Raw genomic sequence first — 119,979 nt, forward strand, 5'->3', positions numbered from 1 at the left:
CAGTCACAACAATAATAACGACGACGACGACAACTACTGAAATGCCCTTGAGCAAGGCACTGAACCTCCAGCGGAACCGCTCGGTGGCCGACGAGTCTCAGGTGTGTGCGTGTGTGTGCAACTGTGTGTGTGTGTGTGTGTCACTATGTGTGCGCTCCATCCTCCTGCCTCGAAGCTGCGAGTTCACACCAGACTTCAGGTAAAAAAAAAACAAAAAAAAACAGTGAAATCTTTTTAAAAGTTGGTGTCGATTTGAGACAGAAAATCCTTCCGTCCTTCCAGCGACGTGTTCAAAGCATCGCCGTGTGTCTTGCGTGGGTTTTAAAATCGCTTTGAATCTTTATGTGTCTAAAGTGAACAAAAAAACCATGTGAACCGTTCCTAACAGCAGTGAGGAAAGCACACCCCGGTGACATCTCAAACACAATCAAACTACACATCTCTATCTATGATCAGTATCATCATCGAGTGTCTGTTAGTGTCATGAAGGCTTTGAAATGTTCGGTTTAGTTTCTTTTCTTTTTTTTCTTTTTTTTTGTTGTCGGTTTTTTTTTTTTTTTTTTGGGGTGGGGGGGTGGGGGGGGTGGGGGGTGGGGGTGCTCAAAAGTAATGAAAACAGACTCTTTGAAGGGAGATTTCATTAAACCGTCTCCCTGCTTCGACAGCCACTGCCGAGGTGTCCCTGAGGAAGGCACCTGCTGTTGAGTCCCGGCCATGGAAGTGACGTGTGTGTGTGTGCGTGTGTGTGTGTGTGTGTGTGTGTGTGTGTGTGTGTGTGTGTGTGTGTGTGTGTGAGCGTGAGTGTGAGCGTGAGTGTGTGCGTGGATGTGAAGCAGACGAGCTGTCGTGAAGCTTCCCTGGATAAATAAAAGGTACAAATGTTCCCGCTAAGTTTGGATTGTGCCCGAGACCGCTGAAGATGAAGATGAAGATGAAGGTCCCGGGTCGCGGCGAGAAATGTCACATGTTGGTTTAAAACGGAAATAAAACAGTTAAGAACAGATGTCGTGGGGGAAAACCCTCTCTCGGCGCCAGAATGAAAAAAAAAAAGAAAAAAAAAAGGCAGAGCAAAAAAACAAAACAACTTGTGTCCCGGCATCATGAGTTCTTAGGAGGAGGTGTGGGTGGGGGGGCAGGAGGGGCCCCTGCATCACCCTTCGTCGTCGTCGTCTCCCTCCCTCCCCCCCGGCTGCGAGGGGAGCGCTCTCATGTTGTTGGCCGGAGAGCGATGTGGGTGAGGGTCATCGGGGCAACGTCCTGCTAAATGTAGAACTGGTGCAGCGCCAGCTTGTCCATGAACGGCCGTACCAAGTTGTCTGTCGCGAAGTAGAAGACCAGGCCGAAAAAGATGGAGATGGGCAGAGCGGGGAGCGCCTTCTTGAAGATGGCGAGGAGGAGGAGGGTCAGGCACAGGCCCTGCGGTGGGAAGAGACAGACAGGATGAAGCGCGAAGGGAATAGCACGTTGAGTGATTGTGTACGGTCTGAAGGGAGGGAAAATAAAACCCAGCTTGTTATGCAATCAAGCGGTTTACATAAAGTGGGGTTGGATATTGTGCTGCGAGGCAGAGATGAGGTTGTGGTGACGCCAGGAATAGGCAGCCGGTCACTCACGATGAGGATGGCGACGAAGCAGGCGAGCGTGGTGTTCCAGTCGCCGCTGGCTGCGGCCGAGGCCTTTCCCACCAGCATGCTGTAGAAGATGAAGTCTCCGAGGCCCAGCTTGACGCCCCCTGAGAGCGCAGGAGAACACCGCATTCAGGGTGGAGTCAATTCAAGCCCCACGCCCTCCAACCCCCGGACCAAACCTTCCCTCGACTGTAATTACTGTACAAACGGGAGCTCCGACCCCGTGTTTACTGGAGCTTTAAGGTCAGAGAGAGCGCGCCCCCCCCCCCCCCCCGAATAGTACAGACACCGAACCCAGCAATTGCCGTTGAATAATCGCTTCCTAATCTGCGCTGACTAAAAACAGTCGCATGCACACACGCAATAATTTCACAGAAAGGACAGTGATTACACACCGAGAGGAGGCAGGAAAGGCAATCTGAGCATTTACGAGTGTGAATTACAGAGCTCGGCTTCGTATTAGAGCCGGGAGGGGAATCTCAACCAATCAGGATGCAGCGTTAGCCCTATTTTTGATGCTATAACAGAGTGTTGTTGTTTTTTTCCTTCAGTACAAACTGCAGGTGATAAAAGAGGATTTAAAAAAGGCAGCGTGGGAAAGAAAGACATCAGCTTCCACATAAAAAGTCATTAAAAACAAATGAAAGATTAAAGCATCGAATCTTCTGACCGGACGGAGCATTTTAGCGTCTTTTGGCTTTCTCACTTTTCTGTATCAGTGTCGCTGTGCTCATCAGCAGGCAGCTGTTTTCAGAGAAAAATATCTTCCTGCTCAGCATCAGACGGCCAACGGGATGAACACAGTGTGAAGCGTTTAGCGGCTAGAGAGCCAGAAACAGAGTTTAAATGAAAGATTCTGTGCAAATACGTCAGCGTTGGTGATGACATGTCCGTGTTTGTTATGCCGCTTCCAAGTGACCATAAAAATCTATTAAATTAAATTATTTATTTTCAGTACTTATAAATGTCGTTGATGATCTAAATCTGCTCCAAATCATACAAAAGTTTCAGACTACAAAACCTACAAAATATGAAACTAAAACCGTCAAGCAGACAGACGCATGTGCTGTGTTCAATATTTCCCACAATGCATGTGGTGTAGAAAAGCAATTCAGTTTTTTTATTGCCATTGTTCTGATGATCACTGTCAGACGTGATGTGTTTTAAAGAGCTGCCTGCACAGACCGTGGTCCCACTGAAGGGACGGCCTGATGACATCATCACAGAGACAACTGCATCGATCATGGAGATCAGATCAATATTTATCAGTTGTAACTGTAAAGATCGGGTTTATCATAGAAGCAGAATCTCAGCTGGGCTTCAACAATCAAATGAACAACTAAAACTAGAATTACCGTCCAGCAGTTGTTTGCCTCCACTAACCACTCACGTTGTAGTTTAAATGTATATCCGTCCAAACCCATAAAAGATACTGAACTCACAGTGACCTTGACCTTTGACCCCAAAAATCAAATCACTTCATGCTCGAGTACAAGTGAATGTTTTTGGCAATTTTGAACACATCCCCTCAAAGCGTTTCTGAGATATTGTGTCTACAAGAATAAGACGGACAGATTAGACGAGGGACGTGAGGTCGCAGTGGACTTGAACTTTGACCTTTGACCACCAAACTCTAATCAGTTCATCTTTGAGGCAGACGATTGTGCCACATTTTAAAAAATTCAATCCAGGCGTCATTGAGATATCATGGCCACGTGAATGTGTCGAATTGAGGTCACGTGACCTTGACCTTTAAAACCCCCCCCCCCCCCCCCCCCCCCCAAAAAAAAAAAAAAAAAAACAAACAAACAAACAAAAAAAATCTACTCGGCCGTTCTTCAGTATCAAGTGAATGTTTCTGCCAAGTTCAAACCAAAAGCCCCTTTAAAGCACATTAAGACTCATTATGACTGGAGGATTGAATGTTTTAACAAGCGCAATGTTTTAGCAAACGTTTGAACTCACTCTCCTCATCATCTTCGTCCACCGGAGGTCGGGCCGAGGGCATCTGCTGGATCTCCCGTCTGGTCTCCTCGGTGGACTGCATCGGCCCCAGCTGGTGCTCCTGGTGACTGATCCAGTTGGGGGTGAAGCCTCCTTCTTCATTACTCATGGTGGCCGGAGACGCGGGTGGTGCTGCTGCTGCTGTTGCTGCTGTTGACAGGAGACACCAGACAGACTCAGCAGCTGTCACACGGTTTGATGAGTCATCAATCTTTCAGACTCCTCCCACTCACCTGCTGGAGCCTCTTGAAGAGGCGCCGCCGCTTCCGTCGAGTTCCTCTTCGGCCTGTCAGTGTCGGCCATGTTGACGAGCCACACCATCGTCGCTGGGGAAGAAGAGAGGCGGTCAAAATACGAGAAGAAGAAGAACTCTACTTCACATTGAAGTGATAATATGAGTTGAAGAGGCAGTTAAAACAGAGAAACTGCACGACGTTGAAGCGGCAGCTTAATGGGAACACCGAAATCATCCGTTAATACACCTGCACTAAGACAAAGGCTGCTGAACAGTTCAGTGTTATTACAAGTGACTGTGCTGAAAGTAACTGAAGAGTCACTCAACACAAATTCAATTTCCAGTTGAAGTGAAAACACTGAAAGCAGTTGAACGTTTAGTTCTTCACATTTAAAGCAGCTGAAGTGTTATTTAAAGTGTAAAAACACAGCCGTTAAAGTATCACGTAAAAAAAAAGGACTAGAAGTGGGATTTCAGGTGAGTAATTGAAGCGTCACTTTAAACTGCATTTCCGCGGATGGTACCGGCTCTACTCTACTCGTTTCCGGATTTTGTTGCCGTCAAGGTGCATGAAACTGCCATGACACAACAAAATTGCCTTTAACTTCTACAATAGAAGAAAAAAAAAATTAAAACCAGTTGAGTTTTCAGTGGGCGGGGCTTGCAGGAATACATGTCGACAAGACCGGCTTCCTTAAACACTGGCTAGGTGCCAGACGTCAGTGTGTTTGAAGAAACATTGATCTACCTGCAACGAGCTGCTGCAGTGAAGGAGGGACACAAACCTCTAAACAGACCGTGGAAGATTGTGTCACTTTTTATTATCGCCTCAGCTCGCTTCCAACCCAGACGGAGGGCGATACTAAAACAGTAGCAGGTACCGTCCAAAACCCCCCAAAAAAGAGCTGAGTCGAGTCGGTCCCATCAGAGGAAAAGTGGCGTTAAAGGTGTAAAAGAAGATGAAGTGTCAGCTGAAGAGAATGAGGTGAAACGAGCCGAGCAGAAGACAACGTGGGAGTTTAAGCGAAACCAGTGATATTTGAACGGCAGCACAGTTTCACTAGAAGAAGATGAAGTGTCATTTGACGTTAGAGGGCTTTAAGAGTCACTGAAAGGAGCAGAAGTTGCAGAGAATGTGTTTGTCACTATAATTTAATGTCGAACCAGCGTAGCTGGTTTACTGTCCCTCCTCTGCTTTTATTACAATAAAACGTAATAATGAAAGAGCTGGCGTCGGTCTTACAGGAGTAGATGAGCGCTGGGAAGATGGGCTCGTTCCTCTCCTGAGCCGTCTCCACCAGGATCCTCAGAGGTCCTTTGGGACAGAGCACCGCCAGCAGATCTGTGAGGGGAGAGAGACGGCAGACAGACGGGCGAAGTTAGCCACGCAACAAAGAGCCCTTTGAGAGGCCACCGAGGCCGACATGACATCTGTGATAACGACAGGCAGGGAAACACGCGGCCTCCGGCCAACGCTCTGAAGGGGTTTACTTCCTCGTCAACAGTTAAATATCTCTTCCCGGAAACTGACACACAAACCTGAGTTTCAATATGCTAGAAAAATACCCGGCTCGGTGTGTTTGCAGCCTCTTTAACAGAAGAGACGAAACAGTTCAGGAGTTTTTGAACGCAGCATCTGAACTTCAGCCAACTTTATATTCAATCTTTTACGCTAACGAAGCTGCTTTGTGTGTAGTTCTCGTTAACCAAAATATTTTATCTTATAAAAATGTTTTCTGTCTGTTTTTGTCTAAAATAAACCTTTTTTTTTTTTTTTCTTCTTCTTTTTTTTTTTTTTTTGACACGTTCTTTTATCCCCTGAAATAAACCAGACGCCTGAACGTCGGAGCTCGGAAACATCTCCAAAGGTTCGACGTCGGAGGATTTACCGTAGACGGATATGACGGCTAATATGAGCCAGGCCGTCCACTCCGGCAGGTACTTGATGAAAACCAGGGCCATGAGGGCGCTGATCATGATGAGGTAGGCCTGCTGGAGCCGCAGCGGTCCCTTCCAGTGGATGCACATCATTCCCACCACGCCGAAATTCCAGATGATTATGGCCAGGGTGAAGTAGTCCATGGCCACGTTGTAGGTCTTAAAAACCTCCCTGTTGGAGAGATGATCGGCAAGAATCAGATGACCTGATGGTGATGAGAAGCGGTTAAAGGTTGGAAGGGGGGGGCGTGGCTTACTTGAGGTAGATGTAGGAGAAGAAGAAGAGCAGGAGGAGGGAGGAGAGGAAGAGCCAGCCTTGGATCACCTGAGAGGACGAAGATTCAAGATCAGTTCATGTGCAGCGACGTTTCACCAAACAGCTGTTTGTTTTCATTTTTTCCATTTGTTCTGAGTCAGATCCACCGCTCACTACGTGGTCGCTTCTGGGTTCCCGAAAAAAAAACAAGATGGCAGCTGAAATGCCGAAATCGAGGCTTCAAAATGGCAGTTCAAGAACCAAGCAGTGACGATAATTGGTTGCTGTTCGTGACAATTCGCTTCCTTTTTTTTTTTTTTTTTAAATGTTTGTTTTAATGTTTCTTTTGTTTTCTGAGTTTTGGTCTTTGTCAGTTTTTGTTTGTTTGTTATTATTGTGTGGAGCCCAGGAAGACTCGCGACCACTTTACGGAGGATCAGAATAAAGAACAAAGAACAACATACGGCTGCGGTTTTTACAGCTCAACTGCCAACTCGTCTTCAGCATCGAAAGGTTGGTCTGACCTATCAGAGCCGGCGCCGTCACTTTCATCTTGACTGTTTTTGCAACTGCGTCGTCTTTGTTAGTCAGACTTCCACTCATTCTTGCTAAAATCAACGACTGAGGAGTCAGAATCCGACTGCTTCAAGCTAAACTTACGCAATGGCCAACGTGACGTGGTGAAACAAAACTAAACTGTAAAAAAAAAAAACAACAACAACAATGCAACAGTTTTTCTGTAATAAAATGAAATGAAATGACAAGTTTTTGGACTTTAAGCAGGGCTATTACGCACCACAGCTTGGAATCACTGATACAGGAAGTAGTGAATGAGTGACAGAGGGGGCGACATTTGACTGTTATTATGCAACAACAGTGATGAGTAACATGTTTACTGCAGAATCTCGTTTCTGGTCCTAAAAACATATTTTAACAACCAGCTTTGTTTGATTATTGTGTTTATTCCAGAGATATTTCTGTGTTGCTGCATCTGTCTGACCTGTACAGGTATAAATGCTGAACACCTGATTGGACCAGAGCAGCGAGCGGTATTCTTAGGAGACCTTTTCAAATCTGTGTACGTGCCGCAGCATGCTGAGAGACGTCGGTACCTTGTAGCAGCGGTACTTGTACAGCAGCACCAGGACCAGAGTCATGACGATGATGACGGTGATCATGATGGTAGCGTTCAGGATGGAGTTCAGGGCTCTCTGCCCTACTGTGTCCGTGTCCTCGGGGAACGGTGTGTAGATCCTGCAGGGACACAAAAGGGACACAACAACGTTTAGTTCTTCTTCCGGCGGGGTCTTTAAATTTACAGTGTTAAACTGCTCCGAAGTACAGCTACAGATTGTGTTTACTGCTCTGAACCAGATTTGGACTCTTCCATAATGATCTAATGCAGTTTTATTTGTGTCTTTGTTATTCGGACTCTGCAGAAATAAAATACAGTATGTTACGTTAACTCCACCTAGTGGCCAAGCTCCTGTGTTGTACTTCATTCAAACAGCCCGATGAGTTTGGTAACACTCACAGTCTCTGCCCATCGTTCTGCGTGTAGAAGCTGACGGACTTTATGGTCGCCACGACGACCACCATGCAGAGCGTCACGGGAACGAAGAGCATGATGACGTGCTTGGCGCCGTATTTCAGCGTCAGCTCCTCGTCCTCGTCCTCCTCGGCGTCCACCACGAGCGGAGGGCGAGCGGCGGGGGGCTGACCGTTCTGCTCCGGGCCGCTGCTGCTGCTGCCTCCTCCTCCTCCTCCATCACCTCCTGAGCCTCCCCTGGACCGTGCTCGGATCACCCCGGCCTCCTGTGGCTGCTGGGGGGGTTGTGGGGCTGCAGGGCTCTCCTGTTGGTCCTGTCGGGGGAACACTCACATTATTTTCTGTATCCAGGATTTGTAGAAACATACTACTAAAAAAAACCACGTTCCTGTAAGTAGGTAACATGACATATGTAATGAAGAGACGTTTATTTATTTATACAAGTTTATTCTACAGGGTGAGTGCATATGGTTAAACTTTGCTATAAACACCTGGACAGGTTTTACAAAGTTACCCGAAAAAAGAATATTACATTTAAGAAGTTATTTGGATCCTTTATAAGCATGTATCAATTTTAAAGTTAATAAAACGATATTAAGACTTGTTGCAACCTCAGAAACTCTTTCTGTAATCACTTCGTTACTCTAGATGACGTTGTCTTGGCCTCCAGCAAAACTGTGAGGAACTTTGGAGTCCTATTTGATGAGGATTTGTCCTTTAGCCATCATCAATCTCCAGAACTGCCTTCTTTCATCTACGTAATATTAATAAAATCAGGAAAATCCTTCCTCAGCGTGACGCAGAAAACTCATTCATGCGTTTGTTACTTCTAGGCTAGATTATTGTAATTCCTTGTTGTTAGGATGTCCGAATTACTTATTAAAAACCTTGCAGTTGATCCAAAATGCTGCAGCAAGAGTACTGACGGGATTTAGCAAGAGAGATCATATTTCTCCAGTTTTAGCTTGTCTTCACTGGCTTCCTGTGAAATCAAGAATAGAATTTAAAATTCTCTTGATGACTTACAAAGCTCTACATGACCAGGTTCCATCATATCTTAGAGATCTTATGGAACCATATAATCCTAGCAGAGCACTTCGCTCTCAGTACGCTGGTCTACTTGTGGTTCCTAGAGTTTACAGAAGTAGAATGGGAGGCAGAGCCTTCAGTTTTCAGGCTCCTCTCGTGGAACCAGCTCCCAGTTTGTGTTCGAGGGGCAGAAACCCTCTCTAGCTTTAAGATTAGACTCAAAACGTTCCTTTTTGATAAAGCCTATAGTTAGGGCTGGCTCAGGTAGACCTGAACCAACCCTTAGTTATGCTATTATAGGCCGAGGCTGCTGGGGGACCTCGTTACACGCTGAGCTTCTTTTCTTTCCTCCTACTCTTTAACTGACTCATACCTCACCATCCTTTTCGCTCCCATAGCTTTTTCTTACTGTCTGTTGTCTCCATTCAGTTCCCTCGCTCGCGTAGTTTCTCTTCTTTCTTTTGCAGATGTCCCGTCATGGAGCTGCACGTCTCGGCCCTGCGCTTGTCGTCTCCACCAACAGTTCTTCTCTTCTATCTCTATGCTGTCCTTTTCTCTCTATGCTCTCCTCTCACCCCAACCGGTCGAGGCAGATGGCCGCCCACCCCTGAGCCTGGTTCTGTCGGAGGTTTCTTCCTGTTAAGAGGGAGTTTTTTCTTCCCTCTGTTGGAGGTTTTTCTACTTTAAGGAGGAGTTTTTTCCCTCCTAGCTTATGTGGGAATTGTTGAATTGTTGGGTTTCTCTGTATAATATTGTAAAATCTTGCTGTAAGGACGTTAATGTGTTAAGTGCCATGAAATAACCTATGTTGTGATTTGGCGCTATATAAATAAAGTTGAATTGAATTGCAATGAGAGATGTTAATAAGAATATGGACTAAACAAGAACGGATTGTGATGTGTAGTTAGACGGTACTAAAACATACGAAGCACAAACAGACATACGAACCTTGCACTGTATATAAAATACATATTAGCGTGTGACATAATAAAAACACATAAGGGCAGACTGGGAAGATCGCGGCACTGATGAAAATGCACAGATCAAATGAGATCAAAACAGACAGAAAGCAGCTAGAACCACTGATCCATGTATTCATGATCTAATACAAGTTATAATTGTAAAAAAAACTTGGGCGTCTCTTTTGAACAAAGCAATCGTGATAGTTCTGGTTTGACTTCAGCAGTTTCACCAGCTTGTTATTTCTGCAATCAAGTCTCTGTAGAAGTTCTGGATCAGCGCTCGACATTCAGTCTGCAACTCGAGCATTTCATTTGTTTCACGGCCAAAAATGCCTCCTGGTTCGCCAAAGATTACAGCAAACCATTATCAGGCCGTCCGTGTTTGTGTTTCAAAGCTGAACTGGCTCGCTCGGCTCCTCCATCAGCACTCAGCCCCCGAGGATCTGTCCCGGCCCGTGTGAACTGAAATTGTCAGGCTGTTCGGCAAGTCGAGGCACGCGGCGGCCGGGACGTGAAGCAACCTCACCAGGTACACAGAAACCAAAACGGGAGGAGATTTAGCTCACTGTGCGGCGGTCCCGGAAGAGATGGAGACCACTGACTTCCAGTTAAATCAACCAGTTACACACCAGACTGTCTGTCAGAGGCCCTTTCTAAACAGTCTGACCTAAATCTGCTTTTCAAGACAGAAATTCAATGTTTTTTATGCCCCTAAGACTGTGAGACGTTGTTGCTCGGCACAGGTACAACTGTTGTGGGGTAAACAAAGCCTTGGACGAGGCTGAGGGCCGTGAAGAGGACGCGAGGACTTTACTCTTTTGCCTGGCCGAGCAGGAAACCCCTTTATATACATTAACAGTAAAATGCAGAGCAGCCATGTTCCTAATGTTAACACCTGTGATTTAAAGTCTAATAAATGTGCTTATCAACGCAGTAAAGTGCATCATTCCTTATCAGACTATAATCGTCCTATCCGGATAATTCATTGCCATATTTATGAGTTTGAAACTCCTCCTGCGGAGACAGAGGACTCGTTCATCACTTCCTCGAAGCTGAAACATTCGGTTGTACGTAGCCAGAACAGTTTGGTCATGATTTCCCAACACATGAACACAGAGTTAGAGCAGCTCCACACATTCTTTCATACTGACCATATTGTGTTCGATATCCTCTGCATTGTTCGCCATGGTTGGCTCGGCTGACACTTGTCCTCACATGCACACCGAACTCTTTCACCCTGACGGAGAACAGGGGACACAATTACACAAACGTTCTTTAAAATCATTCACTGAATATTTATATCGTGTTTTTAAAAGCACGTTATCCTACTGTAAAATAAGAACATTAAAGCTGCTGAAAACATTTTGTGAATGTATCTTGATGCTTTACGGGTGTTCATTTATTATCTGCTCTAGCTTTTCAACATTTTGGGGACATTTTTACACCGATATGGTGACTATAAATGATTAAATTGCATATTTTTAATTGAAAAATGTCACATTTGCGTGTGCCTGAGAGAAAGGGGGGAAATATTTTTTTATTTTTAAACCTTGGGAGATACCCACCAGATTTTTCTTAATAACACTGAGGTATAACATCATCTTTAGCTGAAGTTTAAAACATGTTTTTACAGCACAAGGATACGTTTCCCAGCTCTTATACTGGAGAGTACTTCACGACCACTTTAGGAATGATTACTTTGACTTTCTGTGTATACATGTCCTTGTCAGTATTATTAGGAAAGAATAGAACTAAAACATATACTGATATAAAGTATTTTTCGGGATGTAACGTTCACGTCACTGATTCAACACCGGGAAATCATAATTCCTTCATATTTGTTGAACAGCTAAAAGTTAATTATTCTTGCTGACGTTATATGGTAATTAGATAGAAACCGGTGAGTGGTAACGTTAATTCTCTAACTGCATTCAGTGCTCACGGATGGATTTCATCATTACAGAACAGCTAAAAAAATGGCTGGTTAATGTTAGCCAATAATGTCATAACGGCAGCGGCCGCGCTGCTTGGATAATGTTAGGAAACTGGCGCAGCTCAAATTACCTACAGTATCCTAAAGAGCGGTCTGAAAATTTTCACACTTACTTATCACGAACAGCAGATAATTCCCTTAAATTTGTGTTCTGGAGCAGGTTTAAAACCCGGGTACTTTCTCCTCTTTGTTGTTCCTGTCTTCTCACACAACTTCCGGCTCCTGGTGTAAACCACTTCCTGCGCACCCGGAATCAGGGTGCGTTCAAGATCCCCACCGCTGTTTGAGAGTCATTTGTTCTGCTACATGTGCGTTATAACGTTCCTTCTGTTTCGTGGACGTTTGGATTAAAATATAGAATTTAAAAAAGACACCACGTGTGCGCATGAGATCCCGTCGACTGAATGTTAGCTTTCAATCCAACCGCAAACAAAAATTAGCTGCGTGTTGCTAGTTGTTCTTCCGGTGACAGAGGTCAACTCATTTGGAAGACGCGTTTCAAGAAAATCGACCGAAACCGACTAAAAAGCGACTGAAAACATGGTGAGTAGGTTTCGTTGCGACGTTTTCATGCCGGATTTATTTTAAACATTTTCTCAAAGATCCTTTATTCACAGCAGTTTTATCAAGTTTATATCAGCAGAGCGGCTGGAAGCTCTGTGCTAACGTTAGCATGTATGCGTTTGGCAGCTGCAACAGACCACACGGACTGATAACACATTTTCACTGCTCGCGAACCACAAACTCGAAGGAAAAGCTGTTTTTATCATTATTAATTATATAACTCTACTTTGTTATTGGTGAAAGTCACTGCTGGCAAAAAAATGACTTGTTGCTGAGAGAAAGATCCAGCTCTTGACTCGGGTTTCTTCGTTTATAAAATGTATTTTTTTAATCGTGTTTTTTTTGTTTTGTTTTGTTTCAATAGTATTATTTTCCTAGTTTACAGCTACATGTTAACGGAGCAACAATGTACATCCAAACAAAAATAAACGTGACGTCCGTTTATAAACGGACTGTAAATAAGACCTAACGTACAATAATTCGTCATTAGACACACTACATATCGATATTTACGGCGCTAGAAATAATGTTTATGGATTAACAAATACATGTTTATACCACTTTCGGATGGTTAATCATGCACTGGGAGAATTTAATTAACTAACTAAAGGTTAAATTTTTTTTAAAAAAAAAAGCGTCTTAGAACTGGTTAGTTTGTTCAAACCATCCAAAACAAAAACAAGTCTGTGTGTTATAGTTTATACTCTTAAGTGTTCCCCGCATGATGAATTGATTATCACAGGTGGAATAGATGTAGTTGTCTAAACCAGATGATTGTTACAAGACAATTAGAGATGCTTGATTACCAGAAAATTAATTGCCTACTATTTAAATAATCACGTTGAGCCAATTTTTGAAATGGAAAAATGCAAAAATTCTCTGATTCCAGCTTCTTAAATGTGAACATGTTGTGGTTTCTTTAGTCCTCTGTGATTTTTGGACATTTTAAAGATTAAACAACCGATTGGTTTATTGAGAAAGTAGTCCACAGATGAATCGATGACGTGTCTGTTTCTTCAGTCTCACACCATCCTGCTGGTGCAGCCCACCAAGAGGCCGGAGGGACGGACGTACGCTGATTATGAATCAGTCAACGAGTGTATGGAGGGTAAGCTGGCACTACTTTTAAATAAATATCGCACTCCTGCAGTGACGTGTCATTATGTGGTTGAGTTGCATCTGTTTGTTTGGACTCGCAGCTGACATGAACGCAGCATGTTACCTGACTTCAGAAAATGTTGTCACACAGTCTATTTTGTCATGCAAGTCTGCAGCATAAAAGTCTAAATAGAGCCACCTACCAACCGTGTTAAGTAATTATAAAATAGGCATGTAGAACGGCATCAATCTCTGATTTCCTCTAACAGTTATTTCTCACAATTGCCGTCAGTGTGGTGGTGAATTTAAAGGTGAGTGAGGGATCAAAACGCTGCCATGTAAAAATGAAAATGTTCCTTTTGCTCTTGTTTTTTTTTTTATTGTATGTCTTCGGTAATAATGCAGAACATGTTTTACAGTGAGGGGTGTAATAAATAGTGAGCTTTCTGTCTCCCGTGCAGGTGTGTGTAAGATGTACGAGGAGCACCTAAAGAGAATGAACCCCAACAGCCCGTCGATAACGTACGACATCAGCCAGCTGTTCGACTTCATCGACGACCTGGCCGACCTCAGCTGTTTGGTGTAAGTGTGACGAAAACAATACAAAACAAAAATCATGAGATGTATTTTGATGCTGAAATAGGTTCTTTACAGAGTTGCCACTGTGTTTGTACTTGGTCATAACTACTGCCATCACCGTCCCTGGGGTTGAAGCATAAAGCAGGAAATATCACACGGAAAGGCAATTTACAGTTAAAGTCTGTAGCTCAAGAAATCCCACATTGTTTATATTGGAAATGAATTCATCTACACACTGATTTAACGTGAATTTAACAACAGGTGTTTTGGTTTTGAGGTGCAGTACTGATCGTCTCTTTGTATAAAATACATTTTACAGTTATTATGCAGACATTGACCAACCGTTCATCGCCAAAAACCTTTCACATACGGATATAGAAGCCAATCTTTTTGCAATAAATCTGTCTCCGGTCTTCCTCGGTTGTCAAAGTAACATTTATAGTACTCGTAAATGGGCCCTGCAAGGACATCTTTAGCCGCTTTGTGACACAATTTAAAGGTTTTAGAAGTTAATTTCATTTCTAAAGACAATTTATTTCAACTCGGTTGAAGCTTCATCTGGCAGAAATGAGCAAATCTGAACCTCCGTTTTTCTATTTCTGCACTAAATAAACATGTTGTTACGTACCATGTTGTTTTTCTAGAGGTCCCCGTTTGAATTTTCAGTAAATGCAGATCTCGTCTGGCTCTTCAGTGGAACCAGCCGAACACGACCTGAAAGAGAAGATAAAACTCAATTTAGGACTTCTTTTTTGGCTCGCGTCTCTTTGCATACAAGCAACTAGCTGAACTGGACAGCTGTGTGCAGCTGTTGCAAAAATAAATCCTGACCGTGAATTGTTGTTGTGCCTCAGGTATCGCACCGACACGCAGACGTACCAGCCGTACAACAAGGACTGGATCAAAGAGAAGATCTACGTGCTGCTGCGCCGTCAGGCCCAGCAGGCAGCCAAGTGATGAAGAGGAGGAGGAGGAGGAGGGTCCGTGCTGTTTTTCCTACCTGTAACTCGTGTTTAAAACTTTATAGTAACTTGTTTTGAGAAGTTTTTGACATTTTTTTTTTCTTTTCTCATTGGGGGGAGGTGTATTTTCTATTTTAATGTTGGACTTATTAATAAAGATTCCCTTTAAATAACAAAGTTTTGTCTTGTTCTTCTTTGTGTCTTTTCTTTACTTCCCCTCCTTCTGCATCACTTTCCGTCCATCCTGTCTAGTTTTTAATTCGTTTCTCTGCAGTTTTCTGTCTTCTGTTTTTTTTGTTTCTTTTTGTATTTTCTTTCTTTGTCTGTATTTTTCTTTCTGTTCTCTATATTTCTCCCCGTACATGCTGTCAAATGTAGAAAAGCGCTAATGAGGAGGATAATTTGTCTTTTACACCAGCGCACTGTAATCCCCAAACGTAAGATGTGATTAAGCTGCATGAAATGTGTTTGTTTTTCACCAGCTGGACTTTTAAGAAGTTTCCTAATTTAACTTTCTTTTATTTGGTCATTTGGTTATTCTACTGACTTTTCTCACATTTGTTAACTCTCATTAAAAGTATGGAAACTTTTTACCTCTTCAACTATTTAAGAGTCTTGCAAAGGAAATAATCAGAGAAAGAAAATCCCTCTTATTTTAAGAAGTCTCAAACAAAAAAGGCTGAAAACAGTCAGTAGTGAGGAAACATGTTGATTAACTAAAGAAAACATTTTTTGAATATGAAATATCCCTTTTCTGCTGTTTTCCCTCGCTTTAGACCTGTTTTCTCACTTTTTGTTTGTTTATTTCTTATTTTTAAATCCTTATTTATGTCTCATTTTCCCTCCCACACAAGTTTGTTGTCATTTTACACCCACATAATCTGTGCAAATTAAAAGTGCCAGTTAAAATACTAAAAACAAGAGCAGTGTATAGTTAAAATGGAATAAAGTCTTATATAAGTGTAATAAAATGTGAGTTAGCAGCAGCTATCAGATTAAGTATATTAACAGTATAGAAAAGTATTTGCTTCAGTTGCACGTGGTAATTTCCCCAAGTATGCGTCGAAATATTGATTTTTCTTTTCACTATTTTGCCTCTGAATGCATTTACAATTTTCTGAATAAAAAAAATTAAAAAAATCTATAATTTGTAACGGGGATGAAGGAGCTCCACAAGGAACCTGCGGGGACATTCGACGCGTGCGGCCGCCTGACGGAGCGCACGAGGCGGCCTCTGTCGTCCTGCAGTGTCGCTGCTGAATCTGGATCTCCGTCTCCTCCTCCGAGAGTGTGTTTTTTTTTGTTTTTTTCTACCTTTGTGTTGTGATCTGCTCTCCACAGTCTTGTTTCTCACACCCACCCCGGTACCCCCCTCTCCCCACACCTCCTCCTCCTCCTCCATCCCACCCTACCCCCCTCCACCACCCCCACCACCACCACCACCCCCTCTCCTCCTTTTAGCATCTGAAAAGACCACTGAGTGAGAATCGATGGCGCAGAGGCCCGCTTGACAGGACAATAAACCACAAAGAAGGGGTGAGTTTTTTTTTTCTTCCCTCTCTCGGTTGTGTTTTCTTGTGAATTGCTGAATTACTCTAATGGCTCGCCGATGAGGGGATCGCTCGGGGCTGGCTGCGTGGAAATGATATTTAACACGGAGCATCTTTTGTTACCGCGATATGATTTACAGCAGCAGGCGTCAGCTGCCGTGGTCCCACTCAAGGCTGTCGGGAAAAAAAAGAAAAAAAAAATACCAGAAAGGAAAAATAATATATATATATATAACCAGCAGCAGCGGCTCGTTGCATCGTTTTGGGACATTAATTTCACATGAACACACATTCACCTTACGTAACCTGTAAATGCATCACAGGCTCGTGGTCCTGTTGTCGCCGGAGAATAGCGTGCACTTGCCGCTGCAGGTTGGGATGAGGCTCGTTGGGGCGCTGCGGTACCTGGAGGGTGTTAATGCGGCGGTCTGCTTGTAAACAAGAATATGTCAGCGCAGCCACACGGGGAGCTTCGTCCTTTTGGCTTGTTGTTTTTTTTTTATATAAAGGGACCTCCCCGGGAAATTGAGCGCGAGGCAAGTGAGTAATGTTATAATTGGCTCGCGCTGCGCCCGAGAGCTCCTCCACGGTGCTTCTTGTTTTTCAGCCATGAGGAGAGCGGGACGAGCCGCGTCCGAGGCGCAGGGGGAGTCCGTCTATTTACAGCTCGTGTCTGTAACGAGAGACACAAACAATAGCTTCCATCTTCCTCATCAGCCTCGAGCTTAATCGATAGTCAAAAAACACGGAGCTGTTATCGGTAAAGAATCGGTCCGGTCTGCCCCAGATGTGAGCTCCAGGAATCAGCCCCAGTCCTGCCCGCAGCTCGGCACAAACTGATGAATCATATATTGATCTGAACGCCTCACCGCTGAGGGGAGAGTGTGTTTGAGCTGCTGGTAACCTCAAGTGACCTGACAGCATGTGGTGGTTGTGTTTTTGCCCCCCTCCTCCTCCTCCTCCTCCTCTCCATCCGCCACCCCTCCACCCTCCATATCATCTCAGCCTCTCCACCCCGCGAGACGCAGCGATGCCCCGGCAGAGGGAGGTCTCCGCTCCGTCCCGCCGCCTCGGCCTGGCCGCCACCCGCCTCCAGACACTGAAGCCCGGCCACCACTTCCCATGAGGCCACCAGCAGAACTCAGCTCGACCGCTCTGTATGGGGCCTCTCATATATGAAGTAGGTGCATGCACATGATGATGGACAAGGACTCATATTTCACGAGGACATTTTCAGGGTTTTTTTCTCACATTTTTGCATTTTCTTCTGAAACTCTGGACACTTTTACCTGTTTAGGCCTCTAAACGTCCTTCAAGGGAAGAAGACATAAAGACATAAAAATCCCTCTTTGGTTGAACTCATGCCCACACTGGACCTTTAAACTTATTTTAAAGGGTCTCATCACAAAAAGGATGGCAACTGTAGTGATGTAAGCATCAGTAATTATTAAAGTAAAAAGTAGTAAATTAATTTGTCGAACATCTGAGTCTTTAATTGCTGTTTCATACCAGTAACATTCAAAAACACATTCACGCACTGATGGTGATTTTCTGTCTCCAGTTTCTTCCTTTGAAGGACCTTTAGAGGTATGAAGAGTCCACAGTTTTAAAAGAAAATGGCAAAAATGGGAGAAAACGCAAGGTAAATTCAAAACAAAATTGGAAATTTGAATTATTGGACCGTTTCTTTGTTGACATAATGAAGCAAGCGTGCAAGGTGCTTGCCTGGGGTTCAAGGACACCAGGGTTGAACCGCCAAAGCTTATGAATAGTGGGCATTACAATGCTCCACCATCTGAGTCACAGATGGCAGTCATCAAAGCTCAAGGTTTTATATCATTATATATCAAATATTTTTGAATTTAGAATCATTAATCTGTCAAAAAATAGCTAAATTTAAGGGGATATATGAAAAATTATTCATGTTTAAATTCCAGTTTTCTCCCACGATGTCACACAAAAGCTGTAAATCTGACGCCTTATTTCACTCAAGAAAGTATGTAGGGTTTGTTCATACTGCACTTTTCAGAGGTTTTTAAAAACAAACAACAATGTAAAAGTAGGTTTTGTTGACCACCTGAGCCACATTTAAAAACAAGTATCTAATTCTACGTATCAATAAGACGTTATTTGTTTTGAAGGAATGATTTTGTTCATTAAAGTCATCTACATGAGAATTACGCAAGAAGCAGCAACGAAACAGGAAATTCAATTCCAAAAAGCAGCCTGACTTTCATGAAAAATGTAACATGATCAGGGCGAATAGACTGCGACTAAAACATCATCCAGTGCACAAATTAACGCCATTTCCTTGTCTTCCTTCCAGTTGACATGGAGGATGAAGATGGGACTTGTCTACTTGATGTTTTGTGGTGAGTTTCTGATCCTGAAGATGTTCGAAAGTCAGCGGAGACGTTTTGTGTCGCGTGTTTCTGCGGCAAATATTCACCGGGATCCGTTTCTTTGTGTTTGCAGTGACCCCCAAGCCCTGAACGACTTCCTTCATGGGACCAATGAGGTAACAGAGGCGTCTTAAATAAAGAGGGACTCTAATAAAAAAATGTTAAAAAAAAAAATCAATAGAGCAAACGATAAGTGTGAGATGGAAATGTTTCTTTGCGCACGGCCTTCAGAGATGAGTGTGGTAGTTTGTGCGTTTCTCACCCGCCTCGGTCTGAAAGCGTCTGATTTTCTCCCACCAGCTGCAGACTGAAGACCTGCTCATTAGCTCCTCCTCTGGGGAGCCCTCCCTCTTCACAGATGCCCCGGTGAGTGTCTGGATCCACAGCCAGCAGCTTCACAACACCCAGCCCCCCCCCCCCCCTCTCCCCCCACACACACACACACACACACACACACACAGGAGGAACATGTTTTTCTCTCCTCCTGTGCTTGCAAACGGCTTCCTGTTAGCTCCCGCTAATCACACACTTCTCCCCATATTTCCGCTCGGCCTCTTTTCTCAGTCGTCTGAACCTCTCTTTCTGTCTCCCGCTGTGTCCTTCCTCCAGAGCCCTGTCTCTCTGCTGGGAGATGGCAGGGATTCCCCAGGCACGCCTCCGCCCGGGTGTGTGGATCTGTCCTTCCTGGAGGAGGCCCTCCTGTCGTCTCCAGAGGGCGGAGAAGACACGGTGGCGGCGGTGGCGCTGGGCGGACCACCTGTGGAGGCTGACTGCGAGGCGAAGAAGGGAGAAGTGGAGGAAGAGGAGGAGGCGGAGGTGGCATGTGACATCCTGCAGCAGAGCCTGCAGGAGGCGGAGATCACCGAGCAGACCATGGCTCTGGAAGCAGGTCTGGCACAATCAGGGGACGGTCTGTCCCTGTACTCGCCCGCCCCGCTCCTCTCCCCGGCCAGCTTACCTTTCATACACAAGTCCGTGACCTTACCCGTCACCGCGGCGATGCCCAGAGACACGCAGGCAGCAGTGGAGCCCCCTCAGCCCTCCCTCCTGGCTGTCGGACCGGGGTGCCCCTCTCTAAAACCGGCTGCCCCTCCTCAGCTGATGGGGCTGCTGCCTGGAAACGTGTTCCCCGCTCCCTCTCCGGAGGCCTCCTTCTCTCTGAGTCCCGCGCAGGCCTCCAGTATGATCATCCACAAGGCGGTGCCGAGCGTCACCAGCCGCCCTCTGATCACCCCGACACTGAGGGCAGCGGCGACCGCAGCGGCAGCGCCGGGCATCGTCCTGCAGCGCGCCCCCCCTCCCCATCCAGCCCAAGCTGCCCATCAGCATTCAGCCCCGACTGGTTCAGATCAGCCCCAAGCCTTCGGGCCAGAAACCCACTCCTGGCCTCACGTTCGTCCCGGGGACCGCCTCGCCAAACATCCTGCTGTCCCAAGCTGCGGGCCAGAAGACGGTTGCTCCAACGTCGCAGGCCGCCCAGCAGCTCCCCAAACCGGTCAGCCTCCAGCTGGTCAACCAGGGCGGCTCCTTCCTGCTCCAGCCTCAGGGACTCTTCCAAGGCCAAAACCAGTTCCTTCTTCCGGGCCAGTGCCCCGTCACAATCTCCCAGCCCGCCAGCGGCGCTCGACCGCTGCTGACCCCCAGTCACCCGGGCCAGTCGGTCCACAGCGTGACTCCCTCCACCGGCCAGCTTGTAGACGGCTCTCAGATCCTAACCGTTCCCCAAAGACAGCTGAACTTCAGCCCCGTGTTCACCACCCCTACAGGGCAGCTCGCGCTCCGCCAGGCCACCGTGCTTTCAGGACCTCTGCAGCTCCAGCCGGCGCCCGCTACTGTCTTCCAGATGCCGGCACAGCTGGCGGGAACCTACACTCCAGGAGGGCAGGGGCAGCGCGCCACGCTGGTCCACAGCTCCGCTCTCGGAAACCACATTACCTTGATCAACAGTTCGGGGGTGCTTCCCCCCGACCTCACTTCCATCTCGATCGTGAACGGGCCCTCCGTGGTTCAGGGGCTGCCCTTCGCCACGCAGGCGCCGGCTCCTCAGACCGGAGTAGCAGAAGGACAGCTGAGCCTCCAGCAGGCGTCCGTGGTGCTGCTGCCCGAGAGGGCGATGCAAGAGGAGCGGACCGGTTCAGAGGAGACCTTCCATCAGCTACCACAGGTGAGCTCTCACTGCAGTCACAACCTCTGGAGGTACAGCTGGGACACGTGCATAAAAATCATCCTTGCATACCAAATTTAGAGTTTGTTGGAACAACGTAAAAATGTAGATGCACCATCATGTTGATGCACAAATTCTTTAAATGGCCTACAGCTCATTGGTTTGCCCACAACAACGAAGTGTCACCAGAGATATTAAAAGCATTCTTTCAACAACAAAAAAAATACCTCAACAAATCTGTGTCATCTCATGGCATCCATGATGGTCTCACCCAACGTTTGATTACAGGTTAGCGTGTTATTTTCAGACTTAAAAACCAGATTCTGACAAACTCTAAAAGACATCCCACCTTCTCTTGCAACGTACTGAATCGATTTCACTTCGTTTTGAAGGCCTTACATGGACTCGCTCCCGACATACATCACAGATTTACTCGAACCCCATGACCCTTGCTGCTGATCCTTCAGCTCGCCTCGCCACAAAGGGAAATGTTTTCTGGTACCTCGGTACCTTCTAAATCATCCATCTTCGTCAAACAACCGGCTCTGAACAGAGGAGGTGGGCTACGACACAACGCAATGCAGACCTGGGATCCCTCCCCTGGAAGCTCAATACCCGTTTACACCAGGACCATAGTGACACACATTTATACTGGGAACATTGTGACTCACATAACGACGCACGACATGGCTGAGTGGGTCTAACATGTGACCTCGACGACTCTCGAGGTGCTTGCGACCCTCACAAGAGGTCAAAGCCTTGGACTCGACCCCCAGTTAGAACTGAAGGAGGTGAAACGTCTTCCGGAGTTTCAAGCAAGTCCGGTTGCCTTTGGATAACCCTAATGTTTAAACCCAACACTTCTGGCAGCACACTGTAGTTTTATGTGACTCTTCTGTTTCCCTCTGCAGCCCTACGGACACGTCCTCCAGCACGTCTCCGTGCAGCCGACCTCCGCCAGGCTGCCGTCCTCCTCTCCTCCCGTGGTCACCGTCCTGCAGCCGCCTCCCGAACCGCCTCTGGCCCCGGACCCAGCCGTGGAGATGCCCAAACTTCTGATGCCCCCAGCAGACATGACCCAAGTAGTTGAGGAGGTGACCCAGTCGATGGGTCAGAACCAGGCCTTTATGCAACATCTGCAACAGGTCAGAGAGCCTCAGCCGACTCCTGCAGGGTTTTACACAATAAAACTGACAGTAGAGAAGATAAATTGAGGTTTTAGTTTGGATTTGAAAGCAGCTGAAGTCAGATGTTGGTGGCTCCATGATCAGATTCATCTTTTATTCTACTTTCTCCCACAGCAAGCACTTAACTCTCCCATTCCGTCTGACTTGTTGGTCGGAGCGCTGCCGGTGGTGCCGATGGAGTCGCTCGCCTCCCCAGTCTCCACAGACAGGGACACCCAACCCCCGACCCATGTCGTCTCGGGTCAGGACGCCTGCACCCTGATGTCCGACCAGCGTGTCGAGGTTTCCCCGCTTCACTCGGACCCCGAGGACGCCCCGCTGATCTGCTCCCCCCCTCAGATTCAGGACTCTGGGAGACCAGCTTCGGACTCTTTCTCCCCTCCGGCTGGGCCTCAGATCGGACCTGAGAGTTCAGTCCCACAGACCACAGTTCCGCCGCAGCCCCGCATCGAGCCCCTGGTCCAATATCAGGTCCCTCCACACCTCTCACAAGTCTTTGCCCAGAACCAGGTGCAGATCCAGTCACAGCCCACGCCCCAGGTCCAGGCCTCAGTTTCCCAGCCCCAACCCCAGGTCCAGATCCAGCTGTCCGTCTCCCAGCCTCAGCCCTCGATCCACACGTCCGTCCACAGCAGTCCTTCCCCTCTGCGTGCCAGCGTCTCGGTGCCTCAGCAGCAGCCAGATCCCACCGCTGCACCTGCTGCTCTCTCCGTAGGAGGAGACGACTCCGCTGCCCAGCAGCACACACAAAACAGTGAGTTCACCCTGGTTCCTCAGAAATACGACGACGCCGTTATCTTTAATTTCCAATCCTCATCATCGTCTCTGTGTCCCTCATCAGAGCCAACAGCTGCCTTGGCCGTGGAGAGTAAAGCTTTTACTCTCGATGTCCATCCACCCTCTCCTGCAGCCCCGGGGGTCCAGGTTCAGGGCCCCTCAGCTCCCATGGAGTGTTCCCCCGTCCAGACGGGCCAGCAGAGCGCCACCAAGGTGAGAAACAACCAGCGAACGTTCCCATTCCAGAGGTCAACACACTGAGAATGATATTAAAACTCTCTGGGCTGAACTGAACTGAGCTCCAGTCTTCAATTAGAGACGACAGGCTTTGAAATGATTATTTGTTAAATGCAGCAAACGTATAATTAATAACGTGGAAAATGCACCCCCGGCTCCGTCCTTTGAACTCATCCGAAATGTTCCGTGTGTGCCAGCTGGCAGGTCCTCTGGAGCCGCAGAGAGAGGAGAGGCTCACACCAGCACTGCGCCGGCACAGGTAAGGAGCACGGAGGGAATAAGGGAATCATGTACAGCGCAGGCTTAACACGTATGCAACCCAGAACAGATGAGAAACGACTGTCAAGAGGTTGAGTCCAGTTTTAAAGTACTTTTCTGTCTCCAAACACTTCAGGTTCCAGCAGCAGCTCTGTTCAGACCACGCAGCAGTTCAGAGCCCGTTCACCGGACCGGCCTTCTCCACGCTGAAGGACGCCGTGCGACGGCTGCTGCCGTACCACACCTGCGCTGGTCACCCGCCCACTCAGGACGACTTCAATTTAGGTCAGTGAGCTTCGACTGATGACTGTCGCCCCTTCTTCGAGAATGGGTCGAGTGCGAGGTCATGGTGACCTTTGACCACCAAAATTGAGTCGGTCCATCGTTGAGTCCAAGTGAACGTTTGTGCTGTATTTGAAGAGAGTCCATGAAGGCGTTCTTGTGATATTGCGTTCAGAGGCTTGGGACAAACAACTCAAAACACAATGACTCAAGCGATTAGCTATCGCCGGCACAGAGGCATAAAAAGGCGTCAAAAACATTACAGTCGTAACCGCAACCAATAAGACTAGACTAAAACTAAAAAAACGGAATGATTCATGGACATTCTCACCACCGGAGGTCAATACAATCACCACAGTTTCATGGTTGGCACCCAAGTTCAGAGTCCAAACAATCGCCGCTTGTGTTCCCAAGTTAACGCGATATTCACGAGAATGGGTCGGGTGTGAGGTCACAGTGACCTTTGACCCCCAACGTCTAATTAATTCATCATTGAGTTCGAGTAAACGTTTATGGCAAATTGGAAGAGAGTCCATGAAGGCATTCTGGAGACATCGTGTTCAGAAAACATGAAGCCTCCGGTTCAGACTTCATCTCACCAACATTAAAGGCCCGTGTCCAAAGTGAACACAACAAAACCACGAGTCCAGTATAAAGGTGTAATCCCTTTGTTGTCGTATTTAATCCGAGTTTGCCGACGTTCCTCTCCACAGTGGACCAGGAGTTTGACACCGTGTCCGGTTTCCTGCTCAAACGCACCAAGGACATGGTCAACAAATACAGGCAGCTATTGGTCCGAGAAGCCCAGGTGAGCCGCAGCACACGGTACCATCACCTCCTCAATCAAAGCCGTGTCTGGATGCTGATTCGGACTTTGTTCAGACCAGACAACTTCAGTTAATGAGCTACTTGGTCTGGTTTCCGCAGCAGGAGAGCCCGTCGGCGGAGATGGTGATGCTGGAGCGTCTCTTCCTCCAGGCCGAGCGCTACGCTTTAGCGGAGGACAGACGACGAGCCCGCAGAGACCCAGGTCAGTGGAAAACATCCATTACCTCCTTTTATTATCATTATCACACGGAGGAAGGATGCTGCTTCACATCCCGGCGCTGTGAGAAAATCTGGACCGCTGGGGAAAAGTCAATTAGTGACACTTTTTTTTTTTTTTTTTAACAAACTAATTTAGCGGCACCTCAGAGCGCGCCACTTAACCTCCATATTTGCTCCGGCGCAGCTCCCAGGTGTGAATGTGTAATTAAGCTGTGTAAATGTGGAGCGGGGGGGTCGTGCTGAGAAAGACTCAGCATGATGACGAAGAATTACATGTGAGAGGTTAAGAGCAAATTAAAGCAGGGTTGTTATGTTAATTAAAAAGTTGTAAAAGGGGAAGGGAGGCTCTTGAAAACTGTTAAATGTCAGACCAGGGAATAATAACAGAAAAACAGAACAGAATCGCTGATTCCGATTCAGAAAGCTGGTATTTACTCACTTTTCTACGAAACAGCACCTAAAATCAAATTGAAAGACAATTTTATGTGAACATTTTGGGGATTTTGCAGTAAGAAGATTAACGAGGAACCAAAAACTCTTCATCTAAAACATGAGGTTTTATCTTTGCAATTAAAGAGCATCACCGCTGAATTACACATGAAAAACGATTAAAATGCTTATTATCCGTTGCAGAATTATAAATGTTTGTCTTTCCAGAAACATATCCCTTAATTTCAGCGCGGTGTATCTCATCTCTAAAACAAATATCTGCTGGATATAAAATTATAGTTCCAATATTAACTGGTGACTTTTAATCGTGAAATTTCAGCTAAAGATTGCTTTTTTATTTTTTTTATTTTTTTTTAATTTTATGTCACTATTACAGTAAAGATGAAGAAGAAGAAGAACAGCCATTTATTGGCTTTTAAATAACGTAAAACGGAAATAAAATTTTGATTTATGTTTCTGCCTTCGTAGACAAAAATTGCATTGGTCAGATACGACATAAATAAATCCGCAAAGCCTATAAATAAGATATAGAGAAGTTACTGACAGACGGGTACCAATAACTAAAATAAACGATGTACCGTGGTGGCGCTACTTCTACACTCATTTGCCATTACGTCATTAAAAGAATCATTTATGGGGTCTATTAATTATCCAAACAAACAGGAACATTTTATTTTGTGAACGTCACAAATGAATGTCTTCCAGATCTGCATATTTACTGTTTCAAACAATACTACAAAAATTTAACCTCTCGACATGAGACGTCTTTCAGTCAGTCAAACTGTCCACACGGAGGACAGGAAGTCAAACCGACCGCTGCAGATCAATCAGCTCCTCTTTCCCTCCTTCCAGAGTCCTTCATGACAGCCTTGACTACGTCCGGGTCGTCCCCTCACGGTGCCCCCTCCTCTGGCCCCGCCCACCTGCCCTCCTCCGACAGCCCCTCCTCCCCGCCAGCCTGGACCCGACTGTCGGACCGGCCCCCGGGACTGAAGACGTACCGCTCCAGCACCCGCGGGGCTCTCAGACTCACCATCAAGCAGGAGTCCGGCTCCCGTAAGGTCATCCACAACTCGGCGTGCGACCCGGGACTGAAGAGGGACCACACGGGTCAGCTCACCAACGGAGGCGGAGCCGTGAGCGAACGCCACTCTCAGGCACCCGACGGTGCGTCCCGCCGTCCTCAGCGTGACGAGGAGATGTCCAACGGCGCTCCGCCCGGTAACGCTGCGGAGGAAGTCCCACAGACAGCGCCGACTTCCAAAATAAAAGCCCCAAACCCTCCTTCTATGCCAGAGCCGCAGGACGTTCGCTTCGAGTTGCCTCCCAGAGATGTCAGCGCGCCAAAACTGAAATGTTTCCGGTCGGACGCGTCGCCTCGGCCGGATCAGCGGTTCAGCCCGCCGCCTCCCCCCCTCCAAGAGGACAACATGCTCAGCGAACACCTACAGAGTGCCATCGACAGCATACTGGAGCTGCAGCGCCTGCAGGGCCCCTCCGCAGCCCCGAGCAGGGCGCCGTCGGGCCCCTCACTGGACCAGGCCGTCACCAGCATCCTGGAGGGACACCTGTGAGGTAACCCCGCCCCCTCCCCCCCGACAGACGACCGCACGTCTGTCCGAGGCGCGACGAAAACAAACTTCTCATCTGTTCCCCTCACGGGCTTCAGATTCTACTTTACTTTTAAAGGAAAACTGATTGTTTGAAAGAAAAACGGGGAGTAAAAAAACAAAAAAAAAACGAAGAGGCACTATAAAGAGATGCATACCAGACAACAGCACTATCTATAGTCCGATAGATGTTAGATACTTCATTTTGATGTACGTTTGTGGAAAAAAAAAAAAAATCTATCTGAATAGGAGCTATATTGTTTCAGTGGTAGTTAAGTCATTCAGAGGTTTACGACACTGGTGTAACCTTCATCAGCATATAGTATATAAGTAATAGTGAGGATAACGCAAACGTGGAGTAGACTGAGATTATTCAATAGTTTTTTATAAGATTTCTTTGAAAAAAAAAAAAAAAAAAAAGTGAAGTTTCTTTTGCATAGTGCCAAGCTTCCAGGGTATTTATTTTGATAATCTGTGCCAATTGTGTTTTACATGGAGAAAAGGCGGCGAATGTGCGACGAGTGTGTGTGCGAGAGAGCGTGTGTGAAAAACATCCTGCGACGGGACGGTTCGCGAAAAAACTCCCGCAGGCTCCGTCGTCTCGGCTTAACGAATGAAACTCCAAAGAATTTGTGACATCCTGAATACACCAGCAAACGTCCGTGTCCTGTCTCCTCCCACAAAAACTGGTCCTCGTTGAAGCAGAAAGAGCCCGCCAGGGGGCGCTAAAACACATTCGGTAGGTTTTTTTCCGTTTTTTTTTTTTAAGTTTCCGGAGCCTCGCCGTCACTCGTGCCGTGAGATATTTCTAGTTTTCTGTCCGTGAATGGTTTCCCGTACCGTGCGTGTTAACATGCAAGCAATAATAAGTTGGGGGGGGGGGTTGTTGGGAGCAGTGGTGGTGCAGTGAGGAAGAGGAGGACGAAGAGGAGGAGGAGGGAGATCTTTTGTTTTGCTTCTCGTTGTCATTTTGTCATCGAAGCTCGCGTAGTTTTTGACATTTCTAACATGTTTTAAAGGGCTTCAGGGCGACTTAAAAAACAACAACAATTAAATAATTTTTTTTTTTTTAAAAAGTCCAGTTTAGGAAAGAAAAAAAACACGAAGAAGCCGTAACGAAGTCGAGCCTCGCTGCATCGTCAAACAGCCTTTGACCAAAAAAAACAAAACAAAAAAAAAAAAAAACTAGAGGAACCATCCGCTTCACGTTTAGAGTTCTCTTTATTTATTAAATTATTGGTTCGGAGCCCGACGTACGAAGCCGAAGATTTATTTTCACGCAGCCATTGTGGAGCAATATATGATTTTTAATTTATCTTTTCTGCAACATGTTATGTTAACGTGACAATCTTACTGGTCGGTATGAAAATGTGAATTCCACTCGTATGAAAACAACCCGAGGAAACGACTCTTCCTCACGAAACTAAATATTCCTTGTAGACGGACTTTACCTGGAAGGTCTTAAAGCTGCAAAATGTCTTTAAGTTTTGTGATGTAATTTGAAAACGTGCTTCAAAATTGAGCTTTTGGAGGTTTAAGGGTTTGACGAGCCAATTGAAAATGTTTAGAAAATGCCTTATTGTTAATTCAGTGTACCTTTAAGGAAACGTACGACAGAGTGTTAAGGCCACAACAAAGACAAAAAGAAAAGAGGTGGATTAAAGAAAACTAATTGAGCTCTCTAGAACAAAAAGTCAAGAATAAAGTTCAAATACTGTTTCGAGAATAATGTCGGAAAAAAAAAAGAGTCTAAGTGTTGAGAAAAGTCGTAATGTCGAGAAAAAAAATTTGAAATGTCGAGAAAAAAAGTTGCGTAATCCAATTTCAACTTTATCCTCGACTTTTCAACTTTTTGGTAGAAATGAAAAGAAAAAAAAAACTTCTTCCTCTGATTTTAATTCTCCATGTTGCTCTAATAATCCATCGTAGAAATGGGATCTGTAAGAAAGCGAATATTTAATGTGACGTTTCGAATTCTGGAACAGCTGCTGTTCTGAAATGTGAACGTACTTCATTACTTAAAAAAAACAAACAAAAAAAAAAAACAGATTTGGAGCCAAATCAAACAAGCACTCATTTCTTAAATCGCATCGTCATTTCTTTTGTTTTTATATATGTATATATATATATATATATCTATATATCTATATATATATATATAGATATATATATATATGTAAAAATCGTCTTTTGTCGAACAAAAGGAGTTAAAATATGCAGTAATTTAGTGTCGAAACTCTGCAGTGGTACGGGTGGAAACACACACAGGAGGATTCATTATGAAATACAGCTAGCGGTCGGTTAGCTTCAGTTAGCACGAGAGCTACAAACAGAAATATTAAAACACGTGATCGACTGAATCGTCCGGTGTGTCTCCACCCTCAGAGGTTTCGCTGTAATGCAGTAAAGATGTCAGAGTGTCAGAGGATTGCACTCTTTGTCGCCGCTACACTTCTTAAAAAGGGGAATTCCACCAAAATGTACTTTAAAAAAACATATATATATATATTTCTCATCAATAATTCAAGAATGCTCGAGATGAGAGAAAAACGAAAGTCAACTTTGATGGAATCCCCTTAAAAGGAAGCAGCCTCATGTGCCATTGTTATTGTCGCAGTGTCAAACGCTGACATTAGAAAGATGCTTCGTTTTGTTCGGCGTCTTTAGGACAAAAGGGATTCTCTGCATGTTGAGCCATTTTTTTTTTTAAACTTATTTTGTAAATGTGCTTTATTTAATTTTTCCTGACTGAACTGTGAAACCAGGGGAGCTCATGACTCTACACTAATTCAACTTAGATAAAAAAAAACAAAAAAAAACATTTGACTGACAAGATTGTTCTGATGCCAAAATCAAGAGGCCTTAATTCAGCAAAACTAAGATTGTAAAAAGTGTCATTCCTGACAAAAAAAAAAAAAAAAGAAAAAAAAAAATCCACCTAAAGACTCCTTTGAGCTGAAAGTCACGAGTGATTCATATATGAAATGTTAAGAAAACCACTTTTGTACTCATTTTTACAGACTATTTATTAAACTGTGATTTTGTAAGAAATAAAAAAAAGTGAACGTGTTTGTGTTTTCTTTTTTTATAGATATATATACATATATATTTATTTTTTAACAAAACGAGTCGCAGAATATAAATACAAACTTTTATTTATTTTTTTTCCAATTTCACTCACAATAGAGAAAGCACAAAGTTTACAAATTAATTTAACACTCATGATGAAGATCAGCCTCGCAGAGGGAGTTTTTAGTTCGTTACGTTGGCGCCTTCTCTTCTCTGTGCAATTTGATTTGTGTGAAACGACGTCGGGGTGAAAAACGGAATCGAGGTCCTGGTGACGTCTCCGGTTCCGGTTCGGGGTTTTTAAGAGGCACATTAAAACATGAGCCATGAAGATGTCCCCGACCGTCCGGAGACTCGGCAGCAGAACGGAAACATGAGCTGGTGGGAGGGGGGGGAAGGGGGGGGAGGGGTAAATGGATCGACTGGAAGAACGCCAACATCCGTCTCCTCCCGCGAGGGTGGAGCACATTCAGGCATCTCGACTACAAACTCATCTTTTAGAAAAAGAAGGAAAAAAAAAAAAAAATCGGGGCAAAGATCGAGTCGGAGTTCAAGATGTTTCTTTCATCTATTGACCTAAAACAGACAATAGAGTGAAAACTAACGCTGTAGAGTCATTTAAGGTCGCGTTGAAAATGACCTCGTCTCTGCGAAGCAAATCGTTTCTCCTCATGACGGAGGTGATGAGCTGCAGGCCTGCAGGAGTGGGGGAGGGGGGGCGGAGCGGGGGGAGAGGGGGGGGGGTTCATCAGATGCAGGGGGATTAAGAGCAGGCCGCATCTCCTTCTAAAAAAATCATCAGATATCTTCACTTATTTCATAAATAATTAGACATTTTTCAGCATTAAAAAAAAAAAGTGTCGGCGTGGTTGGCGTTTGTCCGAAGGTCAGAGTTCGTTTATGTCCGTCAGAGTGGCCGCTCGACGCTTCAGGTCTCCGCTAACTCCATCAGTGCGTTTCGTCTGCTCACTTAAAAAAACAAACAAACAAACAAACAAACAAACAAACAAGCAGTCCGGGTTGTAAAAACCTGACGATCCGACGCTCAGTTGAGTTTGACGGGCAGGTCGTCTCCGTACTTGCGGAGGAACTTGCTGTGATTGTGCTCGACGGACCAGAAGGGAGGAAGGTGGCGCGGCTGCATGGTGGTGAGGAAGTGCTGCCTCCAGCGGCGTTCCAGGTCCATGAGGCCCCGCAGGCCGCGCTCGGCGTGCGCTCGCACCACCTTCAGCCCGTGAGGCACGTACGCCTCGTTCAAGATCCTTCGAGGAGGAGGAGGAGGAGGAGAGAGCAGCAGTCAAGAGACGGGAACGCACAACAGCTCCGACGCATGCACGCGAAAGGCGGAGCGACGGCCACACCGGCCGACCGACCGGCCGACCGGCCGACCAGCCGGGCCTCGAACGTCATCCGGCGGTGGCGGCGGCTCGGTGTGGGAATATTAGCGAGGGCGTGTACGTCAAACTATAATTCAGACGATCAACAGGTATTAAAAAGGCGGGTTGGAAATTCTTACTTCCTGCAAACACAGAATATCGGAGTTTTAAAATGTAGAGATTTTAAAGTTCAGTATTAATCGACCTGGATTGATTTTAAAGTGTATTTTTTTTAAAGATTTTTAAGAAACATTTCAGATCTCGTCTGTCTGATGGAAAAAATTAAAATGCAAATAAATCCAACGAGCCCATCGAAGCAGGATTATGAGCTTCTGTTGAAATAAAAACATTTAATTCCATCCGTCTCTGTTCGGCTACGTTGCTCAGGCAGATAATAAACTCTCGGAGGCGTTACAGCACATGTTCACGATGTTCGATGGGGTTTTTTTTTGGCACTTGAACTTTTAGTTCCCGTTTGTTTCATGCAACAAAGCCGAGAAGGTTTTTATTCGAGTTCAACACCAGAAAATGACTTCATAGTTTAAAAAAAAAAAGTCAAACTGGATTTTTTTTTTTTTTTTGGTTTTGTTTTTAATTTCCCGTGGTGTTACGATTTAAAACAAAAACAAAAAAGTCTCCACCCACCTGGTCTCCAGGGCGGCCGCCTGCTGCAGCGCCTCGTCGGTCAGCTGCTGCTCCTCGTCCGTGTTCAGGAAGCTCTTGATGAGAACCTGCAGCTCCTCCCGCCGCGGCTCCGGCAGCCCGTCGCCGGCGGTGAGCAGAGCTCGGGCGGCCGAGCGCACGCGCCGGCGGTCCGAGTCCTCCAGCAGCCGCACGCCCTCCTCGCAGCCCTGCGGGGCGGCGAACTCGTCGGCCAGCTGCTGCTTCAGGAAGCTGTCGTGCATGTTGGAGGCGGCGTGGCAGCCGGTGCACAGCAGCAGGATGTCGTGGGAGTTGTGGTCCTTCATCTCTGTGGGGAAATGCCGCCGGTACTCGTGCGGGACGATGTTTTTCCTGCAGGAACCCGGAGGAAATCAATCAAATGGGACGACATGACGGAACCGGTCGCCCCCCCCCCCCTTCTCAATCCGGAGAACCGAACCGAAAACCAGCTCATACCTGATGTAGGAGTCGGCTTTCCCGCAGACCACGCACAGGTTCTCCTTGGCGGTGAGATAGTAGTCCTGCTGCGAGTCCGGACGTCCCGACGGCTCGAACAGCAGCCGCACGACAAAAGGCTCTTCGCTCTGGAGCACTGCGGCACAAACACACCAGAGAAACATCGTCAGACTGAAGAGGTGGGAAATAAAGACGAAATATTCTCTTCTCTTCAGAATAAACGTCTCGACCAACGAACAGAAACAAAAAAAAAAACGTCTAAAGGAATGTTTTCAACAAAAACGTCTATCAGCCGGAAACTGTAAAAACATAAATCATCGTTGAGTTTTCAAATTTCCAACGGTCTTTGAACTCAACGTGCTTCATTTAAAAAAAAAAAAAAAAAAAAAATTCCCTTTTTCCCAAACTCGGCTCCTCAGAAACTAAACTGTAAAAAGTTCCATTTTTAAAGCCTCGGGAACCTCCAGACTTGAAGATATTCAGAGTTCATCGGTGACGGCGGGAACGAACGAGACCAGAGGAGGAACCCTGCGGGGGGGGGGGGGGGGGGGGGGGGGGGGGAAGGTTTCAAGCTTACCTCCGATTCCTTTATCGAGGTACCATTTGGCTTTCTTCTTGTCGCAGGTGCAGAGCGGCTGGCCGTCGGGCGCGTGGAGGAAGCAGTTATCGTAGAGAGGAGACTTCCTGTGACAGACAGACAAAGACGGAGAGGAATATCAACCGACGCCCAGACTTTCATATTCTCCCTCTGAAGCCCTCAAACTCCGGAGACGCTGCTCACCTGACGGTGTAGCCGACGCCCAGCGCCTTCCTCCGGTGGTTCTTCCGCGGGTCCGGGACTTGCTGATCTCCAGACTCCGGGCTTTCGAAGGCCGCCGGCTTCCGCGTCCTCCGCCTCCTCTCGCCGTCTCCGGCCCCGTCCTCTCCGTCTCCTCGGCCCCTGAAGGGGACGTCCATCAGACCCTGGCAGCGGGTGGCCAGCTCCTGGTAGGAGCTCCCGTCGGGGGCGGCGGGGACGACCTGCGACTGGAGGCCCAGGAGGTGGAGGAAGACGGCGATGGACACCTGGGCGTCTCTGGCGGCGTACGTCATCTGGAGGGAGCAGCGAGACAAAAAAGATTCAGACCGGGAACATGAACGCAGTCGGTCGGGCGCCGGGAAATGAAGTTATCGGTTATTTAGTGAAGAAACTCAAACAACGGAAGCGGACCGGCTCCCCACCTGCTCCAGACTCAGCCGCTCGGCTTCCCAGTCGCTGCAGCGCAGCTCCACAGACTTATCAAGAGATACATTCAACAGATCGGCAGCCAGGACCTTCAGACTGAGGCCATTATTCAACGACGTGTGTCTGAAACAGAGAGAGACACGATTTCAAAAAAGCAATAATCATAATAATAATAATTTAAAAAAAAAAGGGATCTGCGTAGAAGGCGTCCGTTTCTTCCCCCGTACCGGTGTCTTAATGCGAGGTAGCGCAGGTCGACCGTGCAGGTCAGCGACAGGCCGTAGTCGCGCGTCAGACGCTTGCCGTCCTCGTAGCAGCCGACGCCGACCTTCAGGACGTGCGGGTCCCGCAGGACTTCCATCAGGCTGAGCGGGAACGGCTGCTGCCCGCCGCGGAACGCCAGCAGCCTCACCAGCACGCACAGACCCGAGTACGAGGCCATCTGCAGCAGGGAGACCGCCGACGCCCGGCCCTTCGCCGACACCTGGGACGGAGAGCAGCGGCGGCCGGGTCAGACGGGACGGAGGGACACGGACGGTTAAAAGGAAAACTCCACCCGCTCTCACACGGCCGGATCGTTCTCTCGTTTGTTTGTGTTTTTTTGTTTTGTTTTTTTTAGCTCCAATTTTCTAAAAGCTACGAGATCTCGGGTGGATTTTTCCGTCATTCTCTCAATGCGTCGACATGCAAAAGGTATTTTCTTACGCCTTCGGTCTTTACCCATTCACAGTCCAGCCCCAGCACGGGGAAGACCGACAGCTCCTCCCGCATCAGCGGCCACAGCTGCTGCCATTCCTCCTCCGAGCTCACCGTCACCGGCGTCACGCCCAGCAGCTGCTCGGAGGAGGGGATCCGGACCGGGGGGCCCGGGGGGCCCGGCGGCCGAGCGGCCCGGCGCTCCGCGGCCTCGACTTCCGTCTGGAGAGGTTGCGCCGGTCGGACGCGTTCGTACTCGGCGTCCGCGCGACGAGGAGCCTCCGCGGGATCGACCGCCGTCTGGACGGACGGCGGCCGCTTCCCTTTCGTTCGATACGCTCTCCAGATGAGCAGCCCGCCCAACGTGGCCCCGAGCACCGCGGTGATGACGGCGGTTAAGGGCCCTCGAAGGGACATGCTGACTCGTAGCGATGACACAAAATTAGAACACAGGAGGCTGAAAAGTTCAAACCTGGAGCCAAAACAAAACACAGAGGAGACGTCAGCAGGAGGCCGATCAGAGAGTCTGATTAATACAACTGTGTGACGTTTCACCTTTCGTGTGTCGAGCTCCCACGTGAACCTGGTTCTGCTGCTGTGATCTGGACCGGCGCCGCACATCTCTGGAACAACAACCAAAAGGCGAACACGGGTGTTGGTGTCACAAATACGATTTTTTTGTTTTGTTTGTGATTATACTTTTACTGCATAATTAATTTCCTTACTTTACTTTTTTTTTTCTTCTCCCCTTTAGAATCGGCGTGTCTGTTGTAACCAGAACATTTCGGAGATTTGCTTTTTGACACAAAGCTTTACAAACAAACACTGAAGTTAGCGTCGTCACTTAAAGGAAAAGTTAAGGGAAACCTGACTTGCATCTCTGACTTCTCCTTTAGTCCTTCTCGGTTATTTTGCACGTCTTCATGCACTTATAATATTTCAGATAAAAACCTGAACTCTGTCTGGAACGCAATTTGAAACGAGTAAAGCTTTTACTCGACTTGTGAAAGTGTAAAAAAAAAAAGAAAAAGGGACATTTCACAGCTTTTTCCACATCAGAACAGGTCCAGATCTAAAACCACTACAAACAGACAGCTCACACTGGGACGAAATTTTCATAAAAAGTCTCAAGATACTGGAAAACACAGTTTCCAATTTGTGAAACCTTCATTCTACTCGTGTGAATGCAAAACAAAAAAAAAGTAGTAACATTTCACCGCTTTTCACCTCATCTAGACCACATTAGACCCGTTCCAGATTTTAAACCGCTATAATTAGATCAGTCTAACCTGCACTAGATTATCCTCCATAGGCTAAATATTCTTTAAAACACCGTTTCTGGTTTGTGAGACCTTTGTTTTCTTTGTAAAAATGCAACAAAAAGGGACATTTCACCGCTTTTCACCCCATCTGGACCACATGAGACCGGTTCCACTATAATTAGAGTCTCACGGTCTAACCTGGACTAGATGATCTTAGAGAGGCTACAGATGATTTAAAACCGCTTCTGGTTCGTTACAGAGGGTGTAACTGGTCTAACTGAAGGTGTAACTGGTCTAACTGAAGGTCTAACTGAAGGTGTAACTGGTCTAACTGAAGGTCTAACTGAAGGTGTAACTGGTCTAACTGAAGGTGTAACTGGTCTAACTGAAGGTCTAACTGAAGGTGTAACTGGTCTAACTGAAGGTGTAACTGGTCTAACTGAAGGTCTAACTGAAGGTGTAACTGGTCTAACTGAAGGTCTAACTGAAGGTGTAACTGGTCTAACTGAAGGTGTAACTGGTCTAACTGAAGGTGTAACTGGTCTAACTGAAGGTCTAACTGAAGGTGTAACTGGTCTAACTGAAGGTGTAACTAGTCTAACTGAAGGTGTAACTGGTCTAACTGAAGGTGTTTTTAGCAGGCAGCAGCTACTCGGGCTACAACTTGATAGTACATTAGCTCAAAGCACGTCTCGCATTACAGACACAGTTGGGAGGTTTGGTTCCAACTTTCTGCCAGTTGAAATGCTGAAGAGAAACACGAGTCTTCATCAGCAGCTGTTGGTGATGAAGAGTTGTTGAGTTTAAACGCAAAACCCGAAGTGAACGTCAGGATGTCACTGAAGCTAGCAGCCAAAACAACTTCTGCTTCGCGTCGGCCGTTATTCAGCCGAGACGTGTTCGTGTCAAAATTAACAACCGGTGTGTTCATTCCCCTTCAAATGTTCCTCCGTTTTAATTGCCGTTTCATTATTTTCTGCCACTATTCCTGTCTGGGTTTTTCTCGTAGAGGCAAAGTAGAGCCACCGTTAGCCCGGCCAGCCTCCACAGCTAGCCGGTTAAGTGAGCGCTTCACCTGCCCGCAGCCGGAGCCGCTGCGGCTCCAGAGCAGAGCGGTGTTCACGTGAAGAGGCACTGGGAGTCTTACCTTTACGTTTTTAGCCAACACAACGCCGCTTTCACACACATGTACACTTGTTTGAAGAGCCGATCCATGTCTTCCGGGCTGTATTTATAAGGACGCCGCCACACCGGATAGCAGCTCTGCGGACAGCGCCGCCTGCTGGCTGGGGGACCAAACGACACGCCCGTTTGAAACATTAACGATTTGGAAGGCGTTTCTGCACTTTTAAAGGCCAAAAGGTGATTATTTTTTAGCTATTTTCTTCTACATATTCATCTTCATAATGCCACCGATGCCAGTTATTGATCCCAGGAAGTTTAAATTCATACTTACAAAGGAGATATTATCAGACACAGCATCCTCTGGACACTTGGCTCCACCACTGTTGTTGGTTTTTTTTTGCTATAAAAGAGGTTGTGGGAGGAATGATGAACATTACCTGGTTTTGATGGGAGTCTCAGGAACTATAATTTTACAGAAAGTAAAACATTGTTTGAGGCAGTATCTCGTGACGGAGTTTTAGTTTCATAAACAAACTGTTGGTGGTTTGAACCTGCGGACCGATTGGGAAAATCTGAGCAAGAAAATAAAGGCCTTTCTGCTCTGGTAGAGTTGCTCGTCGACTTCCAGCTATTTTACTGTGTTATTATCAACCTAGTTTGTTTAATGTCAACAGCTTTAACACATGTTCTTGCAAATATAATTTAACATTCATGAATGTGAGGGCTGCAACTAGTTGTTTTCTCGAAAAGGTGACGTCTCGGTGTGGCCGACAAACCACCCAGAACCCAAAGATACTGGATGAATAATCATTAAACAGAAAAGCAGCAGAGTCCCACATTTAAGAACCTGGAACCAATAAATATTTGTCACTTTTGTTTGCTAAATTTATAATAAAATAGCTCCAATTAAATGCTTTAAGGACTCGTTATCGAACCGTACAATCAAAACCAAACACTGCAAATTTCCTCTACCACCATGAATTTATTCAATCTTTTAGCTTCAGTATTTCTCCAAAGAATAAAGTAATGAAATAATTACAAAATGGAAAAATAGATCAGAGAATAGATAATCTTCACAGGTTTTGATTTAAAAAAAAAAAAAAAAAAAAACATGATAGAGAAATCAGACAGTGAGAGATGAAAAACGTTTTATCTCCCCGCAGCAGGCTGACGGAGGTCGTGGGGGAGGGAGGGGGGGGGAGGGGGTCAGTCGCTCAGCTACTGACTGACCCGTGTGGATCAAAGGTCACCTGTGAGGTCAAACCATCTACTTTAGTGCTTGTGCAATATTTTTTTTTAAATGAACTATTAAAAAAAAAAAAAAAAGAGATGAGACGTCCCACTGCATTATAATAAAAAAAAAGGAGATTGTTACCGAAAATAAAGACGGTGACAACAGACGGAGGGGAAAAAAAACCGTCGAGTGCTGATGTGAACTAAACTATTAAAAAAAAAAAAAAGAAAAGAAGACTGAGCACAAGCACGAGAGGCCACCAGTCGGGCACCGCCATCATTGCTAGGTCCACATTGATTGTTGCTGCAATGACACCCTATTTACAGTGAGATGCTTCACATCCGATCACAGGATGCAACGAACGGCGACGAAGAGATTCTTCTTTCAAAAAATAAAACACAAAAGTAAAGCAGCTGTCCCTTCACAAAATCTCTTTACATCACATTAGAAATTAGCACTGCTGTGAGCTGTGTGTACAGTATAGATTCTATATATATATATATATTTATATATATATATATATATATTTATGTATAATATATACGATCATTTCTTGTATACACGAACATAAACTCGTTTCATCGTAGCTAGCCTGTGCCTTTGGCAAGATTACTTACAACTCTTCTGTTAGATTCCAAAGCTATTTAAAATATACTTAATGCATAAAAATAAAGATTTTGGCATCGTCTCACTATATTCTTACGATTGGGAAGTTATTCATGAGAGCTTCTCGTGTGGAAGCTCGAGTCCTCTCAGTGCTGCAGGTCCTCTGCCAGGTGACGGAGGTCTCGTCCGGCCAACAGGGGGCGCCACACCTGGGCGGGTGGAGGGGCTGACGTGGGGGGGGGCGGAGAGGGGGTGATGATGGCCACCGCGCTCTGCAGCAGAAAGAAAACGATGCAGACGAAGCTGATGAAACGCCCGGGGAGCCGACGCCCTCGTCCTCAGCGACACGTTTTGTTTTATTTTCTTCTTCCCTGGAGTTCCGCACCATCCCTGCAGAGGTGTCCACTCAACCAGACAGGGAGGGAGTCCGTCGTCCGTCACCCGCCTGCCTTATTGTCCGTGACCTTTGAACTACAAAACCCGTCCTCAGAGATGGATCTCAAAGGTCTTGTGCAGCTCGGTGGAGAAGGGGTTTGTGGGGGAGGGCGTGGTGCGCTGGCGCGAGCGGCCCTCCAGCGCCGCCCACTGGGCCTCGAAGGCGTCCTCCTGCGGCGGCGGCTGGATGGAGGGGGAGGATGGAGCGAGCAGAGACGCGGCGGCCCAGCTGTCGGCGCCGTTGAAGGTCACGCTGCCGTTGGCCGGCTGGAGGGCGGCGGGGTGCGCGGCGACGGGCGGCGGGGGTTTGATGAACAACGGGCTGACGTTGCAGACGGCGTTGTGCTGCGGGGTCGTGGAGGCGGGGACGGGGAACGGCTGCGGCTGCGAGGCGGAGCCGAACACATTGGCCACCATCTGCGACGGAGTGATGCCGATCACGGGCACGCTGGGCTGAGGGAACGGAAGCCCGTTGGGCATCGGGTAGGAGGCCGGGGGCGGAGCGTGGAAGGCGGGCTGGCGAGGGGGCAGCATGGGCACCGCGGGGGGCAGAGAGGGCATGAAGGCCACCGGCGCAGCGGCGGGAACAGCGAACGGCTGGATGGGGGGCGGGGCCGCGGCCAGGATGGGGTTGGGCAGCGGGGCGCGGACCGACTTGGAGACTTCCTCTAACCACCGGTCGGCTTCGGAGGGCGTGCGCTTGTGAGAGGGCATCACCGGGGAGGAGGAGGGGGGGGGGGACCACGATCATCGGTGTCGGAGACGACCAGTCACTTCCTGTTGGCAGACAGGATGAAATGAATGAGTCACAACCAAAGAAGAGAGACAGTTCATCGACCGAGAGAGAAGAAGAGAAGAGACCGGCACGTAATAAACGTTCTTCACGCCGAGTCGTTACATCCTCAACATGTCTCAGTGTCACCGGCAACTTATTTACAGGCATCGTATCCACGTCACACTGAATAAGAACCTTTCAAGACAGCGAAGGAGAAATACATTTTCCAAATTTAAATCCTTCTGTTAATTGTTTTATTCCTGCTTCGGGCCATTAGAATCCCTCTTTGTGTTTCCGCCATCATCCCTGAAAAAAACCTCATATTGTACTTATTTCTCTTCACCGGTTTCCTTTCAGTTCAGTGAGCGTTTGACGGTTTCTCACCCACCGAGGACGGAGACACAGGAAGTGAGGATGACGTCACTCAGACGGACGACAAGTAAACTCATTAAATTACTGTACCTGCAATAAAAAGTGCAAATAAAAGCACACATTCAGGCTCGTTCATCAGAGCGGGATCTGCACCTCCAGCTCGTTGGTTATTTATCGGAGCGGTGCCCCGACGGCAGGAGGTGAAACCCAACGAAGAAGAGCGACTGTGTCGTGATGAACTCGTGTTACTATTAATCCACTACTAATCCACACCAACTAAAGGACTCGATTAAATCTCGCCATCCGGTCTCATTAGATGTCGTTATTACACAAACTCCCATTTCACTTGGGAAACCCCCGGAAGACAGATGCGATGAAGACGGAAGATAAAGACCGAGTTTAATCTCTGCGACTCTTCAGTGTCTCCTCGGAGCTGCTCACCTGGCTGTGCGGGGGCCGGGCCCCCTGCTGGGTTCTTAGCCCAGGGGTTAGTGTCTCGAGCGGGCAGAGCGGGAGGCAGAGCTGGGGGGTTAGCGGTAGCGGCGGCGGCGGCAACAGATGATGCAGGGAAGGCCGGAGTCGTGCCGTTCACTACAGCAGAGCAGAGACAGAAGCTAAAGGAAGGGCCGTTCATCTTTAGTGAGACATGCTGAGTGTGGCTGCGCAGTTAAGAAGCACAAACAAGTGTTAGAAACTCAGCTGTGTAAAAGAAAAAAATGTGAGGAGGGCAAACGTTCTCGAAATAAAAAAATCTTAATTAACAGCAGCACAATCGTGAAGTGGATTGACTTCCTGTGTGTGTGTGTGTGTGTGTGTGTGTGCGTGCGCACGCACGCGCACGGGTGGGGGGGGAGGGCCTACGCAGTTCTCTGCTCTCTGACTGTTTTCATATTCAGTTAATGCACCTTTACAAGAAACCTGACAAAAGTAACCTTCTAACTCGGCCTCTCAGAATTACTGCAAATCATTTCACATCATCTGTTTAAAAAAAATGAATCTGTCAATATTTCCAAGTCGTCTTGTTGCACCTTCTTCTTCTTCTGCTCTGGTTTAAAGGCACACGAGTCTATAAAGGGGGCTGTGGCTCAGACGGTAGAGTGGGTTGGACACTAATCGGAAGGTTGGTGGTTCGATCCCCAGCTCCTCCTGTCCATATGCCTAAGTGTCCTTGAGCAAGACACTGAACCCTAAGTTGCTCCCGATGGTGTACCATCAATGTGTGAATGTTCTCCTGATGGCAGCACCTTGCATGGTGATCTGTCTCATTAGTGTGTGAATGGGTGAATGGGAAAACCATGTTAAAGCGCTTTGAGACCGAAAGGTGATAAAGCGCTATACGAGGACAGACCATTTATCGCTTCACTTCTCATCAGCCCCTCCAGAATTTCTCTGGGTTTTTTTTCTATTGTTGTGATTAAAAAAAAACCAAAAAAAACGTTTGATTTTGTAGCTTTTCTCAAAAAGTTTGATTTAATTTATTTTTTGGGTTTTTTTTTTGCAGTGAAATTGCAGGAATTAGCAAACTGAGGAACAAAACTTGCAAATGTTTGTAACGATCTAATAAAGACTAATACGTGATGACTTCCTGTGATAATAATCCTTCTGATTTGTAATCTGCTTTAATTTCCTTTTAAACAGAAATTAATTTGGGGCTCAAAGTGATAACAACTCTCGTGCTACACGCGGCAGAAGTGCGTTTACATGCGCGTGTTTATAACTGCAGGTTGTACCTGGTGCTACAGGAGACTGCGGGGAAGAAGCCGGTTTGGGCATCGGGGCCGAGGAGAACGGATCCTCTGGAGGTCCACTGAAAGCCGAGGTGATCTGAGTGCACAGTGAGCTGATGCTGTCGCCTTCTCCTTCCACCTCCGGGACTGGAAGAGGAGCAGATGTACAAACGTCTGAGCTGGGACTGCGTGTTTGGGACATTTCTGAAATCTCTTTTTCCTCCGCAGGCCGAAAGCTGGAAGGTTCTCAGACAGCTGAGGCTGATGACATCATCCCCGACTCACCTGTGTTCTTGCTGGGGAAGTCGGACTTGCGCTGCATGTTGGAGGGCAGCTCGTTCATGCGCAAAGACATCTGTCTTTTGAAGGGGGACGTCTTCTGACTGAGGGCCGGGAAGCCTCTGAAGGAGCCCTGCCTGGCCAGGGCCTCGGCCGGTGCGTGTCTGCGGGGGATCGCCTGAGGCCCCAGCGTGGCGGCGGACAGCGGCGGGGAGGACGACGGGGACGGCGAGCCGCCCGTCTGGTGCACGGAGGGGTTCGTCCCACTGGTGGCCGAGTTCCCGGCGACCTTGGCATCCGTCTCTGCTGCTGGAGGACGGAACAATGTTCAGGCAATCATCCTCAAGCAAATACAGCCGTGGGGAGCGACGCCGCGAGCACCGACCTTTTTTAGCGTCCTGTAGCTGCCTCATGACCTCCTCCCGCTCTGCCGCCTCCGTTGCCGTGGTAACGCGAAAGGAGCCCTCGCGGGTGAAGGTGGTTCTGTTGGCGTCAAAGGTCGCCGTGACGCCGCACTCCTTCTCCCGCTTCTGTTTCCGCTCCAGACAGGCGGCGAACGCACAGCCGACAGCGTGACTGAGACGCTCGCCCTGAAACAGGAAGTTCAGCAAAGGACAGGTGTCTTTTAACGTGACGTCCAGAACTAAACGCATTACAAACAGGAAGTCAAACCAGCTACGTCGTTTAAGGACACTGTCAGTAAACAGTAAGAAGGAAAACGAAGATTTAAACTGGAAGTGTGAGCGGCCTTTTAACATTTTTACATACAAATGTTCAGTATTCATTTCTAATAATGCAGATATTACTTCTGTGGCATTGAAACGAGTTCTCACCGAGTCTTTGATGGCCATGAAACAGTGGCAGATCCAGCGCCGCGTGGTGCCGTCCCTGCAGATGTACGAGAACGCCCGCTCGAAGTTCCTGTCCGGAGCGCAGAAGGACACCTTCTCTATCGTCTGGTCCAGGATCAGATCCTGCAAACACACGGTTCACCTCGTTAGCATCACATTAAAACGTCGCCGCCACAGTGAAGTGACTCTCAGCCGAGTCGTTTCCAAACGTGGGCCGAGAGTTTTCCTGCTGAACGGCTCTTCAGTGAAGAGCGCTCAGAAAACAACGGCTGCTGCCAGAAGGAGCAAGATTAACATGATTGTTTTATTACTTACAATAAAACATGAAGACAAAATGAAAATGAAAATACAAGTTTGGAAAATCCACACTAGATTTAAAATTTCGGAACATTTTATGTCTGATTATGTCCTTGTTCTACTTCTTGTACAACATTTGTTACTGAAAACAAAGATTTTAACAATAAAACTGATAGTTTCTCACTTGAGTTTATTCTAAGCCTGAATATCAGTAAAATCTGAGTTCATATATTTAATACAGAAAACAAGTACATATACAACAAAACACACCTTTATTAAACTAGTCAGTTGATTACTTTGAAAATTAAAATGAGTGCACTCGCCCCTCTGGCCTTTTAGGCAATGATAACTAACGATAATCAATATTCAAATGATTGAAATAAACCACAAACCGCTACAAGATCAAGAAACAAAGAAAAAACTACAAAGATTTGTTATTTTTGTTCCATTTTATAACCTGTTGAACTCAGAGCCTCCAGTCCTGTTCTGACGCAGTACCGCTGCTCTCCAGCAGGTGGCAACGTAACCATTAATGTGATGCTGTTTACTCGTATCTCAACCTGCAGGTGCACCCTGTGCATATTACCAAAGAGGGCCTTCTGGAGGTCACGACCCCGGAGTTATGGAATTATTATTAACTGCTGGAGCTCGGAGACTTCCTCCTTTGAAGCCACTAAAAGCTTCGTGTGCTTCCTCCGGCTGCTCTTTTCTGTTTGACGGAGGCGTTTCCAAGGGACACGAGGGGACTTCTTATTACCTTTGTTTTGTCGTCTACGACGCGAAGACCATCTGCCGACACCCACAGCACGGCTCGCACTGGCTTCTTCCCGGCCTGCAGACACACACACAACAGGGACAGGAAGCAGTTAGGAAACGAGTAGAGTTTACTTCCCTTTGCAAGATCCCTTGGTAAGAAAGACACACAACACACACCTGTAAATAAGAGAGAATGCAGCAGGTAAAAGACCAAAGATTTTTATTTTTTGAGTGCCGTGTCACAGTAGGAACCACACTTGGGTAAAAGGGAACAGGATTTGTCGGTAGGATGTGGTGCACTGAAGCAGTCGACAGTGATGGTTAGAACAACAACCATTAAAAAAAAAACAACACAAACTGTTCATTGATCCCATCTTGGTTCATCGGCTGAAGGGAGAGAAGGCACGCCAGTTAATACACGCGCACACACACACACACACACAGAGAAACACAGAGGTGCCCCACCCCTTCCGAAACCACCCCACCTGCTCACACACACATGCATCATCAGACATGGTTGTCTCTCCACACAGATTTCCCATGTGAGTGTGTGTGTGTGTGTGTGTGTGTGTGTGTGTGTGTGTCTCTTTCCAGCCTTCAGGTGTGATCAAAGTGTGACGCGTGAGAGGAGGAAAAAAATCATAATAGAAAGAGAAACACACTGAGGACACACAGAGCAATAACTTACTTTTGCAAAGAATCCTTTGAAGAATTTCCTGTCCTGGAAGTGGATGTGGTAAAGGGGGAGTGAGGGAAGGGGGAGGGGGCAGGGGGGAGGACAAGGCATGAAAATGTTACCTAGGACGTCTAAGAAATAGTCTGGAGCCCAGAGGGGGGGGGGGTGGTGGGGGATTTGTGTGTACGGTGAAGCGGGGTGGGTTATGAGTGAGCGCGAGGGATGGTGGTGGTGGTGTGTGTGTGTGGGGGGGGGTGATGATGATGTGGTGATGGATCAGGGATCTCCACGGTGATTCCACGCTGTTAGTGCTACCGCAATGGGAAGACAGGAAACTGCTCCCAACCCCCCCTGACAGCAGGAAGTGACCCCCCTCCCAAACAACAAACCCGACAAGAGACCTTGGAGGTGAGACGGCGTCCAGCAGGTGGGGTTGGGGTGGGGGTGGAGGAGGGAATTATCCCAGATCCCATTTGTATTCTTTCACCAGACAGAAACCAACTCACCACAGACGGCTCTTTGACCTCCAGCCGGAGTCAGAGGTCAAGTTTAGGCTGCCGAAAACACCATAAAAAAACCCACAAAAAAACCCAACGACACACAAGCAGAGCCCGAGTTAATCCCCCGTCGCTCCCCGAGAGCCGTGTGCCGCTCTGCTCCTGTTACACGGCCGCGGTGGAGACGGCACTCGGAGCACCGCGTTAATGCATGATTTACCGTGTTCACCGCTGCACATTCATTCAGGGTGAGCTCAGCGCTTTGTTAGTGTGTGTTTAGATGTGAGAAGCACACAGACATGCAGACGATGGCACAGCTAGTATAAGTCGTCTAAGGTTAGAGGTGGAGTGGGGGAGGGGCACAACCTCTACAGGGCTGAGAGTATGGAGGGGAGGGGGTGAAGGGGGGGGGTAGGAGGTGGAGGCATTTCTCCGCAATAATAACCTGCTTAAAAAAAGACAAAACAAAAAAAAAGTACAACACCAACAAAAAAAAAAAAAAAAAAAAAAAGGCAAAACAACATTCAAGTATTTTAACATGTGAAACTATGGGGTGGGTGGGGTGAGGGGGGTGAGGAAGGAAGGGAGGGAGGGGGTGAAGGGTGGCGGTCAGATCAGGGTGAAGCCAACGATACTTTACCTTCTTATTCTAAACAGAAAGCACAACGAAACAACACCAAGAGTTTTTCTCAAGAATGTTCCTCAACAGGTTTCTCTGGTGAAAAAGAGGAAATTTCTATTTTTTTTTTTTTCCAGAGGTTATTTCGTTGCAGATTTACTCCGGAAATATATGTAGTAAGGCTGGAAGGACAACGTTTTTGGAACCGCGTGACATTAAACGTGCCGCCGTCTGACGGATTTAGACGCACCGGCCCCGAGGCTGCTGCGTGTTCAAGATCAAATACAACGGAGATTCTTTGGGCATGCAGGACGCCCCGCCCGGCCGAGGCAGGACGAGAAACACGGGGCTCCTGAGTAACGCCGAAAACATTCCCACTGATGAAACACCTCCAGCACACTGGGCCTCTGTCCAACGGCAGCAGGAAGTGACGTCACAATGACAACACAAAAGGGCAGCTTTGGAGGTTGATGGTGCCGCAGTGCAGCCTCCTCCTCCTCTTCCTCCTCCTCCTCCTCCATCCTCCTCCTCTGAGTCACGGGTCGTAGAGCAGTGAGAAAACTCTCATTACTGCCCCAAAGGATGCTGGGAATGCAGCGGAGTCAGCTCAGAGCTGAAGCTGTCACGCACGCACGCACGCACGCACGCGCACGCACACACACACACACACACACACACACACACACACACACACACACACGGGCAGCCGGACCACCAGCAGGGGGCACAACACACAGGTCTCTGTCTCTGTCTCTGTCTCTGTGTCTGTCTGTCTCTGTACGTGTCGTCGCTCTTCCTCTCTGATCCCGGCCGTGAGACGCTGACGCTGCCGGCCCGGGTCGGGGATCTAAACGCCGTCTGAATGCTGAATCTCACCAGACATTAAAGAGCCGACAGGCGTGGAGACGGATTCCTCAACGATTCACTTATTAGGTTCCTGGAAACGGAGCGATATTAACTCACATCTTCTCAACTTTGTTGCCAGGCAACAGTCCGCTAAGAGTGTCTGTGAGGATGAAGTGGGACCTATCGAGTGTCCTGGTCGGGTCTGACGTGGATCACTGACACCAGCAGGCTGGTGCCTGTGAAACTGTTCACAGAGATCAGGCTGAACCCTGAAACTCCTCCGTCGAACCTCATTTTAAATCTTCAAAGTACCAATATTTAAGCTGGAGAGGAGTTTTGTTTTGTTTTCTTTCATTTCATTTTGTTGAATTGTCTATAAATATTTATATATACAGCTGAATTTGAACGTGTAAGTTGTTGAAACTGAAATTTAAAAAAAAACTAAATAGATGCTTCCCTGGAAACACAGCTGGCTGTAAATGTTCAGTCTAACTGACGGCTCGACTCGTGTCTGGATATGAATCCTGAAACTGTGCAGGTTTAGTATGAGAAGTGTTTTTTCCCGGTTGTGCTCTTAGCGTAAAGAAGTCAACAGAGATAAAACACGCGCAGCGTGCTGCTTTGTTGCACCGCCTTGGAACACGACGCGCAGTTCTCAGCCAACGCCGATTGTTTTTGTACATTTCCTGTAAGACGAGCCGCTGGGCAGCAGCAGCACGCAGGTGAAGTGCCACGTCCAGCAGCAGGAAGTTAAAGGCGACTGATAGAAGATCAAACTAAACAGAGAAATAGTTCAGAGCCTTGAAACGAAGCCAACGTGAGTCAGGTTTTTGGTGTTAATTTCTGCTGATGGATGACTGATGTGCTGATGTACAGACGAGGTAGTGAGGGAGTGAGGAGAGCGGCGGAGGAGGAGGAGGGAGCGCTGTGAGGCCCCGGAAGGTCGGAGAGTCGCAGCCCTGCAGGAGGACGCCCGGCAGGAGCACCCGCCTTCTCCTTCTGAGTCGGCTCCATTTTGTCCGCCTTTGTTAAAACGACTGTAACTCAATAAGATCTGTCGGCCTCGGGCTCCGTGTGCACCATGTGACCTCATCCAGTGTCTGTGTGTGTGTGTATGTGTGTGTGTGTGTGTGTGTGTGTGTGTGTGTGTGTGTGTGTGTGTGTGTGTATACACACACCGAGATAATGTGCATGTTGTGTACAGTATGTCTGTCCGCTTGCGCCTCCGGCTGTGTGTTTTGTTGTGTGTATAAATCTGTGTGAGCTCCATCTTAGAGTGTGTATGTTGTGTGGCGAGTGTGCGTCGTGTTGTGATGTTCATACAAAGCATTTTGTGTGTCTTAAAGTAGAAGGAGTCATATATAAATGGAAAGCTGTGTGTGTGTGTGTGTGGGTGTGCGTGTGCGTGTGTGTGTGTGAGAGTGCGTGTGCTCTCATTTGTGCTGTATATTAACTGGTATGAAAATTTAAGAATACCACAAACGATGCTGGATATTTGGTACCGATATTAAAAAGCCCCAAAAAAGTTCTGATATCAACGTATCAGCTGAAATGAGCTCATCAAACACTTGATCTTCGCCGTCTTGCTATTTCGGACATATTTGGACGAGCTGAGGAGGAGCGAGCGGTGGATCTGATTCTACCCAATTGGGAACCTGAGGACATCAGGCCCCGCCCACCTACAGCAGAAACTTGACTGCACCACAGGCCTGTCAATCAAACAGACACGCCCCCAAATACACCATTTCTTCAGGCCAAATTTCAAATCAATGCTGGAAATATTTTCAGATGGAGCTCCAGAAAACGAATAAGGGCTACTTCAACATCATCGCACTTGGCCACGCCCACTGGACGCTGATTGGTCCGTGGCTGAGCAGACCTTAATGTGAACATTGTGAACTACAATCACTGCCAGGACTACAGCTGTGGGCATAATTCTACCGTTTTATGGTGAACTATATTGTCCAAAATGACATCATTGCACAGATATTCAACTATAAATTCAATCAAATTTTGTTCTGCATTATGTTCTGTTTTTTAATTTTTAATATAAAATGTCTGAGAGGCCAATATCAGCAGATAAATCTACCACTTACTGACGATTAGATTGCACTCTTAAAATATGAAATTACTCTCAAGCCTGTTCTTCAGCAGCTCTCATCGCTCAAGTAGTTTTCAGCAGCTCGGTGAACGGACCATCCAAGAGGACTAAAAGGACCATTACATCATTTTATGAATGAAAAAGAAAAAGTTATTCACAACAAGAGTCATCTGAAACTGAAACAACCCGCAGACACGTCACAGGTCTGTCCTCAGGAACAGAAGCAGACCTGTCGACTCCGGTTTGCCCCGGGCAGCAAAGAATCAGCCTCATTTACCCGCAGACGTTTATGACCTGGGTGGGGCTTTGGCAAATAACTCGCAACATGGAAAAGCAATTGCTCCCCCCCCCCTCCTGCTCCCCAAACTGGAATTTGTTCCCTTTGCGCAACTCTGCAGGAATCTGCTGCAGCAGGAAGTACACACCGTGTCTATCTGCTCCGGCTGAGATGGAGGGGGAAGGGGGAGAGGGAGGGGGGAGACACTTAGACCCCCGACACCCCCGGAGGTCGCTTTGGGTGGAGAACCCTCGCTGACAATGGGTCACACTCGCAGGAATGATGAAAACACTGGGAAGCGTTAAGCCGGCCGGAGGAGGTGCTGCCATGAGTCACGTTAGAAGTGGGGTGTTAGTGAAACGGAGAGGAATGAAGGGAGCAGGAAACGGGATTGTTGGTATGTAGCCGCCTCGTTCCTGGAAGTACTGAGGGAGGGGTTTTTCTAGGGAAACCTACCGTCTTCAGCCGCTTCACTGCGTCCTCACAGATGTGCATCCCTCTGGACTCCTCCACCTCCACGTGTCCCAGGTACTGCAGGACAGAGAGAGAGAGAAGGAGACAGTGAGCGGGACAGAGCTTGTCCTGGTGCTATCTCTGCTGGAGGTGAAGTACGATAATACGGCCGGATATTTAAATGAGTCCAGATTGTGTAGAATCCCACGGTACCCGGGCGCTGATGATTTATACACCTAATTAATTACCATTTTGAGGTCAACTGCAGTTCAATCTCTCCTTAATTCTGTCCATGGAGAAAACGCTAAATGGTTCCTAAAAAAATAAATGGGTAAAAGCAAGTGTGCGAGGGAGGTAAATGAAATAAACAGATGAAAGGGAGAAAATAAACTCCTCTTTTCTCATGAACTCATCACGTCAACATTCTCCTCTGTGATCCTGTTGGACTCTGAGCTGATGGAAACACATCGTAAACTGTGTATTTGGTCTTTTGGTCTTGTGGCTCGAGAAGTAATGCAGTGACCGTGTCGTCTTTTTGGCACAACACATCGCTGCAAGGTTTCCCACAGTACACGAGGGAGGATCAAAGAGTTCAGAGTTCAGAGTTCAGAGGCTGCTGCTGCTGCTGCAGGTGAACCGAGTGCCGGACGGTGACGGAGAAGGAGGAAGCTGTAACCTCCGTGAAAAAGTATCCGGAGCGTCGTCTCTTGATCAGCGGCACATGTTTTTGTGACCGCCGGTATGTGAAGATCGGCAGGGTCACCGTGGACGACGAGGACGGGAGCGACCTCTGAACGTCTCATGGAAGGTGCTTCAAATGAAGCACCCCCCACCCCCACCCCTCCCCTCCCCTCTTTTCTCCCCCACCCCTCCCCCAGGACCTGATGCAGCATCACTCTCTGCTATGTGTCACTCCGGAGTCACAACCCAGACCGAGCCCAGAGGCCATTGTGCGTGCCGGGCCGGAGAGGAAGTCCTTACCCTTTCCTTATAGACACAGACACAGCGAGTGTCGCTGACCCCCCCCAACCTCCGGCCCTGCTATTTTGAGAGTGTGACGCAACAGCTTGTGAGTCACACTGACGCCGTATTAGAATACATGTGTACACACTCACGTAAATACGCAGTGATGCGGGGCAAACACACACAGACAGACAGACAGACAGACACACACACACACACACACACAAAGAATGAAGCAACGCGTGGGTGTCGGGGACGATGCTGATGTGAGGAGGCAGCGGTGGGTAGTGAGAAGACAACGATGAGCAGCAGCGTAGCTAACTGGGGTTTAGCCAGGAGACGCGGTTCGAGGTGAGATGAGTAAACGCAGGCGAGGCCGGACGTGTCACAGCAGACGCTCCTTCGTCGCGGCGTCTTACTGCTTCGTTTTAGCAGCCGGCCGCCGGCAACGTTCACCTTTAACACATGCGCTCGACCACGTCGCAAACGCCTCGAGCGATTTCTGGGGGTAAAAAATAAATAAAAACATCTGTCTGCGGGCCCACTGCAGGATTAGTTTCACTTGGCACTAATGCCACCGTGGGCTCTGATTCGATGCAGCATACACGTCGTGATATTAGATATAGAAATGTGCTGCAGCTGCAGAGTCTGTTGAGGAATATCAATACATTTTGTGGATGTTCTGCAGCCGTAAAGGGCCAATACAGCTCGTGTTACAAATACAGATAATACAACACTCGGATGGATTTAAAGTCACAGTTGGTAAACATTTGAGGAGGCCGATGATACGATGCAGAGGAATCAAAACAACAGCCACAGCCGTTAAGTGTCGTTTGAATATTCAAGATTCAAGATCATTTCTAAATGACAACAAATAGGGACGTCGGCTGCGTCGGAACAAGCGCTCCTACTTTCTCCCTCTACAAACGTGACGCCCAGGTGAAAGAAAAATGCTTGTTCAGTTGATTGTTTTTGATGTTCAGTGTCAGACCCGTGAAGCTGCTGAATTAAAGAAAAAAAAAAACATGAACGTTTTCTGATGTTGTCTGAAGCCGACGTGCCGCTCCTGAATCAGGGAGCGGCGATGACGCGGCAGCAAAGTGCCAGCAGACCGTTGTCCTCGCTGTCCTCTGTGGAGACACTCTCTGATAGCGGTAGCATAGATTCTGCCTCACTATGTCTCTCTGAAAATGACATCATCATCATCATCGTCGTCATCATCATCATCATCATCATCATCATCATCATCATCATCGTGTGTCGTGCTACGAGTGTCTGACAGCAGAGCGTCCGGATTGAGACCTCGATATTTCAGTGATGTGCAGCAGGATTATTACCACAGAAAGTCATTATTTATTACTTTTCATCAGGAAGTGCTGAAGATTAAAATAATAATAAAAAAAAAACATAATTGTTGTTATTATTTATGCAGTTTTACTACAAAACTCACTTAAAACTCCGCAAAAGACAGTCTTTTTTGGGGGGGAGAAAATCAGCTGCAAAAATCAAACATTTCTGAATCCAACAATCAGAAATAAAAAAAAAAAAACCTGGATGACAGCAGATGCAAGTATGAAACCAGAAATCAGAATTCAGAGGAGCTGAGAGCTCAGGGACGAATGAAAAATCCTGCTGGATGCAATAAAACGTCCTCGCTGTCAGCAGCCTCGCAGACTCCTTAATGCCTCGGTGTGAGGAAATGTTTCCATCAGCGGAAGCACACGTTCGTTTTCATACAGATGAGCGCAACTCACCGAGGACATATCGACACATTTCCTGCTCATCGGCTATAGTTGGTCAGCAACAACACACACACACACACACACACACACACACACACACACACACACACACACACACACACACACACGAGTGATTTCATCGAATCTCACATTCATCCCCGGCCTGCAGCACTCTTTGAAACTTCCACACACACACAAAAAAAAAAAGCAAGTACATTTTCATGCCTTTGACAATCACCTTGAATCGTGAACAATCGCCTGTCTCAGCAATTTCAGCTTGAAAAACAAACATGTGCACAAATGCGCGGCATGCTAATAACAGGTCGACCAGTCACACACATACAAACACATATACACACACGCACGCACGCACGCACGCACGCACGCACGCACACACACACACACACACACACACACACACACACACACACACACACACACACACACACACACACACACACACACACAGGCTCCTCAGAGGCACTTTAGAGCAGGGGGGGCCGGGGGGGGACAGAGGAGTAGCATGGTAGGTTGCACTGTCACGCTGAAAAAAGAAACCCTCCAGTGGAGGAGTGAGTGTGGCTGCAGAAGGACCATGAGGAGAAATGAGCTGTATTCACTCAGATTTCATATCTTCACTTAACAGCTGATATTATTCCTTTCAAAACTCTACAAGGCAGAATATATATTAAAAAAAAAAGGAAAAGATCTTTTACTGAAACGTCTTCAAATTGGCAGTGTTAAAAAAAAACCTCTTTACGGACAAGGATTAAAGAAAAAGAGCACACTTTGATGTATCAGTGAATAAAAACGAATATCCACAATGTTTAAATGTCTCAAACAATCTAAATTCATGTTTAAATTTTTTGGGGGGATTATAAAAGCGGGTGTAGGTGCAAGTCTACGGAAAAATGCACACAGCTCCGTTTCAGCAACCGTGCCGTTTAGATTTCGGTGAGTTTGTGATGTCACAAACACGTCTTTTTGAGGCTTATTTTACTAATTAATGACAGATTATTTTCCTATGGACCACCAGAGAACGAATAAGAAGGAGTGACTTCAGCTAACAAGACAGAAATAACTCGTGGAAAACATTTACTGACTTTGTATTTCATGAGGAGAAGTCGAATGGGAGTCTATGGAGCTGGACGTTTTTTGGAGCCTGCCTCAAGTGGCACTCGGTGGTATTGCAGGTGAAGGCACTTCAGCACCGGCCTCATTTTTTTGGACCCAGAAGCAATGTCCACTTTTATATACAGTCTGTTAGTTGGGCAGGTCGTGTATCACTCAGAAAAGAGGATCACTGACATGAATGTGCCTTAAAGACACAGAACAGCCTGTTGTTGGTAAAGCTGCATGAAGGAAACCATACAGAGATTGTTTTTTGGCACTTAAAACCAAAAAAAAAAATTATTCTTACAGATATCGAGGCTGCAAATTAAACACCAGATGAGTGTACAATATGGGACCTTTAAAGAAGTGTGAAGAGACAGTCGAGTAGCGGCTAATAAACAAATGAAGCTGGGAGTGCTGCAAAACAGGTGGTGGAGGGAAGGTGTGTGTGTGTGTGTGTGTGTGTGTGTGTGTGTGTGTGTGTGTGTGTGTGTGTGTGTGTGTGTGTGTGTGTGTGCGTGCGTGCGTGCGTGTGTGTGTGTGTGAGAGAGAGAGACAAAGAGGACATCTGGGAGCTTATAGCAGATGCTGAATGTAGGGTAGTCCTCACGCATGTGCGGCACCTTCCTTCTTGACTCCACTTCAACACATTAACAACATTAAACTGTTTATTCTCAATCTGCACCCAGAAAAGTTTAATTACTGACTCTGGAGTTTTCAGTTCTCGCCCCTTGAGCGCATGTGATGAGAGGAAGCGTACCGTTGCACTTCTGTTTGCTAAAGTGGAAGGTTTTGTTGCCAAAATAAGGTGAACTCTCCACTCCGTCAGCTACGGCACATCCCGAGTGCCACGTCTTCCCCCGCCAGGCCGACGTTTCCCCGACTGAAGCTACTGCTCAGAAAAAACAACAATATTTCTTTCAAATTTTTTTGGTATTTTACTGGTGATTCAAGTCGTTCTGATGCTCCTGGGAGGCCGGGAATCAGTTGTGTGTGCACGCACGCACGCACGCACGCACGCACGCACGCACGCACACACATACACACACCACAGGTTTGGAAGGCTGTACAACAGATAATCCTGCAACCTAGATAAAAGCTGTGCTCCCACTCTCTGAATGCCTCTGATTAATCACAGGCAGCGTCCTTGGGGAGGAAGGCGGCGTGCAGAAGTTTCTCAGAGGAACGAGTGTGCCAGAGAGAGGACACGAAGCCTTGTGTGTGTGTGTGTGTGTGTGTGTGTGTGTGTGTGTGTGTGTGTGTGTGTGTGTGTTAAAGTTTCCTGCGTGCAGGTGTGTTTATGTGTGAGCAGGGAGTCACCTTGACCGCGAAGCTGCATTTGCCGCTGCGCACCGCCTCCTCGTCCGTCTGCCACTGGTGCGGCCGACTCGACTCCGGCACGTAGACGTCTTTCTTCCGGCGGAAGCTCTGCCGTAGTTTGTTCATCGCTGAGCTCCCTGCAGAGTGGAGAGAGACATAATAAATAAGACGCCGATGATTGCGCAGAGCCGCTGTGCAACAACCAACTGATAATATTCAGTGCCCTGTGAACACTTTTAACCACCGACATCAGCAAGCTGTTGCATCTTTGTGACTCAATGGCAGGGACGAGCGCCTGAGTCTCTGGAGGGTTCGGAGTCATGGCGACCCAGCAAAAACAGGGGGACATTTTAACCTGCTAATTGTGCGCAGCTAAATAATGAAAGGATCCCATCATTTTAAATGACTTTACTTTAATTGAATTGGTCCGACATCGTAAATTAATATCTTGAACCCTGCAGACAGAAAATGCCACGTAATACTGTCGAGAGCTGGCTCAGAGGTCAAATACTTCAAGATCAAATTAGAGCAAGACTTTTGTTTTTGTGGCTCCTGGAAGAGAGAGACATAGAGTCCGTTACAGGCACCCGGCACACTTTATAAACCCACTTTTAGGTACAATGAGGGATTTAGGTTGCCCTTAAAATAAAGTGGTAAATAATCAGGCTACTTGTTGGCAGGTTTTGCCCTTTAAATGTCTCTGAGATCTAAGCAGCCACTTTGGAGAAAATGATCTTATGAGCAATAAAATAAAAAATTAAAAAAAACAGATTTGTAGGTTTTTCTCACAGCTGAGATGTGGTTTTGCTTAAGTGCAGGTTCAAAGAGTAAAATGATCTGAAAAATCCAAAAAACAACCCACAATTAATTAGGCTAAGAGCACGACTTTAAACAGTCCATGTATGTCTTCTTGGCTTTGAGAGCGGATTAAGAGGCACAAAAAAGCAGAGACCCAATTAAAAGCTGCTGATCCAAACTAGAAGTGAGAGGTGCATCCATCATCGAAAGGCCGGCTCACGTCTCCCGGAGCAACTCGTAACCGGGGGGACCGCGAGTCGGTCAGCTGTGCAGCTCTGACTTTTAACACGTGAGCAGAGCGAACTCCTCGGCTAACAAGTTGTACCCACTAACTTCTGAGCTGATGAGGATCTGGCAGGATTAAAGTTCTTTAATCCAGGAGAACTGACTGTCCACACACACACACACACACACACACACACACACACACACACACACACACACACACACACACACACACACACACACACACACACACACACACACACACACACACACACACACACACACACACACACACACACACACACACACACACACACGCACGCACACACATAGAGGACCGGAGCTGTCTGTTTGCATAATGAAACCTGTCCCGTGAGCCGGTAATGGCCGGGAGTAGAAAGTGTGTTTGAGGTGAGGCTCTCTCTTATCTGTCCGTGGCAGCCTCCAGCTCTGTGGGCAGCGCACAACAAAAGCTTCCAGTCCTGACCAGACCGCCCAAACACACACAGACACACATCAAACTTCCTGTTGTCACTACAGTGGGGGGGGGAGGGGGAGTATGTCCTGGAGAGGGCCGCGGAGGAGCCCAGCAAGCCAAAGGTCTATCACGTGCGGGAGCATATTTCTGCAACTTAAAACATCTCAGAGCATCTATAAAAAAAAATAAAAATAAAAAAAACCCAAAGGCAAAAGTTAACTTCCTTCCACACACGCACGCTGTGAAACGGCATCTGTTGTCTGCAGCGTTGCTCGCAGAGGAACCGTGACGACCCCCTGGGCTTCATCGCAGGAGGAAGAAAGGTGTGTGTAAAGCACCTGCTTCAAAATAATAACCTCTGCAGGTGTCATGCTATGAAAACACCCGGTCCAGTTGAAGTGTGTGTGTCTGCACTGACGGTGCACGTACACGTGCGCGCGCACGCACACACACACACACACACACACGCGCACACACACACACACACACACACACACACACACACACACACACACACACACACACACACACACACACACACAAGCTGTTGCCTGCAGGGGAGTGAAGTGTTTGAAAACAAGATGACCGAGTGAGAGTGAGAGAGTGTGCGTGTGTGTGTGTGTGTGTGTGTGTGTGTGTGTGTGTGTATGTGTGTTGGGGGGGGGGGTTGCTTCATCCCTCTCTCTCCTCACACACTGGTTTATTTAGGTCATATCATGTTTGGGCTCACTGCAGCGCCAGTGACAGGCTGCATGCTTCCAGCCTGCAGAGCGGAGAGGAGGAGCAGCAGGGAAACACATTAGTCTGCTCCTTGTCTTCGGTGCAACAAACTGAAGCATTTGTCGGAAACAAATATTTTTACGACGCGCACGTTTGGAGTCGACGTTGTCGTCGTCTTGAATTCATTTGTCTGACTGTTACCAGACACACGACTCAGCGCTGACGCTTTAAACACATCATGGAGACGTGTCAGCAGTGCTGTTGTTGATTTGTTTTTTTTTTGTTTTTTAAACACATCTCTGAGAAAAACTTGTCAGATGGGCAGCGTTTAATAAAACAGGCTTCTTCTTCTTCTTCCTAAAACACGAGCAGAATTTGAAACAGATGTGTTTTGGCTGCGGCTGCAAGTCCACCGACTCACCGACCACATTTCCTGCAAATAACTGGCAGAAAGAGTTTTAGAGCAGAAAAGACCAATAATTACTGATTAATCTGGGGTCTTTCAGTTCGTCGATGTAATAATGTATTATCTATACAATCAACAGATGCTTTTTTTGTTCTTGCTGACAAACCACCTTTAACAGTCGATTTACTTATTAACATAGAGACATGCAACAAATCCTTGTATGCAGGGTTCATCCACGGGAAATTATTCAGCGAATCTGCACTCGGCCTTTTATTTTTGGAGTCTTCTGGCTCATTGTTTTGTTTCGCTGGTCCACGGATTCAAACAGGAGTTTCCAAAGACCAAAAGAAAGAGTGAAACACGGACTCATTTGCTGAGCCGCCAAAAACACAACTACAAATCCACGCACATGGTTCTGTCTCGGGGGTGTTCCACGTGGACCAGTCGAGTCCCGGCCGGACCTCAGCTGCATTTTGTTCCCGACGCCTCTAAATCACACTTAAATGCTCAATACTCTTGAACGTCGCTCAACTTCAACAGGTGCTAGTACATCTGTGTTGGTCACAGCTTGCTCGGACACAAGACGATGTCATTAAATATCGTTCTTTGTCTAAAACGCCTCCTAAATAATCTCTGGATAGATTCTGGGATGAAGCAGCTGATTCAGAAACCAAAGGGCACAAACAACGGGTCAGGATTTGAACCTTTCAGAAACATCCCAGGGACGGACGGCGGTAAGAGACCGTTGGCCGAGAAAATTGTTTTCATTTTTGTGTTTTCCATTTAATGCCCTGCAGTTTCTGCCTCATGTCACGGCACCTTACTAAACCCACCTTCTAAATCACTTAACGCTCTCTGCCAGTTTAAAACACCCACACACACTACACACCACACACACACTACACACACTACACACACACTACACACACACCCTCTCATGCAGCATCTTAGAGGAAGCGGGAATGTAAGTGAAAGCCGCACATATCCATGTGCGTGGGAAAGAGAGCAATGCGCCGGCTGTGTTTATGTATGTATGGTGAACGCTGGTGCTCGGCCAAACATGTGCACCTATGGAGGGAGTGTGCAGCATGTGCAGCATGTGCAGCATGTGCAGCATGTGCAACATGTGCAACATGTGTAGCATTCACAGGATTGTGACGTGAGCAACATGTTTGGATTGAGTGCAACTACAGAATCTGAATACCCCCCCCGATAAGATGTTGGAGCTCGCTGCACCGACGTCCACCTCGGAGCTCCGACTCGCGTTGCTTTCATCTTTTATACCCTCCTTCAAACTGACCTCCTGACCCGGAGCGAATCCATATCTACACACAGCGAGGAGCGAGATGCGAGCGTCACGCAGCTCGTCTCCGGCGCACCGTGCTGTGATCTGAACCAGATCAGCACAGATCATCTGCCTTTACTCCTCAACCTGTCTTTGATCCGGGGATTAACTCTGGTCTGACCGATATAAAAAGACTTTTCATCGTCGCGGGGGTAAAGGCATCATGAATTCGTCCCCTTCAGGTCGAGGGCAAAACCCTCGATAAAAGCGCATTTATCGCAGAAAAACCCGATCAAGTTGAAGGATTTGTTCAGCGAAGCGGTTAGCGAGCGGCGAGCCGCAGTATCAGAGGGAGATATGTGTCAAGCTCGACAAACCAGGGATTAACCTGCAAAAAGCAGACTGGCGGGGCAGCGAGGTTAAACACACGGTCGGGATCTCCCGTCAAACATGGAGATTGTGTACAGAACCTGCATTAACCCTCGGCATCGGGTAATTGTGTTGTCTGCGCGGCGCCGGCGGGAAGGCGAGCGGGTAACGAGGATGAAGGCCGAGGCAGAGGAGCGGCGACGGAGCGCCGGAGGGGGGAAAGTCCGGCCGCGGTGCGTCGGACTCGGGACGCCGTGCGTCACGCGAGGTACTGTTTAGCCCCCTTTTTTTTTTTGGGGGGGGGGGGGGGGGGGGTTGGACGCGAGCCAGATGGAGGAAAGGTGGGAGACAGAGAAGGAGCGGGGAAGTTTGGACGGAGGCAGGACGTGAAAGGAGTCCGAGGGGGAAAACGGAAGGAGGCGGAGCAGATACGCAGGTTTGGATTTACACCAGATAAATTATCCTCAGTTTAACGGCGTTTCAGCCCGAGATGTTTTCTCACCGGAGCGGGAACACAGAGGACGCTATGCCCCGCCCACCTATGGCAGAAACCTGACAGAAACTTTTGAAGTCTGGAGAGTTTCTGCTGCCGTCTTTTTATTTTGAAGGACAGACGTTTCTCGGTGAATTACAGTAACGAGCAAAACAAAAATCATCACATCAGTGTTTGTGCTCTTATTCCAGCATTTGGTAGGAAGTTTAGGATTAGATAAATCTGCATTTTCATCTCACATTTCATACAGTTCAACTCAGATTCTTGAAACTGAATAAATGCCTCGAGTTTGATGCAAGTCTGACTTTTTAGTGCTATTTCGTTGCACTTAGATTTCGTCATGTTTTAAATCATGTGCATGACAGCATTGTGTATTACCGCACTGTTCTTGTGGCTCCAAAATTTGGGACGCGACTCAGTGACGAAGGGAAAAAGGGGCCCCGAGGCTCGACTACTGACTTAGCTTAACCTTTTCACTGCAGCTGCACAACGAATGTCCGGGCTCTTGCATTCAAAGGAAGCCAGATATCAACCGTTCTGTATTTGAAAAAGGTGCTTTCCGTCCACGGCCGAGAGCTGCACGACAGGGAGGTGGAGGCTTCAAGCAGAATCTGAGCCCTGCTGGAGCTGTCATGGCCCCTGCGGTCCGGTGCCGTGAAGATCCCTGGCTGCCCTCCAACCAGAACTAATGAAGACAATTACACAAGGGCCGCTTATACTCGCCCTGCGTTCATATACGCAGAAAACGGCCGACAGCGAATGACAAAGAAAGCGTGGAGCTCTCTGAAGACTCTCGCTGGACAGTTATGGACACGAGCACGCACACGCACACACACAGTCAACAATGGAGGTAAAACGTAAAGAGGACCAGCACAGTGGCCAAACAGAGAAACAAACATGGAGGAGAAGGAGCGGGACGTTTCCCTCCTCCGTCGGTGCCGTGCAGCAGCCTGAGAAGCAGACAGGCAGCGCTGCTGCTGCTGCTGCTGGCTGTAGATGTAACAGTATTTGAATAATCTCTCCAGGAATGGAAAACTGATTAATCCTTGCAGAAGGATCCTAGGGATGAGTACAGCGGTTGGGTTTCAAAGAAGAGACAGAGGCGGGGAGGAAGGGAGGAGGAGGAGGAGGAAGGGAGGAGGAGGCTCGAAGAGGGAGTGATCGTGAGACCAGCAGAAAGAGACAGAACGGGCAGCAATTCAAGACAAAAAAGGTCCCACTGTCTCCTTTCATGACTCGCCCCACCACTGCACCAGCCGATACTCTTCATCCTGTTTCGTCCCACCCGGTTCAGGGACTCCCATGTTGTGTGTGCGTGTGCGTGCATGCATGCGTGCTCGGTTTCTGGTTTGGAGAGCAACAATAACATAGGATGTCCCGAATCGATAACCATCTGTAATGCAAACGCACGCCTGCTAAGCACATCCACCGGGGAGCTGTTATCGGGGGGGGGGGGGGGGGGGGGGGGGGGGGGGGGGTTGCCAGCCAACCTGAGGTGATGTTGCCCCTGTTCTGCCTCCCAAAACGGCCGCAGGAAGAGGGAATTTGAAAAATGCTGTTACCGTGGTAATCCAATTTTCCGTCCCCCGGTTTGTGGTTTGTTGTGCTTATATAAAAAAAAATTAAATAAAAAAAAAAAAAGGAGCAAATGTGGATGAGAGTGTGCAAGCGCATCAGAAGGAAACAGTAAAGGCTGAGAGAATCCCCCAAAACTGCGGGATCACGGCCAGGGTCAAAGGTCGGGAGAAGTTGGATGCTGGTAAAAGAAAAGAGGGAAAACACGGCTATTCGCAGCATTTATACAGCAATTACCGCACGATAAATAGAGTAAGTCTCGGTAAGAATCCACATGAAACGTTATCGCTCGGGGCCGCAATGGATTTAATGACAGTCTGATATTGACATGCACAGAAACAGTGTGTGACGGGGCATCCAGCTGCTCCCCTCATTAATGCTACCCCCTAAATGTGATATTCTGGGTCACATGCAACCGCACACAATTAATTACAGTATCAAACGATGCCACTCGGGGGAAGTTTGACCTAAATGCAGACTATTCAGTGTCACATTCAGGAGTGGTGCAAAACAAAAAACACTGGGACGACTGCTGATAATATGAAGGTGGTTTTTTTTCCACTCTGAACTATCTGAGTCCAACTTTTGGAATAACCAAAAATAGGGAGGAGCGACATTTGGTATGAGAGTATTCAACCACGGCATTGACAACATTATTAATGTGACAGATCATTAGATGATCAAAATAAACATGAAAAATAAGCTTGTTAGCAATCTGTGCTTTTTATGCTAATGTATACAAACATAACTCACTACAAGTGATGCAAGAAAGAGATTTAAAATTGTGTTCTAATCACAGACTGTATGTAAAAGTGTTCGTAGCTTCCCAGTCTGAAAAATGAGGACGATGCAGAAGTGCCTTAAGCTGCAATACCACCGAGTGCCACTAGAGGTCGGCTACGACGAGCCTCCGGCTCCATAGACTCCCATTCAATTTCTCCCATAAAATACAAAGTGAATAAAATGTCTCCACCAGTTATCTCGGTGTTGTTAGCTGAAGTCATTGACAGGCCTGCGGTGCAGTCAGGTTACAGCTATCGGTGGGCGGGACGTGGTATCGTCAGGTTTCCAATCAGATCAGTCAGATCCACCACTCGCTCCCTCCCCCTCTTGCCCAAATATGGTCACTTCGTGTCCCAAACTGCTCCGAACTCACGAGATAGCACCGGCTAAAATCTGAACTGGAGGCTTCATAATGGCCACAAACCAACAGGTGACGTCACTGCTGGTTGCCGCTTGGTTTCTCATCTCACGCTTCAGCTTAAATCTCATATATGATTTTTATTTACATGTTTTTAAACCTGACAAAAAAAAACCCCAAAAAAAACAGGTCTGATAAGAGTGGTGACCATAACATTAGGACCACTCGTCATGCCCAGTGACTGTAACGGACTCAACATAAAAATAAGTCGAAAAAAAACCTCAATTATAAAAACAGCAGCAGTACCAGCATGTCCAATCTGGTGGAAGAAAAAAAAAAAAAAAAAAAAAAAAAGTCTGTCAGGCACATCGCCGACTGCTCCGGCTCAGCAAACACCTCTCCGCTGTTCACTCTGCACCCGACAGTACACCGAATCGCTTTATATTTCAGGTACAGCGCGAGTCTGAACACAGAAGTGCAAAAAACGTTACGAGCCAACCGTAATGTCTCGACCTGCTGTTGAACCTGTTCTTTGCTGCGCGTTAGCCGAATGTAGGACACGAAAGGATTCTGAGGGCAAACTGAGCTAATAAAAAAAAATAGTAAAAAAAACGTCAAATTGCAGCGTCAGAAGGAAAAAAAAAATTCGTTTGATATTTTTATTTTCTGCACAACATCTATTTTGGGAGATGTGAGTGAGAGGCGGCGAGCGGGCGGGCGGGCGGCGCTGCAACATGGGCGGTCCTCGGCCGAGGAAGGAAGCGGAGCGAGCAGGAGTGCTGCCTACTGTTTGTTCTGCTCCCTGTCTGCCGCTGAATCATTTCAGAGTCCCTCAATCTGTTCCCTGCCCCCCAGCAAGACACGGTGACCCCCGGTTTCCTGAGTACACGACTGACTGCGTTGAGAGACGACGGCGGCACAGAGGAGATCAAGTTGCTCCGCTCTCAGGCAACTTCGAACTGCATGTGCGTTGCTGTGTGTGTGTGTGTGTGTGTGTGTGTGTGTGTGTGTGTGTGTGTGTGTGTGTGTGTGTGTGTGTGTGTGTTTGTGTTTGTGTGTGTGTGTGTGTGTGTGTGTGTGTGTGTGTGTGTGTGTGTGTTTGTTTGTGTGGGCAAGGTCAGGCTTGGCATGAAGAGGGGAGGGTGGGGGGTCAAGTTGACCAGCCGTCCAACACACAGAGAGCCACACATCACTTTGGGCAACAGCTGAGGCCACATTTAACCAGCCAGGGCAGTGCCCTGGAAGTGAGGGGAAGAAGGGGGGGGGGGGGGGGGGGTTGTGTGTGTGTGTGTGTGTGTGTGTGTGTGTGTGTGTGTGTGTGTGTGTGTGTGTGTGGGAGGGGAGGGGGGGTTCTGTCAATGTCGCTGTCTCCCCTCCCCCGCGTGCCCCAACGATGATTCACAGACTGAATCGATATTCGGGTGTCCTGGCCCCGTTTCCACCACGGAGGCACCCTTAACATTTATCCTCTACAGCTTCCCCCCCCCCCCCAAAACAGCATTTTGGGATTTTTTTATTTTTTTTATTTTGTAAAATTCTCGCCAGAGGAGACGTTTTGCCAAACGGAGTGGAGCTTCAATTAAACGACGCTGTCGCCAAGCAGCGGAGAGGAGTCTGCTGACCGAGAAAGCTCCGCTCTGCTGGGAGGGGTTTGACGTAGCGGACCGAGTGTCCCGGCTCCATCCATCCTGGTGCCTCTTCATAGCAAGAGAAAACGGTCACCAGCAAATGTCTCGATGAAGACGCTCCGTCTCCGACGCGGCTGCCGGAGTGAATCGACGTCGACGCTTCATATCCCACCGGCTGCACCGCGGCCCGTTCCACCGCCGTCCCGGGAGCTGAGACGGGCAGCGACCCGCGGTCCTTCAGTGTGGACGAGCAAGGCTTTCTCCTCCCGCTGCAGAGACGTTATGGGAAATAGCAGCACGACAAATAGGACGATTCATGTCGTTCGATGACTAAAACACATCGGGCTGGATGAACTCTGCAAAGGCTGCAGCACAAAGTGGGAAAATGACAACGATGACCGCAAAACGGACGTTCAGCCCAGATGGAAGCAAAGAGATCCAGGAAACACGAAGACGTGAGGAAGAAAGATAAAAGAGTGGCTGCGAGTTTGTGCACCGAGCATTCAGCCCGGCCGACCCACAGCAACCCCCGGTTTCTTTTCTTTTTTTCTTTTCGCAGAAGAGACTCACCGTCGGTCTTCTTCGTGAGAATTGTGCAAACTGTGGGAGCGAAGCTTCGCCTCCTCACGGCCGATCGCTCACAGCTGACCGCTGCACTCCACAAGTGAACTCTTCCGGGAAACTCTGAGGAAACCTCGGAGCGAAAAAGCTACTCGCGGAAACCGCGTTTACTTTTTTTTTTTTCTCCACTTCAGTCACAAATTCGCCGCGCACGCTGCAGAAGTGGAAACGCACTCCGACGCGACGCGCGCACACAGACGACCGCGGCTTCTCGACAGCTCTGAAAAAAACCCCAAAAAAACCTCCATTATTAAGGGTTGGAGTTCTTCGGAGAAGTAAAGGGCCATTAGGTGGAGTGATCAGGTTCTTCCCCCGAGCACGCGCTGGACCTGAGGAAACACAGCCAGCGTTACATATTCACCAGGCTCTTAATACATGATCTATTAATCCTGCTTACGGTTGACTCGCAACAGCAAAAAAAAAAAAAAAAAGGGGAGCGCGAGCACATTTATGGAGTCTCGGAGGAGGAAAGGCCGAGCTGAGATCTCGGTTTAGGTTCACGACGCGCGTGTAACATCAGACTAATCCAAGCAGAACTCGGATCTTTCCGTTCCCGTATTCCTGCGGGCATTTTTGTGAACTCGGTGCGAGCCGGGCTCACAGGTCGAACACGGATTAGCGAGTAGGTGGAGGCGGTCACAAGTTAAAAGTCCCGCGGGTCGACGTTCACTTCACAACAGAGCGCGGGAGAAAATGCCGACCGAGGATTTAACCACGAACGGACGACATCGTCGACGTCGAATCCGACGCGCCGTTTCTGTCAAGTTAAACAGGCGTGACATGAAAACAGACAGAGTGCTCCTCTCGCAGAGCAGAGAAATTAAAAAAAAAAAAAAAATGTAAGAAAAAAAACCACAGAGGAAGATGCTGCCGAGAGACAAATCTCACAGCTGTTGCTTCGGGGTCTCGCCAGTCAAACACCTCCGAGACGGCGGATGCTTGGCTCTTCCTTTTTTTAAAACACAGTCATTACTGCTGACACACACACACACACACACACACACACACACACACACACACACACACACACACACACACACACACACACAGGCAGCGGCCAGCCAGCCCCACCCCCCCACCGCTTCTGATTGGAAAAAAATAAATGAAAAAAACACTTTCAATTAAACCGCCGATTCAAAAGTGCAGGTTTAATTCTCCAGCAAGTGAGCAAAGAGGAGCAATTACTGAAAGAAAAGAGTGGACCGGGCCGAGGGAAACCTTCTACCGCACTACCTTTCAATTAAATTTACCTGCTTCATCAAAGAAACTGAAACGAAGGGAAATACCAGTTTGTATTGTTCCTGGTGACGACACGTTGGCCTCCCAGTTTTCCACTAGAAGAGTTCATGTATCCTCCCCTCATCCCTTCGGTTAAGGTGACCCAGAGGAGACATCTGCCCTGCAGCTGCCAAACCTTAAAAGAAGCCCTGATAACGGGGTGGGGGGGTAGAGGGGGGTGCGTGTGATGTGTGAATTTCAGCATCGAGGAGAAACTACAAAGAAAGGAGAATGACCCTAGAAATGAGCTCGTGAGCCGGTCCAGGAGGAGTTAAAAAAAAAAAAAAGAAAAAAAAAGTCGATCCTGCGTGTGGCGCTAACGCACGAAGGGCAAAGCTAAATCGGGCTGCCGGCGCCGTTTAAGGGACCCGTAAGAAGCTGCTTTCATGTGGCGGTGACGCCCTGGCCACGTCTGCGCGGGACTAAAAAGCCGGGTGTTTTTTGTCGTCGCCATCGTCCTCTCTCTGACAAACGGAGATTATAAAAGCCGGTAGAAACATTTCACTGCGGCGGCAGGTTACTGCGCCGCATGCAAATGAGCCCGGTGCCTTTGGGTCGACACAAAAACTGATCTGAGAAAGGATTAAGGACGGTAAACAACACCACTTTCCGGCTTTTGATGATCGACGCGGTTCGTAGCTGCGGTGAAAAAAAGGTCACTCGGGCCGCCTGTCCGAGGAGGCGCTGAAACCCTCGCAGTGAGAAACGGTGTCAGCGTGAGTGTGTTCGCTGAGCGATGGAGGCCTGTCACTCTTCACAGCTCCACCAATCATCATCCAGAGATGGCGGGGAGGGGCGTATTCTTCCGGTGCTTTCAAGAACCGCACCGCACGCACACGCTTTGACACGTTGCGATGCGACACGCGCATGGGAGAGAGAACATGCGAGCCACTTTGATACGCCCGAAACACAGGAAGACGGAGAGAGCGACACACACGAGTGAAGACGGAGAGACGCAGAGAGAAAGAGGTGCGAAAGAGAGGTGTGAAAAGAAAAAAGAAAAAGAGAGAGAAACGGACTGCATGGAAAAAGACTGAAGAATCGATGTCACACAGAGAACTACTGAGTCAATAATACAGGTTTCTGGTAAACAGCAACATGGTGCCACCGGTCAGTGTGTGTGTGTGTGTGTGTGTGTGTGTGTGTGTGTGTGTGTGTGTGTGTGTGTGTGTGTGTGTGTGTGTGTGTGTGTGTGAGAGAGAGAGAGAGAGAGAGAGAGAGAGAGCCGGTAGCAGTATTTGTCCAGCAGCAGGAGTGATGAGAGGATGGAGTAGAACAGGAACTTCCTGCTGAGTGAACAGACATGCAATCGCTACGCTGCCCCTCCGACCAGGCCAAGACACACACACACACACACACACACACACACACACACACACACACACACACACACACACTTCTCTGTTCACCTCACCTCCAGGTCGGCTGAACTGAGCTCGAAAACATACCGAGTTATGACAAAGCGAGGACAAAATCAGATTTTAGGAGCCGCTCGGTTGTTTTCAGACATATTTTCATGAACTTTAACAAGGAGAAAAGAGACACCGAGAGGAGTCCGCATGCCGAGAGGCAGCTCGTACTGACGTCAGGAAGCCGACCAAACAGGTCCCTGTGAGCCTGAATGCAGATGCAGCTGTATAGTATTCAGGGCAGCTGTTGCGCCGCCGACTAATCTCAGGAATTCTCGACACGTACCTGAGCGTCTCTCTGCGTGCTTGATTTCTGGTCGGGCGACTCGACGAGGATGACCGTGGAATACCAAATTACGCAAGAGAGATTAAGCCAAACCGCAGGTGCTGCCTGGATGTTTACTCGGCAGATTTATGGTGCAGTTCAGCCGGGGGTGGAGCAGAACTTCATTTGTGGAAAATGACACCGAGGGGCTCGACTTTAAACCGCTCGATGTGTACTTTACTGCTTAAAACGGGACCGCGTTGCTAAGCGATGTTGTCTGAAGTCGGGCTTGATGGCTGGAGTCGCGTTAGCCGTGTGGTGAAATTAGATCAGTAACAAGGCTGATTTTTAGGTGCACGTGAGGCCGTACTATGAACTCCAGGGATGTCAGCAAGAATGAGATTGTATTACTCCAAAACACTGCGATTCCTACTTCACACAGACTCCTGTTTATGTAAGCAATCTTATTCTTCAGTGGTACACTTTTATTTCTGTGCCAGCGGTGATTCAGCAGTCTGCGCCTTCTTTCTCCAAAAAATGTTGGACAAGGCTTCTTGTAAAAGAGTCCAGAGCAGAAGGCTGTAATATGAACATAAGAAATGATTTCACCACGTCCCAAGCATCCAGGCAACCGAGCTCTTTTTCTGCAGTCGAAGACAGAAGTCCAACGGGAACATTTGAGGAGATCTTTTATGAGGAAATTGTGTGACGCAGAATTATTTAATCACGTTTGATAAGCAGGTTAATTGTTTGTTTTGAAAAGAAGAAAACGGGTGATGTCACTACGCACCACACCTCGAGGAAAAGAGCAAACTCGTCAGAGGGTGCAGAGTTCAGACGGACTGAAAACCTGCTCGTCACATGACTGTGGTGTAGCTGTCACTCGAGGAAGTTTTGCCAAGTCACATGGCCCGTGGAGCTGCAGGCCTTGAACTCAACGTGACCTCTCACTATCGACTGACTTGAGGACACCGAGTTGTACCCACATTTCTACATATTTAAACTCAATTTAAGAAGAAAGGCGTTTTTTTTGTTTTTTTAAAGGACAGAGAAAGGACGGCCCGGCTCCGGCCATTTCTTATGAGGACAGCAGGAATAATAAAGCTGACTGACGTCAAAGCTTTCCCTCCTCGTCCAAAGACGGGGTCGGGGCGGGCGGGCGGGCAGGAAGAAGGATGAACAGGCAAGCAGAGCATCAGAGAATGGAAAATTACCAGAGCTCCACAATCAGCTGGGCACCTTTGATCAGCCGGAGCCCAGGCACCAATTACTGTGGGATAATCGGCAGCCCTCAGAGGCCTGACGAGCAGCAGGGACTGTGGGCACAACGGGTCAGTGACCAGCAGGCAAAGGCCTGGTCAACACGCCTCACGGAGCCAAAAGCCTGATGGTGGCCCTCTCGCTGAAATGCTGGCATGAAGGCGGCCAAACGGACAAGCAGCACAGCGAGGCCATTGTTCCCCTCCTGCCAACTCAGCACAGTGGCTCTCCCTCACAGGCCGGACGTCCCTCTCTGCGGACCGCTCGCTGGCGGAGGAATGGTGCAACATCGGTGTGGAGTGTGTGTCAACCTGCGCTCGGGGTGGGGGTTGTGGGGGGGGGAAGGTGTTTCCACACACTTTCTGCCGTCTCCGCGATGACAACATACGCAAGAGCGAATGCGCAACGCGCGCACGCTGCTCAGACACCTGTCGCCGCGAGCCCGCAGGGAACAAAAAAAAAAAAAAAAAAAAAAAAAAAAGCTACAGCGCTCGAGGCAGCACACGGTGACGCAACGAACAGGAAACGCGTTCCTCGCCGCCCTCGTAAACCGATAACCCCTTCCTGCCCGAGAGAGGAAGGCCGGCCTACCTGTTCCGACTTCCTTCACGCTATCAGGGAGGAATGTGGACGGACAAAGCTCCTTTTCTTCCTCCTTTTCTGGCTGACCGAATGAGCACCGGTGAATCATGAACAAAAACGAAGCCTCCAACTCGAGTCAGAACACGATATCCTGCTCATTAATAATTGACATCTTTCTCGCGCCGGGGGAACGTTCCCTATCGATCGGGCCGGGCTACAGCGTCGGTCCTCCTTCCACTGTCAACAACACCGCGACCCTGCCAAACAAAAACTCCCTCGCTGCTGCAATAAGAAAATAACTCGATCGCGCCAACGAACGTGAGCGCGTCGTCGTTGTCGCCGATCCACTCGTACGGTAATCGAACGGGAAGATCTGCGGACTCAGGATCGGGCGGCGCCGCCGTTACACAAGAAGCCGTGGCGGTATAGAAGCAGACCCGTGCGGGCCAGAAGGAGCTTCTCTGGAAACCACAAGTCAGACGAAGGAGTCCGTTCTCAAAGCAGGAAGGTCTGAAAGCACAAGAGATGATACGCAGCAGGAAGAGAGTCTGTTCATGAGGTCGTAAACAAGACAACGCGAAGGAATGAGAACACTGTCGGCCTTTTATGCCGATTTAAAACGTGTTGGGTTTTTTTTGCTCTCCGCGTCGAAGCCGTACGTCATTTTATACCTTAATTCCTTATTTTTACAGTGTAATCACATTTTTTATTTTTTTTTATTTCTGTGAAACAAATCCAGCCAAGCCTCAGACATGCAGCGGTGTCGGAGGCCCTTTTTTTTTTTTTTTTTTTTTTTTTTTTTTTTAAATACTATCAATCATACAACAGCACTATTTTACATCACATTTATGACGTGTACACATGACAACAAGCTTTGGACAGTTACTAGTTTTCAATCAATGCTTTGAACACAATCCTGATGCCACAGAAAGAGCTGATGTTCAATATAAAACCGAATCGCTTCTAACCGTGTGACGTCACTGCACAAAAATGAGGATTTCTACGTCGACTTTTGCAAAACGTTTCATAGCACTCGCTGCGTGTGGTATTATGGGATTCACCAGAGAACCTACAATATGATATTATCACGATACTCAAATCACCATGCAATATCATCACGCTTTGAAACTTTTTCCGATCCATTTTCTTTTTCTACTGCAAATTATGTTCCCAAAGGAAAACTTCTAATAAAATAAGATGTGTAGTCTCACTTCAGTCATTGTTATTGCAGTAAAATGGGATTGAGACAGCAGGACTTGTGGGTTTGAAGAGAATTCATGTCAGATACAGAAAATAACTTTCAAATCCACACAATGACAACAACAAATACTGGAATAGCTAAACTTGCAAAATATGAAATTAATCATTAAATTGTGATGGACTTATGTCAATAAGTTTTAAAAGGCTTTGATGAATCTGAATCTTTTGATTCACATTTTTACATTTTGCAAGCAAAGAGTTTCTTCAGTGCTTCTTGACATGTGGATCCAACTCTGAACATTTTGTTGGGTCATGTTGTTCTAATCGCTGCATCATCCAGCCACCGCTGTGGTGGTTACCAGGAAACTGGTGCCACGGCAACGTCAATACACGTCCAGCATGACGACAGTAGGCGGGGCCGAGAGAAGCGACGGTGTACTACAGATGAAACAGAGCTATTCAGGGAGCAGCCTGCAGACCGTCACTGTGTGTCACCGTCCCCGTCCCCCATGCTATAGACAGGGAGTCACTGGACATAAACACAGACGCGTCACTTCATTTTCAGACAAGTAGCTATTACAGCGACCACACGCGCACTGAGCTCACAATAGCGCGTGCGCACACACACACAAGTAGGATGCACAGAGGTGGTTTAATGAAGCCAGTACTGAAACCTGATTTGATCTCACCCACGTTCAAATCTGGTATGTGGTGGTTACCAGGAAACCAGGGAACTGGTAACCACCCGTGTGCATCTTTATTTGTTTTTTGATCTCGAAAAAACACATTCGGAGGCGGTAGCCGTAATCTTTTGTCAGTGTGTAAAGGAAGCATCCTGGGCCACACCTCCTAATCAGCTGATGTCCTCAAAATCAGCAATAAAAATAAACGTTGACACGCCGCTTTAACATGTTTCTGTCATGGCAGGTTCGTTGGTTTTGCATGTTTATTTTTCCTCTACTTCAACAAGTTCTGGTACCTGAAGATCTCTGTCTGCTCTTCTTTCATTTTTGTTACCAGAAAAATGTCCTCTGTGATTGTGTGTAGCGCAGCTGAACTCTACAGACAACTGGAGAGATTTACCTGCAAACTCACGGCAATAAAGCAGCTGTTTGGCGATTTAAAATACAAGCAATATGTGACGCTTGTTTCACCAAAGCCTCCTCTGGGTTTATTTATTTTCTTTTAGTTTATTTTGTGCTACTTCCGACACACATCAAGCTGTGTGTATCCACAGCAGCAGAACTCAGCACACTGGAACAATTACATTGTTAACCGAACCAATTGGGCCCTGACGGTTCAGGTTGTGAATTACAAACTCACTGAACTGCATTCAGACATCTACAAACGTGACACACATCATACATTTCAGACAGAAGCAGCATTGAAATTATGTTACAGTGTTTCAGATGTTTCATTGTGTTAAATACCGGTTGCTTCAACTCCTCTCCTCTCGTTTCTTTTTCTGTTCTCATGCTTATTTACTTATATATTTACGGTTGCATGATAATGCCCGGTGTGACCTGGTTGTACTTAAAGCTGGCCACTTGTGATTGGATCACCCAGGAGGGATGTTAATGCCAGGCGTGCCCTCCCTCCACGTGTTGTCATGGTCAGGAAAACCCTGCACACGCCAACTCCTTGAATCTAAAACTGAGCCCACAACCAGCAGCAGGAAATACAATGAAATGTCTGGCAGCAATTAGAGCCGATTTAAAGAACCTGATTTATTTTTATACTTTACTCAGAGTCATTGTGACTTTGAGTCATTCCTATTGTTATGGTTGTATAAATGTCTTGGTGTGAAGTGAGGTTCACATGTCTGCAGCTCTGGCTAACTGGTAGCTGGTACAAAAGTTCCCACCCTGTGAGAAGCACCAGAGGTCAGTCCGTCCCGGGTCACTCATAATTAAAGCAGAGATCAGAGGGCTGAATAAAGCATGAGCTGTTCCAGCCCGGGAGGCTCAGGTATCACTCTGTGTAGGGGCCTTGGGAGACAAAAGGAGTTCCTGAACCCCATACCTTATCCAGGGAGGAGTGGTACAGACACAAACCTGAAAGGCAACTCCTTGCATACAGTGACGCAACCCTCACCCAAAGTGAGGAGCTCAATGCCTCTTGGACCTGATTAAGAGCTAAAGATATTGTTCCAAACGGGGACACTGAAAGAAGTGCGTTCAGAGCAGTGAAGCGCCGCTTGTCGGCCAACATTACTGTTGTTTTCCATTTTCATAAATGAGGCCAACGGGGCCAAATACTGCTGCAAATGACACGAATACTGCATTAATGGGGCGACTGACAGAAATGAGAGTTTAAACCGCAGCCTGTGCAATATCAAACAGTTTCCTTTAACATGTGGAAAGATTGACAATAAACTTGCTAAAAGCGGTTTGAGTGGAGATAAAGATGTTACAGGGGTGGTGCAACTATGATTGCAAGTGATCACTAACACTTTTGAAAGAAACAGGAAATCACAATCTGTATACGTTTGATCATGACTGCATAATAATGGCGTAACAGGGGAGAATTTCGTGGCGCTAACCTCCCACCATGCAGAGTGGCAAGAACAACACAACAAATACTATTACCCAGTTTTCTTATGAAACGAACGACCACTGTGAGTTGACAAACAAACACATCCAACGCACGGGCTCGAATCAACACTGCGGCTGCACAGAACCTATTTTAGGCTACTTATGCTGAAACGGGGTCAGCTGCACATTTGAGATCGCGGTTCTAAAACCTCCCCTCTGGTTGAATCCTCTCAGCGTGTCTCTGCTGGATCTGGTCCCAATCAGCTAAGAATACGGAGCCGCGTGGAGATCTGACAAGTGCAGACGGTGTTCCTTCACCGTAACGACGCAAATGCACCGAACGCCGCGCGGACCTCCACGTTAATGATGTTCACAGGAGAACTGGTCCTCTGCGGGTGCCGTTGGAATAATTCCTCCAGCTTCCCCTGGGTACCAACCATTTTACAGGTCATTTTCTCTGTGCTGTGCCACAGCATGACAGTTCACTTTGGTGCATTTTGTTCCTTTCGAGTCACAGTTTCCAATTAAGGCTGCAAGCACCATTTTTAGAGATCAGTATTTTGTCATTTTGTCCCCTGTCGTCCCGAGCTGTTAAACTCACGAGTGTCAAAACAAAATCCCACTTTAGTTTCTCGTGTTCATGATAGTATTCTCTACATCTTGGCGTCATAGTCCCCGACAGCCATGGCATCAAAAAGACATAAATTTGGATTGCGCTATAAATTAAAAAACACCTGTCATAACTTGAAAGAGAACCTGATTTTCTGGCGTCTCAGTGAGGCCGAGTTTACATATTCTTATTCTCACATTCCCACATGAGTCAGACTGAATCAGTAAACATCGGAGCATTTCATTCAATCACCCTGGCACCTTCAGTGAGCACTGATGTTGACAAAAAGCACGAGATATGGAGGACAGCATCAAACCCGATGCCAAGCGTGAGGACAAACGGGACAGGTGAGCGTTCACAGACAAATCACCCCGATCCCGACTGTTTGAAACAAAGAGGCATGTCTCCCGTTCTTGTCGTCTCTTATTGATTCAGTTAACACACCGATTTCACTATGAGCAACAAGAAATCTCAACTATCTCTCTGCTGTCAGGGGACGATTGCCTCGTCATTGTACGGCGAGTTTATCTACCTGCGTTGCATCATTACTCAGTATTCACATGCACAGCTCGCAGCCAGGAACAAGCCTCTCTCCTTAGAGAGCGGAGCGACATGCTGAGAAGTAACGCTGGTTTTCTCCCACAGAGTGAATCACAAAGCTTCGGACGGAGACTCGCTCTAGCATTCTCTTCCTCTCCAGAACAGCTGACAGACTTGCACAGTGGGTTTTGGTGGCAGGAAGCCAATCCTGCCTCCCTCATTCTGCGAGATGAGCGAATTTTCTCTCTTTGTACGGGAGAGACTTCAAATTCCTTTCCAAGAGACTTCATTTCAAATGGTCGGAAAGTCCCCGGACTATGGTCATAAATACTGTGCTGCATTAGAGATAAGAAAAACAAAAGCTGACACTATTTGATCATCAAGTGATCATTAAAAACTGCTTTAAATTTTTTTTTAATTGCTTACTTTCGGCAGAATATAACAAGCAATATGGGGCGACATATTTTAACTATTTTCTAGCATCAACTTGGATTCAAAAACCCACAAACAGCTTGTAAAACATTGGTGTTTTACAAGCCATCATTGACATTATTCAAGTCACAAACCTCTTCATCAATCCATCAACAACACAGTGATGACTGACGGCTAATGGAGTTACCATCCAATAAAAAGGATGCTCCTGCCGGGTGTCCATCACACCATCTCAAAAGTCTGGAGGTGTAACATGACCACTGATGTTTATCAGGCTGACCAGAATGGAAATCTCTCGCTCTTGTGGTTGCTCCCCAAGTAAACAAGCAAACAAGCTGAAGGCCCCGGCAAAAGATCTCATTACCACACGAGAGAATCTGGGGCACATTATCACACTTCACAAATATTCACATGCTGTGAGTCACAGTGGATGTCGTCAGGAAAATCAACCTGTCTGGCTTAGGGTGCAATTTTTTTTTTAAGCATATGTTTCGATTTTACGGGGACACATCTGTTATAAACTGTTATGAACTAAAATGAGTACACTCCCCATAGTTTTGTAAATATATTACACAAGCGGGTGACAGATTGTGTGCCAAGTGATTCCATGATTTTAGTCCTAGTACGTTTCGTTATTTTGCTGAGTAATGTTCATCTCTAAGTTATTCTGGTAACTTGAGTATCGTTAGCTACTCAACTAACGTTAGCTTTATCGAGCTACCTTTCAGCTCCCTCGACAGGGCAGAGCTTTAGAAATGGCATACAGCCTCGTAGCTAACATTTTGCTCCTTCTGTTACCTGGTCGGGTTAGCAAGCGAGCTAAATGCCATGTAATTGTGGGCTAACATAGCTGCGTGTGCCGCATCCGTAAAAACACACACACACACACACACACACACACACACACACACACACACACACACACACACACACACACACACACAAGCTAGTGCTGCTTAGCTCGGCGAGCTAACAAGCGTTTACCTGCCGTGCTAACCAAAAACACACACTGCGCACTTACCTGTGATCACCGCTGCGACCCAGAAGAAGCCCCCGTGAGCTCCGTCACCTGTGTATCACGAACCGTGCCGTGGCAGCAAAAAAAAAAAAAAAATAATTCAAATTCCACAGAAAGTGTCGGGAGAGACGCCCGCAGTCCAATCGCTTCAGCCACCGCCGCTGAATGGCTGCTACTCGGAGACTCAACCAAACTTCCTCCTTAGCAACGGACCGCCTCCGCGCGACCTCATTGGCCGGCGTGCGCAGATTGGAGGTGATCGATAGTCGATAACGCGACCTGGATCAGATTGGAGCTTCACTGCGTTTCTTCCAGTTATCACTGCAAAGGAGGAAGCAGCTAATAGACTGCACTCCTTACTATTTGAGTAAATCAAACTGAATTCAACTGACTCTTCATTGAGATATATTTATAAACACAGGGAATTTAATTACAACACAGCAATAATCAGGAGACACATGCAAACAGATTATTCCTTTAATTCAAATATGGGAAAACGGCTCTTGTAGCTCCTTGCACCTTGGAAAGAAAGTATGCAATTGCATGCAACAGAAGTGGTAGAAGTATTCAGAGCCTTTACTTAAGTATGCAGCAAAGTAAAAAAAAATACTCAATTATAAATAAAAATCCTGCATAAAAACGCTAGCACTTGCTTTTAGCAGCAAAATACAGTAAAGTGAGAGTCCTGAATGGTCCCTCTCACTGATATATTAAATATGACATAATTCGATTATGAATAGGGAAGCATCAGAGTGCATGTTTACCGCTGCAGATGCTGGTTTGAACTATTTTATATCCAGTTTATATATCAAATCACAGACAGCAGATAAATGTGTGGGGTTGTCAGATGAGGAAAGGGAAAAAAAACAAAGTTGGCATCCACAAATCGGTTTCTCTAATCTTTGATTTTTTTTTTTTTGTTGCAGATATTTAGATCATTTATTGAAATAAAACCATGTGAGAAGTTAAGAAGGTAAAATCAATGTTTGGTGGCGGTGTGACCCAACTGCACTGCTTTTTGTAAGACATGAAAAGGGTTGGAAACATTATAATATTCACTGTCTAGATGATATGCAAATATAGCCCTCAGTAAGTGAGGTCACTCTTTAAACCACATACTAACACAACAGTGACGGTGCCCTTCCCATGTACAAAAGTGATCTCAAAAGTAATCTTATAGTGTTTAAAGTGCCTTGTACTCTTTTTTTTCCAGGCTTCTGCCGTGTTCTCCTTCACCCATCCACCCCTGATGATGAAACCTTGGCCCCAGTAAAAGGCCAGAAGTTTATTAGCATTAAGTTGCATTCCTCGCATATCTTTGACAGCCCACTGAGCCGCAGTGCAGCGTTTTGTGGCCTCAGAGGTTACAAAACCAACAAAGAAAAAAGAAAGAAAAAAAAAAGTTGTCAAGCCTGTTATGTGGATGATTGTCATGTAAATGTTTTACTCTACACAATGCACCAATGATGAATCTCTCTCTGTAAAACACTCATATTATCTATCTCTTTGCAGTTCACTTTTTATGCTTAATTATCTTAAACTCCATCTTCTTTACGACCCTTTCTTTTTTTTTAACAACAAGCCTCCATCCATCAACTTGTCAAGGTCAGAGTCATGAAATGTTGCTGGTGAACCTCACTCATCTGTTAGAATGTTCTGCCCCCTTGTGGTTGCTATTTGTAGGTTCAGGACTGAAGCCCTTGCACGTGTGAATGCACCCACAGGTGTTTTCACATATTGCGCTGCATTACACCTCTCTTCAGGACTGTGTGGTAATTTTTTAAATCTCCTCTGCCCTAATTTTGTTACATTATATTCCTCATTTAAAATCTGCTGTCATATTTGAACTTGTCAAATAAAGTAAACACATCTTTATCGAGCTGTCTGTTAAAGTTTTATGTTTGTGGTGAATTAAAAAGAACATCGCAAGAACTTCCCACCGTAAATATTTAGCAAAATTAAGTTGTTATGCTAAAAGCTGCTTTATAGTCTACATACTATGGCAGATTAATATATCCATGACACTCCTGTTGGAGCTGTAGATTTCCACCTTTGTCCTTTTTATTTTGGTCTTTTGTGCATCATCCAACTTTAACCTGAACATAGGACCAGGGGACCATAGGACCAAGGGACCATAGGACCAAGGGACCATAGGACCAAAGAAACAAAGGACCAAGGAAACATATGACCAAGGAAACATAAGCCCTAGGAAACATAGGACCAATGGGCCATTGGACCAAGGAAACATAGGACCAAGGAAACATAGGACCAAGGGACCATAGGACCAAGGGACCATAGGACCAAAGAAACAAAGGACCAAGGAAACATATGACCAAGGAAACATAAGCCCTAGGAAACATAGGACCAATGGGCCACTGGACCAAGGAAACATAGGACCAAGGAAACATAGGACTAAGGGACCATAAGACCAAGGAAACAAAGGATCAAGGGAACATAGGACCAAGGGACCATAGGACCAAGGCAACAAAGGATCAAGGAAAGATAGGACCAAGGAAAGATAGGATTAAGGCAACATAGGACCAAGGAAACGTAGGCAACATAATAATAACTCAAATTAAGGTCAAACAAGATTATTAATAATTAAATCATATGTTATTGGTAATTGAAATAAACTGCATTGTATTCCAAGGGTGATTCTTATATTCTGATGCTCAGATGATTTGGTGTTTTAGAAAGATACTCGTCTTTGCAACAGTCCCAAACAGTGCAATATTTCCTTTTATTTTACAAATAACCGTCACAGTGATGTATTTGTTACCACATTTTAATTTTCAAACAACATATAGAGTACTTTTCACATAAAACAAGCCATTACCTGCTTCAAATATTTACAGGAAACTTTGTAGAGACAGAAAAAAAACAAAAAAACATTCTTTGGGTCCGACCATGCAAAACAATAAATAATGTTCCTGACGGTGCTTTGCATGGTGCGATCAAGACTGCTATTGAGCAATAAAAAAAAAAAGGTTTTAGTTGGCTATACATGAAGATGCTCTGAGCAAAAGCTGTGGCTTTGACTTGGAGTCGGAGCAGCTCAACACGTTTGCTACAGTACAGTATGCACTCTTTCTTTTTGATTCCAATTTGAAGTGGACCAGGTTAGATGTAGAAAATTTAAAAGTGAGATGTGCAACAGTTGTCAGTGAAAAGCTTAGATTATGTAGAAGAGCTGCAGCATCCCAGAAGGACAAAGCACTGTACACAGAAAACCTCAGAAGTTTCACTCAACAAGGCCTTAGAAATGTTTTCAGCAACGCTCTCGTCACCAAGACACATCGAGTAGGAGCTTGAAGTTGACATCACAAAAGTACAGTCCTCACTCCTTTTCATCCCTCAGCAAGGCGACAGACAGTGTGCAGACGAGATCCCCCTCCCACCCGAGTCTTTCTGCAGGCAGGGTCCAGAATATGCTCCTCCTCCTCCTCCTCCTCTTCCTCCTCTTCCCGTCCACCACCTGCTCAGGTGATGACCTGAGGCTCCCAGGACTGGCTGGCCACCTGGGGGCGACACTGCATGATGACTGGAGGTCCCGTCGGTGTCTGGCTATCCAGGCAGAGACCGCTGACCATGTGCTGCAGAGCTGTGCCTTTTGGCTTCCACTTCTGAAAAATATAAAAAAAATAAAATCATCTCTGTCAGTTAGCATCATGGCGTCACAGTCTCTGGTTTGTATTATTCCCTGCTCATAAATGATGTGCAGCAGCAGTAGGTTGCTGTTTGGACAGAATAATGGACTGAGCCATACACGGATTACTGTAATCATATGAATGACTGACTTGCTGCACTCAAGACTGGAAAACAGTGCGTACAGCCAGCTGCACAGTGTGGCAGCCTGCCATCCCACCACAGAAGAAACAGTCTGTTTATCTGAGAGGATGTCCTGTGTGGGAGCCATTTTGATTTTATTTACGTTCACACCTCCTGAGTGTTGCACTCGAAGACGCTGCAGGTGTTGATGCTGATTCGTGAGGAGTTATTTTTCTCAAATATTCTATAAATCGGCATTACTGTGATTTTCACAACAGCAGCTACTCAGTGGATTTTCTAGAGCAGCAAATAGTCACAATTAAAGTTACTGCATTCGGCCGATGTAGAAGGTAACTCAGTTTTTTTTACTAATGCATCGTAGAGTAAACGTCCTCCAGTACAGTGAAGCACAAACGTAAGATAATTGTGCTTGGTATTGTAAATCTTTGCTACTTTTGCTGCAATCAAATGTGGTTGTATTTAGTGTACAAGTGTGAATGGCGCCCTCTTGTGGTATTCACCACGTTGGAACTAAGCGTTCTGCAAGTCTTGAGTTCACGAGCTGTGATGTGCTTGCTGACATTTACAGAAAAGGTCAGAGGTCATGGAAGTTAACTTTTCTTTGGAGGCTGAGCTAATATATTCTAATTTTAGTCACGTAGAGTTTATCTTCATAACTTAGATAATAGCCTACGTCTGAGGAAAATGTTGATCTTCCCAAGGGCCTCATCTTTTCCCTCTGTGACTTTTGTATATCCTGCATTACGTTACCTCCCCTGTTAGCTTGCTTAATTGTTAGGGTGGCTTCTAAATGATTTCCGTGTTGCCGTTGCACATGACTTCCCATGTTTCTAACCACGAGCTCACGAGTTCCATTTGAACGCAACACGTATACGCCAGGGAGGGAAGGACAACGAGGGCCAGATGAAACTAATCGGGGCGGGGCAAACTGTCCCACAAAGGGTAGGAAGTATTTATATATTTACTTCACTCCATTCCAGAAGAAAATGTTGCACTTTTTTTCCCATTTGCATGAATTATTTCACTTACAACTAAAGATTTTAGACACAAAAATGTAATATGACTTAAATTAAACTGCCCAACACTATATAAAAACGTAGCTGCAAGCAGCGTCGAACTGCATGTCTGTTGGGGGAATTAGCAGAATGGCTCAGCATTTGCATTAATTTTAGTTTTTAGATGTAACATCCCACGGTAGACATGATGTATCGTGCATTTTTCTATCACTTCCTGTGTCGACTATGTGACACGGTGTGTAGCATCACCACGGTCTTGACAGCAAAAGCAAAAACGAAAACATTCTTAGTTTCAGGTAATTAAACTCTAATAAGACCCTATTTCATCCAATCGATCTGATAAACCATTAACAACATACACAAGTACATTTTAATTGAGGCTCATTACAGCAATGACCATATTAGTAAAATACTCTAATTTTAAATCAAAGCTGGAAAAGTTGGTTTTAAAAAGTCGGTTGTATTTCTTTTTTACAGTTGTACTTTCTCCATAATTGTTTATTTATGGTTATCATTAAATCAGCTGAGTGCCACTACTTCAACCTTCCCACAAATCCATCACAGGACACTGATGGAGAGGATTCAGACATTTAAATTAATCAAAAGGAGCCTGATTTACTGCAGTTTGACTTTTACATAAAGTTTGACAAGAAGAAACCCGAAACCGAAAAGCAAAGCGACCGAGAAAGTGCACCATCTTAACAAACAGGCTGCCTACAAATCAGCAGGAGGAAGTCGTTTCCGGGTCGGCTCAACGATTAAGTGATCAGAGCTGAACTGAGAGCACAAGAGCGGGTTTCCGGAATCATATGGGAGCTTATGAAAGTTAAGAGGTGAAAGGGGGTTAATCTCCGGAATCCGGAAAGAGTGCATCTGTGCACGCATGTGTGTAAATAAGCAACACGGAGAAGGAGGAAATGGTACAACTTAGTTTCCATGACTGATACTGGTTTTAAAGGTGACACAGACACCATTATATTTGTAATAAACTATTTTTACGAAATTTTTCTGTGGACTAAAATGTGGCTAATTCATGGCAGAGAATTTCCAAGTATCTGATTACATTACATTACAAACGACATTAAGACCAGCATTTGGACACGATATCTCCAGAAAAGCACAAACTGAACGGATTGACTTATAAACTGATACTTAAAAAGTATTCATATTGCATTTTTTTCAAGATCTATTTTTGGCTTTTTTGGATAGAAACAGTGAGAGAAATATGGGCAAAGAGGACAGGAATGAGAAGGAGCAGAGTTCCAACTGGGATTTGAACCTGGGTGTCTCTGCTAGTTCCATTGTGATATGTGCCCTTATCACTCAGCTATCGGGCTGCCCACTAGCAGCAACCATCAGTGATGTCACCCGTTGATTTGTGAACGTTATGAAGCCTCCATTTCAGATTTTGCCCGTCACCGTCTTGCTAGTTCGGAGCGGTTTGGAGCAGGAAGTGACCATATTTGGACGAGCTGGGGGAGGAGTGAGCGGTGGATCTGACTGATCTGATTGGAAACCTGACGATACTACGTTCCGCCCACCGATAGCTGTAACCTGACTGTGCCAACCTCTAGTGGCACTCAGTGGTATTTCAGCTTAAGGCCTCATTTTTCAGACCTAGAAGCTACGAACACTTTTATATACAGTCTGTGTTCCCATTACAAACTGACATTTCTGCCATCTGTATCTGTGTCTCTTTTAGAGAAATAAAACTACAAAGTCAAAGATAAAAGTATTTATTTTTCCTTTCTTGGGGATTAAAACACTCGGCTCAAAGAGGCCAAACGTCTCCCGCAGCAGTGCCGGGTTACTTGTTGATGGGCCAGCTCCCAAAGAGCTCTCAGAGGATGAAGATGGGCCGGCTGAGAGATGAGAGAAAGGCCTGGCAACAGTCCTGCACTCTCATACATATGGTTCCAGTTAAAAACTCCCCACGTTCTGTGTCATAAATAAACCGTGCGGCCGACTCAGGTCCACTGGGGACGCGAACGTTCACAACAGGGAGAGCACGGAGGGAACAGGGTGGGGTCTGGAGTTGTGGGTGCGCTTGTTCTACTGCAGGTATAAAGTCAGCTGCTCCTCTTTGTAAGGACACTCAGCCTCCCGGCATCATCATCATCGTCAGCAGGGAGGCTGCTGAGCATCTGTCCTGGAAACCATCACGTAACTCCGAATCTTTTATGTCTGAGTTCAGCTCTCTGAGTGACACATCAAGGAGACGCCAGCAGTTTGATGCCAGAATGAAACAAGCGCTTGGAAAACCCAACTGTTAGCTGTGACTGATAGTGTTAGATTAAAGCTTCTTTTGTTAACCCTCCCTTCACACAGAGAACTTCACAGAACGACTGCTTCGTGGAGCAAATGAAACAAGAGGTTTTATGTCTTTTTTATAGATATTAAATGTGTTGAAAACCAAAGTACAGACAGCAGAGTTCAATGTAAATACCATAAAAAAGAATAATCTTTTCGGTGACAAAATGTCTCTTAAAAAAAGCATTTTAAAAGGCTGACACTTTTCCAGTCTCACCTGTCTGGGCTCTTTTGTGTTGCAGGACTCCATCTTGACCTTTGACCCCCCTGTGAAGGCAGAAATGGCCAGGCAGAGGTCCTGCTGCCGGATCAGCGGCTCTATGAGCTCCCATCTCTGCAGAACAAAAGTTGTTTTTTTTCACTTTTTTAAAAGCTTGAAGCGGATGTTGCAACTGTTCACGTGACATTTAACCTCGTTGGAGAGGGAATTTGTACTTTTATAAATTAGAAACAGAAACGTTTCTGTCCAGCTGGAAGTCTATGGTTGAAATTCCTGAACTCTGAGGAGTTTCTCGTTGGCTTAAATCCCATTTCTGCATCACGTATCTCGTATCGTTTGTACTATTTTACTGGCTTTATCTGAACAAAAGCTTCCAGCCTACAAATACGAACACGGAACAATAACTGGGATGTTCAGGGGAGTTTATGTCACGTTTAATGCATCTGTAAAAATTTTGACGATGTGCAGTGTTTTGAATTAGGATTTGGCATTTACTCTCTCGTGATAATTGATAACACGCTCTGTAACCTAGCAACAGAGAAATGTTTTAATGAGGCAGCACTGACTGAGAGGACAGAAGGATCTTAAAGATTAAAAACGTTCTTCATATATTAGTAATATGTTTATTTAAATATCATTTAAATGTCAAAATGCATTAAACACTTTGACATAACCAATATTTTTGCCCTCTGTAAACCCAGACAGCACATTGACTGTTATATATACTCATAAAAATTGAGCATTATTTTTTAAGATTATAATTTAATTTATTATGGCAATCTACACAATATAGGTTTTGCAAGGGAGACCTGAGTGCAGCAGAAGAAATCAATCATATATACGAATCAGAAAGATGAAAACCACAGGTTTGAATTAATTTAATCTGCCAAGTTTGAAGTCTTTTGCAATAATTTCCAGCTATATGTTGCTGGAAGGCCACTTGTCCACATTCGGGATTTATTTCTAGGAGTCTGTTCTGGATATGGTCAGTTAAACAGTAGCTTCAAATTTTAAGAAGAGGTGTAAAACACAGAGGCAGCTTTATTAGGATCCATTTGTGACCAGAACTGACAGCCCTTCACAGTTATTGTATTTTCTGTATTACTGACCCTGAATCACCTCCTAGTGGCCGAGCACTGACCTGCGACTGCGGCCTGTTGGCTCCGATGCCCCTGCACTCTGCCAGGCCGAGGCCGTCGGTCCCACGGGTCTCCAGACACAGTCCGCCTTGTTTCAGCACACTGGACACCGCTTCCTGCTCGGGGACCCTGAGGGACCCGAAGGCAGAGCGGAGCAGTTAAGAGGTCCGATTACAACAATAAAGAACAGATGGACTGAGATTCACGACGGAGTGATGCAGCTTATTACAACGTGTTCTCGTAAAGATATATAGTTACAATCTGAGGGAGCCTGGTTATCTGGAGCAGCTGCGGAGGCCTGAGAAACAACACGCAGAGGTTCCCATTGAAATCAGTTAATTTTAGATCTCTGGTTCTGAACTCGGGGGTCACGACATCCCGAGGGGATCGCAGGATTACTGATATGCTCGGAAAAAAAGGCTCGATTTATTATTACTCAAGATTTTTTTTTTACTAAATGTGTCTCTCTTTTTTTTTTTTTTTTTTAAATGAAATGAAGGTTGAATGTTATTTTTGCTCCATTTAAGCCTCTTAGCCTCCAATAATCTCCCAAAATAAACAAATAGGAAGAAATCTTTGCAAGTATTTTCCATTTGTTAGTTTTTAACGATGTTTGGATTTTATCTCCTTTTTGTGTCAGCTCAAAAAAATGTTGAGAGGTCCACCACACCACAAAGATAAGCTGTATTCATCACCTCCGATCATAAACTTGTTCTTCTTTTTATTAACTCTACAAGGCTGTTTTCTAATTCGTCTGCAGGAGTAAAGTTTCTTCGTTGTAAATGTGAGTTTAAGACATGTATATACATAAAATCATTTAGCAACATTACAGGTCGTTTTTAAACCAATAATGGTCAAATAAATCCAGCGAACACAAACTCAACATTTCATCCTTTAAAAATGTAAATTTTTCTATTCAGGAAAAGGGAGGAATCTTTTATGGAGCGCAGCATTTGAACTTTTTTGTTTTTTATTTTATATGTCTTTGTCAGACATTAAAACTGAATGTGCTTCGTTTGAACCTCGTACCTCAGCTCAGGATAAACATTCTCCATGTACCATCGGAAAGGTTTGCAGTTCAACTTCCGCCGCAGAGTCAGACGGTCTGCGATGCTGCGAGGAAAACACAAGGATGGAGAGACATCGAGTGAAGAAGAGGAGGAGAGAGGGAAAGGAGGAAGAGAAAGATTACAGACGGACAAAAATTAAAACTACCGGAGATCTTCCTCATTGTGTTAAATCAGTAATAACATTTTATGGTGACACCACACAGGGTTTGTTTTTGCAGCAATGTGCACAGTAATGAGTTCTTCCTTGTGTTTCTCTGCTAACTCAAAAATAGCTGAAGTCCAACTGAAAATGATCTGTCAACACTTTTGAAACTTGGTTTATCAGCTAAGTAAATAAAAAACAAACAAACTAAAAAAACATGCCAACTTCTCTCCGGCTACAGCTTGTCACATGTCAGGGTTTGCTGCTTCAAATAAATATGTTTCCGAGATAAAAGGAATATAAATGTGCCATCTTGGGCTTTGGGACATTATTGACTTTTCTTAAGACGATCTATAATGAAAATAAGTGCTACTTTCCGTCCTCGATACATAGGAGTGGCAGGACACTGTGCTGCTCTCTGTTCATTCACAACAGGAATGAACATTTAGATCAAAGACACAGCTTTCCTCACTGAAATAATATGTACATAAAACACAAGTAACATAAAAACAGAGAGGAGACTGAATATTGAAGCTCTAACTTGTATTAAAACAGAACCAGACCGGTTTGGTTCTGTTTGGATCCGTGAGAGACGGGAGGAGGACTGTACAATGGACGAACCTGCCAAAGGCCTTCCCCTGAGCTGACGGCCTGGCGGAGTAGTAGTACTGCTTGTACTCATCCATCCACACTTCAGCTGCCCGCCGGGTGTTCCTGCGTAGACACAACACCTGCTCAGACGCAGTAATCACAGCGCTGCCCGCATTCCTGCAGACGACCTCTAATAATGAGCGGTGTGACACAGAGGAGCCTTCAGACTGTGACATCGTCATCAGCAGCTGGAGCGGACATGTTAGGAGCACGTGCAACAAGTGGAGCAGAGTCCAAAAATCTGACAGATTCAGTAACGTTCAGACGAGATTAGACTCAGGGTTCCCACTCCGAGTCAAATGTCAAATCTTATTGACTACTACTGACTAAACAGCTGAAATTCTAGAAATGCAGATCTACAGTAGAGTTAGAATATTTACATTCAGCTTTTCTGTCGTCTTTTTGCATCATCCAGACTTTGAAGTCTTCATTTTGTAGCCAAAGCTCTTGAAATTTACATTTTCCTTCATGTTTGCCAAGAAAAGGCTTCTTTTTACTGAAGTGTTTGCAAGTTGTTGACAAACAGAAAGGGGATAAAACTACTCAGGGAATACAGGAAACTCTGAAAAGCCACATGGAAAATATTATATTTTGATAAATGGCAACTAAAATTTAAACATGCAAACAAAATTCCCCCAAAAATGATCAAATCCTCCGACTTTTCATGTCTGGAAAAGAGCTTTTTAAAAATTCCTGATATTCCCTGACCTGTGGGAACCCTGTATACAAAACTACATCAATCTGAGTTCATATGTATGTATATAAATCTTGTCCAACTTTTTTTGCCGTAGTTTTATTTTGATGATAAAAAACTAAATAAAGTAAAACTACAGATAATCCTTTCTGCAGCACCAAAAAGCTGCAACACACCGAATTTATGCACTGCTGCAAAAAAAGGTGATGACAGACAAAAAAAGTGTCGCCGCCGGCACAAATTACATCAAGTATTTATGTTATTATTACATTTTTGTGTCTGAATTATGTTGTTTTCTTGCAGGCTAGTGGGAAAAGAGTTGGAAACCTCTGTTTTAGTCCAAACAAAGAAATTTGCAGCGATGCAAGTGGATCGAGAATCCATCTCTCGCTGCAACTGGGGTCAAAGTGTGTGAAAAGTTTTCCTGTTGAAGCTCTTAACTTCACACCAAGCTGTCCTCAACATTTAAAATTTGCAGGCTGAATGCAGCTTCGACCTTTTTGTGTCTCTGTGTAAAAACCATGTGCAGCAGGCAGGCCCCGCCCACTCACTTGATGTAGGTGAGAGCGTTGCCCTCTGGGAAGTCGTACGGGTGGCGCTTCCTGAACACGTGACCGACACGGCTGCAGGGGAGAATCTCCAGACTTCCTCCGCACATCCACACTCGGAAAGAAAGCTCTGCAGGAGGACCGAGGAGGAGAAAGAGGAGGAGGAGGAGGTGGAGGAGGAGGACAGAGATGAAGGCCCGTCACTGTCTGTTTATCATCCATCAACATCAGCCTGGCCGTGTTCACCTGCTACATTTCCATCCAGTAGATGGCTGTAAACTGTAGTTCAGCAGTATGAAAGCTGCTGGAGTGGATAATTTAACGCTGCGCTGCATTTACAGATTCCAAGGACACATTTGGCATTTGGGAGCGCCGGCTGTTGGAGCGCTGCAGCATCCCAAAGAGCCACGCAGGAAATTACAGAGTACATTAAAATGTCCAGTTTGGTCACTTAAATTTGAATATTTCATCTGTAACAGCTGCTTATTTTCCAAATATGCACTTATGTGCAAATTGTTTTCTCATTACTGAATAAATATAATTTACGTAAATGGATGATTTTGGTTAAAAAACTTGTCAACACAATTTAAAATGAATAGTCAAATACACTAATGTAGTGAATTGAGGTCAAACCAAGCGGCAACCAGCAGTGACGTCACTTGTTGGTTTGTGGCCGTTTTGAATCCTCGAGTTCAGATTCTGTCCGTCAACATCTTGCTAGTTCGGAGCGGTTTGGAGCAGGAAGTGACCATATTTGGACGAGCGAGCGTTGGATGTGACTGATCTGATTGGACACCTGACGATACTACGTCCCACCCACCGATAGCTGTAACCTGACTGCACCACAGGCCTGTCAATCAAACAGACACACCCCCAAAAACTTATTTTTGAAGCTTATTTTCTAATTAATGATGGATTATTTTCAGATGGACCTCCAGAAAAATAATAAGAAGGAGCGATTTCATCTAACAACACCGAGATAACTGGTGGAAAACATTTACTGACTTTATATTTGATGAGAGAAGTTGAATGGGAGTCTATGGAGCCGTAGGCTTTTTGGAGCCAACCTCTAGTGGCACTCGGTGGTATTGCAGCTTAAGGCACTTCTGCATCGGCTTCATTTTTCAGACCGGGAAACTAGTTTATTTTCTGTGTGCAATCTCTGGTCCTCCTTCTTCCCTGCTTGTAGCCACCATTACATAATTTCTAATGTCAAAAATTAACATCAAACTATTTTAGAAAATGCATAAATGAAACCATACTTATTGCATCTTTAAGATTTAGAAAAATAAGGAATATGTTCCAGTCAGTGTCTTTGCCAGCAGCCAGAGTAAAACTTTTTAGAGTGGGACGTCTGTAGAGGATAATGTGATGATAAAAAGTCATGATTGTGACTGGAGTAGAAATCAGCAGTGAGCTCACCGAAGTTCTCCCCCCCCCAGATGTCCATGTGGGTGTCGTACTGGCCCAAGTGGTTGAACCAGCTCTTGTCCATGACGAAGATCCCACCGGCGATGACGGGAGTCCTGCACAGCGGGAAGGAAACGTTATGTCCAGCATCATTGAGTCTCAATCCAGCTTAATGAACTACAAGTTTTAGTTTTGTTCTACTGCACCAAACCAAATGTTTGTTTATGCGAGATCTTCGGGTCAAGAGCACTGCAGACGCACCTGATTGGCTGCGTCGGGTCGCTTCTCGCCATTTTCTGCTCAATGGGAATCTGCTCCCATTTAAAATGGAGACTCCAGTCAAATCCTGATAACAAAAAAAAGAGCACGAGTGTGAAAATCCTGCAGGTATTTTTACAACCACAAGTCGAGGCATTGGTCCAGAAGACAGACACGAGGATCCTGCTGATTTAGGATGAACAGACCTGTGTTTTCAATTTCTAACGTGAGAAAAGTCATGATGTCATAACAAAAGTTTGTGAAACAGGAGTTTTTCTCTATATATGTATGTGTGTGTGTGTGTGTGTGTGTGTGTGTGTGTTGCCCTCTGACCTCCTCTCAGGTCGGCAGATGCAGCCAAGTAGGCGAAGTTGTCCAGGCTGATGACATCGATGATGGGACTGACCACTCGCGTGTGATCCTGCGTGGGAGGAGAGCAGAAATACACGCTATTGTTATCACATCATTGTGATTGACATCATTGAACACTTTATTTTTCATGCCAACACAGAGCTGGTCTGAGTGCAGATCCAAGCGTATTTTCTGTGCTCTCGTCCCTCTCATTTCCTGTCACTCCGCTGTCAGGATAAAAACCCAAAAAAGTAGCGTTGTGTGGTAAAATAAATCAATGTATCACGACAGTTTAATATCAGACCACTTTCGAGGGGTGATAAAAAACAACAACTCCCTGGTGGAACAGTGAGCTGCACCAAAATATGTCCTTTTTTGAATTTTGTGGTGTAAATTTGCAATATTTCTGTTTTAAACAAACAAAAAAAAGGGAATAATAATAATAATAATAATGAAAAAAAAGGTACAGAGAACATGAGCTGAGTGTGCTAAACTTTAGTTTATTAGCTTAGTGTAGATAACAGTCTGACAGAGGAACCCTAAACCGTTGAACCCAAAAGCAAACACACCACACAGAGCTGCTGATTGTCGACAGTGTTTTCTGCATCTATTTGCCAATGAGGCGTCTGTGTGCGGTCCAACAGCTTAATGTCGGGACAGTCCTGGTAAATGTTTCCAATCAGAGACTCAACCCGCAGTAAACCTCAATGCACCATACGAACTGCAGCACTGAGCAATTTGGAAAGTGATGCGCTCAACAGACATTTATTGGTCTTTTAATGAGCCTCTGTGATTTGGTAATATATGGAGAGGCAGCGCTTCCAAAACGGATGTCACTGATTATCTTTTGTTCCCTCTTGTGTCTGAATTTATTAGAGTCAGAGTGCATCTCATATCTGGATGGTTTTAAACTGAAGCATATACGGTGTTAAAGAGAATATATCTGAACTGATTCATGTGCTTTGTGTTCACAGAATTTCTATTTCCTCTAAGGTCTCTGTTCCTTTGCGTCATCAGTCTTTAATGTGAGACATGCAAATGTCAACCTAAAAAACCCAATCACTGACAAAAACAAAACACTGTTTCTGCAGGAGAAATGTTGCTTCGTTAAAATGCTGATTGTTTCTGGTGTTATACAAATAGTAAAATGTGAAGGACCTGCAGGTCTATAGGATGATTAACAGGATGAGAAGAGAAACATATTTCTGCAGCACAGAGTTATGTTCATTTTTCCCAACTTTCCTTTAATCTTTAAAATGACTGATGATCTAACAAAACACTGGTTGATCTGGTGACTTCAGACATGTGAGGAACTTGTTAACAGGTGAAACCTTTAAGGCATATTTGAATACTAGAATTGTTTGCATATCATGTTGATCTCAGGCGAGCAGGATGGTCTTATAACAAGTTGGGCCACTTAACAAAAAAACCCTGAAAGTCATGGACAAGAAGTCACGTCAGAATTGTGATTAACTCGTACAATATAAAAAGTTTGACAACTTCATTGTGTGTATTAGACGTCTGCTGAGGAGCTTTGACAAAATGAGTTGAACTTCACGGTCTGCTTTCAGAGGAGATTGTAGCTTCTCTTAAAAAAAAAAAAAGAAAAAAAGTCAGCTTTTTCTTTTAAAGCCGTTAATAAATGGAACAATTTATTCATGTCAGTCTAAAAACCCGCACAGATTTCCACATCTTCTCCTGTGAAGTTAAAAAACACATCAGCTTTAATTTTACATTTGACAACTTGTTTTTATAACTGCATATATGGTATGAAATATTTTGATGTCATTTTATTGCTGTGGAGTGTCTTTGTTTTTTGGGTGTGTCTCTGCATACAAAACCTCTTTCCTCTTTCTGAGATGAATGTGTTTTGTACATGGTTAATAAACTAAACTAATAAGTGACAACGATAAATCCTTATCTACTGCTGCTTGAAACTTGCCTCACCACACCCTCATACATTTCTATGGTTTTAAAAAGTATTTAAAGAAATGATGCCACTAAAGAAGTCGGCTTCTTTTAGTCAGACTGCATTCGATCGTCACTGAACTCAAACTCTCCAATCGACAGATCGTTGTTGGAACTTAATCACTCAATAAATTCAAGCTCTTTTTGTTTGCTGCTCTGAGTGAACTAAGTATGATTATGTTTAAATGAAGCGCAACCTTCATCAGTCCCCCCGGAGGCCTCTATGAACTGTGGTCTGGGATGATCAGGGGCGCAGCGCAGATGAACTGTGGAGCGGCTGAATTATCACAGGCGCTCTGCTGAATGCCAGACTGAAAGATTGTAATGTGAAGCTGAGTGAGTCAGAACCGCCCGGAGCCAAAGAGACGGGTGAAACACAAACACCATGATGTGCACACACACACACACTCACAGCGTGTTGAGAGAACCCTTCAGTAAAGTCAGAGCTGCAGATAAAATCTTGTTGTTCCTTTAAAGGAGTTTAGGCTTTTTGGGAGATTAACACTTTTTTTCTTGCCAAGAATGAAATGAGAGAGACTCCATCCGAAGGCAACAAAATCCACCGACCAGCACATCTAAAGATCTCTAATTAATACACTACATATCTTTTTCGATCTGTACAAAAACTAAAAGGTTAAAACTTCACTTTTTTTGGTGAGAAACAGTCGAACACGGATGTGCTTATATCCAGAATTTATTCTATCCAGCAAACGCACAACGTCAGAGAGACGTTTAAATCATGTCTGTGTACATCCGTCAGTCCAGAACCACTTTTGTACGTCTGGTAGACATTCAAGACGGGTTTAGTATCTGGACGTCTGACCAGGACTTCTCTTAAATGTCTCTGGATGAAGACGTCCATTATCTGCACATTTGGTTGGGACCTAATTTTGGACGAACCTGCATGCTGTCAGTCCTCTTTAACTGTTTTTATCAAGAGGTTAAAAAGATCGTGGAACCGTTATCTTCACAACACTTCGATAGATTTACAGCAAACCCGTATTAACTAGCACGACTTATAAACGTTCAAGTGCCACCCTCATTAAAAAGATGTATTTAAATGACAAAAACTATAATACTGGACGTGGACCTAATTCGAACGTTCAGCAAAGACGTTAAACTGATGGATGGTAAAAAGCGGCATCAATCTTTTCATCAAACTCTTGGCAAGAAAGTGAATTCCAACACCTTTCATTAAACGTCAGAGTGATGGACTATTTTCTGTGGATCAGGAAGCGAAGATGCTGCAAAAAAGCTCCAGAGGAGGAGAACGAGCAGACAATAGTTTTTGTGGATGAAATAGCTTTTTGTAGAGACAGACTCAGAGCAGAGAGGGAGAAACAGGGAGGGGACGGGGAAAGTGGGGCACACAGTGGAAGCAGCTCTGTCAGAGCGTCAGACACGAGAGACGCGATTACTGAGAGAAATATGAAATGAAAAGGCTCAGAAAAGCGAGCAGGAATGTGAGGAGGACGCAGTGGATTTGAGGAGCAGCTGTGCTGGTTGGAGTCCAGGCGAAGGTTAGTGATGTCACAGGGGGGAGGAGCCTCTTTCCACAGATACATCTCTCTTTATATCCACACACTCAGGTCTTATTAGGGGCTTCAATGCGATGGATTACTGAGTGGACAATCTCCCCTCCCTCCCTCCCTCCACCCATGTCAGTGCAGCTGAGGTGGAGACACACAGAGATCAGAGGACAGAAACACAAGAGACTCTCACACCGAACTGGAAACAAACGGCTGCTCAGAAATGAGGTAACTAACAGAAATACAATATTTTCAGCTGGACCGCAACAGAAGGGGGCAGGAGCTATAAAGAGTGTATCTGTCACTTAGTAAGGGACTTTTCAAATTAAAAGCCCTCCAGTTTCCCACGGGGTCCAACCATACACTGGGTTTCTTTCGGGAGGAGCAGGGGGTCCCAATCAAAGGGAAACACTGGATTTTATTAGTTAAATCTGATATTAGAGCACTTCAATTGAAAACCCAAAGAAATGCACAAAGAAAAAAAAAAGCATAAAAGCAGCTTATTCGGTCGGTTTGGGTGGAGCTCAGCTATGTGAAAATATTTTACTTAACATGAGTGGCCCTCAGAGTTAAAAAGGTTAGAGACTCCTGCTTTAATGTGATGTACTGTATGGTCTCACAGCAACAGAGTGAAAATCCCCTTCTTTAAGAAGGCTGGCTGGGTTTTGCATTTCATCCTGTTCACATTGTCGTCTGGATGTGACGGTGGCGGCCCTGGTGGGATGCATTATTTGTATTTGTAGGACACAGCGAATTGGGAGAATCTGTTCACGGCACTAACAAAGAACGTTTTATTTGATCGGGAAGCAAATCAACAAGCAGCCGGAGGCGAGAGTAAACACAAACCAGTGCAGCAACACAACACACACCACAGGATGCAACAAACCACTGCAGGGCTGTGTGTCCGGAATCCGTCACTTCTTCCTGTATAACGGACACTCAACAGGGAGAAATCTTTAAAATAAGATTATTAGTGTGCGTTGTGCGAATTAAAATGTCGAGTGATTTCAGCCCCGAGCGGATTGGGTGGGAAAATATGGCATCATACTCTTTCCAGAGTGTTACATCTGGTACAGTGTGACTTAAATCTGAGCTGAACAAACTCAGTGTTTATTTAACAAGACGCAAAGCCAATGTATGACATCACACACAATAAAAATCTGCCCTGAGAAGCAGCAAAACCCCCTGAAGTGTTTCACCACAGAGGAAAAAAAGCCTCCATACTTGTCCGACTGTGTGTGTGTGTGTGTGTATGTGTGTATGTGTGTGTGTGTGTGTGTGTGTGTGTGTGTGTGTGTGTGTGTGTGTGTTAAGTGTCTCACTGCAGAGTGTGAATGACTTTTTTTTTTTTTACCTCTTTGACTCGTTGGATCATCGGCTGCAGCCAGTCGGTGTTCACCTCGCAGTGGCTGTCCAGGAAGGTCAGGATGGAGGCGGCGGCCGTGTTGGCGCCTCGCACACGTGATCGGATCAGACCTGAGGAAATAAAACCAAAAAAACACACACAAAACTGAAGTCTCATATCGGAGCTGGCAGTTTTGTTAAAGTAGATTGTTCATGCAAAGTGAAGCTCAGGAAGAAACAAACAGTTTAGTTTGCAAGAGCATAAATAGTTTCTGCATGTAGGACAAATTCATTTGCATAAACTGATTTGATCTTTTATTCTTATATTATACATGTTCAGGTCATATTTTACATAAAGACTGGAGTTTGGAGCAAAGAAAGTTTATGCAAAAAGTTGAACAAATTACAGCTTTTAGAATTTTGTTGCACAGTTTGCAGGGTTTTTTTTAGCACAGCCAAATTCAGACATCGAACAAAACTGTTTAATACTTTGTTCTTGATTGTTTTAAACATTAAAATGAATATTTTCTCCCAATATGAGGACATTATTTTTCAAAAAATACTTTCTCTTTAAAGAAAACGTTTAGTTTTTATACTTATTTGGTCCCACTGATCCTAAATAACCAGGAGATATTATAAATTCGGTCAGGTCTGAGGAGGTACTTGGATTTGTTTTTTAAGTGACAAAACACTGTATGTGTCCGTGTGTTTGTTTAAATTTTGACAGTCTGATCGGAGAGTTATGAAGAAGTTGCACCATTTTGAACGATAGTCACATCTGAAGCAGCCGACAGTATAATTTAAGACGCCGTGAAGTTACTCCTAAAGTGGTTTTGGACCCCTATGACGGAACAAAAATCTGCTACATAACTTTATATCAATATAAAATTGTTTGGTTTTGAAGGGGTTATTTTTAGGATTAAATGTCAACTAAAGTGCTCTCGTTCTTCGCCCTGTCTTGCACACTTCTGCTAAATGCATCGTTATTATCTTTCCTTCCCACCGACGCCTCCGAACAGCTGCCGGTGAGCAGGTGTGAACTTGTTGCTTCAGGTATGGGCTGCATGTATACATGTGCCGGGAAAGATCGTGACGTTTTTCCAGATGGCTGCATGATGCCTCTCTTTCCTCGTTGAATTATTGAACGTCACTGCCGAACGGAGAGGAGCTGTTTGATCTTCTACGTTTAGAAGTGCTGACTTGTATTGGCTGCAGACTCTTCTGCTCTATTTACAGGTCACACAGTGCTTTCTATATGCACCACTGAACAATGCAACGCAAGGTGGGTCCTCCTGAACGATCAGAGGGTTTATTTATCCTCATTAAATTTATGTTTTTCTTTTTAGAGAGAATCATTAGTGTTTCCGAGATGTTTATGTTCGACTTGAGCTGGCAAAGATTCTGCAGAACAAACAGCCTTTAGAAATGAAAGCGATTAATTGGATTAGTCTGAAGTGGATGCCGCGGTGTGTCTCACTTTTTGCCCGAGCAGCCACATTAACTTTCTTGTTTGTTTGTTTTTTTAAAAAAAGTGTTAATTTGGAGCTGAGAGAGAAAAATCTATTTTCAAAGCAATCATTTTAATAAAAACTGAATTCCTGCAAGCGACGACCATAGAGGTGTCATCAAAAGTGCATCTCCAATCAGAGTAATTTTACAGTCAACACGGGGATCTGTACACGAGGTTAATTTTCTTTTTGTTTCCTCCAGCATCCAAAGATAATTAAACAGATGGAGCTCATTGTCTATTCTAGAGTCAAAGATCAGTAAAATAACAGAAACTTGTTTGTGGTTTTTTGATGAGTATAAAAGAATAAAAACATTCCCATGTAAAAGTCTATAACGTTCAGCTGATTATGTGTTTCTGTTAAATTGATCTATATTAAACGCAATGCCTGATGACGACGTCATCTCTCTCAGGATAATTTATAGCACAAATTTCAGCATCTACAGCTTCCATCACGAGGAGAGATGAAAAAGAAAATAAAGATATATTTGTGGCATAAAAAAATACGAATGGTGGGGGACGGATTGATTATTATCTATATCTATTTTAAAACACGTAAGGTGGTAGATTCAGGTTTGTCTCTGACATCCTTAAACAACGCGTGTGCAGCCCAAAGCTGCCAAGAATAAATCGGGTTTAACTGGCTCAAAAAGGCTCCTGCTGGTACCGAGGTGCCTCGTTAAACCTTCTGTTGTTGTTGTTGTTGCTGGAGGTGATGTTTTTCTCCTGTCACGGTGGAGTTTTAACCTGCATTTGTGGATGCAGCGATGAACTGTGTTCAGAGACTTTTCAGAAGTGTTCCTGAGCCCACTCAGTGATTTCCACTACAGATTGGTGTCTGTTTTTAATGCAGTGCTGCCTGAAGGACTTAAGAGTGTTATTTAATGTCATTTACACTGATATTCATGCTGTAATTTATGCATGGTTCACTTTATGACCTTCAGTTCTTGGTCACTTCAGGATTGTTGCTCCCTGCTGCTTTTTTCCACTCACATTGTAATATTTTATTATATCTTTCTATTAATTACTTTTACATAATTGCTGTTTGCATTGGTCTCAAATTGTCTTTTACATAATTTTTCTGTCTGTGTTGTTTACACCTGTCTGTCTCATTATCAGTCATCTGTGAAGCACTGTATGAACTTGTGCGATATACTGTATAAATGAAGCTGAAAGTCAATTTAATGTTGGTGTAAAAATATTGAACATTCAGATGTTTATTGACCGGATATTCAGGCTGACTTTCATCCCTAATTACAAAGTGTGCCCCTTCGCTCCTGTTTGTTGTAACTGTGGGTACATTTCATGCTTCAGTGCTCGATGACCTCTGGTAGCAGTTCGACACATTAAAAGGAGAGAAAGTCAATGATGCCTGAAGGTGTGAAACCATTAAGAACCGAGATCGATTCAGTCACGTGGACGGGGACGAATCTCTTTAATGTTGTCTTTATAAGAATCTCGCCACATTTTGTCATAGAACTTTTTGAATTTGGTCTTAAAGGTAAACTTCAGCTGTCAGTCGGGAAGCGCCAACCTGAATCCGCCATGTTTTTGTCAGCATGTGGTTTGTAATCCGGAACAAAGTCGTTAGTCTGCAGTGAGAGCAGCAACCTGCGATGACGAGGGATCCTCATTAGACAACCAAACAAACAAATAAGGTCCTTTTTGGTAGTCTGGCTGAACTTTTTGTTGTTGGAGGATTTAATCGGATTCGGAGATTAATTTAAATCAGTTCAGAAACCTGCGACTCAAAAAACAACGGCATGTAGTTTTAATGAGGATGGAAAGAATCGTTGCAGTCGCCAAAATAAATTTGAAATGTCAGGTGTTCACACCTGTGTGCAGAAAATGAGAAATTCAAATGTAGCAGATGCTCATGTGTGGGTTGGGATATAATTGCCTTCTGCCTTCTCTAAATTCAGTCTTGGCAAATAGAAATGATCTACTTTTGGATCCTATAGAGAAACTATACACTGCAGGAGTTTCAACTCTTTCTTTTTCTTTGATATAGTGGGAAGTCTCTTTGTTTCGGTCATAGATTGTTGATGTGCTGGTAAAGGTTTTGATAGAAAGGATATACAGTTGTTGTCTCTGTTAGAGTTGAAACTATGTATTGCTGGACAGAAAATGGATGCAAAACTATTCTGAAAATCTTTTTTTTTTTTTTTTGTAAATTATAAAGCAAGAACACCAAATGTTCGCCAGTTGTGTGACGATTTTCTCCTTTTCTCTTTTTATTTCATATAAAGTTTCATGTTTTGGGTGTTTTTGGGGATTGGAGAACTTCTTCATATGTTATTAACCAAATACTTAATTAGCACTAATTAAAACAATTAGCATCTAACCATTAAAAACTGGTGTTTTTTTTGCAGCTTCACTGAAACCCAATTTGTTTGTCTTGTGAACTCAAAATCTGAAGAAACCTTGAAGAAACTTGGCACAAAGATTAACTTGGTAACAATGATGAACTGATATACATTTTGGTGGTCAAGGTCAATATGACCTCATGTTTGTCCCATATGTCAGTCTCATTCATGTGATAGTGATATCTCAGTAACACCTCGAGGTAATTTCTTCGTTCACTTGGACTCAAGGAAGAACTGATAAGATTTTGGGGGTCAAAGGTCAAGGGGCACTGTCACCTCACATTGACCTATGCTTGTAAACACAATATCTGGGGAATGCCTGGTGGGAATAAGCGTCTTAAATTTTTATACAAATGTTCACTTGGCCTAAATGATGAAGTAATTTGATTTTGGTGGTTAAAGGTCAAAGGTCAAGAACAACTTCAGGGACCTTCAATAGATTTGGCCCAAAAATTCCCTTCTACTCAACCATGAAGTGAATAGATTTTAGTGATTAAAGGTCAGAGGTCAGGGACAATATGACCTCATGTTCATCCTATCAGTCAGTCCCATTCTGGTGAATTCGATATCTCAAAAACGGCTTCAGGGAATTTCTTTAAATTTGGCACAAACATGCACTCGGATTCAAGGATGCATTGATTAGAATTTGGACAGACATGCATGTACACTACAATTCGAGTGGTTAGCGGCGGCATATGCAACTGCTGGGTGGTCATTTTATTTAACTTTAACTGATATAATTAATTATTTATTTAGCTTTCCTCTTCGATAACTCTTTTTAAATGTCGGTTTAATGGATTTCTTTCTTATTTCAAGTTAGAGTGTGTTTTTTTTAAAGTGCTGCACAGCTTGCCTTCATTCGTCCTGGTGGAACATCTTCTCATCACGTAGAGCACCTTTAAGCGCCGTCTCTTTTCCATTAAGCCATTTTACCGCCTCCTCCCCTCTTCACACACACGCGCACGCGCACACACACACACACACACACACACACACACACACACACACACACACACACACACACACACACACACACACACACACTCACCTTCTCTCCTGCCGTTCCTGAGGCAGCGCACTTTGGGGATCTGAGAGAGCAGCTGGCAGTCCTCAGCTGGAGGAGGAGGAGAGCAGAGGAGATGTCATGGTGGAGGCCGAACACACACCAAGAAAAACATCATCACTCACACACTTACATGAATTTAGTGCACTTAAACACACATAAACACAAGGGCAGAGTTACAGACACACACCCCTGTAGTAAACACTCATTTACACTCATCAGTTCTCCATTACAACTCAAACTGCAATAATCAGAAACATTAACACAAGAGAAAAGACACTCAAACAAAAGAGATGCATTTCACTGGATAATTCAATTCAAAGTTTGTTTTCCATAAACAAATCCAGCGAGCAGCTGCATTCCCGTCATCCCAACCTCCTTTTTCCTGCACATCCTCACAAACGACATGCAAACGCAGGTCCACGCACACCTGAGAGGATTAGCATTAGCAGCAGAGAGTGTGAGTGTGTGTGTGTGTGTGTGTGTGTGTGTGTGTGTGTGTGTGTGTGTGTGTGTGTGTGTGTAAGATCTTGATGAGGGATTGCAGCAGGTAGATCAAGCCCTCCCCTCCCGCAGCCACACGGCCTTACATTCACAAAAACAAGCATGACAAGTCATAATCCGCTTTGATTAAATTCACCGTGTGTACAAACCTGTTTGTTTACATTCAGGCTGTCGTATCGCAGGGGATGAGACTGAGAGTGTGTGTGTGTTTGTGTGTGTGTGTGTGCACTTGTGCTTTAGTGGCGCTCTTATGGGGGGACAGCTGGTGTGTGCAGAGACGACTCTTAACCACTCAGGGAAGAAGAGCCAAAAGTCATGGATCACATCCACTGAGCAGATGTTGTATACTTTTAGCCAGATTGTGTGTGTGTGTTTGCACGTGTGTACATAAAGTACGTTAGCATTTATTTGCATTTATTTGAATATGTTTCATGCTCACATAGGAAATTAAGCATAAGCATTTTTTTTTACTGCTATTTTATTGCTTTTTATTATTCTATTATTATCTTATTGCTTCCTGTATGCTGCTGTAGCGAAAAAATTTCCCCTTGGGGATTAATAAAGTAACTACCTAACCTAACCTAACCTAAAAGTCCCAAACGACATAAAAGAATTAGCAAATTTAACAGTCGATGGAGGCTAACAATGCAATGCACAACAAAAACAAAATTTAAAACCTGCTCCCAGCTGATGAAAACAAAAAACAGCAACAACATCAAACATATAAAGTGATAAAAAAAACAAAAAAAACAGGAGAAACTTGTTTGATTTCTATCAAACTTAAAGTTTGGTGGACGTAATGTAGGCCTCATTTGTAAAATACAGCAAAATCCACTGTTTTCTTGAATGCTAAATGCCAAACTAGTGTGATTCAAACATTAGTATGAAGTTTTACTGCAGTTCACACTACTGGAGTCACATGCTATCGTTTAGACTCGCAGTCAAGATCGCTGTCCTTGACTGAGGACGACGTCCGTATAATTAAGGCAAGCCTTAACAGGATTACACTCAGCCATGGCGAGCTCTCCTCCTCCTCCTCCTCCTCCTCTTCCTCCTCCTCCTTTTCCTCCCCAGGCTGCTGCTAACCGACATCCTCCATCACCTCTTCCGCACATCTGCCTGCCGGATCACATCTATTGATAAAGCAGCTCGCACTCTCACTGCCTCAGATGACTGTGTGTTTGAACTCCGCCTGCAGTCTGCACACTGGAGCCCTGATTCTAACATATTGATTAATTTCATTATCATCTTAAAATAGTCCAAATCTTTGAATGTCTTGACACAGAAAACCCACACATGACAAGTACAACAATATTGTTTTAAATTGGTGTAAAGAATTTAGACAAAAGCAGCTGAACCTCTGGAAATACAAACGTCCAGAATAGAAAATCACCGTTTAAGGGTATTTGGTGACCTTATCAGAGTCGAGTTGTGTTTCTGGCCACGTTAAGAATATAAATCCAATTCCCCTTTCAGCCACTAACTCCTGAGGGGAATCGTCCGGCTCTTCAGATGCTAAATGTTGTCATGTTTGTCTGTTTGATGCTCGGATCTGAGCAAGAAGTGAACCATCAGTTATTAAGAGTTTCTTCTGCAGCTTTAAGCCACTATGAGAATATGTTAGGGTGAACTAAAACAGCCACACTGCAAAAAAGCTTGGCGAAAATACAATAAAAAAAATACGGACTCTGACTAAATCCTAGTGGAATGAAAAGGTTTAGGTTTAAAAAAATAAAAAATAAAAAAAAATAAAAAAAAAAACTCATGGAAAACATTTACTGACTTTGTATTTAATGAGAGAAGTTGAATGGGAGTCTATGGAGCCGGAGGCTTTTTGGAGCCCACCTCTAGTGGCACTCGGTGGTATTTCAGTTTAAGGCTCTTCTGCATTGGCCTCATTTTTCAGACCCAGAAGCTACGAACACTTTTATTGACAGTTTATTCACTTGTGTTTTTCTTTACAACTGGAAATAAATTGAAAATAAAAAACAAGAGGTTCATAAAACATATTTAGTACTTCTTCTGTATATTTGGAGGAACACGACCGCCCTGAAGATGGAATAAAGCGTGTTATAATGGAGACCTGGCTGTTTCACATGTACACCAGCTCTTTGTTTTGTCTTTTCTCAGTGGGGATCAGCGAGATTTTTAATGAAAACACAACATTGAGAAGCAGCAGCACAGCGAGACCACAGAGAAGAGCCGCAGAAACAAACCAGTCGGCCGACGGAAGGTTCGAAGCTCGCAGCCACAGCTAAAAGCCACGGACTGTGTTTGAAACCGCTTCACGTGATAATTAATGCTGGAGGTGGTCTGCTGCAGGAGGAGCGGGTACAGCTAGACTAGCAGCAGCAGAGCGGGAATAAAAGGAGGTAACAGAGCGCTAATAAAGCTCCCACTGCTGCTGCTGTTCAGATGTCTGGCCAGCTCTGACACCTCCGAGCGTGTCTGCATGTGTGTGTCTGACTGAATGTAGGTCGCTGTGTGTTCCCACAGACAGAACATTCATGTGGTGGTAATTACAGAAAGGCCTGAATGAGCTCATGTGATTTCTCGGCCTGCTGCTGCTGACAAAAAGGGGAATAATCACTAAAGTGTGGTTATCCTCCGCTGCCACAGTCCCGGTCAGTCACGTAAAAACACAACCGGCTCTTTATGGTGTTATTAAAAAACGATTCAACTCCTCGTTTTCTAAATAAGTCAATTACTCTGCTAATTTTCTTCGACATTAAGAGCAGCTCATATCTTCCGCTGCTGTGTTTTTTTGTATTTCCCTCAGCTGTATAAAAAAGTAAAACTCCTCTTCGGGTTGCGTTCACTTCTGATTCAGTTTCTGATTTTTTTTCTGTGATGTAAAAACATCACTGTGACACGTCTTCGGGGCCCCACCCGTCTCCTGACATTATTCCGCCGCACATTTCTTCCGATTATTCGGGTTTTCTCATCGTCCCGGACGTTCCTTTGACATTTTCACCGCACACGCTCAGAGCAGATGTAACAGAGCAGCAGCACACCTGGATGTCTGGGTCACAGCCAGGGGTTTAGAAATATGAAGGTTAAAGGTCAAACTAAATATCAGTAAATATTTAGTTCATTAGAATGATTTTGTCATGCTTTCTGAAAATGTATCTCGCTTCATGATGGACTGATAAACAGTAAAATTACAGAAAAACACCAGGATCCACCTTTAAACTGTAATAATAGATTAGTTTGCTACAGAGGCAGCAAACAAAACCATTTATACATTTTTTTGTCTTTATTTGAGTGATATAAGCACATGTCACAAGTGCATTTAGGACGTGTCTGAATCAACTTTTTCGATTTTAACGGCGGCTCAGGAGAATAAATTATCCTTAATTAATCAGAGGTGTGTTTTGGCTGTAATATGAAATGTTGTTCCTAAATGTGTCTGGTATCTGAGCAAGGAGTTTTTTCTCTGAAAATGATGCGGATGAATGAAAGTGAACCAAAGCAGTCACGTTGTAAACTGTAAAACCAAAACAAGAAGCTAAAAATCCCTAAAATGCTGAGTAAAGCCAAAGAAAAACAGAGAAACACTTTTTACACCCAGTTATGTGATGATTTGGCTGCTTTAAAGATAACAACAAAAAAAAAAGTGTCGGAAACGTTACAGCGTGAACATCATAAAAACTCACAGTCGGAGCTGAAGTCGTCTATCAGGATGATTTCCTGAATCAGAGGAGGAGGACTTCTCATCAGGACACTGAGAGGAAGAGAAGCAGAGAGGTGACATCAGAGGCAGAGAAACACGAGGCGGCGTCACCGCCACTGTCGCATCGAGTCGTGAAGTCGTGTTACCTTTTGATGGTGCGGAGCAGCGTGGAGCGAGCCTCGTTGTGGAAGGTGATGATGATGCTGGTGGAGGGAAGGTCTGCGTCATAATTCAGAGCCGCACACCTGCGGAGAGAGAAGAGAGTCACACGGGTCTGATGATCCACCACGCTGCCCCGTCGCCTCGGCATCGTTGCCGTAGTGACGTGGGAAATATCCAGTTGCCCGGCAACAACTGCACACATCTCTGACCCGTCCTCTTTAATCTGCTGCTGGGAGCTTTGAGCTCAGGTCAGGAGACATGAAGCTGAAATATAAAATGCCTCCGATCGTTTGTTTACAGAAACAAAACAAAACAACAAAAGACTGAATAAAACAGCCACTTTTCATAAGAAAAATAAACTTGAAATTGGATTTTGTGCACATTTTTTTTTTTTTTAGCAGCTTTTAAATATTTCTGATTGCTGAAGTTTTTGTTTGCATAAAATAAAAAGCTGAAAATTCAGCTTCTGTATGTAACTGCTTTATCAGAGCTTGTATCTTGTTTATTTGTCTGTTTATGACTCTCTTGTGTCTGGTCCTGCTGGTTTATGTCTCTGGAGCAGCACCCAACCTGCTCTGCATGAAAGAGGTTGAATCGAAAATTAACATTTAAAGGTCTAAAAAAAGCTCTGAGAAGTTTAAAAGTAATCCAAGACAACTTAAGCTCAAATGAAGCCAAATTTGTTTTTATAACAACTCCAAATCCATTAGTTGGATTAGTGGCTGATCCACCTGAACAGATTAATGGAGGCAGACAGCACATGGGCCGAGGGGTCAACCCGGCTCACCTGTAGTGTCGGGTGTCTCGGATGGCCCGCTCGCCGCCCAGTCGGTCGCTCTCCTGCAGGTTGAAGGCGTGCTCTCTGTACGGATCATCCCCCGGCTTCAGCTGCTTCGCTGCCAGGTAGGCCTTGTCGTCGAAGCCGCCCAGCAGCTGGCCCTGCTGCTCGACCCGAGGGAGCTGGGTCACCTGCAGGGGGAGGGGGCACGACAAGGTGTGCTGAGAAAACCCGGGACACACAGACCTGCACGAGAACACCAATCTCCAACGGATCCGGCATAAAATCCTCCACAGATCTCACGTCGCTCAGAACAAAACGTATAAAACGGGTCTTTTTCAACACAGTGGACTTCAGGCACCTTCAGCATGTGAAGGACACAGCAAACATATTTTATTTGAATGCAACTTCCTGAACTCCCACACCAAGTAAATGCAGGAAGATGATAATGAGCTCGATTATTTGTGAGTGTTGCATGGTGTCCACGAAACTGTTTCCTTAAATATCTGGAAATTATCTTTGGATTTAAGAAGGAGTTTTTTTTCTTTTTCTCATCGCTGCCTTAGAAATGTGTCTGCCTTGCTGTATGGACTTTTAAAACCTAGAGCCGATCAAAGTGATGAACATGGTCTCAATATGTGGGACGGGGGATAAAAATGCTAGTCACCTCACTGCCTTCAGTTCCACCAAAACAAACAAATGCCACACTGGTTGCTCGAGTTACGCCAAATCATCCTCGCAAACAAGCAGTTAACATCAATGGAAAAAAAACTTGGACCCCATTTACCATAAATCTTCATCTTCATTTTGCCTGTTAGCAAATACCACTAAACCAGCTTCATCTCCATACCCAGACTTTTATTTTTGTTGTTACTGAATCAGATTGTTCGAGTCCTGACCCCTTTTTTTTGTCCAGTTTTGAGACAGATTTCTTGGTGTCGATCACTTGTTTTGCACCAAAACTAAAAAAAAAAAAAAAAACGGGGATAAAATGGAAACATCTGTATAATGCAAATTTATGTCGCAGTGAGAATAAATGATAAAAATGAAGAATATTTAAATTATTTACACAAGAAAATCCTCTTTCTGTCACTCATCTGTCACAGCAGCAAAACTCCACATTCATCACTTTTATCAACAATCTGTGATTTCTGCTGAAAGACACATGAAACCTCAGAACGGCAGCTTTGGTTTGATGTTTTTTTTTGACCGTCTGTCTTCATGAAAAGTCTAAAAACACTTTCTGTGTGTGCATCTCTAACTTTTATATTCTGTTTCAGGTATCATCTGTCAGGGGACTTGGGATGAAAAATAGCCTCTCTGCACACTCTGCCACGCGGTTATTAACGTGCCCTTGTTAAATAAGCCAATAAATAAATTTGCTCTGACTTTTTAATCCAGTCTGAAGTGAAGTATCGGCCCAAATGATTAAAATGTAAATGCAATTTTCTTTATTCAGGTCACCGTGTCAGTGCTAGCGTGGAGAGATGGGACGGGCACTCATCAAATCAGAATACAAAGTCACAAATCCTCGGTAATTAATGGGTTTTCCCCGCAAGGAGCTTTAAAAGTCGGCGGGCGAGTGGGAGGCTGAAACAGCTGATGAATACACAAAGACAGACGGGAGTAGCTTTCATCAAACACGAGTAAAATAGATGAGAGAGAGAAATAAAGGTTGGGTTCTGCGCTGCTTTGTGAAAAGTCATGTCGTTGGAGGATTTGGAGAACCTGGTTCAGGTGAGACTGACCTCATTTTCAGGCTCCCGAGAGGAGCAGGGTGAAATGAGGCCGAAGAATTCGAGCATGTCTGCAGTGCACAGCTAAAGAGGCTGAAGGGAGACCTCTGGGTTTAAAGCGGCAACTGATATTTTATATAATAGATCAGGTGATGCTGTCAAATGTGACAAAATATATCCCTCAGTGACTTTTAGCTCTTGTTTTGGTCGCCCTCACTGTTCACATTTTGTGTCAAACTCCGTAAATGGTCAACAGAGACCCTTGAAATGCTTCAGAAAGTCTACGGCGATGAAGCGAGGAGCCGGGCGAGGTGTTCCGAGTGACATTCACGTTTTAAGAGGGGTGGAGTTTCACTGTCCAAGACCGAAGAAGGTGCGTCAGGTCAGGAGACACCAGGTGGGTTTTCTTTGACGTTGGTGGGGTTGTGTCAACGTGAATTTGTCCCCCATGCAGACTGTCAACACCGAGTTCTACTGGGACCTTCTGAGGCGTCTGAGGGAAAACATTCGCTGTGAACTACCTGAACTGTGTCACCATGGCAACAGGGTTCTCCCACATGACAACACGTGGCTCGCAGCGCATTGAAAAAGCTCAAGTTTTTTACTCTCAACAACTCAATCATGTTGATTTGATGGTCAAAGGTCATAGGTCAAGGTCATCATCTCAGGAACACTTTGGACTTTGGGGATAAAGTGAGGAGACTTTGGCGATCATAGGTTGCGACTTCATGTCTATCCCCTACTGCGAACACAATATCTCAGAAACGTCTCGAGGGAAACAAATGTGGCACAAACGTTCACCGGGACTCAAGGATGAACTCGTTAACATGACGAAGTGATGACATTTTATATCAAAAAGGTCAAAGGTCAACTTTACTGTGGCATCATAACATTTCGGTCCATTATTCAGCACCATAACTGAAGAGGAGACGAGGAGACTGTGATCATATGTCACATGGTGTTCACCTTGAAACTGCTAATTGACAGCTTTGTTTACTGCCAATCAGCTTTACTGGCCAAACACGTGACAACATTTTAATTCTTCACTACATATATGATATCAGTTTGGACAGATACAGAGGTAAACTACGACTTCAGAGGTTGGCTGAGGCAGTAATTCTTCATGAGGCAGCAGCTACTAAAGAGCTCAGTTTCCTGTCTGCCGCATCCCTCGATAATCCTCAAGTATCATCATGACTGAATATTAAAAGGTACAAAAAGATGGCACTCGGAGGATAATAAGACAAAAATAACAGAAGGCACTCCGAGGTCTCGGTCCGCTGAATTAAAGATGAACATGGTCTGGAAGATGAACGCGTGTCTGCTGGCTCTCTGAGGTCCAGTTTAAAAGATTCGACAAATCATGCACACGTGCACGCTCGCGCACGCTCGTGCACGCACGCGCGAGTCAAATCTGGCCGACTGGCCAGAGACGCGACGCTGCCCTGCTGCTGCTGCTGCTGCTGCGGCCGCGTGACAACGGATGATGGAGTCCACAGAGTGCACACAGCGTATCGGATCATGTGGTGCAGGGTTGAGCCCTAATTCTTTCAAGAAACTAAATCAGTCTCCCTCAGCAGCAAATGTCATCAGTTAAATCATTAAAAGTGCAGAGTCATCATGCACACTTTACAGACAAGCAATTAAAAAGGTGGAAATAAATCAACCTCAGTTAAAGGACAGGGTTTAAAAGTGATCACAATGAAACAACATCAATGACAGAAAGAGATTCGCAAAGACTCGACTGAGCGCTGATGAAGGCGGAAACAAAATGAGGAAAGATGGATTTTTTTTGTCTTAATTCAAAGATTTCAGATTTGCCATACAGCAACCAGCGGTGACGTCGCCCGTCGGCACCATCTTGCTAGTTCGGAGCGATTTGGAGCAGGAAGTGACCATATTTGGACGGACTGGGGGAGGAGCCAGCGGTGGATCTGACTGATCTGATTGGAAACCTGACGATACTGCGTCCCGCACACCGATAGCTGTAACCTGACTGCACCACAGTCCTGTCAATCAAACAGACGCGCCCCCCCAGAAACACGTCTTTTTGAAGTTTATTTTCGAATGAATGAGGGATTATTTTCAGATGGACCTCCAGAACACTAATAAGAAGGAGTGACTTTAGCTAACAACACCGAGATAACTGGTGAAGACATTTTATTGACGTCTCTAGTGGCCCTCAGTGGTATTGCAGTTTACCGCACTTCTACATTAGCTTCACTTTTCAGACCGGAAAGCTACGTCTACTTTTAAATGGTCTATGGTTTCGACAGGGTTTTGTTTTCCTAAAGCACGTGACACTGATACTCTTCCCACCAGTGGACGGGTGTGTGTATTGCAGCGATGGAACAGTTATGGTTATTTAACATGAGAGATTTTCTCTACTGGCTATTCATTCTTATTTGAGCCGGGATAAACTTAACTGGAAAAAAGATGATGTCATGTCTTAGTTTGAACCAAGCAGGATTTAACAACACTTAGGACAATCATATTTAAAGAAAACACACACACACACACACACACACACACACACACACACACACACACACACACACACACACACACACACACACAGGCCTGATGAAGCAGAGTTACGGTAACAAATGTGATTTTTTTTTTTTTTTTTTTTTTTTTTTTTTTGGTACTTTAATTTGCCCGTCACACGTTTTGCAATCAAGAAATCAAAGCGTTGAGCAGTGAAAGTTGAGCAGCATCACAGTGGAGCTTTGTGCTCTCACCAAACCTTCAAGTTCATGCATTACTGTAATGGAACATGCAGATAATCCGAGCTCAGACGAGATTGTTAACAGCACATTTAACCCAACTCTCTCGTGAAGTGTTTATACAATCACATGTCAGATAAAAAAAAAGTTGTTGCCGAGTTAGTGTAAAGTCAGGCGCCTGCAGAGACAGATATCGAACAACGAACAATAGATTGCACAAGTGAGAAACTTTTAAGTGGGTTTAGAAAGTTTGACCAAGCATGAATCATATGGGAGTGGTGACGTGAAGTAGAATTGGAGGATAAGAAGGAACTGATGTAGCTCTGTGGTCAGAGGTTTTACAACATGTTGATGAGGAGGAGGCCGCGGCAGCAGATGTGCAGCTCAGGAGACGCATGTGAATGTTTGAAATTGAATTAGACGAAGAACAATGTTCACACACTTCGTTACTGCGCTGGGAAATTAGAGCGAGAGAGCAGCCGGTCCAGACATCTTTCACAGATGATGTCATTAGTGAATCAAATGCAGCTAATGAACACACTTAAAGAGAAAGAAAGAGACACAGAGAGGAGAAGAAGAAGAGGAGGGACTTGAGGAAGGGAAGTACGGAAGGATAGGACAAGAAAAGTGAAGCACAAAACGTGAATAAAGAAAGAGGGCGATGAACAAAACAGTAAATAAAGAAAGAGCAGGAATGGAAGAACAAAACTAGAAGAGGAAAAAAGGGAAGAACAGAAGGGACACACGGAAAGAATGAGAATATAAGCAAGACAGAAAGGCAAAAGGAAGGAAGAAAAGAAGTAGAAAAAGATGCTTTTATGGATGGAAAAGAAAGAAACAAAGATAGAAAAAACAAGGAACAGAGGAATAAAAGGCATAGGAAGAAAGAGGGAAGGAAGAAAAACAAGAAAGAAAGAATGAAAAACAAAGTAAGCCCTCCTCTCTGCAGCAGCCTGCTCCGGGTGAACGGTGCGACCCAGTCGAGCGGCGCTGGCAGCCGGCGAGCTTCAGGTCAGATTACCAGAACAAACTTCAGTTTGGTGACAAAGGTGAACGACCTGCTGAATCGACCCCACAGAAACAAACCTGATGAAACAAAAGGGGAACGCTTCACTTTCAAACACTCAGATCTAAAGTTCAGAGAACGACCTGAAGAGAAGTGACGTCTGTAACTGATGTCACATGTCGATCATTCAGAGTGTTTCCATATTCGTCCGCAGCCTCCTCCGATCATCACTTTACTCTCAGCTTGTGTTTACACACTGATGAAGACCACAGCTTCCTCTCCTCTTACATACGAGGACACCGCCGCCACAGCAGCTCCTGAATTATTAACGAGTGTGAATGACGCTTTAATGATGCGGCTGCTGCTGCTGGTCTGAAACATCATGACATGTTGGCACACATCCCCGAGCCCAGCTGAGACGCTTTTATTGGTCTCGTAAATTCTGAAAGGGTGCGGTGTTTTCTCAACAGCCCTCACATGTCTGTCGATATTTCACTGATTGGTCTGTCAGGGGGAGCAGCTGTAAGTATCTGTAGAGGGAAAGGAGCTATGTTTGGTAATATTGGGGGATTTTTGGTCGTACTTCCTCAAACAAAAGAAAGTCAATAAAACTCTGGGTCAACACAAACTGCCATGTCATGTTATTGAAATCACATGACCTCTCAAATGTCCTGACGCTCAAAGCTGTTCGAGTCTTAGACCGCATATAAACTGTGTTCTATGAGGAAGTGCCACAAACTGCAATACCACCAAGTGCCACTAGAGGTTGGCTACAAAAAGCCTCCGGCTCCATAAACTCCCATTTAACTTCTCTCATCAAATATAAAGTCAGTAAATGTTTTCCACCAGTTATCTCAGTATTATTAGCTAAAGTCACTACTTCTTATTAGTTTTCTGGAGGTCCATCTGAAAATAATCCTTCATTAATTAGAAAATAAGCCTCAAAAAGATGTGTTTTTGTCTGTTTGATTGACAGGGCTGTGGTGCAGTCAGGTTACAGCTATTGGTGGGCGGGACATAGTATCGTCAGGTTTCCAATCAGATCAGTCAGATCCACCGCTCGCTCCTCTCCCAGCTTGTCCAAATATGGTCACTTCCTGCTCCAAAACAACAAGATGGCAACGGCTGAAATGCCGAACTCGAGTTTTCAGAACGGATGTTCACCCCAATGATGACGTGACATCACGATTGGTTACCACACAAGGTGATGTAAACATAATCTGTATTTGTTATTTCAACTAGATTTTGAAACTGTCCCACTTTAGGAAATATGTTTGAAAAAGTGGGATAGTGTTATTTGCCAATGGAGGACACTACTTTTCGAAGGGGTATAACAATGTTTCTATTTAGGTTTTTATTCCTCTAAAGCATTATTTTATATAAAGGTGAACTGGAAAATAATATTTAATAACTGGGGGTGAAAGCACTACTGTTATCTTTATTTTGTTAAATTTTTGGGTTGTACGAAGGGAGTTTTTGTTGCCTTTTAAAAGGTAGCAAAAAATTTAAAAAACACATTTAATTGATTATAGCAACTTCATAAATTAGTTGTACTTAATTCTGTGTATTATTGATTAATCTAATGGGGTGTATTTCAGGGTACAATGGAAAAGTATTGAAGAAACAAGACAAAGACAAGACCGCCACACACACTGAGAGGCAGGAAAGGAACTGGGGAAGGAAACTGAACCTGCAGGATTAAAACCTTTTAGTGAAGTGGATCACAGAGATTCAGTCATTGATGATTCAGTATCTGTGAATCTATTGAAGAGTCATGCCCTGCTTTACTCAATGACTCTATTTACAGCATTGAAAGCACCAAGCAGCCACAGGTCCTGGATCTCTTTACACTTAATGCAACAGAAAGCCCGCAGCCAAGTCGACTAGATATTCTGATCCGAGCTGGCAGGGACCCAGACACAGTCCCGGGTCCCGGCATGCACGGTTCAGACCGAGTCTGGATACGGGAGGTGACGGAGAGCCGAGCCGGACGACCGCCACACCTCCAACCGCAGGGTCTACCGGAGGTTCACTCCTCCGTCCGGGTGAGGAAACAACACGGACCTGAGCTACCTGAAAACAGGCCTTTAATAAGAGGCAGGGCGCCTCTTCATGCCCGATCCGACCTGAAAACGCGTGTTTTTCACCTCACATGCGCCGTCCAGGGAAGGTATCGGCATAATATGGTTTACCAGGCGTTTGCGCACGACGCGCAGGACTTATGGAAAGCCTCTTACTGGTACTTGGGTTCCTCTCAGGCTCGAGTGGAAGCCCAGAGTGGCAGGAAAACGGCACCAAACGGGGTTGGAGGTCAAACCGGAGCTGCAGCCTGTGGAATAAAGACGGCACCGGGAGGGGGCTGCTGGAGACGGTTCGAGCCAGAAATGTCCCTGAAGCACGTTCCTGCTGTGACAGCCAGCTGTGCACCTCCACCTCCATCCTCCACGTTTCACACACACGCACATCAACATGCAGCACACACTCTCCTGCAGCTCGGCGCCTCCAGCGACAGCCCCCCTCCCTTCCCCCTTTCTCCGCATCCCCCCCGCGGCCGAGCTCACACTCACTATCAGCGGGATGGTCCTGTCGTCCCGGTGGATCTCCAGCCGCCCCCCGGGGACCACATTCTGCCCGTGGCCCCTGCCGCGAGTCTGCGACGCCGACGACGACGGCGAGGACTGGGGTTTGTTGTCCTGCCACAGGTAATAAAACGTCCCCAGGATCCACGCGACGGTCAGAATCGCGATGGCGTTGGCCCGTATCCTGCGCATGGTGAGTCCATACGGAGGGCTGCGGAGGCGAGCCCGGCTGGTTCAGGTCCGTCCGCGGCAGAAGGTGCAGCCTCCCCCGCCGGTGATGGGTTGAACCGCAGCGCACACAGACAGCTTCTATCTCTCCGCGAGCACAGCGCTGCCTCTCTGCTGGGATTTGCGCACTGACAGAGCCGCGGTCCTAGCGCCGAGTCATATCATCCCCCTGATCGCTCGCGCGCTCCCGCACGCTCACACATTATCCATCTGGTGGCTGCACAAGGAGAAGAGGATGTCCAATCTGCGCCCAGCAGCTGAGGTGTGGGTGCAGATGATCTGGGGGAGGAGAGGAGGAGGAGGAAGAGGAGAAGGAGGAGGAAGAGGTGATCCACTCCTCCTCCTCTGGTTATTTTAACCTTTCATCCTTTGGTTTTTATTCCCTCTGCGGGTCATCGGAGGCTGTGGTTGGTTTTACTTACAAGAACATCACCTCTTTCCCTTTAAAACCCGGAGCCCGTCCCCTCGTTTCAATCTGCTTGTATAATATAGCATTAAAAGCAGCGGGAGGGAGAGTCATAAGAACATCCACTGAGGTCCTTCCGTTCTGTCAAGGTACATTTTAAGAGCCACTTTTAACTCCACCAGTGTGTACTTATTTGGCACCTAATTTAAGATTTTATATTCAATAAAAAATAATCAGTTTAAGAAGGTTTAGTTCCCCAAAAGGAATTAAATTCACCTGATTGACCCACAACATGACATTTCAGTGCAACAGTTAAGTCTATTCTGCAAAAGGATTTTTTTTTTTATTTTTTTTTTTTTACTTGGATCGCCTACAAAATATTCATATTAATACAAGTATTTTTGTCAAAAATCAAAACATTTGGCTGGATTTATGTAAAATAAAAAAAATCGCAGGGAAAACATATGTCAGCAAATAAATGTTCTTTTATTAGTGTTTTATTAAATTATCAAAGTCACGTAATAAATTAACTGATAAATTCCCAGAAAACCAAGAAAATTGTCCTTCAGCATTTTTTTGTGACCCATTCAGGCACAGTTTGTTCTGTTTATATGACATAAAACAAAGGAAAGCATCAGTTTTTCACATTAGAAATTCATAAAACTGATAAAGTATTTTTGTTTGAAATGTAAAAATGATCAAAACAATCACTTCATGGAGTTGTATTTATGTGCCTAAAAAACCTAAGCAAGAAAAAATAAACCAATTTGTCTCCTGTGTACTCAACCACGCAGATAGTTTTTGGTTTGATTAGTTTTATGTCTCAGAGTTTCTAGGTGAAGGAGGTGAATGAAGTTTCATTTGTGGTGCTTAAAATGGACCATACGGCAGTTTTAAAAAGGATTATTTCTTCTGTAAACAGCAGTTTAAATGGAAATCTGAGCAAATAAAACCCAAACTATGAGGACAGCACACATGCAAATAAGAAAATATGTTAATTTGTACGAACTGACCCTTTAATTTCTTCCACCCGGTTTCCCTGGCAGCCAGACTCCAAATGAAATCTTCACATTTACTGCAACATATGCATCCTGGCTGTATAAGAGGACTCATTATTCTGCCTATGCATTTTAAATGATGCATTTTAAATGAAGAGCCTCCAGCTCACAGCGAGTGAATTAAGCAACCCAGCTGAATTGATCATGAAGAAGAAGAAAAAAAAGAAAAGAAAACAGCAGCATGAATATTCAACTCCTCCCGAGTTAACTCTGGATTTGCACCGATGACCTCTTCAGCGTTTGGATAAATCAGAGGCTCATCTGAATACATTAGAGCGAGAGGACCCGTCTCCAAAATCCATAACTGCCTTTAAACGTCTGCACACACCAGTGGAGAAACCAGCAGTGCAGCAACACCCCAGAGGCACAAACAGAGCCGAGGAGGCCGAAAGTTTCGCATCTCATTCTGAGTCTGTGTGAGAAGAAACATGAAAAACAGCCCACAGTATGAGCTCATCACCCGACCCCACCTCACAACAGAGTGAGTGAGAGTGAGTGTGTGTGTGTGTGTGTGTGCGTGTGTGTGTGTGCGCGTGTAGGGAGAGGAGGGTGGGGGGTGGGGTGGTCAAATGAAATCAATGCATGAGAGAAAAATCCATCTGCAGCTGTGGACTGTTATGTCATTAATCTGTGATGCATTCAAGCAATTATTTAGTGATGAAACAGTCAGATTAATTACTTTCTGGATGATTTTTCTATCCAATAGTCATCATCTGCATTCTCACCAGGTCAGGTGTATATCCTTTAGGAATTATAATTAACTACTTTATGCTTAAAAAGAAAAGGTTTTGGGCTGCTAAAACCCTTTTGCTCCTTGAACGAACACTTTTTCTGCACTGAATCTGAATTAAACTGCATTTAGTCAACAAATGTTAAGTTTTAATAATTGATGCAGCCACAAAGCTTCAATCTTTAACTCCTCTCTTCATCAGTTAGTTTAATCGCTGCAATAGAAACACACTCGAGGTCTGAGACGCTGCAGGCGGAGGCCTAGCCTCGGTGTCTGCCGTCTCTCTGAAGCTCCGTACTTTGAGGTTAATCTCATTATACGTGGAAGCCTTCTATTCCCCGTCTCCCATCCCACGGATAGAGAGCCATCAGCCAGCGTTATATATCCCGCCCCGCATGCAGCATGTGTTTATGGAAAGGGAAAGGTCACCGGGGTCAGAGTCACATCTGGCTCCGGGCTGCCAGATATTTGTCTTCATCGGTACGGACAGGGCTGCACCTCTCGCGGCTCTGCTGTCACTGTTATCTCTGGGAGAGACAGTGACGCCCCCGAAGCAGGGGAGAGGTGGGGTGGAGGGGGTGGGGGGGCAGATAAAGTCTCTGTACATCCAGAGAAGGAGATGATGAAAAAAATAAAATAAAGCACACAGCAGTCAGGGCGAGGTGTGCCCACTCTGGACCCGGCGACCCGGTTCTTATCTGGCTCGGTAGGATTAGAGGCTGCAGAGTCGGTCTGGGACAAAAGCTCCACATTCCTCTGCTGGCTGTGAAAAGCCCCGAACGTCTCCTCGAGATCTCACAACATTTCAACCAGTAGTTGTTGAGAGATTTCAGTCTTTGGGCGAGCTGAAGGTTTCAGGTAAACCACGGAAAATATGACAACATTTATGTATTTGCACACAATCTCTGAAACTGGTAGCAGTTATCGGGAGCGTGTGGGTGCGTGTGGGTGCTCTGCTGCGTCCTTGAACGGAAAAAATCTGCGCGAGCTGGAGGGTTTCTGTCCTCCAGCGAAGGAGAAGAGAGTCGAGATGTGATCGTTACCGACAAAATCCTGCAGCAGAATGGACGTCTCATTTTTATTTACTCGCCTCCCCGAAAACAGAGTACACAAAATATAAATCATCACATTTTAAGGTGAAGAATTCCTTTAAAGTCAACGAAAACACTACTGTGTGTGTGCGTGTGTGTGTGTGTGTGTGTGTGTGTGTACTGCAGACACTCCCACAGACCGTTACCAGCATTTTAGTTCCAGCGAGAAACACTGCTGGCATTTCAGACAACTGTGCCAAAATGGTGAATAACGAAGAGTGTGAACACACACACACACACACACACACACACACACACACACACACACACACTTTCTTGCCTCTGAACACAGAAGTCTCAGTAGCTTCTGCATGTTTGCGCACACATCCTGCAGAAAGACGGGAAGAAAAACAGGCTTTAGTGTAAACACACACACACAGACACACACACACACACACACACACACACACACACACACACACACGCACAGAGACAATCCTGTAAGCCTCTATGGAATTCCACTGTGATAATTGTGTAAACTCAGCCAATCGCCTCTCGGCTGTAACCGGTGATCATCGAGCTCTAAGATGTACAAGTTCATTCTTGTGTGTGTTTGCATAATACACACACACACACACACACACACACACACACACACACACACACACGGATCAGGAATGTATCCGAGCTCCTGTCCCGATGCGGAGGTCAACTCACAGGTTTCCCAGGCGGCTAGGCTGCAGACCAGAGAGCAGCGTTCACAATGAGCAGCTTTACTGAGTCAACATGTGTGTGTGTGTGTGTGTGTGTGTGTGTGTGTGTGTGTGTGTGTGTGTGTGGGGTGTTAATAAAAAACTGAAGACAGGACAGTGGAGTCAAAGACGACAAAAACACCCAGCGCGACTTCTGGGAGTGAAACTGACTTCTCTACTGTCAGATCTGTGGTCAGCGTGTCGCAAGTAAACACACAAACACACACACAAGAAAACACACAAACACACATACAAGTAAACACACAAACACACACACAAGTAAACACACAAACACACACACAAGTAAACACACACAGCTGTGAGGAGATCCTTCAATAGCAGACTGAAAGATAAGACTCACCCCTTTAATATCTCTGAATGATGCCATTAAAACCACATTCACATGAAGTCACACGACCGATGATTAAATGTTCTCCGCTTGTTGTTGTTTTGAGACTTTAAAAGCTCAAAAGTCTTAAAAGGAATATTAATTCGGTTTGTTGCCAAGAGAAGCGAGAAGATCAACGACTCCTAAAGCTAGGAGGTTGTTATCTCTGTATTAAAACAGACAAAAACACTTAAAGCTAAAGTTCAGCAATTAACAAGTCTTGTTTTTTTATGATAATTGGTACCCTTTTAGTCACGTGAGGAAGAATCCACCAACCAGAACCTCTAAAATTGATTTAATCTGAAGAAAAACGGAGGCGGTTTTTCCTTGTTTCCGGTCTTTTTGCTGAGCTAAGCTAACTGATAAAGACACAAGAGGGAAGCTGATCTGTTCCCCTACATGTTTGCCAAAATATAGCTGTTTGTCTTTAAAGACTTTAAGGATGTTTCAACCACATCTTGCACTACTTGCCTGAATTGGCCAAGTGAAAATCTTCAATCATATAGAAGCAGAAATCCTGCTGATTTAAAATGGTTTAAACCACTTTAACAAGCCGATACCACAGAAACTCTCACAGCGAAGTGGTATTTCTTTCCTTTTCTTCGGCCTGTAGGGGAACATATTTGTCGAATCACTACGTGCTGCACACAAATAGCAAAATGCTTCCAAGCTTTTAGTCGTCTTCAGTAAATAAAGACGAATGAATGTCGATAAATGCATCATGTCACGACATCATTGACTGGTTTATTGAGGTGACTGGAGGTGAAAAGCTTTTGATTTCTGGACATAGATATTAAACTCTGCTGTTGGTCCAGTTATCCTGAAACCGCCTCACCACCAGCTGATTTTCATCAGATGGATTCCCTCTGTAAAGTTACCACCTCAGCACTCTAAATAAGAACAACTGTTTTCTTAATCAGTCCCTCAGGGAGAGCAGATGCAGTTATTTTTTATTTTTTTTCCCCAAACAGTGACGTCTGACAGGAACAAAGCCTCGTTTGTGGTTTGCTTCAGGACGGGTGGCGCTCCAGGATACGGAGATCTGGGAGCAGGAAAGTACACTAACCTGATGGCACTCCTTGGCTCTCTGCAGCCGTCCGCCGCGCCGAGATCCGCCGACAGCCCTGTTGTCACAAGGCACACGTGGGATTAGGAGCAGAGAAAAGAGTCGGTTTACACAGACACGCACCTATTCAACACAGAAATACAACAACACACAGGGAACACAATCATAACCTAAAAATATATTCTACGATTTGAGAAATAAACTCCCGAAGGAAATATACTGTATGAAGCTGTGATTTAGAGCTCTTACTTTTCAAAGAAATTAATACCCCACTCTGCCTCTGCTGTGGTTTAGCAGGCAGCCAGCTGTCAGTGTGTGTGTGTGTGTGTTTTTGTATAAGCCACAGCCAGCAAAAGAAACTCAAAAACGCTTTTCTACAAACCCCAGACTGTGACAGGCAGCGTGGTATCTGCAGGCCGGGAAGGTTTGAGAGACTCAGAAAAGCTGCAGCTTCGGCACAGCGCCGGTGCTTTGTGCTGAAGGCATGCTGGGAAACATGGCTTTTTGACGTTTATTTTCTAATTAATGACGGATTCTTTTCAGATGGACCGCCAGAAAACTAATACGAAGGAGCGACTTTAGCTGACAACAACTCGTGGAAAAAGTTTATTGGCTTCGAGTTCCATTGAGAGAAGTTGAATGGGAGTCTATGGAGCCGAACTCTAGTGGCACTCGGTGGTATTGCAGTTTGTGGCACTTGCACATCGGCCTAATTGGTGGTTTCAAATTTTGGGCCGATCTATCCAGTAGCTGCGGAGATATTCAGTCCCTCCAGGAAATCTTGTGATCGCAATAATTAATGACAATACAGACGATCCCCGCGATAATTAAATACAAAAAATATTTTTTTCCTTGACTTAAAACTAAATGTTCCCATTAAAAACTCATAAAAACTCCACAAATCAAAATCAAACATTCCTAATTGCAACAACATGCTCTCTCTTGTTGAGACAATTCATTTAAATCCACAACTGTCAGCCTCGTGGTGCTACTGACGGAAAAGTCATAGGAAGACCAGATTTACAAAGATTCATCCTGAAGGGGGAATGAGTGTCTGTGCAAAACTTCAAGGCGATCTATTAAGTATTTGTTGGAATATTTCAGTCTCAACTCTCTCATCACATCGCTGTCGTCATCATAATTTGCTGGATACTTGCACTAACAAGTCCTCCATAAAAGCTGAGGAGGGACTTTCTCCCTGCCAGCTGTGCAGAACATAAAGCAGAGGTGGGTTGGTTCAAACTGGGAAAACTCCTGCCGGCCAGGCGGCTTCCAACTGGAACATCTTTTCCATTTGCACACTGGTGAGGCACTCTGAGACATGACAGCATCGCAGAGCTGTAAAAACACACAGAGTCACAAAGAGAGCTGCGATCATTCGGAGCCGCGATGAATTATTCAGTGTTTCCCTGTTTCGTCGAAGTCTGCGGGGACACCGCGTACAAACCAACTCTCCGTATGCTCCGATCTATCGGCCGAACATATTCTGCTGCTTCGGGGCCCCGTTTCTCGGGCTCCGTCCTGACTCCCTGCCCAGACGCAGGAGTCATCGGGAGTCACGGAGGCCCCGCTGCAGAGCGGTTGGCAGCGAGTGTGTGAGACTTGCCGCGTTGCCGAGCAGTCGGGCTGTTGTGATTCTGTTACTCCAGCTGGCTCGGCTCAGTGGAGGAAGTCCATTAGCGGGACAAGTAACAGTGTGGGTATTCTCTGCTGCCTCGGCCCCGGGGTAATGGACCGATCTGGGAGGGGCGGCGGGGTCCAGATTTGATGGAAGATGTTGGACAAGAAGACGAGTTGCTCTTCTGCATTTGTGGGAACAAGAGGAGGAAGTGCTTCCATATCTACAACTTTTAGAAAGAAACATTTCACACACAATAATTCACGTAATATTTGACTTAAGTTATGGAAGTCCAAGACCAGTAACAGATAAAGAGGGAAACCGTCACGATCGATCAAAATTGTTAATAAGTCAATGAGTGGCATAAAAAAATAAAATGAAGACAGTGCAATGATTCAGTTCATAAATAAAATATATGTATAAATGGTTAATAAGCAAATACATCACAAAACGTAGTAAACCGTGCTTCTTACCTTTTCTTCAACTTATCGAACAATGACTTTTTTTGCAAATCGTTTTTTTTAAACAATACTAATTACTTAAATATAACTTCCTTAAATGTGACTTAATATCATAGTTTATGAAGCCTATTATGAGATATTAAGTAAGAATTTATCAATGAATACAATTTGCAACAAATGAATAAACAGTAGGTCCTAAATTTGAATTATAAATACACTTTTAAGTTTCTTTAATCATAATTTTGACTAAAAATGTCAATTTT

At 45.4% G+C, this 119,979-nt stretch overlaps 6 protein-coding genes across 8 annotated transcripts; 2 read left to right on the forward strand and 4 right to left on the reverse strand.

Annotated features, from left to right (window-relative positions):
* Positions 1-570: 570 nt before the first annotated feature.
* On the reverse strand, positions 571-11,844 carry psen1 (presenilin 1). The gene is made up of 11 exons (XM_069160704.1): positions 11,708-11,844; positions 10,753-10,838; positions 7,596-7,924; positions 7,174-7,315; positions 6,063-6,130; positions 5,757-5,977; positions 5,111-5,209; positions 3,866-3,958; positions 3,594-3,782; positions 1,614-1,732; positions 571-1,416 (listed from the first exon to the last, which is right to left on the reverse strand). The coding sequence occupies exons 2-11, from the start codon at positions 10,786-10,788 to the stop codon at positions 1,261-1,263; spliced, it is 1,452 nt and encodes a 483-aa protein (XP_069016805.1). The 5' UTR covers positions 10,789-10,838; positions 11,708-11,844; the 3' UTR covers positions 571-1,260.
* Positions 11,845-12,031: 187 nt separating this feature from the next.
* Positions 12,032-14,974, forward strand: LOC138205061 (enhancer of rudimentary homolog). The gene is made up of 4 exons (XM_069160705.1): positions 12,032-12,137; positions 13,179-13,266; positions 13,718-13,838; positions 14,690-14,974. The coding sequence occupies exons 1-4, from the start codon at positions 12,135-12,137 to the stop codon at positions 14,790-14,792; spliced, it is 315 nt and encodes a 104-aa protein (XP_069016806.1). The 5' UTR covers positions 12,032-12,134; the 3' UTR covers positions 14,793-14,974.
* A 1,031-nt stretch (positions 14,975-16,005) lies between these two features.
* LOC138205059 (BRD4-interacting chromatin-remodeling complex-associated protein) lies at positions 16,006-29,830 on the forward strand. Its single transcript, XM_069160702.1, is given in 16 exon segments — positions 16,006-16,085; positions 16,259-16,333; positions 17,353-17,527; positions 18,674-18,719; positions 18,823-18,865; positions 19,050-19,115; positions 19,359-20,042; positions 20,044-20,913; positions 21,825-22,058; positions 22,215-22,854; positions 22,942-23,090; positions 23,312-23,373; positions 23,509-23,657; positions 24,368-24,462; positions 24,582-24,684; positions 26,004-29,830. Coding segments are annotated over 13 exon segments (3,858 nt in total). The 5' UTR covers positions 16,006-16,085; positions 16,259-16,333; positions 17,353-17,527; positions 18,674-18,678; the 3' UTR covers positions 26,726-29,830.
* Positions 29,831-29,898: 68 nt separating this feature from the next.
* exd2 (exonuclease 3'-5' domain containing 2) lies at positions 29,899-36,736 on the reverse strand. 3 transcript variants are annotated; one of them, XM_069160708.1, is made up of 10 exons: positions 36,656-36,736; positions 34,802-34,869; positions 34,271-34,718; positions 33,778-34,034; positions 33,547-33,673; positions 33,107-33,417; positions 32,903-33,009; positions 32,326-32,461; positions 31,852-32,220; positions 29,899-31,092 (listed from the first exon to the last, which is right to left on the reverse strand). In XM_069160708.1, exons 3-10 carry the CDS (start codon positions 34,661-34,663, stop codon positions 30,876-30,878), a joined length of 1,917 nt encoding a protein of 638 aa, XP_069016809.1. In that variant the 5' UTR covers positions 34,664-34,718; positions 34,802-34,869; positions 36,656-36,736; the 3' UTR covers positions 29,899-30,875. The 3 variants fall into 3 exon arrangements, with proteins under 3 accessions (XP_069016809.1, XP_069016807.1, XP_069016808.1); XM_069160706.1 differs by having other exon boundaries at positions 34,256-34,718; XM_069160707.1 differs by lacking the exon at positions 36,656-36,736 and adding an exon at positions 34,972-36,619 and having other exon boundaries at positions 34,256-34,718.
* An 854-nt stretch (positions 36,737-37,590) lies between these two features.
* Positions 37,591-75,589, reverse strand: numb (NUMB endocytic adaptor protein). Its single transcript, XM_069160709.1, is given in 12 exon segments — positions 37,591-39,641; positions 39,643-39,685; positions 40,497-40,646; positions 41,786-41,929; positions 42,068-42,367; positions 42,447-42,651; positions 42,895-43,035; positions 43,967-44,041; positions 44,654-44,686; positions 49,438-49,512; positions 54,573-54,709; positions 75,443-75,589. Coding segments are annotated over 11 exon segments (1,974 nt in total). The 5' UTR covers positions 54,699-54,709; positions 75,443-75,589; the 3' UTR covers positions 37,591-38,959.
* A 2,571-nt stretch (positions 75,590-78,160) lies between these two features.
* galnt16 (UDP-N-acetyl-alpha-D-galactosamine:polypeptide N-acetylgalactosaminyltransferase 16) lies at positions 78,161-112,440 on the reverse strand. The gene is made up of 15 exons (XM_069160710.1): positions 111,967-112,440; positions 103,941-104,122; positions 103,138-103,236; positions 102,975-103,042; positions 98,800-98,865; positions 93,889-94,010; positions 89,020-89,107; positions 88,690-88,774; positions 88,441-88,544; positions 87,022-87,148; positions 85,747-85,839; positions 84,943-85,026; positions 83,916-84,042; positions 82,772-82,888; positions 78,161-79,062 (listed from the first exon to the last, which is right to left on the reverse strand). Exons 1-15 carry the CDS (start codon positions 112,168-112,170, stop codon positions 78,919-78,921), a joined length of 1,710 nt encoding a protein of 569 aa, XP_069016811.1. The 5' UTR covers positions 112,171-112,440; the 3' UTR covers positions 78,161-78,918.
* Positions 112,441-119,979: the final 7,539 nt, after the last annotated feature.

This window comes from Embiotoca jacksoni, unplaced genomic scaffold (assembly GCF_022577435.1).
Source record: "Embiotoca jacksoni isolate LCO1_2020_lvr unplaced genomic scaffold, fEmbJac1.0.p SCAF_27, whole genome shotgun sequence".
NCBI classification, from domain to species: Eukaryota; Metazoa; Chordata; class Actinopteri; family Embiotocidae; genus Embiotoca; species Embiotoca jacksoni.

Bases quoted from the DNA above. Each gene is read 5' to 3' on its own strand.
- psen1 (XM_069160704.1), bottom strand. From the start codon at position 10,788: ATGGCGAACAATGCAGAGGATATCGAACACAATATG. The intron at 5,978-6,062 runs GTAAGCCACGCC...TCTCTCCAACAG, and splicing joins TTCTCCTACATCTACCTCAA to GGAGGTTTTTAAGACCTACA. The intron at 5,210-5,756 runs GTAAATCCTCCG...CTCCCCTCACAG, and splicing joins AGCCGTCATATCCGTCTACG to ATCTGCTGGCGGTGCTCTGT.
- LOC138205061 (XM_069160705.1), top strand. The intron at 13,267-13,717 runs GTAAGCTGGCAC...TCTCCCGTGCAG, and splicing joins AGTCAACGAGTGTATGGAGG to GTGTGTGTAAGATGTACGAG. The intron at 13,839-14,689 runs GTAAGTGTGACG...GTTGTGCCTCAG, and splicing joins GCCGACCTCAGCTGTTTGGT to GTATCGCACCGACACGCAGA.
- exd2 (XM_069160706.1), bottom strand. From the start codon at position 34,663: ATGTCCCTTCGAGGGCCCTTAACCGCCGTCATCACCGCGGTGCTCGGG. The intron at 33,010-33,106 runs GTGAGCAGCGTC...TGTCTGTCACAG, and splicing joins GGCGTCGGCTACACCGTCAG to GAAGTCTCCTCTCTACGATA. The intron at 31,093-31,851 runs GTGGGTGGAGAC...TCCTCCTCGAAG, and splicing joins GCGGCCGCCCTGGAGACCAG to GATCTTGAACGAGGCGTACG.
- galnt16 (XM_069160710.1), bottom strand. From the start codon at position 112,170: ATGCGCAGGATACGGGCCAACGCCATCGCGATTCTGACCGTCGCGTGG. The intron at 85,840-87,021 runs GTGAGTGGGCGG...GTGTCTACGCAG, and splicing joins AACGCTCTCACCTACATCAA to GAACACCCGGCGGGCAGCTG. The intron at 79,063-82,771 runs GTGAGACTGGAA...TATATTTTTCAG, and splicing joins ACACAAAAGAGCCCAGACAG to AAGTGGAAGCCAAAAGGCAC.